Below are 106989 nucleotides of genomic sequence, written 5' to 3' on the forward strand. Positions count from 1 at the left end.
AACTGGACCAGGATCCATTTTGCAAATAATATAAAAAAGATTTCATTAATTACATGAAGAAGAAAAGTAAGATCATTATATAATTATATAATTGCACTAAAACAAAAGTATACATGAATCTACTACAATTTTAGTCACAATGTTTAGATTTATTATCAATGTATACTCAAATGTATATATAAAAATACAGAAGTAGTTCATTAAACCTTCCTGAAATTACATAAAAGCAATTACATTAAACAATTGCATCATAAAATCCTATAATACATCCTAAAACAACAAATCTTCCTAAAATTACATCAACAATTTACATAGAAGTAGTTAATTAAACCTTCCTAAAATTTTAGAATATACAAATCTGTGTCTTGAAGAAGAAGATGCACGTTGAGGACAAGTACGTTTGTCCTTTTACTTTACAGAGAGTGCATCTAAGTGATTGACCAGAATCTTTCCAATCCATTTCATTATGGATCTTGATAGTTCTTGATCGACCCAAGTCCTTTAAGTATGTTCCCATTTGGGTGAACTTCGGTGAATGATAACTCAGGCCAATAGTCTTGGTGTTAGATTGGATGAAATCAACTGGCATAACATCGTTTGAAGTTCGACAACAAGTAGCATTCATCAATGTATGCTACATACGTCAAGTGAATGTAATTACAAACTGCAATTACATGGGAGCATGGTATCTTAAACAATTGCCACTTGTTGCACGAATAGGTCCCTTCCATCAAACTCACTACCTGTGTGTGCTGACTTTTATATGGAGAAATCATACTCATACCCATGTAAACCTCAAACGTCTGGGTTTCTCTATCAATGGATGTCACTAAATGTGCAGAAGCTCGTTTTTCCTACCTCCTTAGCTTTCTCATCATATATTTCGTATAAACTTTGCCATGGTTAACTGTTTCACTTATCTTATCTCTTCGGTGTTCAAAATATAGAATTATGCGATAAAATGTTAATCTAACCAAAGAAGTGATGGGTAACATACGAGCTCTTTTAAATACCCTATTCATACATTCAGCTGCGTTGCTTGTCATCCACCCATATCGATACCCATTATCGTGAGACTGAGTCCATTTTTGCAGGTCAATATCTTCAAAAAACTCAAGACACTCTAGGTTCAATTGCTTTAGTTCTTTCATGGTTCTTATAAATTTTCACTTTTGGCGTTGATTGCCTGCCCTAAATACCAAATCTTTCAGTTGCTTCGATTTGTATTTATTATTGAAGTTGCTAGCAACATGACGAAGACAATATCGATGGAATGCTCGAGATTCACTCTAACCTATCTCCTCATTATTAATGCTAGAAAGAATTCACTCTAACCTATGCCTGTCGAAGATCAAGAAAATACCATCTCGATTAGTAACGTACTGGCGCAATACATAAAGAAACCATGACCAACTGGACGCATTTTCCTCTTCCACAATAGCAAATGCAAGAGGAAATATATGACCATTTGCATCGATAGATAGGGCAGTTAACATTTTGCCTTTATACTTTCCATACAAATGGGTCTCGTCGATCTGAATTAATGACTTACAAGATTTGAACCCTTCTATTGCAGGACCAAATGCCCAGAAAACTCTTCCAAAAATGGTTGTCCTTGGTACTGAAGGGATGAAAACCCTTTACAGCGAAAAAAATACAGAAACTCAATTTTAATTGGAACCTTAAAAATACCAATACATTGGAAAAAACAAAAAGAAAAACATTTTTTATGGTTAAACATGCTTTGAAAAAAATACAGAGAAGAAAAAAAATCTTACGCTCGTTGACGACTCTGAATCTACCAATCACCAAATTTTGGGGCACCACCACTTGGAAACCTTCATATTCTCTGATTGAGATGGTTTGTGGGAACCAAAATTGGAATAAGGGAATGGAGAGAATTTTTTTTTCAGAGAGAATGGATAAACTTCTTCGCAGAACTCTCTCCTGTAACTTTTTTTTTTTACGCAAAAAAAATTCCCTCTTCTTCAGTCGGAAGAAGAGGGAAGTTAGAGAGAATAACTGGGAACGTGGGAAAACCACCCACGTTCCTTATTAATTTAATAAATTAATATAAATTAAATTAATTAAATAATTAAATCATATTTAATTAATATTTCATTTAAATCATATTTAAATGAATATCTCTCACATAACCTATAGTTTTAATTTAATTAATTTAATTAAATCAAATTTAATTAAATCAAATTAAACTAAACTATTAATTAATTCTCCAATTAATTAATTTCTAAATTAAATATCTTATATTTAATTTAATCCATAATTTGAATCATATTCAAATATAAATTTCTCTCATAACTTATAGTTTTAATATGTATCATATACACATTAAATTTTAACTTATAGTTTTAATATGAATCTAATTCACATTAAACTAATATTTGAACTTATTCAAATATTTTATTCTCTCATAATTTAATTTTGAATCATATCCAAAATTAAATTTATATAATAAAGTCTAATTAAAATATAAACTTTATATTATAATGTATCAATATACATTATATTAATTCCCAAAGTAAATTTGAACATTTCAAATTACAACAAATATAAATAAATCTCATTACTCTTTATGAGCTAGGAAGGGGACCTAATGGACCTACAGATCAGAAGCTACAACGATATGAGATTAATTGGCTAAACTCATTAACCACATTAATCAATATTCGTTAACTGTGTGCACACTCCACCGTTAACTGTGTGTACACTCCACTAAAGACTCACAGCTGAACTCTTCTCACTGTAGATATATTTCTGTGCCCACGGATATAGACCAATACGATTAAGTTAGTCCTTCACAAGTGTTCGTAACTCCAGCTGGGTCAAATTACCATTTTACCCCTGGGTTACCTCTATTCCTTAAATACCAGTGCTTCTCTAATGAACAACCTGTTTATGGTCCAACAACTAAACAGAAACCCCTCTCGTGCCATAGAGAGGGTATGGCCCTTTGTTCAAATCCGGGAGACACCATTTAAGGGAACACTTATCTACTTACCCTAAAGGTGGGAAGGAGTGAATTCCATCTTGTGTGATTATGTTTCCAGCTCTCCACTCGGTCTTGTCCCCAAAATGATAAGAATATTGAGTCGGCAATCTGGCCACTCTCACTCGTACAAATCAAAGGACAATCCCTCGTAAACAGGAGTTCATAATACACTCACGATTAATACTAAGTTACCTAGGTCATCCTAATGAAATAGCAATCCAACTAGTTAACGGAGTTACATCTTGTGATTACTATTTCGTGGTCCAGTCTTATGCAAACTCATTGCATAGGATACCCTCACTCGCATGTCACATACATGAACGCATTTGATCAATGTGTCTGTATCAAATACAAAGTGAGTCGTATCCATAGTGTTAACAGGATAAGGTACCCAACCTTAACCCTATACTATAAACCCTTTAAGCTGATCTTGAACATTAATCCCTGTATGTCTCTACATACTGTTCAAGACTCATCGAACAACTTAGGATGTTAGTTTATTGGATTTAGGTTATTAAGAAAAAACTAATAAAATAATCAATAACACTTATTGAAATTAAATAATAAAACACTTTATTAATGACGGTCAATTGATTATATTTACTATCTACGAGTTTTATGACATAAAACCCAACAAACTCCCACTTGGACTAAAACTCTAGTCCTTATGGGATGTACATAATAAAGTAATCCTCAAACATTGGAAATGGTAAAATATACAAGTATATTACATAAAACGTATATATACAAATACAATAAACTAGGGCATCATCATACCCATTACACATCTCCCACTTGTTCTAGGTTACCTAATGTACATATCTCGTAGACCTAGACTTTTTAGATGACCCTCGAACACTTTAGCCGTGAGAGTCTTCGTAAATGGATCAGCAATGTTGTGCTCCGAAGCGATCTTAGTGACGATCCCATCCCCTCGTTGCACAATCTCCCGTATCAGATGATACTTCCTCTCTATGTGTTTCCCTCGTTTATGGCTGCGAGGTTCTTTAGAATTGGCTACTGCCTCACTGTTATCATAATATAGAGTGATGGGCAAGTTCATGTTTGGAACAACTTCCAAATCATGTAGGAACTTCCTAAGCCAAACTGCTTCTTTTACTGCTTCACAAGCAGCTACATATTCAGCCTCCATTGTAGAGTCTGCAATGCATCCTTGCTTGATGCTACGCCATACTACAGCTCCCCCATTTAGGGTGAACACTGATCCCAATGTGGATTTCCTAGAATCCTTATCGGTTTGGAAATCAGAATCAGTGTATCCTGTAAGGATCAAATCCTTAGCTCCATACACAAGCATGTAATCTCTCGTTCTCCTAAGATACTTGAGAATAATTTTAACCGCCGTCCAGTGGTCTAACCCTGGGTTGGACTGATACCTACTGACTATTCCCACTGCATAACAAATATCTGGCCTAGTGCAGAGCATAGCATACATTAAGCTGCCCACAGCTGAGGCATAGGGAATACGTCTCATATCCTCAACTTCTTGAGGTGTCTTAGGACACTGTTCCTTAGACAAGTGAACCCCATGCCTGAAAGGTAATAAACCCTTCTTAGAGTTCTACATCGAATATCGAACCAACATTTTGTCGATATAGGTTGCTTGAGACAGTGCTAGCGTTTTGTTCTTACGATCCCTTATGATTTGGATCCCAAGAACATATTGTGCCTCTCCTAAATCTTTCATTTGGAATTAGGCTGCTAACCAAGCTTTAACGTCAGTAAGGTATCCCATATCATTCCCAATGAAGAGGATATCGTCCACATAAAGTACTAAGAAAGCTACTTTTCCTTTGTTGATTTTCTTATATAAACAAGGTTCATCAACGTTCTGGTCAAAACCGTAGGATTTGATCGCAATATCAAACCTAATGTTCCAAGATTTAGATGCTTGTTTCAACCCATAAATGGATCGATTCAGCTTGCAAACTTTTTGCTCTTGACCTCGGGTTATGAACCCCTCGGGCTGAGACATAAAGATACTCTCTTCAAGATTGCCATTCAGAAAAGCAGTCTTAACATCCATTTGCCATATTTCATAATCATAAAATGTGGCGATGGACAAGAGAATCCTTATAGACTTTAACATAGCAACAGGAGAAAAAGTTTCCTCATAGTCAACCCTTTCCCTTTGGGTATACCCTTTTGCCACAAGTCTAGCTTTGAAGGTTTGTACCTTCCCAGCTGAATCTCTCTTTCTCTTATAGATCCATTTGCACCCTATAGGTTTTACCCCTTCAGGTAGATCTACAAGCTCCCACACTAAATTGAAGTACATAGACTCCATTTCAAGGTCCATGGCTTTGACCCATTGGTCCTTATCTACATCATTCATTGCCTGTTTATAGGACAATGGATCCTCAACACCATCATCTGGTATGACAGCCTGAGTTTCAGTTAAACCCAAATAACGGTTAGGTTGTGATACAACCCTCCCACTGCGTCGAGGCATTCTCAATGATTGAGAAGGATGAGATTGACCTGATGTGGTGGTTTCATCAACTCTTGATGAGGGACCAACTTCATCAACAACCCTTGTTGATTTATCAGTAGCTTCACTTAATACTAATTTGCTTCGTGGTTTATGATTTCTCATGTGGTCTTCTTCCAAGAAAGTAGCATTTGTCGATACAAACACTCTATTTTCTTGTGGATCGAAGAATAGACCACCTCTCGTCTCTTTAGGGTAACCAACAAATTGGCATAACCTTGAACGAGATTTCAACTTCTTGGGATTTGTCACTAACACGTGTGTTGGACAACCCCAAATTCTGAAATGACTTAAACTAGGTTTACGTCCTCTCCATAACTCGAAAGGTGTTTCAGAAACACTCTTCGAGGGAGCATTGTTCAAGATGTGAACTGCAGTCTCTACTGCATACCCCCAAAATGAGCTAGGCAATTGAGCGTAACTCATCATTGAACTAACCATGTCTAACAAGGTTTTATTTCTCCTTTCTGATACACCATTTTGTTGAGGTGTACCAGGTGTTGAGAGTTGGGATTGGATTCCATGTTCTATCATATAGTCCTGGAATCTCAAATCCATGTACTCTCCACCTCGATCAGATCGAAGTATTTTAATCTTTTTACTTAATAGATTTTCAACTTCAGTCTTATACTCCTTGAACTTTTCAAGAGCTTCAGACTTATGCTCCATTAAGTATAAATAACCATACCTAGAATAATCATCTATAAAAGAGATGAAGTATTCAAAACCCCCTCTAGCTTTTACATTCATCAGACCACAGAGGTCTGAATGTATAAGTTCTAAAGGCTCTTTGGCTCTATAACCTTTTTCAGTAAAAGGTCTCTTTGTCATTTTACCTTCAAGACAAGATTCACATGGAGGTAATGAATCATCTTTTAACTTGTTTAGAAGTCCATTCTTTACCAATCTCCCGATCCGATCGAGATTGATGTGACCTAATCTTAAATGCCAAAGATAGGTATTGTTATTTGGAGAAATTCTTTGCCTTTTATTTTGAGTATTAGCAGTTCTAAACATCTCATGATTTAAAACTGCTTTTGCTTCATTAGGTCTTAATACATACAAGTTGTTTTCAAGCTTAGCTGAACAAATATGTACACCATTCTTAGAAATGAACGCTTCATTCATAGAAAAATTAATTGAGTACATATGTTCAATAAGACAAGAAACGGAAACTAAGTTCTTTTTAATTTTAGGAACTATGTACAAGTTTTCCAAAAACATGAATTTATTTCCAAAAAACAACTTAGCATCTCCCACTGCACGAGCTGAAATGACATCTCCCGTTCCAACCTTGAGTGTCATCTCACTCTCCTCAAGCTGCTTGAAGGAACTAGTTTCTTGTAAAGAAGAACAAACATGGTTAGTGGCCCCTGAATCAAGTATCTAGGCATTTTGGTCATTTTCCACTAAACATGTTTCCAAGACAAGTAAATCATATTTACCTTCATTTTCTTTCTTCTTAACAAGGTACTTAGGGCAATTTGTTTTCCAATGCTCATCAACATTGCAGTGAAAATATTTCCTCTTGATGGCTACCTTAGCCTTCCCTTTGTCCTCAACAGCAATAGTAGGACCTTTCTCTTTCCCTTCTTTCCTCTTTTGAATTTTCTCAGATCCAGAAGATGAAGGTACAAACCTCCTCTTAGAATGGACAACATTTGCCTCTTGTTTGATCTGAATGGACGGTTGTCCAAACATCTCTCTAAGAGAGTCCATGATCTGACGTGCAGTGACCATGATCTCATGTTTCTTGCTTAGTATGTCAGACATACTAGCTAAGATGTGGAGGCGAGCCTTGTCATTGGCCTTTGTCCAACGGTCATATGTATCCCTAACACTTTGGGATGCATATTTAGTGGGGAAAGGAGGACATTCCTCCATTAAGACGAAGCTTAGATCAGCGATAACTAGAATCATATTCAGTTTCGATTTCCACGTCGCATAATTTTCACCGGTTAATTGATCTTTTTTAAGCAATGCAATAATTGAGGAAGACATGCTGAAATAGCAAACAATTGACCATATTAGTTATCTTTGTCTTAACCCATTACATAAAACAATCCAATCAATTCAGCAAAAATAAACAATCAAAGAACCCTAATAAAACTAATGATTTAGTTTTTGCAACGATACTTCAGAAGTTTAGAACAAAAATTACCGAAGGGTGATTAATTACTCTTCTTCTGAATTGAGACAATCTCAACTAATTACTAATACCAGAATAACTCTTATTCCTATAGTTCTTAGCTATCGTTGTTCGGTCAAGGATTCATTAACTAACTTAATTCATCCCGTAAGTGTGACCCTACCATTTTCAGATCCCAGAGGTACGCTTCAACAGGCTACCGTTAGGAAAGACAACTGTTGAAGATTAACCTAAAAAATCCTATCCATTTCTGGAGTTTGCGATGTTCCGACTTATATGATCAAGTCCTCCGAAGGGATGGCGCTCCAGGACGACACGCAGGCGGATCATAGAAATCTCACGGTGCAATCTAATGGAGGAGACCGTAGGATACGTTGACACGCGTCCTTCTTCCACTTACTATGAACATTTCCCCTATTCACCTTGTTATTGACCCATACAAACACTTTCCGAAGGGAGGTCGCGCCCAAGGCGACACGAAGCCGAGTATGGATCTCACGTGTGAACGCTTAGGGACGTGAGAGCAAAAAAAATTGATATATCATATATACCATTTTTCTCCCACTAAAATGTTCTATTAATTTAGGGTTTAGTTGCACTTAGCTAAATTCCGGCTAAATGAATCTAACTAAGTCTATTCTTATTATAACACTTATAATAAAACTTTACACTAAAGTTTCTAGGTGTATTAAACCATTTAATTTACCTAGTGACATCTTATGCTAATAGGAATAAGGTTAATTCAACGCTGGTTCCGGATCAGTTCCCAGGTAGGAGGTGTTCCGTAAACCGTCAACTTAAGTACCCCTAGCCTTAGACAGAACTTTACCGGTGGAGTTCCCTTATAACCTTAAATCCTATTTGTCCTATTTAGTTTCATTAAAACTAAAAATAAGACTTAATTCTAATCCTATTAGAATTAATGTGATCTTAGGTCTATTTAATTTTAAACAATTTAAAATTAAACCAAATTAATCCTAAGATCCTATGTTTGCATGCAACTCTTTATTATAGGTTGACGGTTTCTAATAATCAAATTTTATAACTATTATAAAATTAGTTAATTAGCCCTATAATCATACATACTATGGTTTAAATAATTAAAATCAAATTATAATTAAATAAAACCATATTACATGCATACATTATATTAATATAACAATTATATTAAACTATGCATGTATTATGCAGAATGCAAATTAATTTTCATCTTTTATTAATATAACAATTATATTAAAAAATATGAAAAACAATCAAGCATACACAATACATTAATTTAAATATAACAAATTATATTTAACTAAGTAATGTCATGCATCATGCTTATTCAATTTCATATATTTAAAATATCAACATATTTTAAATTACTCATGAAATTCATAATCATGCATTAAAACCATACATTATAACATTTATAATATATAAAAATGCATGAACATGCTTAACCTAAGGTGGGATTTATCTAAATGACATCCATAAAGCATTAAATAACAATTGAACCTGTAAAATTGGCCTCTAGGATAAAATAAAGCAATAGTTACAATAATAAAGCCTTAAATTATCCTAAAAGTGCTTTCAAAGCTCCAAAACCGGCCTCAAAACCTTCAAAAAGCTTCAAACTGGCTAAAAAATGCTTGAACCGGCCTAAAATATGAAGAACCGGCCCAAAACCGCTTGAACCGGCACCATATGAAAAAACTGGAGTCGAACCGAGCCGACCACGCGAGCCGTCCGTACAGCCGAGCCGAGCCGTCCGTACAGCCTAGCCGTCCGTACAATCGAGCCGAACCGAGCCGTCCGTACAAGTGCCACCGAGTCGAGCCGCGAGAGCCGTCCGTACATTCGGTGACGTCACGATGACGTCATCCCTTCTTCAACCTCCAGACGCGGAATTTTCTTTTTTTCTTTTTTTTTCGCTTCAGTTTCCGTACAGAATCGAAAAACTCTCCGTTGATGGCCTTCCGGTTGTCCGTTTTGGGCAAATTTGGTGTCAAAAAATTCAGAAAAACACCCCGAATCCAAAAATTGGACTCTAAATTACAGATTTACAAATTTAAATGCCTAAAAACGCAGGGGCCTTTACATTTTGATCTTATCAAAACAGTAAATCTATGGCCAAAATTACAGAAACATTCAATTGCAAAAACCACGTTCATAATGCAAAGATTCCACCTAACCAATGCAAATTTTTAAAATTCTCAATTAAAATTGAGATGGCTCTGATACCAATTGAAGGGATGAAAACCCTTTACAACGAAAAAAATACAGAAACTCAATTTTAATTGGAACATTAAAAATACCAATACATTGGAAAAAAAAACATTTTTTTATGGTTAAACATGCTTTGAAAAAAATACAGAGAAGAAAAAATCTTACACTCGTTGGTGACTCTGAATCTACCAATCACCAAATTTTGGGGCACCACCACTTGGAAACCTTCCTATTCTCTGATTGAGATGGTTTGTGGGAACCAAAATTGGAATAAGGGAATGGAGAGAATTTTTTTTTCAGAGAGAATGGATAGACTTCTTCGCAGAACTCTCTCCTATAATTTTTTTTTACGCAAAAAAAAATTCCCTCTTCTTCAGTCGGAAGAAGAGGGAAGTTAGAGAGAATAACTGGGAATGTGAGAAAACCACCCACGTTCCTTATTAATTTAATAAATTAATATAAATTAAATTAAATAATTAAATCATATTTAATTAATATTTCATTTAAATCATATTTAAATGAATATCTCTCACATAACCTATAGTTTTAATTTAATTAATTTAATTAAATCAAATTTAATTAAATCAAATTAAACTAAACTATTAATTAATTCTCCAATTAATTAATTTCTAAATTAAATATCTTATATTTAATTTAATCCATAATTTGAATCATATTCAAATATAAATTTCTCTCATAACTTATAGTTTTAATATGTATCATATACACATTAAATTTTAACTTATAGTTTTAATATGAATCTAATTCACATTAAACTAATATTTGAACTTATTCAAATATTTTATTCTCTCATAATTTAATTTTGAATCATATCCAAAATTAAATTTATATAATAAAGTCTAATTAAAATATAAACTTTATATTATAATGTATCAATATACATTATATTAATTCCCAAAGTAAATTTGAACATTTCAAATTACAACCAATATAAATAAATCTCATTACTCTTTATGAGCTAGGAAGGGGACCTAATGGACCTACAGATCAGAAGCTACAACGATATGAGATTAATTGGCTAAACTCATTAACCACATTAATCAATATTCGTTAACTGTGTATACACTCCACTAAAGACTCACAGCTGAAATCTTCTCACTGTAGATATATTTCTGTGTGCACGGATATAGACCAATACCATTAAGTTAGTCATTCACAAGTGTTCGTAACTCCAGCTTGGTCAAATTACCATTTTACCCCTAGGTTACCTCTAGTCCTTAAATACCAGTGCTCCTCTAATGAACAACCTGTTTATGGTCCAACAACTAAACAGAAACCCCTCTCGTGCCATAGAGAGGGTAGGGTCATTTGTTCAAGTCCCGGAGACACCATTTAAGGGAACACTTATCTACTTACCCTAAAGGTGGGAAGGAGTGAATTCCATCTTGTGTGATTATGTTCTCAGCTCTCCACTCGGTCTTGTCCCCAAAATGATAAGAATATTGAGTCGGCAATCTGACCACTCTCACTCGTACAAATCAAAGCAATCCCTCGTAAACAGAAGTTCATAATACACTCAGGATTAAGACTAAGTTACCTAGGTCATCCTAATGAAATAGCAATCCAACTAGTTAACGAAGTTACATCTAGTGATTACTATTTCGTGGTCCAGTCTTATGCAAACTCATTGCATAGGATACCCTCACTCGCATGTCACATACATGAACGCATTTGATCAATGTGTCTGTATCAAATACAAAGTGAGCCGTATCCATAGTGTTAACAGGATAAGGTACCCAACCTTAACCCTATACTATAGACCCTTTAAGCTGATCTTGAACATTAATCCCTGTATGTCTCTACATACTGTTCAAGACTCATCAAACAGCTTAGGATGTTAGTTTATTGGATTTAGGTTATTAAGAAAAAACTAATAAAATAATCAATAACACTTATTGAAATTAAATAATAAAACACTTTATTAATGACGGTCAATTGATTATATTTACTATCTACGAGTTTTAGGACATAAAACCCAACAGGTACATCAGATGGAAGAAAAAATCAATCAACTCGAGTTTCCAAATTATAATGTACAACGACACTCAACCAGCATGGGAGCTCGTTGTATGATTTCTCCCAATCACCAAAAAATGGCAACCAGGGCTTTCCTTTTCACTTGCCACACTCGTCTGTACTTAACAGTGTAACCATACTGTTGTTTTATCATTTTTCGAGCACAGGCACAGTGACACTAGGATTAGCTCTTACTATGTTTTGAATTTCAACACTTAATCTAGCTGTGAGTGATTTTGTGTTAGGTTTCAGTATAGACATGAGTGCTCTCCTTCCAGCCGACTGATTTCAAACAATCCGTGGCTCTTACGCTTACTTCCACGTAACCTCCAGTTGCAACCATTACTCTACTGTTTGCATTGAACAGACCAAATATTCTTGTTCGATTCGACTACAACAATTTCGTAGTGTTGCGTCACACAATACTTTTTTACAGCTAACTGAAGATCTTCCTTGCAGTCAAATAACATTCCCTTCTGAATTAAAGAGGATGTGTCTACAGATTCATCCCTATTTGCCAATGTAGATCCTTGTTCACAAATAGAATTCGCAATGTCCCAATCTATTTGTGTAAATATCTCAGAAGGGATCCTTTCATTCTCTTCTTCCATATTTTCTTCGTTACCAAATAGTTCATCAACTTCTATATCTATATCACTATCTCCATGATTACCAGGTTCAAGAATAACTAAATATTCAGGTCGCAATGACATATTTAATTAGCTGTTAAATATGAATACCTCCATTAGAAATACATCACCCCAATTGTTATTATTATTATTATTATTATGTATTTATTATTAGGGAAACTTTTATAAATGTAACAAAACAACAAACTATTTACGACCCGTGTAACAAAGCCCATAAAGTTAGCCATTTTTTAAATATTCCAGGTTTTCCCTTCCATCTTTCTTCTCTTCCTCGCGATTTCTTTCATCGTCTTCCTCCTGCGATTTCTTTCATCGTCTTTCTTTCTTTTTTTTTTTTTTTTCTGCTGCGATTTCTTTCCATCGTATTTTTTCTTTCTCTCTTCTTTTTTCTGTTGCGATTTCTTTCCATCGTCTTTTTTCTTTTCTGGTTCTTTTTTTACGTCGTTTAATCTTTCTATCATATTTCTTCTTTTCCTCTTTTTTTTTTTTTTTTTTCGCTGTGATTTCTTTCCATCATCTTTTTTCTTTTCCTCTTTTTCTACGTCATTTAAATTTGGGTAACCAAATCTAAACGACCGTATACAAAAAATAGCAAAATCTAAAAGATTGTGTATAAAGAACTTTGAAAAGAAATCATTTAGATTGGAGTAGCCAAATGTAAACGATCGTGTAAAAAAAGTAAACGATTGTGTAAAAAAAATAAAATATCGTGTATAAAGAATCTTGAAAAAAATCATTTAGATTGGAGTAGTCAAATGTAAACGATCGTGTAAAAAAATAAAAGATCGTTTAGAAAAATCTAAACGATCGTGTACGAAAAAAAATTAAAAAAATCGTGTACCAAATTTAAAAAAAAAAAATCGTTTAGAACCCAAATCTAAACGATCGTGTAACAAAATTAAACGACAAAATTGAAAAGATAAATTATAGCCATATCTAAACGATCGCGTACCAAACAATAACCAAATCTAAACGATCGCAAATATATTATGCGCGTGTTGTTGACGACGTGGTTGACGTGACATTTTTAGTATTTTACATAGTGGGCCTCTAAGCTTTTTTCTTTTTAGAATTGTTCTATACAATGTAAATATTTTGCAGCTTGGTTATATTTTTTAAAAGACGCCTTATTAATAATAATAATAATAATAATAATAATAATCATCTATTCTTATGATTATGTATTTATTATTATTATTATTATTATTATTATTATTTATTTATTTATTTATTATTATTATTATTGTTATTGTTGTTATTGTTATTGTTGTTATTGTTATTGTTGTTCTTCTTACTACTGTTCTTCTTACTACTACTACTATTACTACTGTTCGTCTTACTACTACTTCTATTACTACTGTTCTTCTTACTACTACTCCTATTACTACTCCTAATCCACGATTTAGCGAAGTCGTGTATCCGATACACGACTTCGTTACTCTATTTTTGACAACACTTTTCGAACAATCCTATTTTTGACATTAATTTTTAAAATTACATTATTTTAAAAAATTTTGTAACATGATTTTAATATCTATACTAAAAATGATAATAGGTGTCGGCCCACATAATGATTAAAGCAATATGAAGTATATAACAACATTAAGTTTGTAGATTTGATTGTGAACATGCATTTGTATTATATTAATCATTGATTTTTTTTAAAGAAAACAATATCTTAATTAAACAAATTTTAGATTTGCCATAGTTTATTTAATTTTTATTTAAACTATTATACGGTTATTAATACATTGTGGTAAATTTGTAGATTTGATGGTGAACATTCTAATAGAAGATTTGAAACCTATCAAAAATAATTGAAATTTCAAAGGAAGTTGAAAGATATAAAACAAAAATTGAATAAGTTTTAGAGGTGTTGAAGGTCATTATAATTAAAACGGCAACCATATACATTTCGTATTTATTTATTGTTTATAATTTAATAAATTAAGTTACTTAAAATACAATATTTTTTCTCTTTTACTCTATTAATAATTAATAACACATGTATACAAAATCCGAACTTTAATTTAAAAAAACTTATAGGGTTTTGTCTATTTTGATGCTCATTAATTAATGATTTCACAAGTTAGACTTAAATTTGAGTTTTTGCGATTTATTAGATATTTAATTTTTATTGTTTTTCTGTGGTTTTCAGTGTTGCTCAATTTTATAAAGACCTCTAACAAAGGCCCAAGGAGAGACAATACTATTTGTTGAAATTTATCTTCCCACTAAACAATTATAGTTTGCAGTTGCATTTTGTACAATGATCTCAGTGAAAGCAACAAAATATTTGTTAAATTCAAATGTTAAAAATTTAACCAAAAAAAAAAAAAAAAACGGTACATAACGAGAATACTCATTTAGTAAGACTAAGTAAAATCATCTCAATCATTCACTCTCTCCTTTGAGATTGAAAGTTTATTTTTCTATCCCTATGATTACTGGATAAAAATGTATTAGTTTAATAAACTAATATTTTCTTTAATTATCATATTATGTTTCTTTAAAGTTGTTTCTCAATTCAATATTATTTTCTTTATGCGTGTAAGTATGTATGTATAATTGCAAAAGAAAAAATAATAGATAATTTCAAAAGAAATAAAAGTCTCGACATGTGCAACGCACGTCTGTATATTCTAATATATCTAAAGAGTGTGTTTGGAAATGTGATGTGAGATTTGTTGTTGTTGTATTACCAACAAAGAAGTTCCATTGTTAATCTCACTTGAGGCAATCAAATCTCCCAAATATCCAAGCTCTGGAAACTCATTCCATTCGTTGAGACCATCAGTTTGAGGTGTTTCTAAACCATTTCTTCTTCCTACTATCATTAGGTCAAACATATCTACTACTTTTCTAAGTAAGAATGCTGTTTCTTGTCCATCTCCACAAATCTTTTCTTCATATACAACTCTCTCATCTCCCAAACACTTTCCTTTAAAATCTTTAACAACTTCTTCATCCATTATATATTCCCAACTGTTATGTAACTTTGATCTATTTTGATAATTTTGTGGTGCCTTCAGTCGAAGCACTGTTAGCTCCACTCTCAAGTCCTTTACCATACGTTTAGCATATGATAGTGCCTCCCTATCATCCTTCCCTCCCAAGAAAATAACACACACTGAGTAACTACTTCTCTTTCTTGCTCTGAAATGTTCTAATTTGCTTCGGTGGGCGAAGATGCCGACTGAACAAGGAGCCCTTTCGAGGATGCTGTAGTTCAATGTCCTCACATTTTTGTCAACTCTTCCGATGGAACCATCCACGGTCCATGTTATATGGAAAGGAAGTATTATAAACGATGCAATCTTGTCAAGTGCCAATGTGCAAACATCATTGTGCATTACTGTGCATGGTGATACAGAAGTGTAGCATTCAACGCACGCTGTCCCTTCATTCTCTCTCTCAAACTTATCAAAAGAATGAACGATTTGTTGGGAGTAGGAGCGCTTGTCAAAGGAGTTACCTTGTCGTTTGTGTGAAATGAAGATGGGAGTGATCCGTCCAGGGAGCTCAATGAGATGGAATATATGAACAATGATCGAGTTCTCGATTGTAGGGCATGAGAGATTCAGAAGATGAATAATGGCATTGACATTTTCATGTTGATGAATGCAGGCGAGGAGTCGAAGCTTGTCAGAGAAGCGATTCAAATGCATGATGTTTCTATCTTGATAGCAAGCATATTTCCTTGAAGGATCATACAACCCTTTCACTGCAATTGGCACCATGGTTGCAAAAAACAATATCCAAACAACGAAGCATCCAAAAAGCTCATTGTCAATAAACTGCATTAATTGATTGAAATTCTCACATTAATTAAAACTAACCAAAACACTGGAAACAGAGAGAGAAGAAATGAAAGAAAAAGCATATACAGACATACATACACGATTGTCCCTGAATATTGTGTAAAAAATCAATTCCACAGGACCTTTGGAGCACATAATAAGAGAAAGTGCCAAAGCATCCTTGAAGGGCAACTTGCAATATCTAGAAGACGAAACAGAAGCTACAAATTTGACAGTACAGGCCACACAAAGCAGAATTATGTTCAATTTAGTGAAAACAACATCAAATGTAGTGGCTGAAATCTTTGACAAATCAGCTCTCAAAGCACAGGTAGTGACAAAAATAGGCATAAAAACATCTTCAACAAGGCACTCAAATTTACTCACAAGTGTGGATGCTAAAGGAGCTCCATCGGGAATAGCCAACCCCATAACATAAGCTCCTATAATGGAAGCATGACCTGTAAAAGTCCCTAAAACAATGTATAAAAGAGCTAAAAAAACAACCCCATCAATGTAACAACTCTTCACAGGCATTCCTTGAGGTGTTTGCTTGATGATCCAAAACATTGCAGGTCTTAACACAAAGAAAGCCACAAGTATGAGCACCATTAAAGCCCCCACTTCAGTTGAGATTCTTGAAGTGTTCATATGATATCGTTTAATATGGCCTTTCATGATTAAAATGAATGTACCAACAAAGTCACTAATCAAGGCAGAGGAAAGGCATAAACGCCCCAATTCTGAGTTCATAATATGAAGCTCTTTTACAAGTGAAGCAACAACAGGAAATGAAATTATTGCATGAAAGCTACTCAACGAGGGAAGGGCGAACCTTTGCCTCAATGTCAATGCCAAGTCTTCAACAACCATACTTACAACCAATGTCTCTGTGATTAGAGGGAGTAATAAGGCTGAAATTCCAATGAGTAATGCACGTTTTCCTGTTGCTACTGTCATTCTTAAATCAACTTTTGCTGCAATTAAAAAAGTGTACAAAGTGTACCCCAATTCTGCCAGTAATGCAAGCACTTCTTGACTTCCAATGTTCAAATTCTTTCGTTTTGCCTCGTCCCATTCATTCCACGACCACCCGAATGCCAGGCCTGTCTGTTTCATCCATGGATTAAAAATTAAGAGTAAACACAATGGGTAGCCCTCTTACAATTAATATTAATTATGCATATAGCACGTTAAACAATTGCAAATATAAAAAATATCATACGCTGATAACGGGATTTAAGTTTTTGCTATATGTGGTATTTGCAAGTTCTTTTGTATTTTGTCACCGGGCTTTATTGCTATATTTGTAACTGCCTTTTTAAATTAAACCTCTTAGCATAAGAGAGGAATTGTTTGAAAGTTGCATTACTTACAAGAATTTGACAGGAAATCTTGGAGATCCCAAGACGCTTGAGAAAGAAATATGTAATTGCCAAGGAGAAGCATAGCACAATCAACTGAAACTCAAGAAGAGGCAAAGAAGGCTTCAACCACCATTCAGAGTCATCAAATTCAACCCACAAACCTTTGGAATTTACATAAGTTGGAATATCTATACATATTGTACTTGTCATATTTGGATTCAACTGTGTCTCCTTTTCCATCGCAATGAATAACCAAAAAGCAGAATTTTTGGTTTTGCTTTCAAAATAATATATTCAACACGTCTTTTCTTGGGTTATATAATTTATTTTTTTTCTTTGACCAAATATAGAAAGTCAAGGAACCCTAAAAAAACCCTTTCTAAAAAGGGATTTGATTTGACAGTTATTTTATTTTGAAATTGACAGCGAAAACGGGTTTTTTCTTATATGGCTGATCTTAATTAACAAATTTCATCAAGAAGTACAACAAAAGATAAGGACTTGGGGTTATGTTTTTATCCCTTTGTGAGAAATATAATTGTTAGAAGGCCTTTAATATGTTGTATGATGCTTCAAACGAACAAGTAGGGGAGTTTCATTTGCGTAAATCTCTAAGTTACTTACGAATTTGTCATCTTTAAGTAATTAACATTTATGACGTTAGGGCTTAAAGAAGTGCATTATATGATCTTTTTAAATCCTAGTTATACTAATAAATGTTACCACTATAGTTGCTATCACTGTTAGTGATAGGTGTTACCACCGATCGCTTTCAATTTAATAAATGATTGTTTGACACACTTTTTTTTTTTAAAAGAATTTTCTCACGTTCAAAGCTATCACCAATAGATGCTATTAGTTGCTATCATCGACTGTTCTAATCACCGATAATTTTCTACTTACTATTATTACAAGTGTTTCTTTTAGTTTTCTTAAATTGAAAGATATCATTGATAGCAATTGTGACAGAAATTGATAACTACTATAAGTTGTTATCGTCGATAGATTCTATCGATAAATAACTTTCAATTTGAGAAATGTGCTATTTGTTGTGGTCATTAATAGTAACTATCAATAATAGCTTCTAATAATGATAGCCACAAAGGGTAGACTTAACATTTTAAAAAACTTACGAATTGAGTAGCCAACAGTCACTGTTTATGCAAATATTTTACCCTTGTGCTATATTCTTAGTTGATTTCCTAAATTATACTATTTGCTATAATTTTTTGTTAAATAATTTGTATTTACAAATTATAAATTACAAGATAATGAGATTTATGATACTAAACTCAACAATATCACCGATTAACCAAAAAACTTAAACAAATACAAAATTAATTATATATTATCACCTAACATATTTGTTTTCATTGTACCCCAAAGTTGACAAAAGTCTAACAAGTGGAAATCAATTTTAAATGGAAGAAAATAACATTGCAAGGGCTTGAATGGTACCACGTTAATTCACCAATTGACCGAAAAATTTAAGTTAGTTGGTGAAAGACAAATTTAATTAACTGTACATATTCAAACATATATACTAATAACAAACATATATACTAATAACGGTAAAATTGGAGTATTAAAATATGGAAAACAAACTAAAAAGATTGTTATTCATGCAAATACCTTGAATTAAAACAAATGAAATAATGAATGAATTTGTATGAATGTAAATACAAATTAAATATGGAAACTTGGCTTTACGAAAAAAAAAGTCCTAATTTCATTTCATGTATAGATAGCTTTAGTTGATACATATTTCTTTCTTCTCTCGAAGAAGTTCAAAAATTCGAATCATTCATTAATTCTTGTTTTACTAACAAAAATGAAAAAGAAAAATCTTTTTTCGTACATATATATTCCTAAAGTGTGTGTTTGGAAATGTCATGTGAGATTTGTTGTTGTATTACCAACAAAGAAGTTCCAGTGTTGATATCACTTGAAGCAATCAAATCTCCCAAATGTCCAAGCTCTGGAAACTCATTCCATTCATCGAGACCATCGGTTTGAGGTGTTTCTAATCCATTTCTTCTTCCTACTATCATTAGATCAAACATATCTACTACTTTTCTAAGTATTAATGCTGTTTTTTGTCCATCTGTACAAACCTCTTCTTCATATACAACTCTTTCATCCCCCAAACACTTTCCTTTAAAATCTTTAACAACTTCTTCATCCATTACATGTTCCCAACTGTTAAGTGATTTTGATCTATTTTGATAATCTTTCGACGCCTGCAATCGGAGCACCGTTAGCTCCACTCTCAAGTCATTTACCATACGTTTAGCGTATGATAGTGCTTCTCTATCATCCTTCCCTCCCAAGAAAATAACACACACCGAGTAACTACTTCTCTTTCTTGCTTTGAAATGTTCTAATTTTCTTCGGTGGGCGAAGATGCCGACTGAACAAGGAGCCCTTTCGAGGATGCTGTAGTTCAATGTCCGGACATTTTTATCGACTCTTTCAATGGAACCATCCACGGTCCATGTTATATGGAAAGGAAGTATTATAAACGATGCAATCTTGTCAAGTGCCAATGTGCATACATCATTGTGCATTTTCGTGCATGGTGAGACGGAAGTGAAGCATTCCACGTACGCTGTCCCTTCATTCTCTCTCTCAAACTTATCAAAGGAACGAATGATTTGTTGGGAGTAGGAGCGCTTGTCGAAGGGGTTACCCTGTCGTTTGTGCGAAATGAAGATGGGAGTGATCTGTCCAGGAAGCTCGATGAGATGGAATATATGAACAACTATTGAGTTCTCGATTGTAGGGCATGAGAGATTCAAAAGATGAATAATTGCATTAACGTTTTCATGTTGATGAATGCAGGCGAGGAGTCGAAGCTTGTCAGAGAAGCGATTCAAATGCATGATGTTTCTATTTTGATAGCCAGCATATTTCCTTGAAGGATCATACAACCGTTTCACTGCAATTGGCACTATGGTTGCAAAAAACAATACCCAAACAACGAAGCATCCAAAAAGCTCATTGTCAATAAACTGCATTAATTGATTGAAATTTTCACATTAATTAAAACTAACCAAAACACTGGAAACAGAGAGGGAAAAAGAAATGAAAGAAAAAGCATATACAGACATACGTACACGATTGTCTCTGGATACTGTGTAGGCCATCAATTCCACAGGACCTTTGGAGCACATAATAAGAGAAAGCGCCAAAGCATCCTTGAAGGGCAACTTGCAATACTTAGAAGACGAAACAGAAGCTACTAATTTGACAGTACAGGCCACACAAAGCAGAATTATGTTCAATTTAGTGAAAACGACATCAAATGCAGTGGTTGAAATCTTGGACAAATCAGCTCTCAAAGCACAGGTAGTGACAAAAATAGGCATAAAAACATTTTCAACAAGGCACTCAATTTTACTGACAAGTGTTGATGCTAAAGGAGCTCCATTAGGAATAGCCAACCCCAAAACATAAGCTCCTATAATGGAAGCATGACCTGTTATATTCCCCAAAACAATGTATAAAAAAGCTAAAGAAACAACTCCATCAATGTAACAACTCTTCACAGGCATTCCTTGAGGTGTTTGCTTGATGATCCAAAACATTGTAGGTCTTAACACAAAGAAAGCCACAAGTATGAGCATCATTAAGGCCCCCAATTCAGTTGAGACACTTGAAGTGTTCAGATAATATCGTCTAATTTGGACTTGCATGGTTAAAATGAAGGTACCAAAAATGTCATTAACCAAGGCAGAGGAAAGGCCTAAACGCCCCAATTCTGAGTTCATAATATGAAGCTCTTTTACAAGTGAAGCAACAACAGGAAATGAACTCTTAGCATGAAAGCTACTCAACGCGGGGAGGGCTAACCTTTGCCTCAATGTCAATTCCCAATCTTCAACAACCATACTTACAACCAATGTCTCTGTGATTAGAGGGAGTAATAAGGCAGAAATTCCAATGAGTAATGCACTTTTTCCTGTTGCTACTGTCATTCTTAAATCAACTTTTGCTGCAATTAAAAAAGTGTACAAAGTGTACCCCAATTCTGCCAGTAATGCAAGCACTTCTTGACTTCCCACGTTCAAATGCTTTCGTTTTGCCTCGTCCCATTCATTCCACGACCACCCGAATGCCAGCCCTATCTGTTTCGTCCAACGATTAAAAATCAAGAGTAAACACAATGGGTAGCACTTTTACAATTAATAATTATGCGTATAGCAACATGTTAAACAATTGCAAATATAAAAAATTTCATACTCTGAGAACTGGATTTAAGTTTTTGCTATATATGGTATTCAAGTTCTTTTGTATTTTGCCATCGGGCTTTATTGCTATATTTGAATTGTAACTGCCCTTTTAAACTAAACCTCTTTGCATAAGAGAGGAATTAATTGGAGGTTTCGTTACTTACAAGAATTTGACAAGAAATCTTGGAGATACCAAAACGCTTGAGAAAGAAATATGTAATTGCCAAGGAGAAGCATAACACAATCAACTGAAACTCAAGAAGAGGCAATGATGGCTTCAACCACCATTCAGAGTCATCAAACTCAACCCATATACCTTTGGAATTTACATAAGGTGGAAGATCTATACAAATTGTACTCGTCATATTTGGTTTCAACTGTATCTCCTTTCCCATCGCAATCAATAATCAAGAAGCAGAATTTTTAGTTTTGCTTTCAAAATAATATATTCAGCACATGTCTTTTTTTGGGTTATACAATTTTTTTTTCTTTGACCAAATATAAAACGTCAAGCAACCCTAAAAAAAACCCCTTCTATAAAGAGATTGAACAGTTGTTTTTATTTTGAAATTGACAGAAAAAGAGGTCTTTTCTTATATATGTCTGATTTTAACAAATTTCATTAAAAAATACAGCAAAACATAAGGACATGGGGTTATGTTTTTATCCCTTTGTTTGTGAGAAATATAATTGTTAGAAGGCCTTCAAATCTGTTGTATGATGTTTAAGCGATCATGTAGGGGAGTTTCGCTTGCCATAGACTGCAACATAAATAATCCAAGTTATTTATCATCTTTAAGTAATTTACGCTTATGACCCTATGGTTTAAAAAAATGCACTATATGATCTTTTTAAATCCTAGCTATCACCGATAAATGCTACCACTAAATAGACCAATAGTTGCTATCACTGTTAGCAATAGTTGTTATCACTGATTGCTTTCAATTTAAAAACTTACCGATTCACACTTTTTCTTGATTTTATCATGTTCAAAGCTATCACAGATAGATGCTATTAGTTGCTATCACCGATAGCTGCTATCATTTGCTATCACCGATTGCTACTATTACAAATAACTTTCTATTTACTAATATTACAAGTATTTCTTCTGGCTTTCTTAAATTGAAAGTTATTATTAATAGCAAATGTGATAGGAATTGATAGCTACTATAAGTAAGGCGAGCTGCTATGCATTGAGGTGAGCAAGCTACCCGTTTATCGCCTAGAGCAACTCAAATAACTTAATGGAAACTTAAAACTTAAACATTAATCGATAAGAAATATATATATTCATAGTGCATAGTACAACAACTTCACTTTATTGCTTTAAAATCATGCCATCAAGATATACATTTATAAGCTTCCTTAAATACAAAAGTTCTAAAATTAGACGTAGAATGCCATGTGCAGCTTCTAAACTTAATCGCCTACCTTGCTCACCTCAACGCATAGCAGCTCGCCTTACTTTCTTACCTTGGTCTTAACGCCTGTTAACCTGGGAAAAAAGGAAGCTAAACACGCTTAAGTCAAATACTTAAGTGAGTGATGGTGTTAGAAAAACCTTTGGGCATACAACATGTAAGATCATTTTCATTAAACAAGATTCAATGCCTCATTCATAAAACATAAACATACATTAGTCTTTTATATTCTTTTTGCCAAAAACATGAACCAATTCCACGCATAGACTACTATGGTGTCCTTTTCATCAACAACATTCATTGGAGAATTTTCTGGTTTATTTTCCGTTGCTTAGGTCACAATGCTCAGGCCTCAAAGCTTACGCTCTTTTTATGCATTGGCCAGCTTCACTCCACCATGTTTCTACATGACTGCATTTAATCCTTACGTGCACATAATATTTAGCTTAACGATGAGAATAAGACTAATAATTTATTCACATCATAACATACAATCATCACACATAAAATTTTACTTGAAACATAACACAAGCTTTCTTTAGCAATCATTCATTTATAAACATTAACGTATAAACAACATTACAAATCAACAAGAAATCTAGAAGAAAGCTTTAAAATTTTTAAACACTTTGAAAAATCAATCACAAACTCTAAGTTCCCTTCTTCAGAACGCTTACTCCCCCAAAATTTTCTTCTCGTTTAGTGTTTCCTTCCTTTCAGCAGAGTAACTCTAAGAATTTCAGCATGACGTTACTTGACTTTTCACCCCTATTTATAATATTCCAAAATTGGATTAGTCATCCATAATTTCCCTTAAACTTGTTAGCTCCTGCTTAAGTGCTACACGTGTAAGCTTAATATTTCTCATAGTCATGTTTAACTTAAACTCTTACAAGTAGCCCATTAATTGAGCACAATTAGGAAATTTTTCAAAATTTTCCTAACTCTCCTCACCTAGCCACTTCTCGCCTTGCACTAAAACACCTCCTTCTTCCTCACGTCACCTAGCTTCAACGAATGATCCACTACTTAGAACGCCTCCTTCAAAATCCTTCATTCAAAACTCTTATTTCCAAAAGGGATACAAAATATGAAAGTCTACGATCTGTGAGGGTTTTGAAGAGAAGGTAACTCCCAACACATCATTAACTCATTGGGAGTTATTTGGACCAACTGTCGACACCCTTCTTAAGGCATTGGGAGTTATTTAGCCTTACTTGCGACGTTATCTACAATGCCACAAAAGTAAGTTTATTAGATATACATATCCCTAATAATGCAATGTAAAAAACTTAATAATGAAAAGATATATACGTACCACAATGCATGGTCTCCTCTATGGCCGATCAATTTCTTCTATAAGCTTGTACATTTGTTCCATTTGTGAAGTTAGCATCTCCGATGTCTTTCTCTGTTCTTCAATCATGCGTTTAGCTTCATCAAGCTTGACTCCTTACTGCTTAATCATGACTTGTGGTATTCTATACTCTCTGGCTTGCGAAAATAATGTCGAAGAACTGTTAGCACTAGCCATCTTGCGGGACTTGAGCTTGGGTCCCCAACCAATTCATTTTGAGTAGCCCGATCGTCTATCCAAAATGGTTTCACATATCTCGTCCCTAGAGGGTGGCTGAGAACCCTCTAAGGTAGGCTGGAACTGGAGTTCTAAAATTTTATTCTGCAACAAATTTTGTAATAAAAGTACATAATGAGAACCCTCTAGGGTAGGCTAGGACTGGAGTTCCAACATTTGATTTTGAAACAAATTCCGTAATTAAGTTAGTAAAACTTAAATAAAAGTACATAATAAGACAAAAGTATTGCTTGAGCTTACATGCGCATCATCAGCGGCCTGCGAAATGACGTGCCATATCGAACGTGTGTTTGCTTGAATAACTCCACACGATTGACTGGTTGACCTCATTGCTCAGCGAGCTTATGCTATCACTGTAGAAACGACGACTTGTACCTGCTGCTATGATTGTAAGGCTGCTTTTGTCTAGCAGCCTTGTTCGTCTGTGATTACTCTGACATGAAAATAATTGTTTATTTTTTATACATATAAAAAGTTGAATGAAATAACCTTTACAATATATAAGTCTCACCTGAAATGCACGGCTCATGTAGTGATCGAAGAGAAAGTGCCAACCTTTCGTACGTCCTACCAATATGTGTGGTGGGTTGGCACATGCCTGTTCAAGGTAGCTATACTTTGTGAAATGCCTATGACAGTCGCTCTTGAACTCCTTGAAAGAAGTGAACATTTGATGCTCAACAAATCTATTCATTGCTTGATCGTTGAAATCAAGCACAAAATAGTGATACACATTAGAAAACACCACACATTAGCTTGGGTACTTAAGTATATTTCAAATGAAAACTGAGTTGTGTATTTCACGTACCTGTAGATCATCCTTGATGACCTTGATGTATTCTCTTCCAACATTAACCCACCTAAAGAAGTGAACTGGAAATGTACGCCTCACACACACGTTAATGGCTTTGCTGAGAATTGAACAGCGTGTGGAATTATTGGTTTCTTCGATCTAGGGGCTATGGACATGGGAATCCTACCATTGGTATGGATGTACCTCTCCAACTTCAAGAGTCGAGACTGCTGATGTCTCATGGTTTCTGCTGAATAAAAAAAATCATATGAGAAACAAGTTAAAATAATTATGAGTTAATGTATCGAGAGACTCACCCAAATTATCTTCCATTGAGGACGACCCTCCTTCAATGTTTAAATCTTTGTTGAACTAGAGGAACATCGCATCTATCTCCTAGAAACCGCTTGAAAATGATGACATAGTACCTGTGGACATAAAGAAACAAACATTGACTAAGCAAATATAAATACCTTCTCAGATTGGAAATATAAACCAATCAAATACATGGATACGTGGTTCGTCACTATCATTCGTCGTCGCTTGATCCACTTTGATGTGACAATTGTTCATCACCATCGTCTATGAAGTCGTTAGCGACATAACGGCACAATCGATCTTCAAATGACTGTAGGATCAACGTCAGGTCTGCATAGAATGTCATCCTCAATGTGTTCATCGACTCGATTGTCGACAACCATTTTGAGTACATTCAGTTACTCATTCTCAACATCGTCCACTTCGGGCATGTCCCATATACACTTATTCTGGACCACTTGGACAACTTTCTAATTATTACTATTTTTGGGTCATCTAAGTAAAATACTTGATGTGCCTATGTCGTAGAAATGATCGATTCCTCGGTGAACCAAAAATGGGACGTGTTGATTTCTTTATACCCTAATTCCACATGCGTCCTTTGGTTTTTGTTGCTGACGGTGTCATACCACCTACACTTAAATAGCCTAACACTTCTTCCCATCGGATGTTAAACGTGTAACACTTTATCCAACACACCGTAGAAATTACTGTCGCTACTTCCACTGGCATTGCTTTCACCGACTACCATGACTCCACTGTTTTGTGTAGTACGTCAGGAATCACGTTCTACAGTGTGAAATCTCACCCCATTGACAATACTGTTGGAATTTATGTCCTAAAACTCGTAGTTTGCAGTTTAAAACTATATTCTACTCAATAAAGTGGTTGTTGAGGACTTAGTAGTGAAAATAGAATATTATAATCTTGAAGCCAATAAACTAAGGTCCAGAGGTTATCTAGTGTAGACTTGAACTTTATGTAGAGACATAAACTTGGTTCAAGTTCGAGTATATAGTCTAAACGGCCTATAATGAATGAATAAGGTTGGGTGTCTTATTCTGGAATCGCTATAGATGCGACCCGCTTTGTAGTTAGTACAAACGAAGTGATCCTAAATTATTCATGGAGAGACATGGAAGTGGGGGCATCCTATGTAAAGAGTTTACATAAGACTGGAACCATGAAATAGTTACTTTTAAGTTATAACACCGTTGACTATATAAACTGACTATTTCGTTTATGTTGACCTAGGTGACTTAATCTTAATCTTGAGCTAACTATGAACTTCTGTTCAAATGGTATTATCCTTAAATCTGCATAGGTGAGGGCAGCTCAATTGTCGCTGGCCCAACAAACGTCCCATTTCAGGGGTAAGACCGGGTGGATGGCTAGGGATATAGGGTGCAAGATGAAATTCACTTCTACTTGCTTTAGGGTTAGTAGGTAGGTTGTTCCCTTAAGGACTGAATCCAATTCTTGAACAAGGGATCCTGTCATCTCATTGGCCTGAGAGGGATTCGGTTTATAGGTTGGACCTTAAACCAAATGTTCAATAGTGAATTAGTGGGACTTAAGGAACAAGATATAGTTTCGGGGATAAAATAGTATTTTGACCCAGTCGAGGTTACGAACAACCTGTGAAGGATTAACTTACTGATCATGGTTATATCAAATGAACACAAATATATCTATAGTGAAGGGAGTGCAACTACGGGACTCTAGTGGAATGACCTATTAATTAACGAATGTTGACTAGCTCGGTCTAAAAGAGTTTAGCTAGTTAATCTCAGATCGTTGGAGCCCACGATCTATAAGTCCATTAGGTTCCTCTACTATCTCATACGAAATTAACTTAGAACAATATGTTGGAATAATTCAAATTGTTTGAATTAGGTAGAGAGAGAGAAACTGATGAATATATGTGATATAGTTGTCGGTTATAGGGATTTATGTTTAAATGTGATTTAAATGTTAAAAATATGAATATGGATTCATATTTGGAAGCTCGAAATTGATGGAAATGGTCAAAGTTGTGAAAAGTCAAAATGTTGACTTATGACTTTGAAAAGTCAAACTTTATTGACTTTATATTCAAATGTGATTTGAATTTCAGAAAAATAAATTTGAATTCATGCTCGGGAGGTCGAAATTAGTCAAGACGGACAATATGGTAAAAAGTCAAAGTTTGACTTTGACTAGAATGGTCAAATGATCATTTTGCCCCTTAACCAAAGTTAGTGGGAAAATCCAACATTTTGTTGGATAATCCCACTAACTCTTAGTGGGCTATGTGGAAGCTCATGGTGATGACACCAAGCTCACTAGGAGAAAATGGAATGGTGAATCAATCCACTAATGGTTAATGGATTGTGAGGTGATGGGTTTTTGTGATCCAGTTACATGCAAATTTTGCATGCAATTAGTCTATTTAAGGGGCAATTTTCATTTTGAAGAAGATTTTTGCTGAAATATGAAAGTTCTGAACAACCGGGGTACAACTCATTACGTGCTTCATTTAATAAGTTCTGAAATATGTTTGTTGTCTCTTGTTCTACATCTACCTTAACATTGCACGACATTTCATTCTCCAAACGACCTTCCTTCGTTTCCTCTTTCTATTTCAATCGGAGCTTGTAAATGATTCAGCATACCCAACATTTCATCTTCTTCATGAAAGTGACTACTACTAGTTCCTTCATCAAAGTTTTCTATACCTCTATACAAGTTAACTGGCTCTCCATGATACACCCATTCTTTGAAGTAGGGGGATATTCCCTTGTCTACCGTTAAATCCCCTAAAACATAAATAGGTTTCATTATTCATATATTCCTTCTCTCAAATCCTAAACTTACTCCCCTAAATAAGCTATGCTCAATCTCCTAAACTTTTAACCAAAGCTAAATTTAAACTAAAGAAGGGCTACTATAACTGCAGGATAGCCATCAATACATGCTAACCATAAACAATTTCAATCTTTACAACCTACCTACCCCTTCCAACATATATACTTTACAAACTATCTACCACAACTTCAAACCCTCAGAAATACTAACAAATTCAAAACTAAGTTTGGACTTAATAGGCTACCATAACTGCAGGATAGTCATAATAAATCAACAATGAATAACTTTAAAACTACTAAGAAATAAACAACTAAGATTGAACTAAGGCTACCATAACTGCAGGATCGCCAAAAAAAATCTCAATCACAAATTACAGAAATTATAAAATAATAACAGTCCCCACCCCTCTTATGTTTTCAATACGACCCCCTCAAATTTTCAATTCAACCCTCTACCCCTTTCCTAAACCCAATTAACCCCCCTTCCATTTTTGCAACCCATCCCCTTCTAATTTTTAATTAACCCCCCCCCCCCCCCCCTTTGAAATTCTCAATTCAACTCAACTCCCCAACTTCAAATTTTCAATTAAACCCCCACCCCTACCCCCTTCAAATTTTCAACTTCAAAACCAAAATCTATTAAAAAATAATATCCTAAAACTAACTCACAATCAAAATCCTATAACTAATTTTTTTTTAAAAAAAGTAAACTAAAATAACCCTAAACTAAACCAAAATTTAAACTAAAATACTTATCGGAATAAGGACGAGCGACGGTAGGGGATGATAGAGATCGACGACGACAACGACGACGGTTCTCTTCCTCTTCTCCTCCTTCATTCCTTTTTTTCTCTCCTCTTTTCGTTTCGATTATGTGATTTACTGAACTAAAACTTATTTTTTTATAGTGGAACTCTCGATGCACCATGAAAATGTCGAGAGAACCCCACTATTCCCGATGTCATTAGTAATACACCAGGAATAACCACAGACATTATTAACGCATTACTAATAGCATCAGGAATAACTAAACCCATTCTCGACACCATGCAACGTCGTGAAAAATGATATGAAATATTTAATTTTTAACAATTTCTAATGTCTTTTGCAGTGCGTCGGGAATAACGCCACCCATTACCAACATTTTACTAAGTCCATGCAAGCCACATCGTGAGAAAAATTATATATTATTTAATTATTCACTTTTCTTGACGCATTACGTCTAACATCGGGATTGGCAACTTGCTTTCCAACGCCATGTAGGTGACGTCAGGAAAGGTGATCAATTAAACATTGTATTTGCCTTTCCCAAAAGTGGACAAAATGACATCGGGGAAAGGCCTTTGTCCCAACGTCCTTTCCCCTGATGCCTCTTTGTTCATCGAAAAAGCCCCAATTTCTTGTAGTATGCTCAGACTACGTTTAGATGATGAAGACCAACACATACAGAGGAAAAAAAAATGAAATGAGATCATTAAACTTGTAAACTCAGATGACCATTTGATCTAATTCTAAGTTGAGTTGAAGTCTATTATCCTCATATAAATCATAAACTCACACCAATAGTTGAATTAAGGTAATAGTAATTTAAAATGAGGAACAAACAGAGATGTGTTGAAAAGGAAAAGTTTGAAACCTTAATGCACGTAGTCCCCAAGAGAAGCAATATAATAACTTTGTTAGTTGTTTGGTGGGCCCGTCTTCAAATCCTCATAAAGTATTTGTTCAGATTTTTATTTTCTAGAAAATCACCGTTTTGAAGAAAATATTTCATTAAAATATTTATTTTATATTAAAGATATTCTTTTAATCATTTATATTATTGGAAGAATATTTAAGGAAAGATTTTGTGTATCTTGTAATTCCTTTATTCATGGAATGAGGGAGGATCTTCAAAGTATATTTATTCATCCTTATTTGGATTCTCGACGTGTGAAGAAATCGAGAAAGAGATTATGTGACGGCGCAAGACTCTGTGCGTTGAAGAAATAGAGGAGAATCTAGTAAGTAAGAATATGCCATTTTTCTGAATGATATGTTATGTTTCATAAGGAGTGTTTATTTCAACCTCAACACGAAGATCGACAACTTCATTGTGAAGAAGGAGAATCAATGTTCCTTAATCTGAAGAGTTATGAGATATTCAATTAAAGGGGAGATCTTCGTCAACCATTCCTTAATCTGGTGCTTGATGAGAAAATTGATTAAGAGAGATTTTTCATCTTTAATAACTTTGAATTATATCATTGATAGTTTATTTTATGTAATACTATATCACTTAAAGTATAGAGTATAAAATTGACTGTGTAAGCTGTATACATAATGCCATAAGGGTGCCTTTATGATTTATAAGAAAAAGTAATAAAATCTCTCATCACGGGTTAATGACCCCCAGACGTAGAGGCTGTGTCATCAAATTTGGGTCAACAATGTCTTATGTTCCTACTGTCTTTACTTATATGTACCTATAGTTGTTTCTTATGTAGCATAATTGAGGGTTCACCTCATACAATCGTTGTTGATGGTTTGCTGTTTTATCAGTTGGTATCAAAGCAAGGTTTTCTATCTTGATGGATTATGTTCTTGAAGGAACTTCAACAACAAGACCCCCTATTCCGGATATTTTCGTAAGAGCTTTCTAGCTTTGCTTGCCTAGCCCTGTGTTCGTAGGTTAAGCTTCCACTGAAACTTCCCTTTCGTCATCCCCGATTGACTCTATAACTCTTGGCTTCACACCTGAACTTACAAAGTATTTTTCTACCATGACAATGACATGAGTAAAAAGGAGTTCGGGCAATGAAAGAGGGTAAATATGGCTAAAAAAGGGACGATAGGCCCGATAACTTCGAACCCAACAGTTTCATCTGAGACCGATACAATGGGTATCGAAAGCCTTGTAGTCAGCTGGTCCATGTATGCTTAGAACAAAGCAATAGAGAAGCCACATTCAAGAGGACCGGACAATAGCCTGAGTCGAGTAATGGGAAGCGAGCTAGTCCTGGAAAATGCTTGTTCCTTTAACAAGGGGCTTACAATGAACCTTGTGACTCTAACACTTCTTAAAAAAAGCGTCTCTATATACATAGATCAGTCTTGAGGAAAGTAGACGACTCGACCGAAAGGCACGTTCAGAGGTGCCATCAGACTAAAGTGTCCCTAAATTATATCTTTTTTCTTGATGAGGTCATTGTCCTATTCTCATTCCATATAGCTGTCAAACCTTACAAGGCCATTCCTGTAAAGAAATTGTCTTAACCAAAGGCATTCCCATGTATGTTCAACATTGTCAAATGAACCCTCTCTTTACAACTTTCCAATCCTATCTTCGATTCGGCTTCCACCGGCGCCATGTCCTGATCCTTCCTCATCCTATGCTAGTGGGGAGTTTGTACCATTTGGTAAGTGATATTCTGATCTTGATAAAAGGGCTAGTTCATATCGATAAAGCCTATTAACCAATCCCATAGGTAATAATTAGCACTCCTGGTCTGATCAACTGATCATGAAACTAATCCTCAAACTCAAGACTAAGAGAAAGAGAAATAGTTATTCATTATCCATTAATATATACATTCACTCTGCCTAAACTGAGCTAGCTACTCTTGCAGATACTGATGATGATACAACCTTGTTCGAAGGACTCCTTTATGGAACTCGAACACCATATGACTTTTAAGCTCTTTACTCCTTTGAATACGAGTCTCTTTCTTTGGGATGTGGACCTTTCAACGACCTCTATAGATACCTTTTTCTTCTCTTTTCATTCTTCAACTGAGAATTTCAAGGCTAACTCCAACTGCTACGGATAAGGCTAGAACTTCTCTTTCTTTAGTTACCGTTCGCATATAGGAAGATGTGACCTCAGCACCATCAGATCACTAAGGATGTGCCAACTTCAAAGACTGAAAGAAAGAGAAGAAGGAGAAGTTTGCCTACGGTCCCAAGCCAATCGGCTATTACTCTTCCCTTAGGCTTTCTTGTTATGGTAGGCTTTCCTTTTTTTTTTTTTTATTCCTTTCACTTTTGAGTAGGTTTTAAAGTTCAGACTCCTAACAAAGCTATATACTCCTCCGAAAGGCTTTCTCCCCTCCCCTTTTCGATCAAGTCTAAACTTTTTTATCCTAGTCTCTTCTCAATATTCTTTGTCAATATTCTTTGAACCTTGTTCCAATAACATCGATCATGAACAGTCACTTCTCTCTTCTCCCCACTTTGTTCATTGATTCAATCTCGTCCTCGGATGTGAAGAAGAAGATCAACTATTATTAATGAACAAAAGGGGTCAAAGGTTTTCTAGGCCAAATTACCTTCAGTAACAGCTAACAAAGGACCAGATTGACCGCCTCAATGAACAAGGGGTCAGCTGCTAACATAGGATGTGAAATATATAAGATCGGAGAAAGAGGTTATTCAATATACCCTTAGACCATGCTTTTTTAAGACGGGTAATGGACACAAGAGAGGTTTTCCTATTATGCATCGATAGAGAATCAATCGGTAATGAAGAGGGTTATCGAATTCTGACTTTGTTAAGACTCTTCTTTGAAGGAATTTTCTCTTGGAACCATAACATCAATAGGAATCAGTCTCGGTTTCAGGTAGGGATAGGAAGAGTGAGTTTGAGCTATTATTTCATGAGATCCTTCGTAACTAGGCCCAAGAGAGGTGGAAATCGTAGGATTATTCGTTATTCCACTTGACCTAGTCTTTATTCCCCATCTTTTCGTTAGAAAAATATTCAAGAAAATTGGCAAACGCAGACTTAGTAGGTTAAGTCATCAGAAAAAGAAGAAAAAGGGATAGGAATAAGTAACTTCAAGATACTTCCTCTTTCTCTAAGTAAGGACCTCTATGGCAAAAGCCTAGGAAGAGGGTCTAGAGTCCTATTAGTGGAATTCATGAGTCCTTTGGACACTTTGTGGGTCTAGCTTAGTTAGTTAGGGAGTCAGTTCTAGTTTCATAGGTTGAATGAGTAACTTCATGAGAGTAGGAAGAAGAATCCACTTGAATGGGAATCTATCTCTTTTGAATAAGCATGAGATGTTGCGCCCTCTTCCCTCTTCACTCATTTCAGAGGCGAATACGGTAGTCCCATTCTTCACTAAAAGAACTCAAATCGACGAAAGAACTTCAGGTCCCCATCCATCCACTGAATCTTCACCACATCAATCGAAAAGGAAAGACATAAGTCGACATCAATATAGGTAACAATGATCCCATAACATAGGATGCCGAACCGACCAATATAGAGGAAGAAGAAGAAAACAAATGGAAGAGTTTTAAGGCTCGCCCATAAGGAAGAGGACTGACAAAAGTTCTTTATTAACCCTAGTGGGGATAGTAGTTAAGGTTGCTCCATTCTTCCGTTAGTAAGGTCATGAACATGCAAAGGTGTGGATCGCTTAGGCTTTCAATTTGGAAAGGGAAGAGACAGAGCTCCAACACGAGGGATATTGAAAGGATGGGGGAGGAAGAAGAATTAGATTGAGTGGATTATGAGTTTTCGGAGAAATCTGATCGCACTCGGATCAGGTCGATATTCATAAGTGCCACTTGTTCTCATTCTGCATAATTTTGCTTTAACTCTTTCTCAGTTCTCGGGTCCTGGATCTATCAAGGAAGATCGAAGTCAGCTGATCCTACTTTCATGTCTTAGCCTTTTGACTTGCATCAAAAAATGAACTTCATTTGATGAATTACTATATTCGAGAAACAGAAGGAATAAAGAGTAAGGGAATGAGATCGATTGCATGGAATCATCCCTTTCACACTCTCAGTCAAATCAAAAGGTGGCCCCATAAAGCAGAAAGACATCGGGCAAGTGAAGTTAGTTTTTAGTAGTATAGATTCAACCTGCAATCTCTTCTCTTAAAGTAGTATTGGCGAGGTTAAGCACTAGGTAAAAGGCAGCTAAGGCTCAAGTTAACTTTCTTAACAAGTCATCAGACAGAAAAGCTGAGGGCGGCTAGGGAATTAGTTGAGGTGCAAGCATCTCTTGTAAAAAGAGATGCCAATCTTCTATCCCAACAAGAGAAAGCTTAGAGAAAGAAAGCCTAGGTTCTAGCATCAAATGGTAGGCTTTCCTTCCGTCCAGAGGCTCTTCCCACTTTTGAGTAAGAAAATTTATCTTTAATCAGTCAAAAATTTATTCTATTAGTACTACTAGCAAGACAACATGCTAACAATACTGAAAAAGAGGTAGATATTCTCTCTTCTTTAACCTAGCAGAATAACAAAATAAGGTCGATAGCAGTTCCTCTTCCTTCGGTCTCGACTTTGCGATCAGAGTGCGAGTCTAAGAGTATCAAGTAATCTTCCTTTGCCCACTCGATAAGAGATCAATAAACCTATTCCCCTACAATGCTCAGATCAATCTTTTTTCTTCGCCCTATGCCAGATCTGTGGGATTTGTCTTCTCTTTTCTTTCATCCAGGGTTAAAACAATGTGAACAAGTTAAATAAGAGCTCTTCTTATTGAAGGGAAGTAAATCAAGTGTAAGCAAAAGATCTAATTCAATATGGAATCAAGAGTCCTTCGTCTGAAGCTTTAAGCAACCTACGACAAGTTACCTACTAAACCGGAGGTAAGGAAAAGATGATGAGAAAGAATAGTACAAGTCAGAGAAGAAAGTGACTTAGAAGAGGTTTCGACACTCATTCATGGAACTAATAGAACTCCGGACTAATCCTTCTTTACTTTTTTAGTTGAGTCAAGAGGACCATCCGTTAGGAGTATAAAGACCGAAGGACATGTTTGATTGGTTCGAAGGACTCAGAAATCCATATGGATATGAAACTTCAAACCGTCTGAAGGAATGATTTTGATCCATTAGAATGCACTGAAGGACTTGTTTTGATCCATTAGAATGCAATGGAGGACTCATGAAATTCCACTAACCAATCAAAAGGACTCGATTGACCGCCTTGTGGGAATATAGAAGATGAAAGTAGCGGATAGACTTTACTTGAACTGCTACTATCCCTAGGGACTGATTGATGATCTTGGTAAGCTTTCATTCTCTTTCTGACTTCTTTTCTTATCTTTTTTCGACTATACATCACGATCGATTTCTTCTTCTTTTGTACTTCTAAAAGGTTAAGCTTGATAGTCTAATTAAAGAAAGCGAATTCGGAATTCAACTTCCTTTCCTTAACATCTAAAACTGAGAATTCTTTAGATGACCCCTCTAGATCGCAGGACCCGACCCCTTTCCCTTCCTTTCTTATGAGAATAGTGAAAGATCAAAACTGCGTTTGGAATAATGAAATGCGAAAAAGTTGATGGTTTCTAGGATAGACTTTTTGACGTAAGTGATGAATAAAACCCTTTTCCTCTGTCTAAACTCTTTCTTTCGTATAGTGTTGGATTGAAAAACCTCTTTTCCATACTTTGGAAGGGAGAATACACAATTAACGCCTACACGAAATGGAATCATGTCAAATCACCACCTATTTTGGACATTCAAACTCTATTAACAAGAATTCAAAGTCTCTCCCCCCGTGTTCATTAAGGCAATTATCAGCCTCATACCTTCTTTGACAAGTTCGTCAATCACTGAAATCGTAGGGGGTCAGACTAACTCAGAAGTCTTGGTTTCATGATTAGGCAGAGGTTGTCCCCTCATTAGTGGAATCAGTGAAGATTTCTGTAGCCCTCGCTCTTGTCCCAATAGGTAATGCTTTTCTTGGTGCAGTGAGATAATCTTCTTCTTTATGTATTCTTTTTTATATATAGTATTGTATAAGAACTAGAAAGATCGAGTTGAGTCGGTGCAAATACGACCTACAAGAAGAAATAGTGATAGTTCGACCGAGTCCATAAAATAGAGAGGTTCGATCTGCATATGTAGGTAAAGCAAAGGCTAACTTTCCCTTTTGTTCCGTGAACACATGGCTCTTTTTCGGGAAAGAGGAAGATAGGCTTGAATCTTTTTAGTAGGTTTGAAAGACAAGAAGGCTAGGACTCCCTTCTACTAGGCTTTATCCTAGCTTTCACCAGAGACAATCATAGTCAGAAGACGATAAAGTAGAAGTTCAAAGGAGCAGTTTCACGCTTCTAAAAGTACGGTGGAAAAATCCTTGAAAATCAATGCTTTTCCACTCTTATATATTATTATGATATATTGGCATATTTAGGAAGGGAATATCAATGCTCGAGGTGGAAGGGAAAGGGGGAAAAAGTGAACTTTCAAGGGCATATTTCTCTTTTCATTTGCTTTAGACATTCTTTAATTGGTCTGAAGGATCGATGTAATGGAATGAATAAGCAAAATAAGTATTCGCTCATCGGGAAGGAGATCCTGAAAGACTCGATACCTAGTACACACTCTTTCCATGAAGAAGAGTACTCTTTCCTAACCACCTCAATGAACAAGGGGCCTTTTCGCTTGCTCTGCAGTCCTATACATCTCCATTATCTTATGTAGCCTTGCCTTTCATATGATGAAAGTGATAGCTTTCTAGTAGTCTAGTCTAGAAAGATTTGGATGTCCGACCTAGCAAGTCAATCAGATATTCTGATATAGAGTAGTCTTCCAAAGTCCAGACAGCAAGATGGAGAGAATCCACATATGGTGATTATGAAGGCTACCTTTATGATTTAGTCTCCCATTACAAAAAGGAAGGTCGAGATCCTATTATTCCACAGAATCGGATTCCTTAACGGGTCTGGGTCTTTCCCTGATGCTTTTTGTACTAATTTACTAGGCATGCTCGTCTTCTTTATCTTGCATTTGTCCCCTCATTTGCCTTATTAAATCTACTCTATTGCTGGATGGTGAGGCTATCCTATTCTATAACTAGTTCTACTATAGAAAAGAATCTCTCTTGAGGGCTTTATCCTAGTTCTCTTATGAAAGGGATATTTCTATCAAATAGAGTCCAAATCAAGGAAGGTTCGAGTTTGTACATGGATGAAAAAGAAGAAAAAGATAGTCTCAAGAGAAGTTCCTAGAGCCTACCTCGACAGACATTCACTTTTTTCTTGCAGGATCACTTCTTGGGCAGTTGAGGCTTCAAGGTCAATTCCTATGAAGGAATTGATGAAATTACGGCTGAATATGAGAAGCGACTACCCTTCTATTAAAAAATAATAGGTTGCAAGGAGACAAAGTTAAAAAGAGCCAAGTGAGACCAGAGGTTCAAAAGAAGGGAGACTAGCTTGAGTATTAGTAGTATGAAAGAGATCAATGAAAAGGTTAATATCTGCAGAAAGAGATCAATGCCCACAGAGCAGGAAAAGAGAAGTCAAGATAAAGAGAAGAGAGGAAAAAAGTCTCAAAAAGAAGAAGAAGAGAAAATTCATCCAATTACCTAGCTTCTGAAACTTGCACCAACCTTTAGAGTTGTGGCATACCCTTTCTGCCTCAATTTGATTCACAAGGGAATAAAAGGAAGAGAAATCCTACTAAGCTGAAACCTACTCCCCAAGGCACTGAGTGAAAAGTGAGACGGGGCACAAATCGACACTTAGGATTGTAGTTCAATTGGTCAAAGCACCGCCCTGTCAAGGCAGAGCTGCGCGTTTGAGCCTTGTCAGTCCCGACAAAATCCAATCTTACTTTTCCTACCCAACCATCAAAATAGAATATGATTTATTTCTTCCTTTTCCACGGAGCTGTAGGGGAGTTGAAAGAAAATGGCAGTTTAGTTAGGCCTATGCAAAGGGCTTTTTTTGCTGGTTAGGGGTTGATTTTGAAGTAAAAAAAAACAAGAAAAAAAAAGTGATATAAAAAAGGGGAAGAAATCGCTATTTTTGTATTGAATTTCATGGAAAAAGCTTAGTCTGACGGCTTCTCCTGAGTAGTCTTCTTCCATATTCACTTTCTTCTAAATAGTAGGTTCATTAAGCATAGGACCATGAAAGAATTGCTTAACATAATCAGTCCCATAAGAAGATAGTGAGTTCCATTATAATTGGTCCAACGACAAGAAAGTGAATTTCAGATAAAGGAAGCATAATAATGAAATGAATCTCATATCAGATCAATTTCAAATTAATCCCGCAACAAAAGAAACAGAAGGATTACTATCAATGTATAAGGTTCAAAGAATACAAAACAAAGCTTAAAGCTCTTAGCTAAATAAAGGCATATTTCTCTTCATTCTCTTAATGGTCAATTTCATTGTCCACCCATAAAGAAGAAAAAGGAGAGTTGAGGCCCTCGAATTAAGCGCTGGGGCATAATAATTTATCCCTCTTTTAGGCCCACTATGCAGTTCTTGTTAGGGCTGAAGTTCTTGCAAAAGCATTCCCTAGTGGATAGTTAGACCCTCATATAACAATGTATCAAATCCACTATTCATCATTGAATTATTATGCTTTAGATATTATGTCCTTATAACATAACTTTCTTTTACTTGGTTTAGTAGGTTCTTAGTCGCTTCACATCGCTAGGCTTGATATGATTTATACGAATTTCCATGTGAAGTAGACATGTTCCTTCAGAAACCCGTCTTTTTCTATCTTTTTTTCATGAATGGTCGAAGGACTGATGTTAGTTTAAGAACCGCTCTGTGAACTATGAACTTACGGATTTCTGTAAGGGACCTACCTCGTCGAGCCTTCTCAGAAAACACAGGCAGAAGAGAAAGTCACACTTTCTTTGTCTGAAGTGGTTGAAGGAGACTAAACCCGTTGTGGCTACTCTCGAAGAAGTAGCAATCGCTTTTCTTCTTTCTTTGCAAAGCTAAAATTAAAGAATATTCTCTATTCACAAGTCATAAATGGATGAATGTGCAAGACCGCTACGTGGGCCGGTATAATAACAGTTCTCAAGAGAGCTCATGTGCAATATCAGCTCATAGAGGACAAACGTTGCTTTACAAGTGTACGAGAAAGTCTATATAAAGACTATGAAGTACTAGAAAAAGACTAAAGGTAAGTCATCGATAGATGACAATGGTGGACCTGGGGAGAAGCACTTGACTTTAAGGTGTGCCTCAACATTACCAGTATACTCAGGTCTTTCTTTATCAAAGAAATTCTTGGAGCCGATGTATGAGGCACAAAAGGATAGATGGCATTACCCAGAACCATAGATGGTGCGACTGCATCACGACACCGCTTTCTATACTCAGTACTACGGTGTAGTCCTTCAAAGGTATTTTTAGTGAAATGACAATGACGAACCCCCCTTTACCTCATCATACTTGTTCCCAGCTTGCATCACTCCCCCTGAACTAAGTACGTACTATGTTGCATAATAGAAAGAATGCAAGAAACTCGTCCCAAAAGTAGAAATATGAGACTCCTACTCTACGGTAGAAGAGATATTGTAAGCTTTTCTTCTTAAAAGAATCTAATAAATAATGAACGAGTAGCGTAGGTCGAACCAGTGCAGATCGAAGGACTAATCTGTTAACCCATTACGCAGACTAAGAAAAATAACCCTACTTTCATTATAGCTTGAGGCGGTCGGCGTCTCTATTAGACGCTTTAGGCTAGTCTATCCCTCTGATCCAAAGTAAGATCTTACACAAGTATGAATTCAATTCTCTTCCATTTCACTCATTCCCCTTTTTATTTTGACAAGAAATGGAATAAGAAAGTCTATTCTCATTCAGCATAAAGACTTTTACGAAAGAGATCGAATCAATCTCCTTTTCCTCTAATTTGCATCCAAGAAGAGGTAGGGTAGAAAAATCAAGTTATCTAAAAAAATCAGAGAAATCTTTGAATCGTACAAATCCTATCAAAATACAAGAAAAGAAGTTTGCCTAGGGTTTTTGGAATGAGACCTACATAGTGGTATTTGAGCCCACTCCGCGGTTACAAAGGGAAGGAATGTGCCTGGAAGTCTAACCTATTTTGGAAGGAGATAAGTTAGATTCTTTTCTTAATCGAGTCAACATCTCAAATTCTTTGACCCTTAGTCTCTTTCTTTACTTCTGATAACTGCCTTTCTCTCACGAGGTCCAACTCGGGAACATGAAGTTGGAATCGGTAGTAATCGGGGATTAGTATTTCCCGATGAATATATACCTGGGCCCTATACATACTGCCAATCACACCCTAGCCAATTATCCAAGCGTTCTCTTGACTTTTTGGGCTATATTGCAAGTGGGAAATTCAATAATTCAGTGGATCCATGCCAGAAGCCTTAGTCCCAGTTGCGTAAGTAGGTGATGACTGGTTTCTTAGCGAAAATGCACAATTTGCAAGGTTTTAACATATGGAAGATGAAAAAAAAGATCTCTTTTCAGTTATTTTTCATCTTTTATCGTTAAATATCAATCTTATAGAAACTAACAAAATGCAACAAAAAATCCAAGAAATTGCAAAGGTAGGACAAGGTGGAGGTCAACCTTCGCTTAAAGCAATCAGGCAAAATATGTGTATGCTAGCTTACTAGCTTGAGTAGCTCGACAGCTAAGAAATCCAAACCTTTATTTGGGTTGCTAATTCTAAGTACAACCTATAGGAAAGGCTCAGACTTTCGCGCCTTGTTGTTCAGAAAGGTGAAAGCTAGCTACTTGCTTGCGAAAGGTGCTTGCCCACGACTATTCATGGATCTAGAGTGTGGCGGCCTTCAGCTTAGACGATCTTATCTTGGGCTTTCTTTTTTAATCAAAGTGGAAGAAAGAGCTATTTCATACTCATTTTTGCTTTAGCTTTCCTTTCTTTAGTGGATAGTTCTTGTCCATATTGGGAAGTCGATAAATCAATCTTCCTCATAGAGGGCTTACAAATACCCCCTATTCTCGCTCATATTAAAAAGCCTATATTCACCCTACCTAAACTGAGAATGAGTATCACTCCCCGTGGGAAACGGTGGATTTGGCCTTCCCCCCACTTGTTTCAACCTAGAAAACCAGGTAAAGGGCGGTTTGAGTCCTCACATCTTACCCCACTAGGTTTAGAGGCAAAACCCCTGCTCGACTAATGAGGTCCACGCTTGGTTCTTTTTTCTGTGGTCGTCTTCGCTGTTCGAGCTTTAAAGGAAATAGAAAATCCTAGATCACCGAACGAAACTCTAGGAAGTGATAGATAGCAAGAAGTTTAGACCATTACACTATCCAGTTCAAGAAGTTTTATAGCTTGATTTGATTAGCTAATTCAAACAAAAATAGAACCCTGATAAAGGAAAAGGCATGGCGGACATCAATTCTGAGGGGAACAAAAGAGGCACAAGTGATATCTCACTTATTAAAGCAAACAAAAGCCATAACCCTATCTACAAAGATCCACATACACTCCTAAGGCTTGGTGAGCACTTGCCTTTAAACTTTGAAATAGTTGCCTTCTCCATTTGATTTAGAGAAAGTATGCTCCTGGCTTGCCACCCGAAGAAGGAAATTCTATTTGATACGTTTTCCTGTACTAGTATGGGTGACTCATTCATTCCACAGGACTTCGAACCACTAAAAAAAGAAGTGAATACTCGTACAAAAGCAGTGGCAAGGAATAATAAAAAAATCCTAGATTGTTGAAGTTCCCATAAAGCGATGAATATAACAGGTATAGGAACTACTAAAGGTACTAAAGAAAAAAGAACAACAACTACTACTTAATCAGCTAATATATTTCTAAAAAATCGACTAAAATTCATGGATAGGGCGAACCCCTAAAGTTTGAGTTCCATAAATGAGTCCACGGAGCAAAAGTTCGAGTTCCATAAAGGAGTCTGACTATCCAAAGACTTCTTGCAAAGCCCTTATTATGATACGATAGGAATGAGGAAAAAGTCTCGGTGAGAAAGCAGATTCCAAGTTAGACTTTTTAGGATCTTAAAGGAGAGACTGAAACTAAAAACTCGATACGTTGGATGCGTCGTACGGAAAGAAGAAGCTAGGCAAAGAGGGTATAAGTTAGTGCACTAAAACAACATGTGGTAGGGTAGAAATAACTCCTTTAGACATGGAAAAAGGTCTTTGGAGGTGGAGGACCCGAGATGGCATTCTATTGATAACATGTGTCATAGGAAACTGAAACCACCATAAGTAGGAAGGAAGAGAAGTATACAAGCACAAGAAAGGCAATGATAGAAGAAAACTGAAACCACCACACCGTTGCAGGGTATAAGCACAAGAACTCCATCCCAGTCTTTCAGTTCATTATTATACATCGATACATGAGCATTTTTCATCATCCATCAATTAAGGGTAAGACAAGAAAATTCGGTTGAGTATGATAGGGAAGTTTTCGGAGGTCCTCTAGACTTGTTTGAGTGGAATTCATGAGTCAAGAGGATGGAGGACAGGTTGGACTCATTCATGGGACTAAAACTTATGTTCCGACAATCCACTGAAAAGAGTTTAGGCATCAGAGTTGGATATGGGTAGAGGTTAGATAGAAAGTTGTTGTTCTTGAAAAGGAAATAATGATATAAGACCGACTAGCTCTTTTCCTTACTCATTTTTTATGATATTCTAATCAAGGAAAGAAAAAGCTTCAAATATAATCATAAGATAGAAAGAAATGTCTTTAGTAGAAGGAAGAAGATCTCAAACCCTAGCTGCCGATCGACTCTACAACTAAGCAGCAACGAAGGGAAAAACTTCCTACTTTTTTAGAGATACTTTCTCTTGTTTTCGAGCAGAGGGTTCAAACTGCTAAGCACCTAGCATTAATAATAAATAAGGAAGATGGAGTGGTGGCTACCCCGAGGTATTATTGATGAGGTACCAGATTACTAGTAGTAGTATCTCATTGAAGAACCATTACTATGTTCTTTCGTGTCGAAAGTATGGATTTAGAGCGACACCTTTTATCATTCAAGAGCTCAAATGTAAACTCGAAACTTGCTCCTTCCTCAGTTTTTTACAACAATTCTATTATATATCTCTTCTTCTCTTCTCAGTCTTGCTTCCCCAAGGGTTTGAGCTAATCGTACCACTAGCCTTTACACAACTGATTAGCCTCAAGTCAGGCCTCAGATCAGAAGTGCTTTCGCTCTCAACTCTAATTTCTTATGCCCAAAAACTAAAACCTCTCTAGTTCCATAGAATGATAACCAATCTTTCCTTCCTTCCTAGAATAGTCTAATTGTCATTGACTTCTATAAAAGAAGAAGAAAAAGAGTATAGAACTCATATAACTAAGATAGAGGAAGACGTTTAAAGAAAAGAAAGACTTCTGATATTCATAGATAAAGAACTAAATAGGAAGGGAGACCATTTTCGAAATGTATAGCCCCACTCCAAGGTAAAGAGCAAGCTATGGAAGTAAAGTAGTCTCATTCTTTGTGGACATTACTATGAATTCTAAATCTGATAAAGGAGAAAGGGTCGGTGGCCAATAAGCTCGTGCATGAAGGAAATAAGCCTACCTCTAAAAACTGATTGATAAGCCTAAAGCCCTTGCCCTTCTAAGAAAGAAATGATTCAGTCAAATGCTTCACCTTCTTCTTTATCCGACAATGACATACAAGAACTTGAAGAAGGGGAATTAGACCCGTTAAAGCAATAGGGTCGACCCGAGTATTTTTCTTTCTCTTTCAAGTTGTGGACGATCCCAAAAAATGGGTTAGCTATAGCTAGCCATGTACCCTCTTGTAGTATTGGGTGCCTTCTTTCCTGAGACTGAGAATTCTAATAAAGAGATTCTCACATAGTTGTATCCATATTAATAATAGGTTTCTTCTGAATTCTGACACAGAAAGAACAAAAGTTACTGCCACTTCCTCAATCGATGAACACTCATCCAATCAATCCAAGAAAGAAGTTGTAGACCTACGGTTAGCCATTGAGGTCCTAATTAATATAGTGATTGCTTTCCCACTAGTCCTAGGCATCATTTATCCTATCCTTTCCAGGTTTAACTATCCTTTCTGATTCAAGATCTAATTACTTGATTTTGGAAGTATGATTGATTCTTGATGACGCTTCGAAAACATCAAATTCCTTTTATTACCTAGGTTACTCAACCGAGACTGTCAATCCTCAAAGAAGAGAAGAAGAAAACAAGATAAAGAAAAGACAACTCCTTCGGAGCCTTCTATGTCCTACTACAGTAGAAACCTATGGCAAGGAATGTCCTTTAGACTCCTCCAAAGATTCTTTGTCATAGGTAAGTTAAAGAGTGCAATGAAAAGAGGAGTTTATTCTTTAAAAAGTCTGACTAACATTAGTATGGGGAGAAGCCAAGAAACTCTTCTATAAGAGATAAGAATGACTCCTTCGGAGAGAATGCAGAGTGCAAGTCTTCATTCCTTACCACAGTGAGTCCTCTAGACCGCCTCATATCTTTGTCTCAATCCGAGAGGTCCTCTAACTAGTCCTCCTCTTCTTTTTTAGCCTTCGAAGGTCCTCTTGACTTGTTTGAGTGGAATTCATGAGTTAAAAGGACCTGTGGATAAATAAAGGGTTCGGTCAATTCGGCGTTTGATATGGTCTGCTTAGAAGACAATTGAAAGCACAAAGACCTCTTTTCAGCCCATTTCGCACGATTTATCTAAGGTCAAATTGACATTTACTACTTCGCTGTTTTGCCCATGGTGAGCTCAAATACCAAAATACATCATAATCTAATATTTCAAGTTCAAAGATGAAAGGAAGATAAACAAGTGGAGCCATCCTCATCTTGCGAAAAGACTCGATTTAATAGTGCCCTAGCACACTTTACACATGTTTCATTTGGTCGGATTGAAAGGTACTTAGTCTGAAGAAGATAAACAACTAGAAGATGGACCTTGAGGCATTGGCACATGATCGACGAACGTAAATCGACCTAGTGCAAGGAGTTCTTTCCCTTGCCCCTCCCTCTTGGGAAGTTCAAGCTTGACCACCTGTTCTTGCATCTCTTTCTTTTGTTGCTATAGCCATAGTTCTCGTAGTCCCTACACTAGGTGGGCGCCTAGGCGTGAGATTGAGCCCACTACGCGATATTCAGTCATAGTAGAAGTGGAAACAAGAAGGCTGACTCATATATATAATGAGAAAAGATTCTCATTCGAGAGAGGAGTCTACTTTAGGACGGTATGAAGCAGCATCCATGCAGCTTAAACTAGAAAGGTTATCGGTAGCTTAACCATGGGGCTTCTTGATCTTCTTACGAAAAGGTAGATTTTTCTTATATTCCCTTGAGTCCTACTCATTCTAGTTTCATTCCTCGTATTCAAGTAAACCGTCCAATAAGAAAGAGCGAGATAGCTACACGGTAGGTAGATGGGAAATTCAATATGTAAAGCAAAGACGATGCCTTTGGCTTTCTTCCCTACTTCGAGTGATTGATTCCCAAAAATGAGAATAAAATAGATCGAGCTTCCAATTGTGATCTTTCCACAAAGCGGTATAGATTCCTTAATCTTATGTTCGTAAGCTTTTTGTATTCTTTTAAAGACTATTATCAATCTTCAAATCATTACGCTTTATTTGGGTTTCTTTGCCACCCTAACTCACTCAATCCAGTATCCTTTTGTTTACTATCAGTGGAATTATCCTCCATATAAAGTAGAGAAGAAGGTATAGTAGGTGGGTAAAATTCTCATTACCATATGATTCCTCCTGAGAGCCTGCCCTTTCATTTTCATCTACTGGGTGAGACCAGAGAGAAAAAGGAAGTCGACGAAGTAGAACATCAGAAGATGAAGAGTTGTAGTACTTGAGAGAAGAAGGGAAGCGACTGAGAATAGAAGTCATGCAAGATAGAAGGAATTTCCATTCAACCTATGTCAAAACCAAGAAAAAAAAGAGAATGAGCAATGAAAGTCTAACTCGCTTCAGGAGAATAGGTTTTGTCAGATTTGAGATAAGAAAAAAGGATAGAAAAGCAACTCTACAAGGATAGGGGATAGGTTAACCCAGCCGAACGAGCCTAGTTGTAGTGAGATAGGACTGATTAATACGAGAACAAAGGTACGAAGGAAGAAGATATGAGAGGTTTAAATACGAAGAGTCAGAAGTCCAATTATGAATTCAAGACCAAAATCGTTAAGCAAATGAGACCGTGGACAGCTCGATAAAATTGAGTTAGAAGAAAAATTGAATCTCCCTGGCAAAAAGAGAGGAGACCTACGTAGCAAAGAAGCGTAGTGGTAGACTAAGAAGTTAATAATCAATTAAAGAGTTGTACCGCTGATCCCCAACCCAAAGACTGATGCACATCGATGATCATGGAAAGGAGCGAAGGCAGAGAAGAACCTCTTGTTAAAGCCAGAGCTCCTGGTCAAGCAGTAAGGGTTCTCGCTTCTAATCCCTATTGTTGTGTCTAACCCACCCCGCTTCGTAGGCCTCGTTAATATTCTTCAAACCTCCCCCACTCCTTTTAGTGAAATTCATGAGTCAAGAGGACCCTCCGTTAGGAGTCTGAAGATGCTTCCTATTTTAATGAGTCATGAACGAATGAAAATATCGCTTCGTGGGCTAGGCTAACCAGTGCATCTTTGATTTAATGGATAAAATGGAAAGTCTATTTAGTGGATAAGTCGTCTCAACCCCTCCTTCTACATATGAAATCTACCATATTCACTTTAACGAGTCCTGCAACAAGATTCATATGGTAGAAACGAATAGTTCGTTCGCACCTCGGGCAATAAGCTAGACGATCTGAGTTTCATTCATCAGATGAAGTACACTTAGTTGGCTCGAAAGAAGGAGGTAGTAAAGGAGCTATTGCGATTTCAGTTTCATAAATTCAACAATTAGTGAAACACAGTTGCTCCTACGGAGTGATCATCTACCTCATCCCTTGTTTTATGTTTCAAGGCTGGAATTTCATTAGTGCAAATTCATCCTGACAGAGAGATCTGAACCTCATAAACCAGTGAAAGTAGAGAGTTAGTAGGTCTTCGTGAAAGGTAAGGAAAAAAAGGTCAGACGAGTTAGTCAAATGTTTCGACTCCTTCAATATTTCTATTGATAAGAGCTTTGAAAAAGAATAAGAAGAGGAAAGAGAAAGCCTGAGGGTCTGTCCTTGACGTCTACCACCACATTCTCTTTCCCAATCATCTCTTTCATCAAAAGAGAAGAAGGGAAGAATTCGTACCTCTTTCTTCTTGAAGCGGAGGCAGCACACTAAGTAAGCTCACCGAAAGAAATCTTCCTTGGCAGTTTCTGTTGCAGTTCTCATCCTCTCCAGTCTTGGCCCGCTCCGTGTGTTTTATAATAGTTGAGTAAATCATAAAGTAACGGTGCAAGTTCGTGCTTTCAGATGCGACATCCCTTCTTCTTCTAGCCTTCTTAGTAGATCGATCGATAAGAGATCGTATTGGAATTTGAGGAGTCAAGCTAACACAATTATAGAAGAGTTCTTTTGGTTCAGGTAGAATATCTTAACTCTTAAGAAGAGGGTAACGATTGGAACCAGACCGCTCTGTGAGGGTAGGGGAAGACTTTGAAAGTAGCTCATCCCTTGCAGCCTCAGCAGCATAAGAGAAAGAAGCAGGGGAATGATCGATCTTTTTTCATAAAGGTCGTTTATTAGTCAGAGGGTGTAGACCATTGGCTTAGGCTTTCAGTCCAACCAGAGTCTCGTCTCTCTCTTTCTCTTATTCATTCAAATGATCATTCTTCTAGCTTGACTCAAGAGATAATAAAAACTGAAAGTGATTGTGATTCGAGATTCTAACTCATTCTAAACCTAGGTTAGATTATTACTCTTAAAAGGCGAGGCCAAAGATGATCACTATCTTTTCTTGTTTCAAACTAATCTTTCTAAACCTACTTAAACATAAAGAAGAAAGAAAGAATCGCTTTGTGCCCTTCTTTTGATATTGATATGAACTCTTTGAAGCTTTTAAGCCAATTTTTCTAAAGATCTCATACGAGAACTGGTGGCAATTATAGATCTCCCGAATCTTTCTACTAAGCTACGGATTCTACAATGATAGTCACAGCTACTTACGGATATGTCTGCCTCTATCTACCGATCGGTTGTCAAATAATAGAAAGTTGCAGTTTCCTTTCTTTCCCTTTCTACCTTTGAGCTACTGTAAGTTGCCAATAAAGCGAAACTTTTTTCTACTTCCAATTCAGTCAAAGCTTAACTTGCTAAGCCGCCCTCTATCTTGGATTGGAGCCTTCCTACACATTCCAGGTAGAAGGAGAAGAGAGAGATTGAGTGTTGTCCTTGCTTTCTAGGGTCAGGTCTCTTTCCTTACATGGCACTGGATAAGTGGTAATAGGCAGATTACAATAGACTTAGCATGCTCCAACTTGTTCATTTTTGTAAAAATGTTGTCGTAAAATTGTGCATCTCTTTTATTGTATTCCTTCACCTTCCTTTTCAATTGCCTGTATTCAATCTTCACATCCCTACATTAACAGTATAATGATACACACACATGAGCACTGTGTTAGACCTTCAATTGTGTTGCAATACGCAGAAGAAAAAAGAATGATAGTGCACGTGTTATTGAGGATGAGACCACACTATGCGTTAACGGGAGTAAGGGCAATATGAGTGGAGATCATAGTAGTGTTGAGGACCATAGTGAGTTAGAGTAAAGAGGTAGCTAAATATGTTGAGTTTGGGAGAGAAGAGGGATGGTTTGTGGGTAGTTTTTTTGCACTCTTCCTTGAGAGAGAGGATAGGTAGAAAGGGTATTTTTTTTTTTTACTTTTGTGTTCTTAATTTCCTGTATGTTTGAACTAATAATTGTTTATTAAAAAATTCTACTTTGTAATCTTTGAAGTTGTTTCAATCAAATTAGAACAAAATTACTTGGTGTTCTATCACACTGGCACAACTAAACATGTTTTGCTATGGTTTAACTGCTAAACTTGACTTGAGAGGTTTGTATTATATACCTGTTACTTATAACAAGGATTTGATTTTGTCAACCTATGAAACACTAACGCTCTATAACGGGTAAATTCTTCAGGTCGAGTTTATATTTATTTATTATTAATTTCAAACACCTAAAAACACTTTTGAAACACTCTTGAAAAATAATTTATGGACCCAAATTTAAAGGTAGAATCAATTAGATCAAAAAAAAAATAAAAAAAGATAACTAGAGATATTGTGTTTTATAGTGAGTGTTTAGTATTTTAGGTTGAAGTTATATGTATCTTAACAAATTTAGCATTCACTCAACTAAAAAGGTTGCACATATTTTACAATTTTCTACCATTACGTTGTAACCGAAGCAACAAACTTAAGACATGCTTCATACTTTTTTTTTAAATCTATGAGTGGAACATAAAACAAATAAATAAATACATTATGTCAAAACAATTATTCATATTTGTGGTTAAAATTGATGCAATTATTCAAGTTTTAAGGTTAAAAATTGGTATAACTGACAAAGATTATAGTTAAAAATGATTTTCTTCCTTTTTTACAGCATCTGATTTGATTTTCTTTTGTCATTAAAAAAAAAAGAAAGGAATAAAACCTATTTGGATGACATTGGAAAAAATGTTTTTCAAAGTTCATTTTCATTTTCTAATGTTCTTATCCACATTTTCTAAAGATTACTTTTTATACACAAGTGTGTGTCCAATTTGTTAGATACTTAAAAGAGTTCTATTGATGTGAGTTATGATGTTGTATACGAATAGAGTCATTGGAAACATCGTAGGGAGAGAGTTAACCAACTCAACTTCATCGACCAAACATTATTGAAGTTAGTTAGCCAAACACCACTTAAGTCTTTGAAATGTAATATTTTTATTGGTAAGTTTAAAAAAGGTTTAAAAGGGTATTGAAAAGTTGATCCATTTAAGATTTTTAATATATTATTTTGATGGGGATGTGAATTAAAATGAAAAGTAATTAAGGATTGCAGCTATATATCTTTGTGTGAACAACTATCTCAATTGTATGGAGCCTTTTATGGTGGTACCAAAAGCAAAGTCATGAAGATGTATATCTAAAGTAAACAATACTATATCATTATAAAGATATTTAGAGGGTTTGTTGTCCTAACATCTTAAAAAACTAGAATTTGTCAGATGACAAATTATGATCAGATGTTTAAAGATAGATGTTTGGTTGTCCAATATGCACATAAATATTTTTTTCTAGTCGTTTTAAATTAGTTTATAACATAGGAACACAAACATAAAGTTCAAGCGGGATTAAATTTTAACTTAACCTATACATATTTTTGTCCCACTTGGTATGATACTGTGGATTGATAGCCTTGAGAGAAAAGGCTTCCATTTGAGTCTGTGTCTTGAGAGTACATTTGGACAAAGGAATTTCAAATGTAGGAAGATTTCCTGCTGCCCAATCCAATAGTTGCTCCCCAAACAAATCACATTTTCCAAAAGTGTTAATCGTTGTTCTAGTTCCAGTGCTCTTGCTAAATGTCAATCCCATACCTTTTGTGAACAATAGCATCTGCTCAATAGGCTCCCCCTCTCGAATAATATAGCTCTGCTCTCCAAAAACCATTGGCTTCATATCTTTCATCATCTTTTTTAACTTCTCCTCTTCAAATTCCTTAAGCATTGGAACCTGCCAATGAAACATTGATCAAAGTTGTTTGTTTCTATTCTACCATGTTACTTCATAAATGTACCAAGAAAAACTCACCCCTTTTAGGATATCCCAGCAAAGTTCTTTCTTTATCTCCTCAACGAATGGAGATGGAAACACGTCGAGCAGTGTTTTCAAATTTACATCATTTTGCCATTCAAACTTGTCTATTACAAACTCTTTGATTTCCTTCTTCTTCTGGAATTTATAATAATCTATCCAAAAATCAATTTCAACGCCTTTTTTTTTCCATTGTCCTTCGTTTCTCCTCTGATCTTAAAGTTGAGGATTGTAGATATACCTGTTTAGTGATGCAATCATTTCTTTGTTACTGATTTAGAAAAGAAGAGGTTGACATATTGGATTAGAAGATCTTTAACAAACCTGCAAGTTGCCGATAAGATAAACAACTAGAAGTATCCCAACAATGGTAACGAGAGTAGCAAAGATGTTTTCGCATGCATAGCTACTTGTAGTCAGGTTTGACCCAAATGAGCTGCAAATTGAATTTGATCAAACATGAGATGATATTATCACATTTCATTCTCTTCTAAACTAGGAAGTTATTTATACCAGATGAGAGTTTTGTAAGTTGAAAATTGATCTCATAATTTCAACAAACAAGAGTTAATTCAAGTTATCATTTAAAAATGCTATATTCGAAAGGTACTTCAAACATACTCGAGAACATTATTATTTAACCAACATGGCTTGGTGGTGGTCTTAAGGGGAGGGGGTGAGGTTAGAAGTTGATAAAACTTAACAGATCAACATAATCTCAAACTTGGATCTTTAATTCTAATTTTCCTCTCCCCATATTTGCTCAAACTACATTTTGATGATGAAGACCAACACATACAGAGGAAAAAAAATAAAATAAGATCATTGAACTTGTAAACTCAGACTACTATTTGATCTAGTTTTAAGTTGAGTTGAAGATTATTATCCACGTAAAAATCATAAACTCACACCAATAGTTGATAATTAAGGTAATAGCCATTTAAAATGAAGAACAAACAGAGATGTGTTGTGAAGGAAAAGTTTCAAACCTTAATGCACGTAGTCCCCAAGAGAAGCAATATAATAACTTTACGGGAAAATCATTTACCCTCGTGACACCAGATTGATGGGCATTAAGAAATAAGCCAAAATCGAATATTGTTGAATTAGGTGGATTGATAGGGCAAAACTTATCAACAAACTGTTCATTGCCTGTGATATCCTCACAAAAAAAATGAATTCACTCTGCATCCACTGTTAAATTTGCATGCACTTTGCCAGCAATACAGTTCTCTTAGAACTGAGAAGCAGTACCAAAATGCTCCAAACACCTTCACAAACGAAAAAGTTACAACACCTTTAAAACCAATATGATCATTCAGAACATTAAAATGCTAAATCTCCATGTTTGATAAACGAAAGATAAAGAAACATACATGACTGGCAAGAATGAAGAGAAGGAAATTGAATGTGCCTCTGAACTGCCCGGTTCCTGTTATGTCATTAGGAGCAACATTCCTGGAAAATTTCTTACATAACACATAGATTCAGATGGTTCTTGGGACAAATTGGAAAAGAGGCAGAAAGATTAGTCGCCATTTGTTTTCGAAATATTTGATACCTTTCCTACTTGTAAAGACTACCACAAGGATAATCTACACATTTCCAGTTATCAATGTTAAGAATTGAAGTTTAAAGGTACTTCTTATGATCATTTGCATCATTTTTTCCGTAGATTAGTTAGGTGTGGCTTGACTTTTGAGTTTGTTTTGCTGTAAGCCTTCAATTTTAACCTATGTCTTTATTTATTCATTTTCTTTTTTGGTAATTGCATCAGTGCTAGTAATTAAGCATAAAGCAACATTTCTAAAAAAATGCAAATATAACAAGACAAAGATGGATTCTTCCTGTGATATGGTTGTCGTGGACAGACTCAAAGAAATGGATTTAAAATTTATGTCTATTGAACAGAAGATTCGAGAAATGAATATTCCTCTCAAAAACCTTATATTCCAAAAATCAATAGATGTTAGAAATTAGAATCTCAAAAAGATGCATACTTCTCTCCCTGTGCTAAATCAAGCATTGATATGGAATTTCATGTTCTCTAATAGATTTAAATTGTATCTCTTCTATATAAATCTTAAGAGTCAATGACAAAACTAAATGTTGTAGATGAATTAACTATAAATGAAGCTCAAAAGTGTTATGAGTATGCCAATAAAAATGAATTAGCACTGGAGCGTACTCCAAAAATAGATGGGGTTTGATCCAAAATAGACAATGGTATAAGAATCACATAAAGTATTGAAGAAGAACCTGTGGAAAGGGAAGCAAAGCCAAGAAGTCGACAAGGACATTCATCCATGGAACTCTTTTGCTAACATCGGCAAGGCGTCCGAAGAAAGTCAAAGGAGCATTTGCATTCATTTTAGAATTAGGACATAATTCAAGTATCGAACTTGAGCAGACCTTATAGGCAACTTCGAGTAGAAGGATGAAATCTGTCACCGACCTGGCCCCGCTTTCTTGATCTTTTTTGTCCACAGCGAAGCATTTTTTCTGATCGTCTATGTAGTACATGTAGAAGAATAAAACGTCGAGGCAAATAGCTGTTATAGATGAAATGAGAAACCCAAATCGTAGTACAATGTTTCTGTGTTCTTGATCTTCCGAGTTTGTCCTGCATGTAAATCATATAACAACACGAATTCATCTTCAACCATGAAGAAAGAAAGGAGTTTGGTTCACAAACTTTCCAAGTTCAATTTAAATGGGCGTTTTACCGTGTTCAACATTTTAATTAGTCCTCCACCTAATGTTGGGTGTAAGGAATATATGTAGAAGGGGGGCAAATACAGACGGTTTTGATTGCAAATATCATTTGATGGATATAGATATTAGGGATGTATATAAATTTGGTTGGGCTAGATTAAAAGAAAATTTTGGACCAACTTAAATATCTGGGTCAGCAAAAAATGAATCCTTACAGGTTCAATATGCAAGGGTCAACCCAAGCTAACTAAAAAATTCGGGTTGATTTAGCAGGTTGGTTTTTTTCTTAGGGTTTAGGGAGTGTCGACCAATGTGGGATAGGAAACCAAAACAGCCTTTGTGTTCTTCTACAGATTGACTAAGAAATGAATGCCCAAGCCAAAAGTGATGGAGGAGCTACTGTTATTAAACTCGGGACAACCTTAGCTCGAGATCATACTACATAATACTTATATTCTTTAGCTCGAGGCCATCTCGGGGCCACGATTGGCCTGAGAATTTCAACTTTTTAATAAAAAATGCACTATGTCAGTGACACACTATGCCGAGAGAGATGAGAAATTTCATTTATTATAAATAAATAAATATATGTATACATACTTACGTACATATATGCATACATAGACACATACGCACATAAATGTATATACATAGACACATACGCACATATATGTATATACATAGACACATACGCACATATATGTATATACATACATACGTACCTATATATATAACCGGTCGGGTTGGGTCAACCCAATAACCTCGCTCAATTTTTTTTTTCAATTTTCTAACCCAACTCAACCCTTACAGTTTGAGTTGGGAATTGGATTTTAAATGTCAGAGATAATTATTGTGGTTAAAGTGCATGATAATTGATATCTCAACCCTTACGGTTTGAGTTAGGATTCGATTTTAAATTTTAGAGATAATTAATGTGGTTTAAGAGCATCATAATTGATATCTGAAAGTTAAATATTTGTGTTCAGTTCAATAATTAGTAAAATTAATTAATTATTTAACTAAATATTACGGATGAATTAAATTTAACCTAAAATAATTTTTTTGTTAATTGGTTACTTAGTTAATAGAATAAAAGGATGCATGACAAAAACAATTAGAAAAAAATAGCTCATAGCACATCTTTTTGCATATTACAAATATGACAAGTAATCAGATATATTAAAGGGCTATCTGCTTTTAAATTTACTACTTTTGCAAACACCACTAAAATAAAAATAAAATAATATCTTTAAACTAAACATACTTGATTACTAAAAATAATTAATTTAATATAAATTAATTAGAATATTAATAATTAACTATAATACTTCATAGTAAACTGTTATGGATAAAAAAAAAAATTATTTTGCTATATGTTATAAATAATTTCAATATTTTACGATTTTTTAAAATGTCCATAATTTATATTATATGGTTAAGATAACACAAAATATTAATTCTAAAAATATTACTTGAATTTTATTAGGTCTAAATAATATAATTATATTTAATAATAATTAAAATTAATAGTAAATAAATATTTTATGTTAAGGGGTCTTTTCAAAAATATAAATTTCAAAAATATAAAAAGGCGCCAAAATATTTACACCCTATAAAACAATTTCAAAAATGTAAAGGGCCTAGAGGCCCACATGTAAAATGTCAAAAATACCCCATCAACCATGCCGTCAACAACGCGTGCCTAATAATTTTGCGATCGTTTAGATTTAGTTATTGTTTGATACTAGATCGTTTAGATATGACTACAACGCGATCATTTAGATATGACTACTATTTATACGCGATTTTTTAGATATGGCTATAACGCGAATGTTTAGATATGACTACAATTTCTACGCGATTGTTTAGATATGGCTACAATTTATCTTTTCAATTTCATCGTTTAATTTTGTTGCACGATCATTTAGATTTTTTTTAGACGATCGTTTACTTTTTTAGACTATCGTTTACTTTTTTAGACGATCATTTACTTTTTTACACAATCGTTTACTTTTTTTTACACGAACGTTTACATTTGGCTAGTCTAATCAAATGATTTTTTTTCAAGATTATTTATACACTATCTTTTATTTTTTTTACAATTGCTTATGTTTTTTAAACGATCATTTACATTTGGCTACTCCATTCTAATTTTTTTTCAAGATTCTTTATACACAATCTTTTATTTTTTTCTACATGATCTTTTACTTTTTTACACGATTGTTTACATTTGGCTACTCCAATCTAAATGATTTTTTTCAAGATTCTTTATACACGATCGTTTACATTTTGCTACTCCAATCTAAATAATTTTTTTTCAAGATTCTTTATATACGATCTTTTAGATTTTGCTATTTTTTCTTTGTACACAGTCATGTACACAATCATTTAGATTTGGTTACTCAAATGTAAACAACGTAAAAAAAGGAAAAGAAGAAAGACGATAGAAAGAAATCGCAAAAAGAAGAGGAAAAGTAGAAAAACAACGGAAAGAAATTGAAGCGAAAAAAAAAAAGAAGAGTAAAAGAAGAAAAACAATTGAAAGATTAAACGACGTAAATAAAGAATTAAAAAATAAGAAAGATGATGGAAAGAAATCGCAGAAAAAAAAAAAAGAAAGAAGAAACACGAAATCGCAGGGAAAGAAAGACGAAATCGCGAGAAAGATGGGGAAGATGAAATAATAGGAGAAAGACAAATCGTGAGGAAGAAAAGAAAGATGGAAAGACAAACCTAGAATATTTAAAAAATGACTAATTTTATGGACTTTGTTACACGAGCCGTAAATATGTCGGTGCTTTGTTACATTTACACAAGTTTTCCTTATGTTAATTTATTAATTAACTAAGCTATATTTTGGTTGTTTATCTTCTAGACATGAAAATCTCATTGGTAATGGAAAATCCATATTAGATGGGTTTTAAAGTCCCCCATATAATAATATATATATGGTGAATTTTAAAATGTGAAATTATGTTAAACAAAGAGAGAATTAAATGGTTGTCTAAAATCCCATGGGAAAACCTGCAAAACGAAACGACCCTTAAGAGGTAGAATTTTTTCCACAGAGGGGAGAGAGAAATTTGAAAAAGAAAAGAAATGGAAACCGGACAAATTAAAAAAATCCCATATTTTTGCATAACTTTTTTTCAACTTATACATGCATATTTTATTTTCAACTCTATAAAACGCAGGGATGAAACACACATAGTTCCGACTAGTAAATATAAGTTTATCCACTACTCACTACTTTGTAAAATAATACTAAATATTTACTATTTACTATTTACTATTTAAAATGAATGAAAAATATTGCATTCAAATTCAAATTTCACTTTGAATATTCATGTTTTAAAAATTTTTACAACCTATAACGCACGGGCTTTTAACGTATCTAAATGAGGGGGTGGGATTGAAATCCTCGTTGGTGTACTTAGTTAGAACTCAAGAGACATATTTCTTAAAGAAATACACTATTTTTAAGAAAATAAAAGGGGTTTTTTCAAAAGTAGAATAAATCGTCAAAGTATTTATATAATATAGAATAATTTCGAAAACGAAAAAAGCCCTGAAGCCTATCGTGTAAAATACCAAAAATGTTCAGTTAATCATGTGTGCGTAATATATTTGCTATACTATCGTTTAAATTTAGCTATTTTGATATTTTTTGGTACACGATCGTTTAATTTGGTTATGTTTAAATTTGGTTACATGATAGTTTAGGTTTGGCTAAACGATTATTTTTAATTCTTTTGTTACATGATCGTTTATTATTTTCTACACAATTGTTTAGATTTGTTTACACGATCGTTTAGATTTGGCTAAATGGTTTTTTTAATTCTTTTGCTGCACGATCGTTTAGATTTATTTACTCGATGATATGTTTTTTACACGATCGCTTACATTTGGCTAATCCAATCTAAATGATTTTTTTTCAAGATTCTTTATACACAATATTTTAGATTTTGTTATTTTTTGTACACGGTCTGTTTATATTTGGTTACCCACATTTAAACGACGTAAAAAATTAATCAAAAAATAAGAAAGATGATATAAACAAATCGCAGTGGAAAAAAAATGGGGAAAAGAAGAAAGATGATGAAAAGATTAAACAACGTAAAAAAAGAATCAGAAAGTAAGAAAGACGAAATCGAAGCAGAAAAAAAAAGGAAAAGAAGAAAGACAATGAATCGTAGCAAGGAGAAAGACGATGAAAGAATCGCAGCGAGGAAAATAAGAAAAGCGGAAGGGCGAACATGAACTATTTTAAAAATGGCTAATTACATAGACTTTGTTATAGACTTTGTTGTAGATGGTAAATAGTTTGGTATTTTATTACCTTTATTAAAATTTTCTGAAAGAAAAATAGTATTTTGAATAAAAGAAAATGAAATACTGCCTAATACCAAATAATTCAAACAAGTAAAGATTGTAAGTTTGAAATACATTTAGAGAAACAAAAACGAAAACAAAAAAAAAAACCAACCTGGAAATAATATTGTTTTCATTGGCCATTTACTACAACTCTTGAGAACTTCAATTCTCGGAGATAACTCAAGAATATAATTCCCCCAATTTGAAAGTATCGAACGAATATATGTTTTGATCATTATAGACTGCCATTTATATATGGGCGGTACATCACCTTAATCCATGATTATTTTAAATTGTTATAACTAACAACTTTGGTATTCTGACTTTTATTATATATATATATAATTTGTTTCCGATGAAATGAGATAATTGTATATTTAGTTAATTTTTAATTGACTAAGAATGTTACAAGTTTTCTAAGCCTTTTAATTTTTCGTAATTACACCTGTATCCACGTGGTTTAAGAATTGGTCAATAATAATAATAATAATATCTCATGTGGTCATTTTGAAAATAATAATACTTCAAATAAAATACTACACTAAAATAATAATACTTCAAATAATATCTCACACACGCACACACGCGCACGCACGCCCGCACGCATGCACACAAAATATGATATAAACGATCGTATTAACTATGATAAGCGATCGTTTAGATCATATCCAAACGATCATGTAGTTATTTTTTACTATGATAAGCGATCGTTTAGGTCATATCCAAACGATCATGTAGTTATTTTTAAACGATGGAAAAATGACGATTGTATTGACTATGATAAGCGATCGTTTAGATCATATCCAAACGATCATGTAGTTATTTTTAAACGATGAGAAAATGACTTCAAAACGATCGTATTGATTATGATAAGCGATCGTTTAGATCATATCCAAACGATCATGTAGTTATTTTTAAACGATGGGAAAAGGGCTTTAAAACTAAACAATCGTGTTGACTTAGTAAGCGATTGTTTAAATCATATCCACACAATCGTATAGTTATTTGAATTTATGTATGTTGAAATCAATTTTAAACTTTACAAACATTATGAATGAAAAGAAAAGCAATACAACCCGACAACCCAACCCAACTCATATATTTATCGGTTGGGTTGGGAAATTAATTTGGGTTGCCAACCCAACCAACCTGAAAATATGGGTTGGGTTGAAAATATCTCCCAACTCAACTCAATCTAACCCATTTACACTCCTAGTTTGAAATATTGAGGTCTCAATTTTATAGAAATATTCATATCAATGAAAATTTAAAATATATATATATAGATATATGGAAATTAAGGGATGAAGTTGTTATAATCAATTAATGAAACTTCCATTGAGACTTAATTAGATTATGATTGTCATTTTTAATCACAATTTCTATAAAGTCCTACAACATTTAGACGTCCGTTGTAAATGGATGTGTAAATAATGATACAAGAGCATAATTTAAAACAAATGGAAAATTAATTATATCATAAAATAATATAAAGTTTAGAAATATTTTGTAGTGAAGTGATGTGAAAATTTCATGAGGAAGTTTGGATGATGTTAAAAATAATATAAGTTTTTTTTCCCTTTTTGTGGTATTTTGCAAAATAAATTACTTTAAAAATTAAAGTTTTGAGTAAAAAATAAAGCTAGAAATTTGAGAAAACATAACACATAGAAAAACCAAATCCTTCAACAAAAATTATATTTGTGCGTAAAATTATAGAAATTTCAATATGTAACAAGAACCGTAAAGTTTAAAAATAAAATTGATACAGACTAATATAATTAATCATAAAACTTGAAATTTTCTTGAAATTTTATTGAAATGGAAAGAGAGAATATATCAAATTATTCTCGAAAATTTGAAATTTTTTCGTAATTAGAGGGAAAAAAATTTCTCCCAATTAAAATTTTGAGCGCTTTGAAATCTTGAAATTTTAAGATTTTGATGGAAATCTTACACTAGTTTTGATTAGGTACTACAGGATACCAGTTGGGATATGATCATCTTAATTAGTGGCTTGAAGTGTTTTTCTCGATGCAAGAAGGTGAAAATTTTTTAAGCAATGACAATATGCTCCAGGTTGGTGAGTACTTCTTCTTCTAATATCTCAAATGTGGAGGTTGATGTTGATTATTTTGGAGGTCGTAAATTTGTTAAATGATTTGATTTTGTCAACTATACAAAAATCTTTTTCTTTTGATGTTCAATTGGATGTTGCCCTCTTTCATGGTCACTCAAAATAAGGTGACTCACACTTTGTTATATGTAAAACTAGATCAAAAATCTAGAATTTTTCAAACTCGTTTTTGTGAGGAGTGTTTGCTTTGCCCATGATTTGAGATTTAATCACGTAGTTTGTTCGAATTTTCCTTTTTAAGTTGCTTAACTTTTTTAAAAAAAAAACAAAAAATAAGTTATCATAGTAATATAAAGAAATAAATAATAGGTGTTTTGTCCTCAACATCAATTTTGTCTCCTTTTAACTTTCTGAATTTTCAATATGCCCCTTTGGCCTTCTCCTTCGTTGTCCATACCAAGAAAACGACCCCAACACCCAAAACCAACTAAGACTCTTTTCTTGGAATCTTATATATTAGATTTTGTTCTATAAGTATTTGATTTTTACTTATAATATTTTTGGGTTTTAACTACTAAAGCCTACTTGTTATAGATCGGACCCAATGTTGTCAAAATTTTCATAAATATTTTAGTGAGCTTTAATTTTACACAAATGTAGAACCCAAATGACCAAACAACCCACATTTATTATTAATAATATGTTAAAGAAATAGAAAAATGAAATAAGGAGAGTTGACTATTAATTATTTAATATATTTACTTTCATTTAATTTTTTTATTTAATTTTAAGATTGTTATTTATTAAATATCATATGTAAATATAGTATATAATTAATTCAATTATGGTAAGATTCTAATCAAAATTTCTCCTCAATTATTTTTCCTCCAAGATTTTAGTCAAAATTTCTTTCTCTCTCACTGTTTGATCTCTCTCTCACTTTCCAATCTCTCTCTCCGTCCATTTTTTCTTATTCTGTTCTTCTTCAAGTTTTTCACTAAGTACATATTTGTTTCATATTATTGATTTTGTTTATGAAATTGTGAATTATAGTATGTCGGTCAAAATTTTCAATGAAGTTTTCTGATTAAGAAATTTAATAGTGAAGGAAGTATAGAGATCACGTACTTTCTTTCCGTTTTGCATTGTTTTTCATATATTGAAAGTTAATTTGATAAATTGTTACAGTGACAGAAACTGATTTCGGTTTAAATAGAACAATATATACCTGTACATATTTTAAATAATACTACACAGTATATAATTATATTACATCCATTTTCGATGAGTGAATATTTGTTTTATATACACCACATATTTTAACCATTTCAACGTATATCTAAAAGTATGATGGACATAATATATGATATATTATAACGTATATAGTGGTTTTTTCAACAATTTCGACAACTACTTTAGTTACAGTGTATCAGAAATTTTAGTGAAAGACGATATGTCTTTTCAAGAATTATGAAATAGTCTATTACAACGAATATCTGAAAGTATGATAGACATAATATTTGACATATTATACCCTATATGATGTATATTATTCAGTCTCTTTATGATTTATTTAAAGTGCTCTTTGTTTCCTTCTTTCTCTCCACTTGTTTTTTTCCTTTTTATTTTCTTTCTTTTTTAATTTATTTTCTTCTTTTCTTGTTCTATCTTCATGTACTCTCTTCCTTTTTCTTGATACCTACATTTTGATATAAAGTTTTACTTTCACACAACGTAAAATTTGTTGCAAAATTAAAATACAATGTAAAATATACGCACATACATTGTTATCTAATATTATGTTAAATATACATAATGATCTGTTTAAATCGAAAACAGTTCAGTCACCATAAGATTTTACAAATTAATTTCCAATATATGAAAATAAATGCAAAAGTGATGATATATAATAAGTATATATCATAAATTATTAATTACGTGGTATATATGAAAAACAATGCAAAACGAAAGAAAATGACGTAGTATATATACTTGACTGACCGTAAATATGAGTATATACTAATTTATTTAAACCAAAATTAGTTTCTGACACAATAAGAATTTATCAATTTAACATTCAATATATGAAAAACAATGCAAAATGGATGAAAATATAATGATTACATATCATGAATTAGTAAAGTATGTAGCTTATATGAAAAACAATGCAAAACGGAAGGAAATAAAGTAGCATATATACATCATTCACTGTAAATTTTCTTCATCCAAAATAATCATTGGCATATATAGTATAATTCATAATTTCATAAACATAATTATTAATTAATATGAAACAAACATACACTCACCGGAAAATTTGAAGGAGATGAATGGAATAAGAAATTATCGACAGGGAGAGAGATTGGCCAAAAAGAGAGATCGAAAGGAGAGAAATGAGACGAAGAAAGTGATGGTTATAGCGCCCTAATGATGTGCAATGAACATAAATTAAATAATTTTGTGGAAATTCTTTAATATATTCTTACCATAATTACCTCAATTTTATACCATATTTAAAATGGATATCTAATAAATGATGTCCTACAAATAAATAAAAATAAATATATTATTTATATAATACATTAAATAGGTAAGTCATAATAAATGTGATATAAAATAATTATGATATTATATTATAGGGTATTTTCAAAAATAAAAAAAGCGACAAAATATTTACATTCTATAGAACAATACCAAAAAAGGAAAAAACTTAAAGGACTACTGTGTAAAATACCAAAAATACCATGTTAACCACGCCGTCAATAACGCACGCGTAATATATTTGCTATCATTTAGATTTAGTTATTGTTTGATACGCGATCATTTAGATATTGCTACAATTTATACGCGATCATTTAGATATGACTACAATTTATATTTTCAATTTCATCGTTTAATTTTGTTATACGATCGTTTAAATTTGGTTACACGATCGTTTAGATTTGATCATTTAGATTTGGGCCCCAAATCTAAATGATTTTTTTTTTCAAAATTTGATACACGATTTTTTTAATTTTTTTGGTATACAATCATTTACCTTTTTTTACACGATCGTTTACTTTTTTTTACACAATCGTTTACATTTGGCTACTCCAATCCAAATGATTTTTTTCAAGATTCTTTATACACAATCTTTACTTTTTTTTTACACGATCGTTTACTTTTTATACACGATCGTTTACATTTGGCTACTCTTGTAAACCCGAGATTTCCCTAGGATCATTTTCTCTTGTCATCATAGTTGGGATTACTAAGCTAAAAGAAGAAAAAAAAAAGAGAGAGAAAAGAAAGGAAGTGGAATTGGACAGCAAGCCCACCACCGCAAGCCCATTTGTTTTTCAGCCCAATTTCATTTCTTTCCTCCATCATTTTCCATCCAAACTTTCAGAGCACTTTGAGCAGAGAGTGAAGGAAGAAGAAGAAGAAGAATTACGTGGTTTGAGGTTGAAGAAGATAGGAAAAAGTTCATGCAAAACCAGCCATTGCAGAATCTGGGTGCAACTGTCAACCTCTGGTTGTTTTGTTCGGTTTGAGCTATCTAGAAGGAACTAATAGGTGAGATTTGATTTTCTTGAAAGTTAGTTCATTTTCCAACAAATTTCATGAAGGAAGCTTGAGCTGAATAGTATGAGAAGTTAATGGTTTTTGAAATGGAAAACATAGCACAGGATTTTCGAGCAAACCAGGAGAATTTCTGGTGTTCTCTGATGCTTTGAGTATTCTGGAAGTGCACAAGTCGAATCAGAAGCTCTATCTAGTATGGTAAAAAGCTTATTCAATATCCTACAACTTTCATGAAGAGTTTGTGAGCTAAAAATGACTTTAAGTAGGGTTAATTGTAGGAGATAGATAAGGAGTGGTAGAGAACCTCGAATTCTGTATTGTCTGTGTTCGAGGCAATTCTGGACGAATTGGTTGAGAATCTCGTTTTCATTTCTTTAGGTAAGTTGTAGAGTGTTACAAAATGAAGAATTTTATGTGTATTTCATTAATTTTAGTTAAGTTTTGAGGAAGTTATGGGTGTTGGAAGTTAGGATATCGAATCTGGAAAATCTGGAAATGTGGGTTGTAATGTGATTCTTAATCTAATTGTTTAGAAATTCACGAGCATGGAAGGACAAAACCTATCTATGATTCTAATGCTCGGTTTTGGTTGTTGACAGGCCAAGAGGAAATAGGTCGAGTCTACAAACCGGGGAACTAGATAAGACTGTGAGTGACAAAACAACTTCAAAAATGTTATTAAACAGTTGTTCATAATTACATGTTTTACATGTTTTTCTATGAATGATGCATGTTTTTGTGAACGGTTTCAAACATGAGTTTTGAGCTTAGATTTTCTAATGAGGGTTATGTTCGAGCACGTGGCTAATGGCTTAATGAAAAGTAGTTGAAACGATATCTTTTAAAGTAAAGCATGTGTTAGCAAATATTGTATAATGATTTAAAGTTTTTCACGAGCAAACTGAATAAACTTGAGTTTTACAAAAGATAACGATAAACATGCATGTTTAAATGTTTTCTTGTGACTTCGCGGAGCTTTCCATTGATTACATGACTGAGATATTGAGCCTGAGGCTATATGGTACCGTGTGCTCACAGGTTATATTTCCGTTGTCGACGTTGAGTGTACTTCATGACAACGATGCTGTCGTGAGTGCTGGACGGGCCCCACTACGACAAAGACGATGGGAGTGCTGGGCGAGCCCCACTACATCTAGGACTAGTAAATGTTGGTTGTACTGGGCGTGTCCTACACCACGTAGATCGGTCATGTTAGTTAAAACATTTGATGTACTTGTTATGCTTTGTTAGATTTTTTTTTGATGAACTTGGAAGATATTTTAGAAAGCCTTATTTATAACACGTTTATGTTAAATGCTTTGTTTGAACATATTTATACGTCTAAAGGTTTATCACATGTTTCGACGTTTGTATTTAGAGTTTTAAATTTAGTCACTCACTGGGCCTCATAGCTCATTCTTTTCAAAATGTTTCCCACTTTTCAGGTAGAGAATGAGCTCCCGGTGCCTGATACACTGCCAACGTCTGCTGAAAGTTTCGAATCAAACTCCAGTACGTGGTTGGAGTTGTATTTTGAGTCTGTTCATGTTGAAATGTTTTGTAAGGTTTAAATAATATCGTCCTGGAGGTCGTGGTCATAAAACTCTAGTTGTATAGGTTTTGGTCGTGATGTTTATATCAGGTTATTTTACAAACCAAGTGATGTCATTGTATGTATGTTGGGAAGGTTTTCGTGGTTTCCTCTGTGTGGTGTTCCATGTTGAATATTCTATATCTAAGATTGGTATGTTTATCGGGCTTAACGTTCAGTAGGGTCAGCAGGGATCGTTAGAGGAGACGATGTCTGTTGGCTTCACGCCGTCTTTCGGGCTAAACAGCAGATGGTCTGGGAGGGGGTGTGACAACTCAAATCTAAATAATTTTTTTTTTCAAGATTCTTTATACATAATCTTTTTTTTTTTACACAATCATTTACATTTGGCTACTCCAATCTAAATGTTTTGTTTTCAAGATTCTTTATACACGACCTTTTAGATTTTGCTATTTTTTTTGTACACAGTCATTTAAATTTGGTTAACCAAATGTAAACGACGTAAAAAAAAGTAAAGTAAGAAAACGATGGAAAGAAATCGCAGCGAAAAAAAAAAAGAGGAAAAGTAGAAAGATGATGGAAAGAAATCGAAAAAAGAAGAGGAAAATAAGGAAGACAGATTAAATAAAGAATTGAAAAATAAGAAAGATGATAGAAAGAAATCGCAGGAAAAAAAAGAAGAGGAAATAAGAAAACGATGAAATAAATCGCAGAAAGAAATCGCAGAAGGAAGACGAAAGAAATCGCAGAAGGAAAATGAAAGAAATCGTAGGAGGAAGACGATTTCATTGTAAAAGGAGGAGAAGAAAGATGGAAGGACAAACCTGAAATCTTTAAAAAATGGCTAACTTTATGGGTTTTGTTATACATGCCATAAATAGTTTAGTAACGTGTTACATTTACGAAAGTTTTCCTATATTATGTATATTTTCAAAAATAAAGAATATTTATAATTAATGTGAGGGACAAAATGGTTAATAAAAAACTTAAAATTTTATTTAAGAAAATTAATGAAATTTTGAGGCATTTGTGTAAAATCAGTGTTTTTTCTAAAATTTTCTATATTTTTTAAAAATAAATTTATAAATACTTCTGTTACTTTTAGATTTATTTTTTCACGTACTTTTTACCCATAATTGAAAAAACAAGGTTAAAACTTGAAATTAGAAAAAGAAAAAAAGTAACTTTATTTTTCAAAATTTTGTTTTGCCAACTTGTCTCAAAATTCAACCATTTTATTTAAGAAACATGTACATCAATTATAAAGAATAGAAGTAAATAGACTTAATTTTCATAAAAAAGAAAAAGTTATAATAGCAGCATATGATTGATCTCTAAATTTATAAGATGTAGTTTGTTAGTTTTTTAGTTGAATTGGACTATAATTGTTGGTAGAGTTAAATTGGTAAGTTGAGATGGTGAGTTGAATTATATTATCATCATCAAGGGTATTTGCTATTTGGTGTTGTAATATCGTAATGTAATCTTTGTTTTGTGTTGCATGTTTTTGTTTGATTTTGTTTTCTTTAATTGTACAAATAAACATATTTTCCCTAAATGTTAGCATTTACTCAACTAAAAAGGTTGAACATATTTTACCATTTTCTACCTTGTAACCGAATCAACAAACTAGAGACATGCTTCACATTTTCTTAATCCTATGAGGGGAACATACGCAAAATAAATAAATAAATTATGTCAAAACAATTATTTAAGTTTGAGTTTAAAATTGATGCATAGTTTTGGGGTTAAAAATTGGTATAAGCGATAAAGATTGTAAAACAAAAATGATTTTCTTCCTGAGTCATTGGAAACATCGTAGGGAGAGGGTTAACTAACTCAACTTCATCAACATTTCAAATGGGTTTTTGAAATAATGTAATATTTTTAGTGGTAAGTTTAACAAATGTTTAAAAGGGTATTGAAAAGTTGATTAATTAATTTAAGATTTTAAATATATTACTTTGATGGGGATATGAATTAAAATGAAAAGTAATTAAGGATTGCAGCCATATATGTTCATGGTAGATTGTTCACTCCGAAGATATGGTCACATACATACATGAACTTTGAGTTCAAGACTTAAGACTTCAACAAAATTGAACTTCAACAATATTCAGAGAACATGTCAAAGACTCGGAGGAAAAGGTGTTTCATTGGAGAGGGAACATAAAAATCTTACCAATCAAAAATGCAAAGTTTTGTGGAAGGAAAGGAACCTTTTTCAGACATTGCTATGTTCTTGCAAGTCATGCATTGTTGTTGTTAGGTCCAATCTCGACATTGCTTCCTTTCCCTTTTTTTCTTCTTTGATTGGCATGTAATATGCGAGCAACAAATCTAGAGGCATGAACGGTTGTGGTGGCGGTTGTAGGTTGAGGATTCCTACTTACAACGACTATGCTTTTCTGAGATTCCTCTCTTTCACACTTATTCTTGAAGTAATGACGAAACACAACTTGTAAGACGAAAGCTGTAGCCACTTAATTTTATCATACTTTTTTTTAAAACATATTAATTGTGATAATGGTTAAGTTTTTTTTTATTTATTCACTTTGTTAAAAAAGAAAAAAAAGTAAAAAAAAATTAATAATATAAAATTTTATGATAATTTTTGTTATTATTATTATTTTTAAAATCTTTATTAAAAGGGAAAATAAGAAAACATTAATCAAAATATCTATCTTTAACAAAAAAAAAAATTAATTTCACTTTTGACTTATTTTTATCATTTTAGGAAAAAAAATATTTTATTTTATACAAAATTCCTTTAATTTGTCTATTTTGGATAAAATCTTTCGATATCATATTTTTACTAATTTAGAAAAAAGAAAATTAATAAAATTACATAATATCTAATATGATTTTATACTTATTAAATTTTCCTAATTTTATTAAATTTTTCTAATTTGTGGTGCACCTCATATTTATAAATAGGACCTTTGGTCATTTGGAAGAAAAGGGAGAAAAAATTGCTTTAAAGAAAATCTCTATGTATCAGAGAGAATCTCTACAAGAGGAAAAAGAAATTAGACCGTTTAGAGAATCACTAAAAAAAATTGAAGAAATCTATTTCTGGTTTTTTTTCATTTTATTTATTTATTTATTTGTCTTTTTTTCTTTACCCTAAATCTAATCTCCATAAACAAACTTAGTTGGAGGTTGTATTAGTTAGGGATTTATTCTCAATGATCCGCACCTCATACAACAAGCAATTTCTTCGGGATTGAATCCTTATTTTTATTCTTCTCTTATTTGAACGTAGAGAGAAAGAAAAAAAATGTATAAGGAAAATTCCTTCTTTCTTTTTGCTACCTTTCATATGTTATGCTAAAAAAAAAAGATTTAACATTTTTTTCTCTCTAAAAAAAATATAGAAAAAGAAAAAGTTAGAAGCAAAAAGTCTTATATTATTATTATTTTCGTGGTCATATTTATTATTATTATTATATATCTCTTTTCTTTTGAGGTGCCGCCACCCTTGTGTTTTTTTATTTTTAAAATTTTATATATATAATTTTTATTTATTTATTTAGTTTTTTATATTTATAATTTTTTTAACTTTTTATTAATATCATTATTATTTCATAATTTTTTTTATTTTTTAACTTAATTATTTTATTTCATAATTTTTTTTATTTTTTAACTTACCCTCATCCCTCTTATGTATTTCATTTAGTTCTTTTTTCTATTTTTCTTTTCTTTTCTTTTTTTCTCTTATTTTATTTATTGTTATTATGTGTCTTTCATTTTCTTTTCTTTTAACTTATTTTTCATTACTATCGTTATATTTAGTATATGCATGCATTAATATCCTAAATTGTTTGCCTAATTTATTGTATGGTATATTTGATTTGGTTTATAATGTGTTATTTCTATTTGACCTTCATTAAAAATTTCTTGAAAATTTTAAAATACTTTTAACCATACATGAATTTTGAAATCTTTTTAAAAAATTTCTCTTTAAACCATTTAAAATTTTTTTTTTTTTGCTTTAAAATTATTTCTTTTAAACTCAAAATTAAACATATATTTCATAAGGTTTACTAATCAACTTTTTTTTTAATAACCCATGTCGATTTCGCTCAAAAAAAATCCTACGATGGAATCTAGAAATTTCTGGGAATCCATTATTTCTAGATTTTTGAGGTGAGGAATCGAGTCCGAGATTTGATGCCAAGAAAAAATAAATTTGATCAATGTTTAAAAAAAAAAATTTATTCAAAGACTAGCCTATGATAGAATTTGAGAAATTGTAATAATTTCTCATTCTTTTAAGGTGAGGAATTTTTAGTCAAAGTAGTCTAATTAATTGGTGTATCCCACCTATTTTATGGAATCGTTGCTTTAAATATTGGAGAAGTGAGCAGACATATTTTTTATAAAAACATGAATTTTATTCTAGACATTAAATTTGGCCACCGTTTTCTAAACGGGTGTTACGGAGTACTAACACCTTTTCCGTATACAAATGACTCCCAAACTCAACTCTTTTCATAGACCAGATTTTATTTTAGTTAAAATGATTTACTTTATTTCGGTGTCTAATCACACCTTAAAAAAAATTGGTAGCAACTCCCTTTTTTGTTTTTAAAATTAAACTCTTTTTAAGGACGTCAGTTGCTCCCCTTGTCTTGGGTACGTGGCGACAAAAGTAGTCCAATGTTCTTTTCAGTTTGGATCATTTCTAAACTCTCGACGGATGAGCCTCCAGAATTGGTTAACAACATTCATCAAATCATTTGCACTTAAAACAAATGCTTCCACTTTGGTGTGTGTCTACAGTTTTGGTGGATATGGGAACAGTGGTTAATTGTGGATCTTTCAATACACAATTCAAGAGATCTTCTCCAAAAAAAATCACCTTTTGTAAGGCTTCCAGAAGAACCTGATGTTTCATCACTCCTACTGGAAATGGAAGAGATCCATAATTTGCCATGGATTATGAAGATCATCTCGTCTAGCGGTTCTCCTTCACGAACGATGAAGTTGCGCTCAATGTATAGCCTTGGCTTCAGATAACTACAGACGGCATCCAAAAACTTCTCGTCCATTTTTTGAAACATTGAGACCTTTACCACATATTACAACAATACCATGGAAGTTAGACACAAGATCACGAATGGAAACAAAAAGGAGAGTGAGAAACTTACACTTCTGATTGCACGTAAGCAAAGATGTCTTTTTGTGTCCCTTTTAAGGTCTTTAGGAAAATTATTGAGAATGTTAGCAACATCAACACCTCTAGTCTTTCGCCAATTAAACTTCTCGTATTGTTTGATCCGATTCCTTAGATCACACAGGAGAGAATGGTAGGTCATCCACGGTTCAATATCTTGCCCTTTCAATCTCATTTCCTCCATTCTAGCAATTATTGCCTGAAGATAAGTCTGTTTTGCAATCAAATTGCCATGTCAGGGTGTTACTATTGTTGCCTTTAAACCTTGTAAGAGCAATGCTAGTAGAATAGATATGGGGATATTAGTAGGTATTAAAGGTATATTAGTAATTAGTTTGGGAATTCGTTAGGTCGGTTGGTTAGAAAAATAAAGAGGGTGGTGAATGAAAAAGATAGCCATTATTTTGGTGAGTGATTTAAGGTATGAGAGAGATTTCAAGAGGATGGTCCAAGTACCCTCAACACTTGGTTTCTCATGTCGTTTGATTACCTTCCTACCTTTTGATACATTTGGGTTCTATCACCATGTTACTATGTAATGAAACATTTATTTCTAGATCATAAAATCATAGATGAATCTTAATTGGCACTGACCTGTAAATTTCCTATTAGAAGTGCAAACAATACCAGGCCAGAGATGGCAAAGTAAATTTTCCATATATCCTTCACTCCAACAATATGGGCTTTTAATTGGTTTGAAGGATAGAATGGGCTATTATTAAAAAGAAAAAAAAAAGGAGGGAAAACTGGCCGGCCCAAAATGAAAAAAGAAAAAGAGGGAAAAAAGCGGGAACTTCTCGTTTGGAGTCAAACGGAAGTCGATCTTAAGAAAGACCCTACTTAATCGCGATCTCTGTCGTTCGTCTCTTTACAGCCGACGGCGGTTCTCGACGACGACCGTTCAACAAAAAAACAAAGCAAAAAATCCCTCCCTCTCTCGAGAGCTGTTCAACCGACGACGACGACGTCTCTCCCGGTAAGTAACGTTCTCTATTTCTCAGCTTTCTCTATTTCATTGTTAAGATAGTGATAATGTTGGTGATTTCATTGTTTCTTTAGCTTAATACCCCAATAAAGTGTTGTTTGCGAGTCAAAATCATGTTGTGGACACAAGTTTGGGTTTAGGCTTTTATAAATAACCTCTCCTGTTACTTTCCTTTTTTTCTCACTAATCTTAAACACAATAGTTGGATTGCTTGTGGTTTCTATATGTATATATGTATTAAAATAAAAAATAATCAATAGTATTAAAATAAAAAAATAATCAATAGTTGTTGGCATATGAAATCGAATATGAACAATGAGAGGGGAAAAGTCTGAGTTTCTTTAAATATCTAGATTAAAGATGCAAAGGAGGCCACAGAGCAGAAGGGTTCATTGGATTTGATCTATTTAACAGAACATCTTTCAATTTTTTTGATATGTTTAACAATTGAGAATGGCAAAACAAGTTTGAATTTCCTATTTTTGTTGGTTTTAACTTGCTATTTGAAATTGGCATTGGGTTTTTTTAAAATGTTTGCATTCTACTTTAACTCTAGCACCTGTGAACAAATAGTATAACCTTACAAATCATTGTCAATTGAAAAAAAAGCAAAAAATACAACATGGGATGAAATGATGGTTGGTTCTTTTAAATCATTGATTTCTGGCTAACACTCTTCTTATCTTTTATCCTTAAATAGAAATAACTTTGCAAAGGTTCAAACACAAGATCTAAGGCACTTGGAACCGAAATTGAATACAAATCGCTTCTTGTACCACTTATTTATGAGTTTCATGGTAAAGACAGAATCACATAATTGGGATTGGGATTGGTATAGGGACTGGGACTTAGTTTCTTCATGAGACAGTTATGGGAGCCACACAATTTTCTTCTCTTCTCATCCTCAATAACTCTTTTTTAATATATATATATATATATAATTTCAGTTACTTTTGGACAATTAAAGGGTTGTTTTCTTTTATCAAAAATTTACTTTGGAGTCTATTTTTTTAAAATATTTAGTTGTTGTTGTTGTTGTAGCCAATTTCTTTAATCTAGATATTGCAAAAGGCCATGTTGCTTCCATCTGTTTGTTGATCATTATTGCTGCCTGATTTGTTCATTTGAGTTTGTGTGTTATTTCCTATCAAGGAAGTAGTTTATATTCATTCTAGTGGATGTTTATGATAATAGTAGGAATCGGACCATTTACTTTTTTAGAATGGCAAGTGGTTACGTTCTATTTTTGCTCTTTTAAATAAAGTACCTTTAAGTACAACTTTCTTTGGTCGTATATTAATGTTTTAGTTGTCGGTAGGTTTTGATGTTAGGAGACTTGAGTCAAGCATGAGTATTTAATCTTGATGTTTAGTCAAGTAGTTAGTTACTCTTTTTTTAACGACTTACTGTTACCCTTTTCTTCTCCTTACTTTTGATCTTTGCTTGTTGGTTATGGGGAGAATTTGTTCATTTGAGTTTGTTTACTATTTGCTATCAAGGAAGTAGTTTATATTCATTCTAGTGTATGTTTATGATAATAGTAGGAGTAGGAAAATTTGACTTTTTAGGCCTTTATTTGAAAGTATCATCATTAGAGTCGGATTCTTGATTGCACGAAGTCATAAATCCTAGTCTGTAATTGAGTTGCTTGGTAACCTTGTTGCTTTCTAGTTACTGAATTCTGAAATTGGAATGGCAAGTGGTTATGTTCTATTTCTTTGATATACCATATTGGAAGGTAACTATTTATCTTCATTTATTATGTCCAATTTTCATAATACCTGAAGGAGCAACCCTCACAATACTTGAAACTGAGCCACCGGATGATGGAGACAATCTTGATGGTACCCACACAACTCCGAGTTCACCTGTACCATTTGATTCACCAACATCTCGTACAAGAGGAGCTCTTCAAAGGTTAGCTTCTAAGGGTGTTGTTTCACCAATTATAGAGGTATCACAAGAAGTAGGTGAGGATCTAAACGAAGCTTAACCAAACCACACAACTCTTAGTTCATCTGTACTCACACAACTCCCAAAAAAGCGTAGAGGTCCTACAAAGATGAAAACCCTTGCAACTGAGGAGTGTGATGAAGTGAATATAACCTTTAATCAGTTTGAACAACCGATTGGTGAAGCTTCAGTTGGATTGTCCTCATTTCTAGGTCCACTTGTGAGAGAGGTAGTGCTTATGACTTTAAATGATTGGAGAAAATTGTCAACAAGATACAAGAAAATCTTATGGACATCAATTCAAGTAAGTACCTTTTTTTCTTCATTTTGCATAATTTGATTGATTATAGTATGTTTTATTAATCATACATACTTGGAATTATTTGGAATATTGTAGTTAAGATACAATGTGAAAGAAGATTGGCAAAGAAGATATTTTTTTCCAAAAGATGGGAAGATTGTGGAGAGTTGGAAAATCACGAATGGTGAAACAAATTCAATCAACCTCCAACAACAAAGAGCTTAGTAAAATGAAGTCATCCAATATACAATCTACGCAAGATTGGATGGACTTTGTGAAAGAAAAGAAGAGTGCACGGTTCAAGGTAAGTCAATGCAGCCATTTGTTTTAAAAGACACATATAAGTACAATTTATGTTTGATGATTAATCCATTTGTGTTTGATTAGGCTGAAAGTGCAAAGTTCAAATCAATGAAGAAGAGGCAACTTCCACATACATGTAGCTGTAAAGGTTATGCTCGACTGGCGGAAGATTTGGTATTCATTATTCTAAAGTAAAAATATAATGATGTTCTTAAATCTAATACTATATCTAACTACATTGCAATTTTTTAAGAAAAAAATTCTATGGACTTATCATTAGTAACAAGGGTCGCATTATGGACTAAAGCACCTAGGAAGAAAGATGGAACTCTCATTAACTCAGAAGTTGCAGAAACATTGGTAAAGTTGCAAATACTCTTTTATTCAATCAACTTAGAGTATGCTCCATTTTCTTCTCTGTTATGAATCTCCTTTAAGATGCAAACCACTTCCTATTTTCTACACTTTATTCTACATATAGCATTTTCTTTCTCGATTTTTGCATCATGTTAGAACCATTCAGCCGTGGGACCTAAAAAAGAAAAGAAATAAGTGTGTAGGATATGTAGGAACCATTCTTCTCTGATATGAATGTTTTGTTGTGTATATAGAGATAATGTTTGAAATATTGAATGTGTTGTTATGTATATGAGTTGAATGTGTTGTTATGTATATGAGCTGAATGTGTTGCTGTGTATATATGTCATTCATTCTTAATAGTCTTTCTTATGCTTCTTATGCACTATTTTCTTAGTCTTTCTTAGTATTATATTTGCTGGTACATGACCAATTGTTGTATACACTGCTGGGAGACTGTCTGAAATATTGTGTAATACTCTAATGTTGCTAGCAGTATTGAATGTATTGTTGTGTATATAGAGAGACTGTGTTGCTGTGTATATAAAGAGAATGTGTTGCTGTGAATATGAGCTGAATGCGATGCTATGAGTATGTTGTGTATTGAATGTATTGTTGTGTATATATGTTGTGTATATAAGTATGAACAGTTTAGAGACCTTTAAAGATGTGGGCGGGGGGGGTTGTGGAAAAGGAAACATCTAAAGATGTTTTCTTTCGTTGTTAATTTACGATGTGTTAATGTTTATTATGACTTTTTTAGAAACATTAGTAGTTGCCAATGTAAAAATAATTGACTTCATTTTTGTATTTACGCATTTATGTAATTTAAGAGCGTATCAATGAAATTGAAAATAAAGGGATAAACACTTCTTCAAAAGATGTGGCAAACAATGCAATAAGCAAGGTTCTTGGTCCTGATCGAAGTCATATTAGAGCATTTGGGTTTGGAGTCACTACATCGAACTTTTCTTTATTGTCTCAAAAAGATGACCATTATGCCAAACTTGAAAGAAAAGTATGAGAAGATGGAGGTTGAAATGACTCAAATGAGATCTTTAATATCTCACCTTCTTAAATCACAAGTATGAAGTTTCATTGCATACTTTAACATAGGTTTATATTCTTTATTTCTAATTGTCTAACTTTATTTCTAATTGTTAAACTTATTGTATACATTATTTTTCTATTTTATATACATTATTTTTCTATTTTATTACTTTAGTGTAATGGAAGCGACCAACTTTCTAATGCTACAAATGATCAAGTGGTTAACAATATTGCTACTAACCCGATTGGAACTTCACCTCCGGTAAGGTCTTTAATCGCTAATTTCTAATATTTTATTTCTATTTTTATAACTTGCTCATTCTGCTTAATATTGCATTTTATATTTCCTTGTTGGTGTAGAGTATTAATGACAACAATACTCTTCGCAAGTGCACATTGCAGATTGGGGTGGTACAGGAGAGGTGGTTGCTGAAGGTCGATGGTTCTCAAATGATCCTAAAGTTACTGTTCACCATGTTCCTCTCGGTCCTCATGCTGTTAGAGTTTACATGGACTTGCCAAAGAAGTCGGATGCAATTTTATGGAGACCTAACTCATAGATGACATACATTGAGGATGTTGTTGGAAGCACAGTTGCATGGCCTCTTGACAAAGTTATTTTAAGTATGTACATTCTTTAACTATTAACTTCTAGCTCGCTTTTTCAACTAAAATCATTTGTGTATAAACTTAGTTAGTCATTTAGTTTTGCTCATAATTTTTTTCTAGGTTGATGAAAGAACAATTGTACAAAGCCCAAGAATGTTATGACCAAGAATTGTACAAAGCCCTATTACCTTTTTGTAACTAATGAATAGTATAGGTTGATCATCATGCTGGATTAGATGATATATTAGTGACTATCTTTTATGTGAATACTTAACCATAGAAATAGCATTTTGTGCAGGGCATTATAAATCTTTTTAGTTGTATTTTGTGCAGGGCAATATGTAAGGATATTTTTTGTTACTTGACTTTTTATGTATGAGTCATGAACCATAGCATTTGAAATATATTTTCTTCACATAGGTGGGATGATTTTATACTTTGATGTTGGGAATGGAATATTGATATTTAAAAAAGTTTATTATAGATAAACTATGTGAAAATCCTACTTTATTAAAACTTTTATCTAAAGGTATGATTAAACGTTTAAACTTGTTAAAAAATGCTATTATAAACAATAAATAACAATTTATACTTGCTATAAAAAGTTTTTCATAACTCTAACCAGACACTATCATAAATAATATACATACAAAAAATGCTATTAAAAAAATGTTTTTATAGTCATTCTAAAATGCTATCAAAATGCACACTTTTCATAGCTTTCACAAGACACTATAAAAACGTTTTCATAGCTTTAAGAAAATGCTATCATAAATGATATAAATAGAAAATTGCTATTACAAAGTTGTTTTCATAATCTACATAAAACGCTATAAAAATGTACACTTTTTATAGCTTTGGAAAAACGCTTTTAAAAATCCAAACTTTTAATAACGTGGGCTGACACAACTTTTTTGTTAAACGCTATAAAATGTTTACGATAACATTTTTCGTCAGCTATCGTAGACCTTTTTTCCTGTAGTGCTTGCTAGTTTTGAGGCCTTGACCCAAAGAACTGAGAAAAGTAGAAGTGATAAAATATGTAAACGTATAGTAGGAATGGAGAACAAATACATAAAACATAGGCTTTTGAATATAGACCTTAGATTCTGCAGACCCCACCAACAACAATAAGAGAACTTCCATACTAAATCAGTCGAAGAGACAACGCCGAAATTCAAGGCATCATCAAATATTCCATAATCTAAAGCTGTTGTAACATTTGATGATGTTGTTCCAAAGCAAACATCATTTATGCATGATCTCTCAAAAGAGTTGTTATTCATCCGAGAGCAATATGGATGACTATGACACCTTATTTGCACGCAGATGCTTTACGCTCAACAGAAAACAAGTACCAAAAGGCTTCAAAGACCTGGAAGGAATAGATAGATACTGAGCTAAGATATGGGCAAAGGTACAGAAGTTTAGAAGACTAATGGCATGTTTGGGATACTGAGAACATGTTTGGAATGATTTTCTAAGTACTTAAAAAATATGTTTGAGTGCAAATAAAAAGTGTTTTTAGTCGGAACCTATTACACAACCAATGATTTTACACTTTCGAACAAAAATCCACATTACTTTCACTAAACAATTTAAAGTTGATAAGATAGATGGAAAAGCACAAGGACACGTTATTTCCAACGCCAAAGAAACTCATAATACTTAATAGGTTATTTTATAGTCTTTATAAGTATTCTCTGATTTGAGAAAAAGAAATAAACAATATTGAGACATAATGAACTCTTGTTATAAGAATAGAGTTTAAAACCGACTACACTATATCACTCAATGGAAAATAACTTTCCTACTTAGCGCCTAACTAACCTAAGAGAAAAAAATATCCACTTATAAGATCAATGCCAAATTTTTTAGTTTTGAATAATGTCGGTCTCACTTTTGAAAGCCTCTCAACTTAAGCTGCTTTTTGTGCTGAATACAGATGAGATGAATCCTTAAAGATAAGTAGCGATTAAACAATGGTATGCAAGAAAATAACAAGATAAAGATTGGCGATGAACTTACATGACTTGCAAGCATATACAGGAAGAGATTGAATACAGCCTTGACCCCAGCAGAGTCGGGCAAAATTCCAGAACTCCATCTAACTTTCTATAAGAATGAGTAAACTCGAGACACCCTTGGCAAAGACTGAAATATAAGGATAAATTTCAATGACCTTATAGCAATTAAAGGATAAACTTTTGTTCCTTGAGTGACTATTAGAACCACCACCTGCACACATGTTTTCTCACATGTCACTAGATAACATATATTACTTTAATGTTCCGAATACTATACTTAGGCAGAATAATAGTCCAAATTTGTAGGAGAGGAAGAACAGCAAGAACGTCAATGATAAAGTAAGATAAAAGATATCTTATAGCTAATGTGCAAAGTCTTCCACTATTTGCATCATTCGGAGCAGTATAACCAATAAGAAAATGAAAAACAATGAGAAGTATGAACCAAAATCAACAAGCGAACGTAAAACTACAACCATGACCATTAACTTATTGTCAAACTCGATACAGCTTTTCTCTTTATCCACTATTAGGATGTAACAGAACAAAGGGTCCAGTAAGGTCGCAATTACACACAACAACACAAGCACATCGTTCCACATATGAAGGAATAGCAGATTTCCTTCGATAGACTTTTTTATGGAGCTCAATCCTTTACTCTTGACTACATCAAAATGAATGTTTCCAAAACTAGTTAGTTTATCAGTAAGAGGCTCAAGTCTTGTTGACACCGATCTCACGGAATTCGTCAAGTGAATCTCTTCGTGGGAAGAAAGATTCTTAGCCTGATGTTCATGAGAGAAAGACTGAATCTTAAAAAACACAAGTAAAATAATCATTTATAAATACCTTGTCTAAGAAACACATGAACAAACATAAACAAACTTAGCAATATTATTTAATGAACTCAATTAACCCAAGAAATTTCCAAACAAAGAAGATAGTACACAAATGTATAGGAAAAACAGGAGGAGAACAAACTGTATGGCATCAGCTTCTACATTCGTAGCGAGGTGAGGACTTTGTTGGTGGATATAGAACGAATATCCTTATTGCATTTACGAGTAAACAAGTTGGGTGAAGCAAATACACGACTTCCTCGGCCATTAAAAGTAGTCTTCCTTGATTGGTTGTGCTGTGCCATTCAAGTTGTCGATGGCCCACTGGCCCTCTTTCTGTTCATTCAAATTTGGCTTTGATGTGAGAGAAAAGAATTATTGGGGATAAACTTTACCACATGTTTCTCATTCAAATATTATTACTGAATTCTTTCCTGATATTTTAATGTTTCGCTCTTTATCAAACAACATTTTAATTAATTTATTAATTAGTAGCAATTAGGATACAATTTTAAGCTCCAATCCTTATTTTCCCCCAAACATTTATTTAGGTGTTTTTTCTTTTCATTGTATTATCATACTTTTTGGCTATAATAATTTCCACGGAAATTCATTTATGGCTTTTTCTTGATTTGAAAAATTATTGGGTTTCTGCATAAGATTTTAATATTATTCATTGTTTTTTAGAGATGGTAAGTGTATATATGTTAAAGATCGATTTTCTGTGTTTAAGAATATGTTTATAAGTTATAAATAAATAAATAAATAAGTGTTTATCAATCTTTATAATGTCAATTCAACCTCACCAAAATTCACTTTATGCTTTACTACGATACTTTGATAGAAAAAATAAAGGAGATTTATTTTTAATAATGTATTTTTTAAAAATATTGTCAAAAATAGAGTAGAAGGGAAACTATTGACAAAAATTGAGTGATTTGGGCAAAGTCGTGTACTCGATAAGGAAGTCGTAGACGGAGTCCACGACTTCAATGTGTGGAGCCGACGTTTTTCTTCACATTATTTAATATATATATATATATATATATATATATATATATATATATATATATATATATATATATATATATATAATCATTAATACATATACATATATATATTTAATAATTAATATATATATATATATATTAAATAGTCAGATATTCAAATTTCAATTTTTAAAAATATCTTTCTTATTAAATATTTTTCCAAATTCCAATTTTCAATTTTTAAAAAATACATTCTCTTATTTAATATCTTTCCAAATTTTAAATATCAATCCTCAATTTTTTTAAAAAAAGATAAATATTAACGAAATATGTTATTAAATATTTAAATTTTTAAATTTCAATTTTCAAATATTTATTTAGAGATCGAAAATATATAAAAATTCATAGAGATTGGAATTTGAAAATTGGAAAGACATTTTTTAAATTGGAAATTACAATTTTGAAATATATTTAATAAGGAAAGATATATTTAATAAGGAAGTATTCATACTCTGGACTATTGGGAGTTTGCAAGCATGAGGACACACTATTGTATTGAATTACTTGAGTGCAAAGAGGTCAGTATATAGACATTTCTTGTATTTTCACTTGATGCTAATTAGCTGATACATAAAAAAGTTACACGTCATAGTTTTTATAAGATTAGGGTATAAAACGTCATTTCAACGACAAGATTTGAGTAAACTTTAGGCAGAAGGTTTAGAAGAAAAAACATAGAGAGACCAATATTGGCAGTTAAAACCTGGAAAAGGTGAAGCAGTACTCATGATAAGAAGCTAGAGAGTGGAATGAATATACAGAAGAAGCATTCACAACTAAGTAAGAAAAACAAAAAGCCTAAAGAGAAAAGAAGCACACAATAAATTATTACTCAGACTCTGCTGGATTCTGCCTGTGCTTTTTTTGCCTTTAGCTTAAGAACACGAAGAACTCGAGCAAGGTTAGAGTTAAGAAGTCGGGTATTTGAATTCTTAATAGCATTCCTTCTCTCAATAGCCAGCTGAAACTTACACTTATCCTTCTCATTCTTGCTTTTTTGGTATCTCCGCCATGCTAACTGCAAAGCTAAAGCCGCCCACGGTGCCCATATTGCTTTCAAACTTGGAGAGTTTCTGCTGAAAAGCCACCAGAATTTCGAGACCACAGTTTTTAAATCATCTGCCATGAGGACGAATGCTTCAACTTTCGTGTGTGCACGGATGGTTTTGGTAGATATGGGGACAGTGGTTGAAGTAGGATTTCGCAGTGCCCAGTCTAGAAGATCCTCTCCATAGAAGTCACCTTTGGTAAGCCATCCTGACCCTGAGGAACCATCTGCTCCTTCACTGTCTCTTTTCGAGTAGATCATTACTTTGCCTTGAATTATGAACACCATTTCATCCAGTGGCTCTCCTTCTTGAACAATGAAGCTTCGCTCAATGTACAGCACTGGCTTTAGATAATCACATATGGCATCCAGAAGCCTTTTGTCCATGTTTTGAAGCTTTGAAACCTTTTTAACATATTATCAACCATGAGAATGACAACTAATGCTATACGAAGCCAATATCATTAAACGTAGGTGGTTTTGGACTTGTGAACTTTTTTAGAAACAGCATGCTCAATGCTGAAACCCGAAATGAGACAACAAACTTACTCTTAAGAGTGGAGTCGAGAATAGATGTCGCTTGGTGTCTCTTCTTAGATCTCTTGGAAGATTACGAAGAACTTGCTCCACATCGACGCCTTTGGTTTCTTGCCACTTGTACCGTTCATACTTTTTAATCTTTTTCTTCAACTTTGATGGGAGGGAATGGTAAGCCATCCACAACTCGATATCTTGCCCCTTCAATCTCATTTCCTCCAATCTTGCTATGGTTGATTGCAGATATGTCTATTAGATATTACACAAGAAAAAAGAATAGCTCGTCAGATCAAATAATGTCAAGGGATTATATGTAAACTAAAACTTTTAACCTTAAAAATAACTAATTATTGTGTGCTATTCTACTTGCCAATGCAAAACTGGGCCTAATATAAAGCCTATTTTGACGAGTTTGAAGTAGGCTTACAGACCTGCAAATTTCCAACAAGAAGAGCAAATAATATCAAGCCAGAAATGGTAATGGTGACTGCAAAGTAGACTTCCCACAAATGGTTACTAGTTTTGAGATCTTGACCCAAGGAACTGCAACACATTACAATTGAGGCATGTCAGGAGCAAAATCCTAGGTCAGAGATGTGGACAATTGCTGAAGTAATTTTTTCTTTCAAAATCTCAGTCCATCCAGATGTGAAGAACTTGAAAAGCACTTATGAAATGTAATCATCCAGATTCATTAGGCGAGTTTCCAAGTTCTAACTTGTAAAGTTCTTTCATTTTCGGACAAGAATCTCTTATCCATGATAAATCAATAAACTTCATCTGTCTTTTCTTCTGCAGAAGCACAAAAACTACTCCTAAAGAAAAATGTCATGGAGTTCTCCTGTAAGCTCTAGAATTGATGTCAAGTGAGTGTAAGCTCTAGAATTGATGTCAAGTGAGTGAGAACAAGGGATAAATGTGAAATGATACCTTAACACAGTCAAACAATGTCTTTATCTTGCTCAAAAAATATGCATTACTAGGGTAAGTACTTTCTAGTTTCTCACATAACAAGAATGCCAAAGAAGCACAAGTACAATTTTATAATAGACAAGGAGCTATTAACTGGTAAAAGTAAATCCAAAAAAATGTATAAGAGGGTAGAGAATCTTTTGAAGACGGACCTTAATTTCTGCAGACCCCACCAAAAACAAAGAGAAAGTTTCTTCACGATCTTTCTTGATCCCACAATACGAAGAGCGTCTTTGAATATTCCAAAATCAAAAGAATTGGAAGCATTTTCAGCTTTTGGAGAACAAATGGTGTCGGCACTCAAATTGGCACTCAAGTTGCCTACGTAATTGCAGTTTAGAGGCCAATTTGTATAGCTTTCTTCCCAGCAAGTTGTTTTTCTCTCTACAGTGAATAAGTACCAAAATGCTCCAATAACCTGAAATAGTAATATTATTAAAAGCTTGCTAGAAGAAAGCACACGAGAGCAACTGTTGGTATCAATTACCTACTTCTACATAATATGCTTCTGCATGTTCTTCACCAAAACAAACTAATAGTTTGACCTATTGATTATCAGTTGAAACCACGTACTAACTCTTTAAAACAGATGAAAATGAAGGTTGATAAATGAACCTACGTCCTCGTATTCTCTTGCAAATGCACAGTGAAACATAATACTATATTGAATAAGCATGGTTATGACATTATCTATTGTCACAACTTGAAGCATTCATGTCACATATTGCTTTTTGAAACCAGAAGACAAATCAGATCGATCTTATGCTTTTTCATGCTTATGACAATTTGTATCTTCCCTTCTTTTCTCTTCCAAGATTTTAACTGAATCTGTTTTTGAGTGTAGTGTAATCCATCTAAAAAAAGATGAAAAGGCTAAAGCAAGCACAAAAGTAGCAGTTAACGTACATGGCTAGCAAGCATATAAAGGAAGAGATTGAATGCAGCTTTAGCCCCGGCACTTTCTGGGAGAATGCTAGAAGTCCATCTAACTTTCTTTAAAAATGAGTAGATTCGAAAGACCCTTGGCAAATATTGAACAATGAGAATATATTTTAATGACCTCACTGCGTATATAAATCCATTTCCTCTTAAGCTTGGAATGAGAATTAAAACCACCACCTGCAAACGAGTATTTTTCACACGCATCAGAATAATATCATCACCTTAAATAAATAAAAGGTCAGGATCTTGGCAGTCTACATACAATCAAATCCTTCAAGGAAATAAAAGGAATTAGAAAATTGGAGGAAAACTTGAGATTGATAGAATCTAAGCTTGCAGAGGCTGAAGTTTCATACCTGGGGGAGTGGAAGAACTGAAAGAACGTCAACTGTGAAGTAAGAGAAAAAGAATTTCCAAGCTCTTGTGCAAACACCATCATCGGCTTCATCAGGATTTGCATTATAAAATGTGGAATATCCAAAATGAAAATGACAGACTATGAGAAATATGTAGAGGAAGTCTATGATTGAGCGAACAATTACAACTACTTTTCTCATCTTGTTGTCAAATCCAACACATTGTTTGCCTTCATCAACCAACAGGGTATAACAGAACAAAGGATCCAATGAGGTAGCAATCACACACAACATGACAAGTATTTCATTCCACAAATGAAGAAATACTGGATTTCTATCAATCATACATTTAAGATATCCCAAACCTTTACTCCTAACTTCTCGATCAAATCTTATGTTTCCAAAACTCGTAAGCCTATCAAAACTAGTAGTAAAGCTTGTTGAAATTGATCTGAATGTTCTCAGTGAATTCCTTGAGCGCGTTTCTCCGATAGACGAAGGTCTACTTTCACTGTGTTGCAGTTGAAAACTTTCAGGACTCCTGGACAGGGGACAAAGCAAGTGGAACAGATGAACCAACAGATACTTCTACTATTTGATTTTGAAGAAAAGAATCACATGAGATGGGGACATGAGAAGAATTTCAACCGCACACAGAAAACAGATAAAAAATAGTATAGTTGACAATCCAACAGCCATTTAACTGCAATATTTCCTAAATGATTAGCTGGTAATTATTTAATCTTAGAAGAGAACTAGAATTCGCCCTGGTCTATAGACAATACATAGAGAAATGACACAATGATGTGAGCGATTGTTATTAAAGGAAAAAAAAATAGTTTACTAATGATGAATTGAAGTAGCCTTTCCTTTGTAATTGAATGATTTAAAGAGTCATCTAATGAATGTTATAAAAAATAAATGAGGGGAGAGAAACTCAACCATGGAGAGAAAATGGACAGTGAATGAAGTACCAAAAAAACAAACTAGCGAATGCAGTCATAGTTAAAATAAAATCATCTTCAAAAGGAGTCATAACTCAACCAAATGGCACTATATTTTCTACAAACCCAACTTCTTTTCTCTTTTGAAATATTCAATTTGTGTTAGTTCCTACACGCAAATAGGTCTCCAAATCCTGAAATGGATAGAATTATACGGCTACAGGTTATAGTATTTTTGTGAATCTAAAGCAATTATGAAGCATAACCAAGTAGCAAACACAAACACTTAATGAAACTTCTAATAGTCACAGAACTTTGGACGTTAGTAGTGCAGCGAAAGAAAGTGAGAGAAGTCAGTTCTGCCAATAAAAAATCCCTTTTGACTCCTTCCCAACCCCAGATGCAGTTGAACCCCTTGAAAATGACCATAACTGACTCAACTTACAGTAAAAAATCAAATTGAGTGAACATATGGCAAGTGGGTTCAATTCCTTTTACCACAGAAAGCTATGAAACAAGTTCTTTCACTACTTAAAACCCAAATTCCACAACCCCAGTTATGCAAGAAGAAGAACAACAACAAAAATGCCCCTTAAACTCCAACAAGAAGTACAGAAGAACTACAATTCCAAAAGGGAACTTAACTTACCTCCGTACCTCCATGACTGAATTGAGTGAGCTAGAAACTAGAAAACACGAAGAATGAAGCTGATTTTGAGGTGCATCCGGAAGGCAATTTAAAGCTTTTGGCAGTAGCAATGTAACAAATTTCCAAAGCGAGCCGCCATAACCGACTAAAAACAGAAATCTAGATGAATCAGTAATCAAATTAATAGTCAGTATATCTGAAGAAACAAACATTCTTTTTGAGAAGACCAATTGTCAATTATTAATGGGACCATTCTCTCACCTCTTTTCACTTGGCTTTAATGCAAAATATCCCCCAAAAGTAAGGGTGTAATTGGGCTGGTCGGGTCGGATTTCCTTTCAAACCGACCCAAATTCGGATCGAGTCGGGTCTCTTTTATTTTCTTTTCTTCTTCTTCTTCTTCATCCATAATATTCTTCAATTTGTGGCCTTGAAATATGTCTGTAGTTGGCAGCAGAGGAGGGAATGCTTTGAATTTACGTACGTTGGATTACACAGAGTCAACACCAAGGGAACCATTATTATTCTGCTGGAAAATTAATCCCACCCTCCTCCTCATACCTTACCCATCAAACATGCTTTTGGGGTTTGTGTAACATTTACAAACTTTCTTTCCTTAATATCCTTCGTTAAATAAAAGAAAATCTGCACTGTGAAACTGTTCCTGATATGAGAAAAAAAAAAAAAAAACCCAAAATTTTGTGGATAACCATTCTCATATCTTCAACCTGATAACAACACAAAAAACCCTCAACCATTCTCATATCTCTGAAAACTTTCACAGCACAATATCTATATGGAGGGGAAGGAACATATTCCAAAACTTCAAATAAATTGATTGCTATGAACGGCGACCAACGACGGCGAATGGGGTGAACAGCGGAAGTGAAGAACGAAGAAGTGAATGGAAAATGGGAAAAACGGAGACTGAACGCGGCTTCTGCTAACTTTTCTTTACTGAACAGGGTCGGGTTCGGTTCGGTACTAAAAGTATTATGAACCGGCCCAACCTGACGGAACCGAGTCGGTCTGGTCGGTTTCTTCACCCCTACCCAAAAGCATTAAAGATTCCCACTCATTGAAGTTTTCATTACATGAACAAACATAAAATAGGGAAAGAAAGACTTTGGGTTGGTGAAATTATTTATTTGGCTAAATTATAATTTTGATTTTAAAATTTAGATTATAGCTATTATAGTTTGATAAAATTTATTTATAATCTCCTTAAAAAAATTTTAAAACATGTTTAAATATAGCAAATTCAACAAAAATATATTTACAAAATATAACAAACTTACAAGTCAATTATAGACACAGATATGATGTAAAATATGAAATTTTGTTATATTTTATAAATATTTTCAACAGCTTTATCATTTACAATAATATTCTATTAAAGAGTAATTATTAATTTTTTAAATTATTAATTTCTTACAAAATTACTCATTGAAATTTTGTACTAAAAAGAAGAGTTTGGGAGCTTTTAAGTCCTTTAAGTTTGAAATTTTGATTTATTTGGTATATGCCATCAATTTCATTCTTCTGGTATATAAGTTTAATTTTTTTAAAGGAAAAATTTACCAAAACTCTTTTGATAACATAAAAGTTTGATTTTCTTATTTTTGAAAAGTAAGCTTAAGTATTACAAAATATAAAATATAATTTTGTAAATTATAAAAATAATAATTTAGAAAATTTAACAAAACACCAAACTATTTACGACCGTGTAACAAAGCCCCGTAAAGTTAGCTATTTTATAAATATTTTAGGTTTATCCTTCCATCTTTTTTCTCTTTCTCGTGATTCGTCTTCCTCTTCCTATTTCATCTTCTCATGTGATTTCGTCTTTCTTCTTTCCTCCTTTTTTTTCTGCGATTTTTTTCTATCATCTCTTATTTTTCAACTATTTATTTACGTCGTTTAATTTTTTTTATCGTTTTTCTTCTTTTCCTCTTTTTTTTCACTTCGATTTCTTTCCGTCGTCTTTCTACTTCTCCTCTTCTTCTTTTTTCTCTGCGATTTCTTTACATCATCTTTCTTCTTTTTCTTTTTTTTTACATCTTTTACATTGAGGTAACTAAATCTAAACGACTGTGTACAAGACTGTCTACAAAAAATAGCAAAATCTAAAAGGTCGTGTATAAAGGATCTTGAAAAAAATCATTTAGATTGGAGTAGCCAAAAATCGTGTAAAAAAAAGTAAACGATCATGTAAAAAAAATAAAAGATCGTGTAAAGAATCTTGAAAAAAAATTATTTAGATTGAAGGAGTCAAATGTAAAGGATCGCGTAAAAGAATAAAAATTATGTATAAAAAAATCTTGAAAAAAAAATCATTTAGAATGTAACGATCGTTTAAAAGAGTAAACAGTTGTGTAAAAAAATATAAAATTAGATCGTATATAAAGAATCTTGTAAAAAATCATTTGGATTGGACTAACCAAATATAAATAAAAAAAAGTAATCGATCATGTAAAGAAATCTAAACGATCGTGTAACAAAATAATTAAAAAAATCGTGTACCAAATTTTAAAAAAGATTATTTAGATTCAGGTCCCCAAATCTAAACGATCGTGTAACAAAATTAAACGATAGAATTGAAAAGATAAATTAGCTACTCGTTGTTGACGGCGTAGTTGACGAGGCATTTTTGATATTTTACACGGTAGACCTCTAAACTTTTTTCATTTTCAAAATTATTCTATAAATTATAGATATTTTGCCGCATTTTTATATTTTTTCAAAACCCCTAAAAATTAAGTGTTTGGTTAGAAATACTAAAAAAATTAGAGATAGTTGCAAATTTAGCAATTATATTCAAAATAATTAATTATCTAGCAACATTTTAAAAAAAATGCAAATATAGCAAAATCTGTCAAAATATATCAATGATAGGAGTCTATCACCGATAGACCATGTAGCAAATGTTGGTCTATCACTAATAAACCATAAGAGTCTATCAACGATAGAAGTGTATCACTGATAGATTTTGCTATATTTGCAATTTTTTTAAAATATTGCTACATACTTAATAATTATTCTAAAAATTGCTACCTATTATAATTACCCAAAAAATTATAGCAGAGAAGTACGTGTGAAAATACACAAACAAATTTACAATAAATGGTCAGATGAGTCCCAAATATTTATTAGAATAACATTTTTATTTATCCCCATAAATGAGTTGAAAAAATAATGTTACTCGTTAACCGTTTTTGAGGGAAAATCACTCTGAAAATATTTCAAAATATAGCAAAGTCTTAAGAGGTATTCCGGTCTGAAGATTATAATAGTTTAGAAATTATAATAGTATGTGTTTGGGGTACAGACTATTATCTCGACTTTTATGGACGTTGCTTTCTTTTGTGGTGGTTGCTACTGAGATTTTATTTGGCTTAACCTTCTACTTTTATTTGTAAATATTTGGAGCTCAGTGAGAGAGGGGATGTCAAAGAGAGGAGAAAAGGGAGTGAAAACAAGTATAATGATAATACTAGGACCATTTCTCTCTAATCCTAGGGGCAAACAACCCTTAAGTTCTATCAATGATAGACATTAATAGACTTCTATTGATGATAGATTCTAGAGGTGAGCATGAATGACTTAAAATCAAACTAATCGAAAAAAATTGACTGAACAAAAGGTGGTTGGTCGAACAGTCAATGTTAGTTTAGGAAAAGTCTAAACTGATAATATTTTTAAAAAGCTTAAGCCAATCAATCAACCAACCACCAGTCTTTCATAGTTGGGGTCAGTTTTAACATCTAAATTAATCATAATCAGTTGGGTGGCGTAAAATTTTGCCACATTTTATAAATATTTTGGTGGTTTTTTTGTTGCTTGCATGGAGGGAAATGTGGAATTATCGTAAATGGTTAGATTAAAAATATTTACAAAATATAAAAAAATTTAAAATTTATCAATAATATATATCAAGATAAATGATCGACGTGATAGAATATATCATTGTCTATCAGTGATAGATATAAAATTTTGCTATATAGACATGTTATAAGTAACAAGTTGTTATGATTTTTGGGATCCAACAATGCAAACCATAGTTGTTAACAAATGAGAAAGATTATTTAAATATATAAATAAAGATAACAACATCTCTATATGTATTATTATCATCGGTTTTCTTTGTTTCTTTTTTGTGAAACTTTGTTCTATCACTTTGTTACTTTTACAACATCTTTATATGTATTATTATCATCAGTTTTCTCTGTCTTCTTTTTTTGTGAAACTTTGTTCTATCACTTTGTTACTTTTACAACATATTTATATGTATTATTATCATCAGTTTTCTTTGTCTTCTTTTTTTGTGAAACTTTTCCTATCACTTGTTACTTTTACAACAAAAAAGTTTCTAAATAAATAGTTTTTTTAATTGGTACTTTAAATAAATGGTATCAATTTCAAGCCATCTAGTATATTCAATTCTATCCAAAAAAGAGAGAGAAAGAAAAGGAAAAAAAAAAAAAAAGTAGTTTCTAAATAAATATGAGAAATTTTGAAAAGAGGCCTTTGATAGTTTCCGTCGGAACTTAATTAGCTTTTAATAGTCATGATTTTTTTTAATATTTAATATTCATAACTTCTCTATCATGTAAACTATTACAATAATATTTTTGTTTATAGTGTTTTGGCTTTCTCTTATTTGTAAAATAATATCTTTTTTCTTTTTTTTTTTTTTTTTTAAATTTTAGCAATTGTGGTTGTTAGAACTTGGGATAATCAAATGGGAAAAGAATGGAGTCAAGTCAATTTTCAATATTAAATGGTTTGCTCTTTTAATATATCATGTATGTTAGGTTCTCTATTGTTTTAATATATAAAATTTTCATTCATTTCCCACACGCACATATATATATAAATAAGGGGTAGCATTTTATAGTTTGTAAAAATGGCAAAAATGTGCTACACTTGATACACTATTGATATACCCTTGTAAACTTTGATTGATATATAGTTGATAAAGATTCATTTTACCAATATATATGTTGATATACTTTATTAATATATTGTTGATATACTTGATACACTATGTTATACCGTTCATATACTTAATAATACTACAAAAGACTACATAAAATTTGAAAAATGAAAATCACATAGTAAGTATATCAACTAACTAATACATATAATATAAGTACATCATCACACTAATATACAAAACTAATACAAAGTAAAACCAAAACTAAATAAACATATAAAAATAAAACAAAATCATTTGAAACCAGATTCAACTCCAAAATACACATAAAAGAAAGTAAAGAATAATCACAAACAAAGTTAAATTACTCCAATCAACAACTATTATATTTCATATTGCAATTAAAGTAGCATTGATATGGTAAAAGCAATGTAAAAGAAAAGAATTTGTGGAAGCATAATAGCAGTATACCCAGTATACCCACTACAGAACTAGGAAAAAAACAAAACAATAAATAAAACATAAAAAATCTTTGTATGATGAAAAAACAGTGAGATAATCAATTAGGACTCCAGTTAATACTAAAGCTAATAACAGTTGTAATAGCTAAGAGGGACAGCAGAGGAGAATAACACATGAAACTTTGTTAACCCAGTTCGGCTAATATTGCCTACGTCTGGGGAGCTGCGTACAGCCCGTAAGTAATATTTATTAATATTCACTTGAGTTAATATATATTGATACAACATATGGTACTTTGTTCAATAATATTACTTAATAACATGCGTCTTGACATCAGACTCCAGGCTCCCCTTGAGTTACTTATCTTCACGATGTCTAACTTCAGGCTCCCCCTGAACATATGAGTGAATATCTTTGGCGACGTCTTTAGATCCCTCTAAAGATCCTCGTGATCATACCAATCACTTGTTTTGTCTGTTACTCATCAATAATTGTTACTATAATCAACATGACGACCTCATTGACATAAGATCATCGTACCTTTTTAACTCCGTAGCTTCTGCGGAGGACCTTGATGCAAAAGACCGTCTTCAACCTGTATTTTTCGCTTTTTCGTCACGAAACCTCACCGCTACGTAACGTCACATATACAATATATGTATAGATCTTCTTATCTTAACAAGATTCCTAGAATAGGGGGAAATCTTTTTATCTCTTAAATATCTCATCTTTTAATTCATTAATCAAAGATAATTAGTCAAAGATATTCCATAAAATCTTTTAGACAAAAACTCCAACATATGAGTGATTCACAAAAGAAGAAGAAAAAGAAGGAAAAGATGATAATGAAAACTCCCTTACCAATTTTAGAGGCCAATTAAAATCTACCGATGAGGAAGAATAAGGAAGAACAAATTGTTTTAAAAGAAAGGATGATTAGGGCTTTAAAAATGAGAGAAGAAATACGTACGTTACTGAAGAAACAAACTATTTTTCTCGTAAGAGAAAGAATGACCAACGCTTAATAAGTGGGAGAAGAAATATAAGATGATCAAGACATTAAAAATGGAAGAAGAAATAAGTTATTGAAGAGTAACTTGGGAATAATAACAAATTTAAGATGGAAAAGTATTCTAAAGAGTGAGAATTTTGCCTTATTTACAAAATTTTAAAACAATTTCTATGTTTGCTATATCATATTTTCAAAAGGCCATCAACTACCGTTTCTCTTTATATAAACTAAGTAAAATTTTAATATATATTGCATATGAAAATACAATTATAGCATTTTACACACTCGAATTTGAAGCTATGTAACTTTCAAAGAAATTCAATATCAATTTTGCTACAAATTTTAATTTATAATAATTTCGTTATCTTATTATACTTTCAAACTTTATAACGATTTAGTTTAATGTAACAATTTATTAAGAATCTAATCTTCATGAAAATAAATATTATTACATTTTAATAAAACTTTTTTATAAAATTGTTAATAAGATATACCCACATATTCACATGTCTAAATGTCTCCACATAAACTATTTGATCAAACCATTTATAACTATTACAAAAATGGGTGGTATAGAACACACAACCTTATCCATATACCACATAGATTTTAGGTTTTTTTTTTTAACACGAACCACCTTAAACGTCAACTACATATAATAATATTAGATTTTTAGAGTTAGTGGAATCCAATTTTATATTACATACTTAAAAAATTAAATTAATTAACTGATTAAGCATGAGGTTTTAGATCATAAATTTCAACAATATATAGTATAATTATTATAATTAAAACGATTCTAAAACATTATACGTCCACCTCCTTTATAAATATACAATTATAGCTTTATATCAAATAACTTAAATCTTATTCTCAAATTTCCTAACTTTCCTACTATCTCACCCCTTAACTTAAGTATACTGGAGTATGTGCGAAAAACATGAAATCAGATGCAAGTTTTTTCTTTGGTAGGCCATACATTTTGCCTTCCCTAAAACAAATTCAATCTTCTTCAACTTTGTTTATTATTATATTTTTCAATTGATTATTCTATATATTAATCATAGAAAATTAGAGTTAAAGAAAAAAAAAAAAAAGTGTAAACACAAACACATTTCAAAAAAACAAAAAGGTGTTAATGAATTCATTATATTATTCAACCTAATATATATAAAGTCTTGTTTCTCCATTTTCCTTTCCACTTATCATTCTTTTGGAAAATGGAGTCCCAAGAGTTATTGATGATTTGATAAAGCACGTTTTTTAATAACATTTTGTAGTACAGATAGTCTTGATACCTAATTTATTTATATATCAACTCAAATATACTCAATTTCACACCTTAATCAAATCTCTCAAATTAAGACTAAGATTATTAATCAACAAACTTTCAGTTAACTATATTAGTTGATTGTATTATAATTTAGAATCAAGTAAAAAGATTTAAAAGAAATAATACGTAGAATTTAATAGAGAGATCAAATTTAAACATTTTTAAATTATCATAAAAGATAAAATCAATAAATATTTATTATATCTATTGGGTTTGTGAACACTTAAAAAAATTGATTTGGAAAAGCATCCTAATAACATATGTTATTGACTTTAAGCTATTCAAAAAGAGAGAGAGAGAGAGTGATGTATACTATATATATGGTAGGTAGGATTAACAATCACATATTGATTCAAAAAGAAGGAACACTTGTTCCAATTAAAATTAATTAGGGAATTAATTAATCCACAAACATTTTGCTAAGGGATAATAATGATAATGAAGAAAAAGCTAAATTAAAGTTATTATTATTATTTGAAATAAGCAAAGTTATATATATACCATACCACTATTAGTAGACCAATTAATATCTTTAAAGTTAAACAATAGAATTGTGGTGAGACAAGTTTTAGCACAACAAATATAATATATCACAATTTTCTCATACGTTTATTTGAATTTTCAAGATCCATAATTGTTGAGGTCCCTTACCACCAAAGTCAATTTGTTTTTGTTTTTGTTTTCTTCTTTCTTTTTAAGATTCCTTTTGCTGGTGGGAACAAAATGAAATTGACGATTCCTTTTAAATTTCATCCCTTTCTTTCGATGCATTGCTTCACATATTTAAGTGGGTCATCATTCTATACTACCTTCGGTTCTTAGAAAGGTGTCAACCTAAATTATGGTCTACTTATATGGTTTCTTTTCATATATTTTTTTTTTATTTTTTGCTATTTTCTTTATTGTATTTTTAGTATTTGTTTTATTTAATACGTGATTCACACTAATCTGATGAAGCTATTCATTCGATAATATATACAAAATCAATAAATTGGATCATAAAACTTTACCTATAATACTTCAAGTACGAGAAAAAGAATAATGTTCAAGTTTTTACCTAGTATGTAACTATTTTGGCCCTTTGTATAATTTTCACTTTCATTCGTTTTTTATTTAGATATGTACTTTTATTTATCAAAATTTAATATCTATATTTTTAATAAATTTTATATTTGTTTGATTGTGGTTCCTCAGTTTTTTTAAATATTTCAAAGTTGTTTTAAAAAATAATAACAATAATCTTATGTAAGAGAAAATGTTACGTGAATATATTTCTAAAGTTTAGAATAATGCTAATAGAGTTGTTCTTTTTTTTTTTGGAAAAAAGGTAACAACGTTTACTATTTTTCAAAGATTTCCTATTTCAGTTTCTCCACATGTCAACTACAACTTTTTTTTATTTCAGATTAAAATTACTTATAACAAATAAATATCTTATTTTTCTTAAGCCTATATTTCCAGGTATCTAGCTATATTTAACTATAATAGTTCAAAATATATAAATAATTTTTTTTTTTTATTTTAAGATAAAGAAAGGGGTTTTTTAGACCCAACTTTTTGTTTAGTATTATGCATTTTTTATAACTTATTGTAAAAAGATAACTGCAATTTTCGAACTAATTAGAAAATACAGTTGATTTAAATAGATGAGTGTTTCTTATTTTTATAACAAAAAGAGGTATATTAGAAAAATAGTTAAAATTGTTAGGCTAGTACGACGGTCGCACACACTGACATACGTTCCTACCAAACTCTCATGATCCAATCAACAAAACCCGAGTCTTAAAAATACGAGAAACTTCTTAAAAATAACCACCTAGCAATCAGATTCAGGATTTTATGTAGGGACACAAGTTCACATAGATATAATTTTAAACACATTGACATATATGATATCCAAATCATATAATATTGCTAAAGCGAGCCTAACTAATTAGCATATCAATAATGGTTGATCTAGAATTTTATATTAGAGGGTACAACTTTATATAAATTTAAAATTTTAGTTCATTAATTTCTAAATTTGTTTCGTATGGTATCTCGATTACTGTGTAATAATTTGTACCATATATTTCTTCATAAAGAATAATGTAATTATTAGTTACGAATTTAAATTTTTAATGTTTATCTAATAAAACTATGAATTTCTAAACCGTTTTTATACGATGAGAATTTTAAATTTTAAATTCTAAATTGAAAGTTTATATATATATGTAAAGTCAAATTTAAAAATTTAAATACTTATTAGTTATAATTCTAAAGCCTGGAGATTACGTGATTTAAAAATATTATAAGTAAATAAGAAAGTAAAAGATTTACATGTTACAAAGTTTGTATTAATTTTAAAAACTAAAAACCAAACTAAGTCTAAAATTTTGAAAATATTTGTATATGGACTCGTAAAAAAATAAAAATGAAATTAAGTTTTCTAACACAAATGTGTACATATACATGCTTAGTTTCGAACCCAATAACAACAATCTTTGTTACAAGAGGATACACATTCTTTATGTTCAAATATTAGGAACATTTTTTTTTTTATATATTTTATAAAAAACACAACATGTGTATATATGACGACACAAGGTAAGGGAAGCATGTGCCTCCTTCTCTCTTTGTAGATCCCTCTCCTGCTAATAATACGAAACTATGAATTTTTTATAAATAGTTTGGAAATAATAAAATATTAAGTATAAAGAATCATTTTTAGACCGAGTCATGTATTATCTGTTGCTTTTCTACAAAAAAAAAATACTGATTTAACATTTGAGAAATTATGTTTAAAAAAATTAAGGTATGAAAAAAAATCTATTATTTTATAAAAATTAATAAATAAAAAGAATTTGATTTTCAAATTAATGAGGTTGAAAGTAACAAAAATAGAAATTTCTTTAGGGAAGTGTTCAGTAATTTACATTAAACTGGGACTCTCTTCCAAAGACTAGTCAATATGCAATAATCAAAAGCAGAAAGACATATCTGCCTACTGCTTAGTTCATTACAACCAAAACTTCATTATTTGAAGGATTCTCTTCTACCAGAGTCCAGAGAGATTGTAAATGCAATGAAATCAACCATTCCAAAACTGAACTGAGAGTTAAATATGTCGTCATTTTCAAACCAAAATGTAATATAGTGTTATAAACAATAAATGTGAATGTCATCTTTCAACAGTATGGTTATGTGTTGTTATCTTCCAAGGTCAAAAAATCAGGCTCAGCTGGCTTCTGAAGCAATATGGCTATCGTAGCTCTTCTAGTACTATTTCGTCTCACCGTGCGAAGCATGTTAGCAGCAAATCTGGCTGCGTAGATGGTGGTGCCTAAACTCAGTGACTGGCCCTCAAGGGAAGCTAATGCGTTTTTCAACCTACTCTCTTCCTCCTTGAGAGACTCTTTGAGCTTCTTTCTTTGATGGCGTCGCCACCGCCACGTTGCTTGTATGAAACAAGCTGCCCAGGTTCTCCACTGCTGTGAGTAAAATCTGAAAACTTGGCGTAGCTGCTTGCTGTGAAGTTTGCGGTATTGAGATGCAACAAATTTCAAGTCGTTGGATTCAAAAGAAAATGCTTCAACTTCTGTAAGAGATCGGACAGTTCGAGTTGAAATAGGGAGATTGGTTGAGGAATGAGGGTCTAGAGCCCATGTCAGTAGTTCTTCTCCACAGAAATCACCAGCCATGAGGAAATCGGAGTTGAAGAATATAGTTCTCCCACCATTTGTAGTCATGGTCAAGAGCTTGCCTCTCATGATGAAGAGCATTTCATCAACTGGATCGCCTTCCCGAACAATACAACTTTCTTCTGTGTACAGCACTGGCTTGAGATGGACACACATTGCATCCAACAATCGTTCATCCATCTTTTCAAACATCGGGACCTTAATGGAAAGTGTAAACAAATCATGAGAATCAATTCAGCAAGTCAAGCTTGCAGTGTATGTGTAACTGAACTAGTGATTGTTTATGACCATTGTTATCCATCTTTTCAAACCTAGGATACTTAACTGAGCTGGAATTTTCTCCATAAGTTCTTATAAGAAGAAAAAACGCAATTCACTTTAAAACACTACTCTCAGATCATTTAAATCTCATTCTTAATCTTGTCAACCCTATATCTATATTCAATACATGTATCTATCTATATAAATATGACCACACATGTACACTCACATATGTGCATACACAGGTTATCTATTCGTACGTAGTATGCATGGATGTAACTGCCATCATTCTCTGTAACTAACAAAACAAAACAAAAAACAAAAGAAAAAACCAAAGAAAAAACAAAAGAAAAAGAATGCTCACTCGCATGAGCAAAGCCAAGCAAAGATGACGTTTATAATATCGTTGGATGTCTCTAGGCAGATTACGCAGCAGACTATGTTCATCAACACCTCTGGTTTCTTGCCAAGTGTAATGTTCATATCTACGAACCCGCTTCCTCAGGTTCTCAGGGAGTAAACGATGTGACATCCATTGTTCAGCATCATTCCTTCTCACTCTCATCTCCTCCTCTCTTGCATTTGAGGATCGCCAATACATCTGTTCCACACCAAGTTTAACACACAGATTTTCACCTTGTAAAATATGCATCAAATATTGCACAAGGTTTTATAACAAGTAGATTTATGTGCTCCTCAACAGCCTACAACCAAATGCCCAATTTTCATTCTTGCAAAGGAAAGAGATTCTACGCCAGCCTAAGATGATAAATAGCAGCAAGAATAACTAGTACTGACCTGCATGTTGCCTAGGAGAAATGCAAACAACACTAAGCCAGAGATGCAAACGAAAATGGCAAAGCAGTTTTCCCATATGCAAGGACTTGTAGTAAGATTTTGCCCCAAAGAGCTGCATCCAAGAGAGAAGTACAAGTATATAGAAAACTACTTCAACACCTGATGGCAAAATATTCTACACCATAGAAATTCTATAGGTTAATGGGTTAAAAATTATTCTATTTGAAGTAACAAAATACTGCAAAGAGTATCATCATTACTCCACAAGTTCGGTATTCTCATTGGGTCAGAGGACTCAAATTTATGCATGATGTCTCAAGCAATGCATTAAACTAAGTGAATTTTTCTGTGAGCTCTAATCAATCAGCATAAGTTTTTTTTCTTTTTTTGGAAAAGTCAATCAACATAAGTTGAGTCCAGTCCATCAACATTTTGAAAAGTCAATCAACATACATAAATATTTGCAAGCGACCAATTTTCATGAGCACTGTCAACCTGCACCATGAAACTGCAATTCTAAGCCAATTAAATTAAGAGTGGCTTAGATGAGCAGAAATTTGTATATAACTCTGGCCAGCCTGCAGTGAACTAGGTACGAGGATGCACAATTATAGTCCTAAAACCTTCTTCACTCCAACAACTATACAGAAAAAGCAACAGGAAGTAGGAACCATATAATTATGAACATAAAAATTGTTTCTCTAGGATGCTCGTAAATTTATAGCAGATCTCTGGATCCGAAAGAATATCCCAAAGGGGCGGACAACATACCTTATATTCCTCAAGCCCCACCAGAAGCAGTGTAGGAACTTCTTCGGAAAATCTGATTCTACAATATCAGGTTGAAGGGCTTGAATGAATATTCCAAAGTTAAAAGGTTCAATATTTTTCTTTTTGACAGGGCACATCTCAGTGAGAAATTGATTCCCTTCATTAATGTAATTATGATCACAATATAATGAAGTAAAGATACAGCCAAGATGCTTGGTACAAGCTTCTTGCCAGCACTGGCCTACTCGCTGTATGGAACATAAGTACCAGATTGCCCCAAATACCTAAGGTTAAGAATGGCAAGATGCAAAAAAGAAAAGAAAAAGGTCACTATAAGAGAAGGATGAATTAAATGTGTGAATATAATTGACATGCACAATGGAAATACTATAATTCATTTGGCAGACTCAAGATTGAGGAATCACATGCAGAAGCCGAACCTCCACCTACTTTGGCTTTGTCTCTAATTGATCCTAGATTCTATGAGAACCATCAATTAGTGATACTTCTTAAAGATTTTATGCTGAGTCCCTTCAGTTTTATGGTTTATTGGTTCAATAGGAATTTAACCACATATTAGCATGGCACCTTGTGTCACCCAACTGCCTCCCCCCTCTCCATAACCTTCAAAGAAAGGGAGGAATTTTGGAAGATCGAAACCAACCAAGTCACCAACATACAACAATATATATTTGATAAAAATGACCAGGCACTTTAAATAAAAATCTTGCTTCCACACATGGAGCATAGAGGAAAACTAACGTGGCCAGCCAGCATGTACAGAAAGAGATTAAATGCCACTCCTGCCCAAGCTGTTTCAATGAGTATGCCCGACGTCCTCATAACTTCTTTGTACAGTGGATAGATTCGAAGAAACCTTGGCACAAATTGAAATAATACAGCATATTTTAGCAAGTCCTTCGTATTCATTGATCTCGAACCTCTCATTATCAGAATCGCCACCTGGGCAAATTATTGAAAAGCAGGACAGTTCACGCATCAAAATCAAATGAACTTGAGAAATAAATGTCGATTAACATATTTTTCAACCTCAACAAGAGTTGAATCGATCCTTCATACAGTTGATGATATCAAGCTCACAGTCCAGCATTATAAATGTATGCTTGACTCAAGTTGAGATCATTCCACAGTGATGACAAATATGGTTTGTGTTATTATTGTAAAGTATAAATCTGAAGACGAATACCATAGAAATATTTCCAGAGCTACCAGAAAATGGGGATTTTGCATGCATGAGGAGCAGATCATTGCACTGGCAACCTTGAAATAAGTAGAACCGCAGAACAAAGTCTAAAAGAAAATTGAATTTCTATGCAGTTCTCAAATTCAAATACCCGAGAAATTATTTTTAGGTTAGCCATCACATTTTACTTCCTACTAAAAAAAATTTGTTCATGGCAAGAGAATGCATATTACTGACTGCAACGCAGATATAAGAAGGAAATAACCAATAATTTTCTCCCAGTAGCTAAGGTGAAAATTTCGAGAGAAGTAGTAATCAATTGATGTTGAATTATTGAAATTGGCATGGGAAAGCTAGGAACTAACAATTTGTTAGAACCCATTTGAAGAAAGAGAGCGAGAACGATTGAATCAAACAGGTACATGAATGAATGATCCCTTAGCAAATGCTGCTAACAAATTAACAGTAAAGCAGACATACTGTCAAGTCCTAAGAAACTTTCCTCACCTGTGGAAGTGGGAGGACTGAAGAAATGTCAATTAGAAAGTACGATGACAGATACCTCGTTGCTATTCTCAAGGAATCTTCTTCTAAAACACCTCTTCCAAATACTCGTGAAGAGGGAGAAATAAATCCTGTACGAAACTGAAAAACAATATGCACAACATAGAACAAATCTGTAAAAAACCGCAGTATACAGACTACAGTCTCCACTTTCCCATCTAATCTAAGGCACATCTTTCTCATATCAATCACAGGAACATAAAAGAACAAAGGATCCAACGAAACAGAAATCACACAAGACAACACAAATAGCTTGTTCCAACTTTGAAGAAATGGCCCTTGTGGATCGAGAATTTTCTTCTCTGAGGGAAAGCCTTCAGGCATGAGATTATTAGAAGAGAAGTTTCTAATTCCATCAAAACCAGAAGCCAACCCTCTGTGGAGAGCTGAATTCATTTACTCATCCACTATGAAACTCCACTCTAGTAATTTTCCTTAGCCTGAGATCATGAAACCTGACCAGTAACAAATTGAGAATGATCAAGATCAGATCCAAGTGATCCAGTAGTTGAAAGGATTGAAAAAATGAAAGCAGATTTCACTATCCTCTATGAAGCTATGAGCATCAATTTCTTCAAAATGATAAATATGCATAACCAACTTAAGAGGCAAAAAAATTAAAAATAAAAAATAAGAAATCAGATTGACAGTCCGTTTCAACAGAGTCTCTCCATAAGTTTTCAACCTCATTAGACATTCACACCAAGTTGTCTGCGTAAAAGCATAAAATCCACTGATAAGAAACCACTCACTATGGAATTCCGTACATAAAGCAACAGAAAAAACTAAATGGCACAAATGAAGTACAGGAAGATTATCCATAGCCACAGTAATACCACACAGAGCATCAATTTGAAACCAACTTCACTTGAAAAAAATCAAAACAAGAACACTAAAAATGAAATAATCGGGAACAAAACTGATTACCCAAATCATGGAATTTCGTAATGCACGAAAAATCAACCATACCCAGAAAAGGAAACAGAAAGAAATTAAAGGATCGTGGAAGTTGGTATTAGAAACCGGAAACGAGCTATAAAACTTGGAAGAAAAATTCCATACTGCCATTATTATAAACGATACAACTTTCATTCGAAAATTGACTCGACCCGGGTAGAGTGTGGCTCTGAGATGATCAGAATGGAGAAATTGAGTGCAGTTGGGTCCCGCGGCGGAGGTCGAAGAAGGTGGGTTTGGAGAGGTTTGACTCTGCATTTTTGGGGGATTTGTCAACGACCAAGAAGATACGTCAACAAAGATATTGTATTTATTTTGCTCCCATATGATACGTCAATTTGTAGATGGTAAAAGACGAGCTTCAAGCGTCTTGCTCTCCTAGTCTCCGGGATCCTCATTCCTGACGAAGTTCAAAGAAATTCCTTTGGGTCAACATAATGGTTGGATTCGTCTCTTGCAATCAAGAAATTATGATGTAATTCGTCCTAAATACGTGAAAAGAAAATGAAAAACCATTCAAATTCAAAGTTTATAAAAAAACGGCTACTACCCGTTGTTCCGGTGACAATGATTTGCAGCTATCTAATATGACACAAAAATAAAATTAAAGGTTATTTCCACCCCATCTATGATCCTGTTGTATGCACCCATTTTTTTTTTTCCTTTTCCGAATGAATTGAATCGCAAGGAGACAAACTTGACTTCGTAGCAAGTCAAACTACGAACACAACCAAGCAAATTAACCCTTTCAAAGATTTAGAAATTTGTAAAAACATTATTTATAATAATGAAACAAGATTTTAAATGAACATCTTTAAAATTTTAGGGTGGGATGGTAACCGTTAAAGAAAAAAGTTCAATTTTTTTAGTATCGGTTTTATATGTAAATGCCTGAGTTGAAAATAAGAAAATTTTGAAGTCAATTACGTCATTTATTTTAAAATTCTACTAAATAAGACAATTTTGGTTAAGAAAGTGCTCAGGTAAAAACAGGATTGAAATCATTTTTTATTTCGTGTGATATCAAACAACGAAATTCATTTGAAATCCATTATGAATTGAAATTCCTCAAAATCCTGAGGCTCCAAAAATGCAGAAGAGAAGAAAAAACAAAACAAAGGAAAGGCATACACAAACTCAGTAAATAAATTAAGAGGAGAATCGACTTGAATCTCTTTGCTAGAAGCTCGAAGTCACTACGAACGACAAATAAATGTCCTAGACCACACAACCTAATTAGCTTTGTTAGAGTGCACTCGAGGGATAGATCCAAATAAGTGATATGATCTTGTGGTAGCATGCACTCCACAAAAAGTTGCTCCTAACTAAAAGAGCAATGAATAATCGATAATCTTAACTTTACTAATACATTGACACTAGGTACATTGAAACACTTCTTATTGATATGATCATGTAAGGAACCAATTTCAAATAATAAATCAAATTTTGAATGAATGTATAAGATTATTATCTCTAAACCAAATAGCGTTAGCCAAGCCACCACTAGTTATACAGGTTGCAAGTAATGTCATGTCACATGATCCTTCCTACCAACCTTAGCCACTATCGATCTTAAATGATCGAAAAATTTATTAGCTCTTTGGAGTTAGAAGACCAATTCTAGGTCCCATCAATGCATAGAAATCACTAAATTATTTCCATCTAACATAGTCATAGTATTAAACTAATGCATAAGGCCAAACCAAACCAAGCATTGACAACCGTCACCAATAGAAAATCAAATCAAGAGCTATAAAATTGTTCAAAACATAAGAATAGTTTTACCATCAAGATTTAAAATAGCATATAAATATACCTATGCCAAAATTTGAAATTTAAAATTCAGAAAATATTTAAATAAACATATTAAATATTTAAATTTAGAAGATTAAAATAATATATAAATTTAAATATTGAATAATTTAAAATTTAAAATCAAATTAAACTTGTAAATACGAAAAAACAAAAAATAAATATAGCTAAATAGATGATTTAGACAAGTTTCCCCACCAATGGGAGAAACTATTTTCTATGGTTTCTAATTTTTGTCTAATTTTAGAAAATATTCTTTAAAATTCAGAAATAAAAAACAGAAAAAATAGCAGTAAATTAATGAAGGAGATAAGATAAGGATCAACCCATGGAGAGAAATGTCAAGGGGAAGTGAGCCCAATGTGGTCACAAACAATAATGAAACCAAAATGAAGGAGGAAAATCCAACGGTTGAGGCCAAACTTCCATGACAATCACAAAGTGGTATTGCCATAATGGATCCCCTTACAAAAAGACCTCTCCTACCAGAAAATATCCCTCAAAAGACTCATTAATGGAACACACACGTATGATAAGTAACACAAACCCTAATCAAATTCACAAATGTACAATGGTGTACCAAAAGCAAGAACAATGCTAAATAACAAATCCCAATGACAAAGTCAAAAACCTTTTGGATATGCCCCTTCAACACACACAGACCTTTACCATTGTTTTTGTGATTATCTTCCACAATCCCCAAACAATGTTATGACCTTTTACAAAAGTGGATTAATTGAAACCTGACTAATGAAAGGAAGAAGCCAAATACAAAATTGATTATTTGATATGCAATTAAGCTATGTTGATCTTAACATATTTATAAATAAATTAAACTTAATGAGAACATAGAAAATATATATATATATATATATATATATATATATATATGATATATATATATATATATATCCATCGTCGTATTTATTTTTATTTTGTCTTGAAAGTCTTTCCATTATTCATAAGAGAAGAAACAAACTAACATATATTTCATGTTTTTGCATCTATCCCCATTATATTGTTTTTTTTTTCTAATGACACATTTGTATTCTTTGCTCCAAAGGGAATATGAAAAAGTTTTAGAATAAACTATCAATTATAAAAAAAAATCCACGTTTGTGGTTGGTAAGAATAGAGAGTTGAGGTGATTCAAAATACAAAGGAGCTAGGGGCGCATTGGAATTCAACATACCCATTCTTTGAGACAATATTTGGACCTCCCTTCACAGATCATGATCAGTGGAAGGTCCTTTGAGGGTGGAAGAAGAAGTACTTTTTCTCTCTAAGCGGCAAAGAAGTACTAATAAATTAAAGGTGGTGCTCTAGCAATTCCTATTTATACGATGTCTTGTGCTTACATCTTTTTTAAAGATTATTCGAGAAGATTTGTTAAAGCTTTGCATAGTTGGCATAAACTTGTGTCATAAAAAGAAGGATGGTAGGCTTTGATTTCGAGATCTCCACATCTTCAACCAACTAATGTTACCCGAGCAGAAATTTCTAAATGCAAATTGTAAGCAAACATAATCCTTCTTATTCTTGGAGAAGTATTGTGCGAGGAAAGTGTTCTTTGAGAAAGGACTTTGTTGGAAAGTGGAAGATAACCAACTCATCCAAATGGCTATAAAAAACAATTTTGGTGATCCATTCGGTTGGATCTGTATGGCAACTATATAGACGTGAGTAAATAGGATTTAATTAAACTTTTTAATAAATACGTTTAATTAGATAATTTTTAATTAAATAAAAAAACTTTAGTTAATTTATGCTACTCAATCTCAACCGATAAGAATATACAACTAAAATTAAATACAAAAATAATTATAAAAAAATTAAAAAAGAAGACGCCACAATTTTATAGTGGTTTCATAGAGTCAATCGCTACTTGATCCATTTTCTCATTCAAAAGCAAACCCAATCCTTTCCACGGATAAGGATCCAACCTTCACAGTATGTTGAAGAATCACACAAAAAGAAAACTTTCTAAAAAGAGTGATTTTACAATTTTGAGTTGATTTCAATAATTAATCATCACAATACAATAAGAATTCAAGATAAAAATAATGAAAATTGAAAATTTTAGAGAAAATAACAATGGTAACTCTTGCAATTACGGGTGAGTGAATCTCGTATGGGTGAGTGAATTCCCTTTCAAAATTTATGCTACTGTATGGGTGAGTGAATCTCGAAAAGATAAGTTTAAAGTCCAAATACGAGCTTTTTTTTTTTTATTTGACATATTAAATTAATCAAACTATGAATCTAGTACATGGTGTCGCCACGTACCTGAGACGACGCGGAGCGACCGACGTTCTTAAGAAGGGTTTAATTTTAAAAACAAAAAGGGTAGTCGCCACCAATTTTTTTTACGGTCTGATTGGACACCGAAATAAAGTAAATCATTTTAAATAAAATAAAAACTGGTCCACGAAAAAATTAGAGTTGAGTTCGAGAGTCATTTGTGTACGGGAAAGGTGTTAGCACCCCTAAACACCCGTTTAGAAAAATGGTGGCCAAATTTTATGTGTTGAGTAAAATTCATGTTTTTTAAAAAAAGAAATTGTATCTTATTTCATTGCTACCACTCCAATATTTGGAGCAATGATCCCTAGGATACACCCATTAATTAGATTGAAGAAAAATTTCTTACCATAAGAGAATGAGAAATTATTACAATTTCTCAAATTCCATCATCGACCAGTATTCGAATAAAGTTTTTTTTTAAAACATAATTAAATTTGTTTTTTTTCTTGGGATCAAATCTCGAACTCCAAATATATTGATCCCTCACCTCAAGAACCTAGAAATAACGAACTCCCAGAAATTTCTAGATTCCAGAAATAACGGATTTTTTTTATCGAAATCGGTCTGAGTTATTATAAAAAATGTAGATTAGGAAACCTTATCAAGTATCTATTTAATTTTGAGTTTTAAAATAAATAATTTTTTAAGAAAATTCTAAATGGTTTAAAAATGGAGATTTAGGAAAGAATTCAAAATCACATGTAAGGCTAAACATATTTTTAAAAACTTCAACAAATTCTTAATGAACATCAAATAGTAATAATGCATCATAAGTCAAATCAAATATACCAACAATAAATTAGGCAAATAACATGAGATATCAATGCATACATATATGTATTTAAAGTTATATACATAATTATTATTATGGTGGAAATGAGAATAAGTTAAAAGAAAAAGAAAGGAAAGATGCATAATAACGATAAGAAAAATAAGGAAAAGAAAAGGAAAAACTAAATGAAATAATTAACAAATAAACAAATAAATAAATAAGTAAATAAAAGAAAACAGAAGGTGGCAGCCACTCTAAAAGGAAAAAAAGAAAAAATATATAATAATAATAATAATAATAATAATAATAATAATAATAATAATAATAATAATAATAATAATAATAATAATAATAATAATAATAATAATAATAATA

At 33.1% G+C, this 106989-nt stretch overlaps 6 protein-coding genes and 2 long non-coding RNA genes across 30 annotated transcripts; 1 reads left to right on the forward strand and 7 right to left on the reverse strand.

Moving 5' to 3' along the window:
* Positions 1-15220: 15220 nt before the first annotated feature.
* Positions 15221-17976, reverse strand: LOC103484221 (cation/H(+) antiporter 4-like). Its single transcript, XM_008441182.3, has 3 exons — positions 17746-17976; positions 16469-17479; positions 15221-16366 (listed from the first exon to the last, which is right to left on the reverse strand). Exons 1-3 carry the CDS (start codon positions 17974-17976, stop codon positions 15221-15223), a joined length of 2388 nt encoding a protein of 795 aa, XP_008439404.3.
* A 1628-nt stretch (positions 17977-19604) lies between these two features.
* Positions 19605-22333, reverse strand: LOC127149996 (cation/H(+) antiporter 4-like). Its single transcript, XM_051086616.1, has 3 exons — positions 22133-22333; positions 20853-21863; positions 19605-20747 (listed from the first exon to the last, which is right to left on the reverse strand). Exons 1-3 carry the CDS (start codon positions 22331-22333, stop codon positions 19605-19607), a joined length of 2355 nt encoding a protein of 784 aa, XP_050942573.1.
* A 28509-nt stretch (positions 22334-50842) lies between these two features.
* Positions 50843-53391, reverse strand: LOC103484151 (uncharacterized). The gene is made up of 5 exons (XR_536679.2): positions 52743-53391; positions 52356-52637; positions 51691-51802; positions 51364-51607; positions 50843-51285 (listed from the first exon to the last, which is right to left on the reverse strand). It is a non-coding gene; the product is annotated as an uncharacterized LOC103484151 (long non-coding RNA).
* Positions 53392-53517: 126 nt separating this feature from the next.
* On the reverse strand, positions 53518-58663 carry LOC127150092 (cyclic nucleotide-gated ion channel 1-like). Its single transcript, XM_051086958.1, has 2 exons — positions 58568-58663; positions 53518-53989 (listed from the first exon to the last, which is right to left on the reverse strand). Exons 1-2 carry the CDS (start codon positions 58594-58596, stop codon positions 53602-53604), a joined length of 417 nt encoding a protein of 138 aa, XP_050942915.1. The 5' UTR covers positions 58597-58663; the 3' UTR covers positions 53518-53601.
* Positions 58664-71380: 12717 nt separating this feature from the next.
* LOC103484152 (uncharacterized) lies at positions 71381-76789 on the forward strand. 15 transcript variants are annotated; one of them, XR_007822103.1, is made up of 8 exons: positions 71387-71803; positions 73600-74069; positions 74163-74370; positions 74454-74560; positions 74650-74729; positions 75587-75811; positions 75952-76038; positions 76137-76789. XR_007822103.1 is itself a non-coding variant. In XM_051086959.1 (3 exons), the coding sequence occupies exons 1-3, from the start codon at positions 75716-75718 to the stop codon at positions 76338-76340; spliced, it is 387 nt and encodes a 128-aa protein (XP_050942916.1). In that variant the 5' UTR covers positions 74736-75715; the 3' UTR covers positions 76341-76789. The 15 variants fall into 15 exon arrangements, 1 of the variants encoding a protein (XP_050942916.1); XR_007822102.1 differs by having other exon boundaries at positions 71389-71803; positions 74454-74543; XR_007822101.1 differs by having other exon boundaries at positions 71390-71803; positions 74454-74543; positions 74623-74729.
* Positions 76790-77138: 349 nt separating this feature from the next.
* On the reverse strand, positions 77139-79680 carry LOC103484154 (uncharacterized). 3 transcript variants are annotated; one of them, XR_007822109.1, is made up of 3 exons: positions 78414-79526; positions 77487-77760; positions 77139-77400 (listed from the first exon to the last, which is right to left on the reverse strand). It is a non-coding gene; the product is annotated as an uncharacterized LOC103484154 (long non-coding RNA). The 3 variants fall into 3 exon arrangements; XR_007822110.1 differs by lacking the exon at positions 77139-77400 and having other exon boundaries at positions 77402-77760; positions 78414-79197; positions 79394-79533; XR_007822108.1 differs by lacking the exon at positions 77139-77400 and having other exon boundaries at positions 77402-77760; positions 78414-79680.
* A 1309-nt stretch (positions 79681-80989) lies between these two features.
* LOC103484156 (cyclic nucleotide-gated ion channel 1-like) lies at positions 80990-86662 on the reverse strand. 4 transcript variants are annotated; one of them, XM_017043613.2, is made up of 8 exons: positions 86010-86662; positions 85749-85893; positions 84156-84696; positions 83764-83976; positions 83010-83275; positions 82317-82428; positions 81898-82134; positions 80990-81753 (listed from the first exon to the last, which is right to left on the reverse strand). In XM_017043613.2, the coding sequence occupies exons 2-8, from the start codon at positions 85760-85762 to the stop codon at positions 81133-81135; spliced, it is 2004 nt and encodes a 667-aa protein (XP_016899102.1). In that variant the 5' UTR covers positions 85763-85893; positions 86010-86662; the 3' UTR covers positions 80990-81132. The 4 variants fall into 4 exon arrangements, with proteins under 4 accessions (XP_016899102.1, XP_050942917.1, XP_008439340.1 ...); XM_051086960.1 differs by having other exon boundaries at positions 85749-85907; XM_008441118.3 differs by lacking the exon at positions 86010-86662 and having other exon boundaries at positions 85749-85982.
* A 9920-nt stretch (positions 86663-96582) lies between these two features.
* On the reverse strand, positions 96583-102168 carry LOC103484155 (cyclic nucleotide-gated ion channel 1-like). Of its 4 annotated transcripts, none has more exons than XM_008441113.3 (7): positions 101832-102168; positions 100713-101224; positions 99764-99964; positions 99002-99285; positions 98231-98342; positions 97797-98033; positions 96583-97369 (listed from the first exon to the last, which is right to left on the reverse strand). In XM_008441113.3, the coding sequence occupies exons 2-7, from the start codon at positions 101163-101165 to the stop codon at positions 96671-96673; spliced, it is 1986 nt and encodes a 661-aa protein (XP_008439335.1). In that variant the 5' UTR covers positions 101166-101224; positions 101832-102168; the 3' UTR covers positions 96583-96670. The 4 variants fall into 4 exon arrangements, with proteins under 4 accessions (XP_008439335.1, XP_008439336.1, XP_008439333.1 ...); XM_008441114.3 differs by having other exon boundaries at positions 101739-102117; XM_008441111.3 differs by having other exon boundaries at positions 101697-102117.
* Between the last annotated feature and the right edge of the window lie 4821 nt (positions 102169-106989).

The sequence above is a fragment of the Cucumis melo genome, chromosome 6, assembly GCF_025177605.1.
Source record: "Cucumis melo cultivar AY chromosome 6, USDA_Cmelo_AY_1.0, whole genome shotgun sequence".
Taxonomy (NCBI): domain Eukaryota; kingdom Viridiplantae; phylum Streptophyta; class Magnoliopsida; order Cucurbitales; family Cucurbitaceae; genus Cucumis; species Cucumis melo.

Excerpts from the sequence above, each read along its gene's own strand:
- LOC103484152 (XM_051086959.1), top strand. The coding sequence starts at position 75,716 with ATGACCATTATGCCAAACTTGAAAGAAAAGTATGAGAAGATGGAGGTT. Across the intron at positions 75,812-75,951 it reads CTCACCTTCTTAAATCACAA|TGTAATGGAAGCGACCAACT; the intron begins GTATGAAGTTTC and ends TTATTACTTTAG. Across the intron at positions 76,039-76,136 it reads CGATTGGAACTTCACCTCCG|AGTATTAATGACAACAATAC; the intron begins GTAAGGTCTTTA and ends TTGTTGGTGTAG.
- LOC103484155 (XM_008441113.3), bottom strand. The coding sequence starts at position 101,165 with ATGAATTCAGCTCTCCACAGAGGGTTGGCTTCTGGTTTTGATGGAATT. Across the intron at positions 99,286-99,763 it reads TGTACATGCTGGCTGGCCAC|GTATTTGGGGCAATCTGGTA; the intron begins GTTAGTTTTCCT and ends TCTTAACCTTAG. Across the intron at positions 98,343-99,001 it reads TGGGGCTTGAGGAATATAAG|CTCTTTGGGGCAAAATCTTA; the intron begins GTATGTTGTCCG and ends TCTTGGATGCAG.
- LOC103484156 (XM_008441118.3), bottom strand. The coding sequence starts at position 85,960 with ATGTTTGTTTCTTCAGATATACTGACTATTAATTTGATTACTGATTCA. Across the intron at positions 84,697-85,748 it reads TCAGTCATGGAGGTACGGAG|GAGTCCTGAAAGTTTTCAAC; the intron begins GTAAGTTAAGTT and ends TCCCCTGTCCAG. Across the intron at positions 82,135-82,316 it reads TTCTTGTTGGAAATTTGCAG|ACATATCTGCAATCAACCAT; the intron begins GTCTGTAAGCCT and ends AATATCTAATAG.
- LOC127150092 (XM_051086958.1), bottom strand. The coding sequence starts at position 58,596 with ATGGCCAATGAAAACAATATTATTTCCAG. Across the intron at positions 53,990-58,567 it reads GAAAACAATATTATTTCCAG|GACAAACTCGGAAGATCAAG; the intron begins GTTGGTTTTTTT and ends ATTTACATGCAG.
- LOC127149996 (XM_051086616.1), bottom strand. The coding sequence starts at position 22,333 with ATGACGAGTACAATTTGTATAGATCTTCCACCTTATGTAAATTCCAAA. Across the intron at positions 21,864-22,132 it reads AGATTTCTTGTCAAATTCTT|ATAGGGCTGGCATTCGGGTG; the intron begins GTAAGTAACGAA and ends TGGACGAAACAG. Across the intron at positions 20,748-20,852 it reads CAGTATCCAGAGACAATCGT|TTTATTGACAATGAGCTTTT; the intron begins GTACGTATGTCT and ends CAATTAATGCAG.
- LOC103484221 (XM_008441182.3), bottom strand. The coding sequence starts at position 17,976 with ATGGAAAAGGAGACACAGTTGAATCCAAATATGACAAGTACAATATGT. Across the intron at positions 17,480-17,745 it reads AGATTTCCTGTCAAATTCTT|ACAGGCCTGGCATTCGGGTG; the intron begins GTAAGTAATGCA and ends TGGATGAAACAG. Across the intron at positions 16,367-16,468 it reads CAATATTCAGGGACAATCGT|TTTATTGACAATGAGCTTTT; the intron begins GTATGTATGTCT and ends CAATTAATGCAG.